Genomic DNA, 114,340 nt, shown 5'->3' on the forward strand with positions numbered 1-114,340 from the left:
TATAAAGTTCGAATTGCATTCGGTTCGATAATTAAATTAAATTCCAATTATATAGCCTATCTATATAAAAGACTATCACCTCATATGGCATATCAATCAACAGTTGTGAAATAAAATAATTTATATTATTAATGCGTATAACATTTTAAAGATTATTATAATATTAAACATACCTATAATTTAAAGTGGTATAATATAAATATATTATATTCATTTTTCAAAATTAATTTACAATAATATAAAAATTAAGATTTTCGAATAGAAAGCTATTCAAACATTTTTGGTATAGTGATATCGTATCACTCGTTAATTCATTATAACTCATGAGCAACACGCACTAAGACCCACAACATCATGGCATAGGTTAGGTTAGGCAAACTTAACTAAATTTAATGATCCATATCCAAAAATTAATTTGACCGATGCTATTAACTTATAACAAGTTAAGATGGCATACGCTTATCGCTTTTATATTCGTTATCTTTTAGACCTCGAAAAGTCAAAAATTATATGGTTTATAATTTGTATATCCAGGTTAGGTTCAGTCCTTTGAAAAAAACACCATAAATGACTTATTGGTATTTATACCCTAGTCTGGACCAGCCTTCAAAGCTTAAACGAAAAACAGTTGCAAGAAAAAGTATATGTAACACATTACACAATTGTTATGGTCGGAAACACATTTATTGCATTAAAACAATCTTAAAATATTGTACTGGGGTTTGTGTGACAGCTGTTCGCCTCTTCACATATGACCGTGATACACATATCACATTTCTGCCGAACTACGACAGCAATGGGAATTTTCCCGCACACACGACTGCGGTGGCATTAAATAACATAATAATATACTGTTACTTTAGCGCAATTCGCCTCTTTGGTTCCACCTATGTTAGTGACTTTTATAAAATTACACTAAACATATATTAAGTATATCTTTATGACTATGCTATATTTCTATATTATAATGTTAATAGTATACGACAGTGCAGTGTTGTATTAAGCGTTTAAGAAGAACATAAATTAAAATGGGTAATAATAAGAAATGCTAGCAAGGTTAAGCATATTGTAACTAGGGTAAGGTAACAATAATATTACAATTAGTATAATTTTATGCATAGTCAATAAGATAACTAGGCTAAACATAAAATCAACAACATAGTATAATTAATATACAAGGATAATGAGATGACCAAAAGGTGGTCATTGGTGGTGTTAGTGTGACTCGGTCACCACTAGGCACCGCATGTTAATAAAGTATTTTACGATATTTTTGGTTGTTCGTTTATGGTATACGTTCGAGTAATCGGCGGACACGATAGCGGTTTCACATTTCCCGACTGTACATTATATTATTCTATTCCAATTTACAACACAGTGACACCTGCAATAGTTGTATGTTTAATGATAAATCGACATGGAGTGTACAGATATTAACTTAATAATACACGTTAGAAAACCGCTGATGTAAACTGCAAAGTATATTTATAGACATTGAATTCGGATAAAATGATAAATAATCATGAACGTCTTCTAAACATCCCATAGGTATATGGAGATAACACAGAAATAAAATAAAATGATATAGGTATTCGCGACAAGGGAGAAGGAAGTCAGATATGAAGAATTCCCGTGGGAGAGGGAGAGTATAACCGCGACCAAACGGTTGATCGAGTGTCAACTTTGTACCGTCAGATCAACCCTTCAAATATATATCAAATGTGTACATTATATAATATTATACATAAGATAAAAGGGGAAACATCATCGAGGTAATATTTAAATTATAATAGACATTTTGCGTGTATCTCTCTTTTATAAAATCGTATAATATATTTGTCTATTTAAATTTTATACTATACAATTGTAGAAATATCTTCAAACATATTCACATGTAATTTCTATCAAATTATTATTTTCGTTACAATAGATTAGGTAAAACGTATAAGTCACTAAACTATGTTATACATACTCATGAAGGACGTATGTAATTTTGCATACGTGGTGTATATATTAATATATTATTTAAATAAAATGCTGCAAAATTATACTTAGTACTTCCAAAATAAAAAGGGTATATAAATTTCGTGAACCCGTGGTACATTTGCCGCCTCGTAGTCGTATTTCGTTAAAATTATTACAAAGAACCACAAAAAATGGTTTTCACCCGGAAAACAGTAAACGCGTGTCGTCATCATGTGCAACTTAAAAATGTTATCGAATCGTTTGACAGCCAAGTGGTTTTCCCGGGAAAAACATCCGACTACAGATCCGATGCAGAATTTTCGTAAAATATATCAGCCATCGCTGCAGACGAGTTACATATATATCACGGTGGAGGGAGAAAATTTAATTTTTGTTATCTATATGTATGGTCGCCGAGACGAAATATATTACAGTATGTGTGTGTGTGTGTGTGTGTGTGTATAATCACATATATCAGCTGATATTGTTAATAATAATGATGATAATAATAATAATAATAATAACAACAACGACGGGGACCAAGGACCATAGGACTACACAAGATGCAGACGGCGACAAGGAGAGGTAGACTGGTATAGACTGAATTGAGGCGGATGACGACGAGGAAAAGACGGAGAGGGTGTACAGCGAGGTCATCCGTTTGTCCGCGGCGGGTGCGTTCGGCATTATGGATGACCTCCATAAATCATATAGCATAATATAATGTATATATATATATATATACGTGCGTAAAGCGTCCGGACCAAAAGACTGAACTCTCTCACACTCGCCTTCTCTTTCTCTCTCTCTCAAGGGACTGCCGCCACATAATCTCGTTTATGAAATACACGCTATCACACACGCACACATCACATACCACATCTATTCTCGGGACCCGCGCGCGATTAAAAATTGACAAATCCTGAAGACGGCAATAACTCACCGACGGCAGTGGGCCCTATAATAACCATCGTCGTCATTAGAGAGAGAAAGATAGATAGAGAGAGAGAGAGAGAGAGAGAGAGAGAGAGAGAGAGAGAGAGAGAGAGAGACGAAAAACTGTGTGTAGAAAAACTCAAATCCTATTAACTCGATATTCGTATACCGTATACACCCTTAACACCCTTCCCACCCTTCAACCTACGCGCGCACAATAACAGAATCGAAAATTATATATAATAATAATAATTTGTTTCCGCCAAGTCACGGCGGAGATATCGTCGTCGTCGTCGTCGTCCATATAGTCCGTAGTCCTCGCGGTTTAATTTAATTACGTTAAGTGTGTACACGCTTTAATACGCACGCCCGCGCACACACCGAGCACCGCCGACACACACACGCCACAGTGAGTTTTAAACGTTTTAATATGTATAAACGACCTGACGTCATGTTGTCGTTGTCGTCATCGTCGTCGACGTCGTCGTCGTTGTTGTTGTTAGCGGAAAGGGGCGAAAGGAAAACACGAAAAATAGTGAAAATAAACTGTCAAACACACTACGTACAACTACGTTTTTTTCGTTGCTTTTTTAGGGTGCGCGCCTTGAGCGCGTTCGCACTCCATTTACTTTGTCAAAATCGCGCGCGCGTATACATAATAATTTATGCGCAAACAAAGCGACCGCGTCGTCGTCGTCGTCGGCGGCGGCGGCGGCGGCGCCGCTAGTGGTTAAACGACACACGATTAATGGAAACTTTTAGACTGTGTGAGGCAAAGAGAAAAAAATCCGGCGAAAGTTTTTTTCTCTGCAGCAAAGTCTCCCGCCACTGTGATGTTTCTGCAAAACTGAGTTATCGTTGCTTTTAAAATCTTTCATTTTAAATGAGTCAATCTGTATAATAATACCTACGCACCGCCATACCTTCATCGCCGCGTATCTAATGTTGTTTAAACCTCCCCCGGTTGGACGTTTAATCGCAAAACACTACCTATTAAACTGCCACGCGCTCACCCCTATTATATACTATATGCATAATACTTGTAAACACAATGTACATTTACCACCGCGCGCGTTCTTGTTAACTTATTAACATTCCGTATAAACTGCGGAACTGTTATAATAATTGTACGAACAATATAGATATAAATTGTTTATGTTCACCGTTCACGGTCGTACAGGAGCATGCTCGCTTTGACTTACGCGTCATTTATATTGTGAAAATAAGAGTTCGTGTTTTCAATATTTTTTTCTGTGTGGTTTTTAATTTTTATATTGGTCGAGCTGATTGATAACAATATACAAATATAATATAATAAAGTCATGAAATAAATTGACTGCTATCGTCACGAAGTGATTTATGCCAAAATGTTACTAATATAAATAATAACATACATAATAGTCAATACCTATACAAATATTCGGTATTCCCTTACACGTGATTAATAATAAATTATTATTATTATTAAATACGATGCCAGTTTTGTATAAAAAAATATATTTATTGCGGCTTATCAAATGGGAAAAACGTCCCTACGAAAACTACATTCTATATATACTTATTGTTTTCTGTACTGTCAAATTAACTTTTATGGAAACTGCATGCTAGTATATCTAACTTATCGCAATGTAAATATGTAATATTATTTGATAAGTTCATTTTTTATTTTTTTCTGTACATTATACAATGCTAATTTTTAATCTCTACTCCATAAAAAGCATAGGCTTAAAGGAATATTTTTTATCTATAATATACATATTATGTAATGAATTTATAAGAACATTTATTAATAATAAAAAAAAAAAAATAACTAAAGGTAAGTACTGGAATAAATATAGTTTTTTGTTTATCATGATCTGAAAATAGTAAAAATTGATATTCTCCTCTCATTTATATAAGCTGAGCCCGATGAATAATATGATAATCATTTTATTATTTTTATTGTATAGACATAATCATATATCAAACAGGTGGCTTTAGCTTGCGCAAATTGACCAACATCACAACTCATCACCTTACATTTTTATGACTCGTTGAGTAAAGACATAATTAAATTGTAAACAATACACATTATCATTATTAAAATTACTGTCGAAAGGTTCAGCTATTACGATCATTATTCTTGATTGTTCGTAATTAGGTTCGTAATTTTCCAGCCCACAAGTTCGAATCAGTTAAAAAATATGATACAACATAATCAGACAATATTATAATCCATCAGATGGAGGAATAACTATCAAATTTGCAAAATATGATATCTTCGTTTCTTAAAAAACAAACCAAAATAATACAAAAGCCATTTATCTACTTTGAAATTATTATTTTTATACTCCCGTAAAATAAAATTTTTTTTTATAGTTATCGACCATAGGTTATGTTAAATTAATTGTATACCATACAATTTTACATTGAAAAAACATTTTTAAAATTATAAGCCATATTTTTTAAAGTTGAATTTTTTCCATAATAAGTCGATGATTGAGAGTATGAGTACACCGATTTTGGAACAGTATTTCCCACATCGTTTGTGTACTATACATTAACGTGTATTTATCTTTTAAACATAAAATACTACTGGTACGTGAAAATAATTTTTGTAAACATAAACGGTATACAGCCGAGTAAATAATTACGGGCAATAAGAAAATATATAGTATATTATTGCGCAAAGTGGTTACTTCTACAATATTTTGCGCATCAACGAGTTCCAGATTTTTAAATAAAAAACAAAAAAGCACGCAAACTACTTGTAGCCTGTCAGACAACAAACGTCACGTTTAAGTTCGGTGGTACACTAAAATAATGTTTAATACAAAATTACAAACGTATATTGCGTGTTAAAACAAATAATAATAATAATAATTTTTTTTATTATTTGATAATTAAAAATTGCGATAAATAGATAATTTCGGATAGTTTATTAATACTAGGCGAACATACAGTTTCAATATACAATAAAATAAACATACAGATACAACCAATATATGCAAATCTATACTTTTAGACTTCATCTCCCAGATAAAGTGATTTAGATTAGGACATATATATTATTGAGGTCCTACCTGACTACCTAACTGTGTAATAAAAAAATATTGTTTATCTTGATAGTGAATACTGAATACATACAAGTCTTCATTAATAATTCTAAATATTTAAAGACAAATTCATAACTAAAAGTTTAGTTTATTGATTCCTATCAAAGGAAACGACAAAAAACTTTTTTTTTTAAATTATATATTAATTATTATAGTGTTACAAGTTATGACTTTAAAAGTTTAATATAATGTATAAATTACATAAAATTATAACACTTCATTTAAATCTATAATAGGTATATATTATATTATATACTGTACCAATAGTTATGTTGATTTATAAAAAAATCATACTACATAATTTCATCGCAGCATCACTCTGTAGCGTGCGCTGAAGTAGATATATTCGTCAAACAAAAACAATCAATTAAACAAATTATTTACCTACCGGTCATCGCAACCACAAAAAATATTATTCCAACTATGTGTATAGCATAATAGCTTTAACAAACTTGATTCGTCATCATTTATGCTAATAAATAATCAGTGCAAGCAATAAAGTTAATTGATCCTAAATCTAGCCACGATTTTTCAGGTTCAACTGCACCAGCCATGCATATAGCTTACAGCATATCTGATTACATTTTAGTAGGGATTAAAAACGCAAATATTAAGACCATATTATCTGATTAAGTACCTAGATATATAAATATTAATACCTATATATGTTTAGCTAAACATTTTGTCAAAATCAATTACGCACATCAAATCATTCGCATACTTTAGCACATATTTCTATAGCAATAGGTAATTTTAAACGACAATGTAAAATACTCAAATACGACTTCCCGAAACTTCTATGGTGGTGAAGTCGGATTTTCTGACATAATATGGTCATCATAGTGTTATAGCGTAACCAATAGTTTAAATAGTTTTGGTTGCGATTTAGCAGTTAAATATGACAGACCTCTATTTATTTTAAGAAAATATGTGTTTTCATTGCTACTCCACAATTCCTTAACACAATACACCCCTTTGGAATTTTTAACAGTCAATTCGGATGGTCGTCTCATTTTCATTTGCAATACATGTTTGGGTTTTTACTGTGCCATTATAGGACTATTATATATTCGCTATGACGTATATAAATTGAAAGAGTTAAATATTGTGTAAATAATTGTTACAAAATATTAATTTATTGCGACTAGTTTGTCAATATGTTAATCGATTGGCGAAAACAGCTGAAGTTCAAAATAAACAAACAATAGGTAAAATAGGATCCTTCGGGCTCTGGCTATGTATATTTTCGTATCACTCATTATAACTTTTGAGTAACACGCACTAAAGACAATAACATATTGCCATCGTACGTACTAATTTAATAACCCAAATTCAAAAATTAATTTAGCCATTATTAACTTATAGTAAGGTACGATGACATAGTTAATCACTTTTATGTTCGTCGCTTTTAGACCTCAACTCCTCAACTAGTTTTTATACCCTAATCTGATTTAATTCTCTCAAAAAAGACTTCATACACAATTCAAATGGTATTTATATTTTATATATTATACTCTAGCCTGAATCAATCCTCAAAGGTTGGAAGTAAAAAGGTTGCGAAGAAAAACATAACATAGCTGTTATAGTCGGAAACACATTTATTACATTAAAACAACATGAGACACTGTTCTGAGGTCCGTTGTGACCTCTGGTACACCTTTCCTCCTACGACCATCACTAGTACACTCCTGCCAAACTCTGTGACAACGGTGAGATTCCGGGCGTTAAATAATATAATACTATGTTTCCTCAGTACAATTTGCTTCTCAGCCCCTACCTTTTTAGTGATGTGCACGCTAAAACATATCATGTATTTATCTTATAATATTGTAATCTATATTACATATATGCATATTATATTATAATGTTTATAGTCGTCTGTAGTACGTATACAACAATATATTATATAATATCAATGATAATATTATCATTTATATGTATCATGTATGCATCTTATACTGAGTTGTATTTATACACGTATATAGATTACATACTCTACAGTCTACACTATACGTTATGTAACACTTTATTATGTAAATATAAAATAAAATATAATTTATAGTAAGATGAAATAGCAATAGTATTGGCTCATAATTTAAAATCGAATTTGTATCATCCCTCCTACCCAGTACCGTTGGTTAGATTAGGTATTATCAAATATGGAGTTACCTAATTTTCCATCTAAATATAAAAATAAATTATTAGTTGTAAAAAACGATTTTTATAACAAAATCAACATAAAACGTGTTAAAAAAAATGTTTAAATGTCTTTCTATAGATTCTGATCTGAAATTTTATAATAAAGATTATAAAACAATTTCGATTTTCAATACGGCTACAACGTAAATCTTTAAAATAAAAATAACATGAAAAATCATGGCAGCAACTTACAAAATATAAAAATATAATATTAGTTGCAGAAAATAAGTGAAATGATTAAAACAATGAACATCAAAATAAAAATAATAGCCCGTCAAAATAATCCATCTGAGACCACAGTCCCCTAGCTGTTGCCCCCTAAATATTGCCCCAACTCTTCCTCACACTCGCATAAAACGTGCATGTATGATATATTTGTCAAGAGTGTTATATTCAATTCTCCGACAAAAGTACGCCTATTAGGTTACCAGTTTACTACCACTATTTTTCAATAACGTTTTATCGTCATTCAGCATTCTATTACTTATAACCTATATACACGTTACAATGTGCTGGGTATATATTATTTATATAAACGTAATAATCCTTTGCCTATAATATACCTACTATATGTGCTATTACCAGTTATCTATATATTATTATAAACGTTCGGACCTTTGGAAAGTCTCTCTCTCTCTCTCGGGTGACTACATTTATGCCATATAAATATACATGAGCTTTTATACTTTTTATATCATATACCTTTATATACACAAGGCTGTAAGAGAACTTGTGTGTAGCAATTGTGTATTGTCGAACCAAAGTCATAAAAATTCGCAGTCTTATATTATTATCCAATATCCTCTGACCGCAGTAATATGCGTGTTCAATTATTGTCATGTGCGCGGCAGCAAACTTGCGAACCACGAGTTATCGGGCGGCGGTGGTTTAACCTCGACACGGGGGGGACAACCGCGATAAAAAGAAACTAGAAAGTTTATGAATTATTTCAATAAATATTAACCGTATAAACTTGAGTTATTATATATTATTATTATTATTATTATGATTCACCTTTCGGAAAGTATATCTTTCGCCTGTATGAACACTTATTTTATTAATAATATAAATATTTATTCAACTTTTTATAAGTTGGTATTTTCAGCATTGAGCGGAGTTACGATCTCACTCCGAATACAATATTTAAGACTGTGAGTGATGTTACGATCTGACTCTAAGTGTCTTTGATATCTCTAACCACTTGATGAGCTTTTGTGTCGGTCTCTCTTACTAATTTAATAGAAATTTTGATCATTTTACAGTAACATATTTTAGTATACTAATCAATCCGTATCGTTCTGGTAAACACGTGAGGTCGGCTTTTCTCTGTTAAGATGTATGGTATTCTTTTAATTGTTTTATTAAGTTCATACAAATACATAATAAACGCTACGTTATTCACATTGGCCTAATTATTTGTTTTACCATACCTTTTGTATGTAGGATTTTTTATAATTATTATTCTAGAAATTTTACTTGGTACGTAACAATATTAAGACAAAATAAGGAAAATTATAATTTGTATTACAGGCTATATATGAGCTAAAGTGCAGTGTAATATCTTCAATATACTTACGGGTTACGGTGTACGAACTATTCATTTTAATAAGTATTTTTCAGAATTTAGATATATTTGCCTAAACGAGCTGAATTTTATAATTATTTATAATACTTTTTTACGTTAAATCTACGTTTTATCTACTAAAAAACTACATCAACAATAATAAATATACTCACATAAATACTAAAATATTTATTTATAAATAACTACTATAGCCTATTTGGACATATGGTCTTCAGCTCCGAGGAAACACAAAAAAAAAAAACTAATATAAACAAAATTCAATCATTCTAAAACATAGCACTTCGCAAATTATTAAATGCTCTTTCTTTTGTTCCTAACCAAAATGCCTTCCACTTTACGAGGAAACTAAAGTATATTATAAAAGTTTCAATTGCTCACACATTATCCCATCCCAATTCTCTTGTCAGAAATCTCACTAACTCTACAATCTCCGGTACGTAATCCCTGATATGGTTAAAACAAAAATGGTGTCGTGACCTGATGACACCTAATATTAAAAATTTTAATTCAAATCAATTATTTGAAAATATATAAAAAAGAAATAGCCATGTGAAAATGATAGTAATCGGTGGCTGCTTTCTTCAAAAAAGTCACGTATTATGTATTATTATTAGGGGTAGTTATGTATTTTTAGTAATTTGTACGTAATTATACTTGTATCACATTTACTTATTATACCCAAGTGGTATAGACTGTAAAATTTCATTAAAAAAAAAAAAAATTTACGTAATTTTTCATTATTGTTTTTATTTATAGCATTTTAACTTATGATTGCACCATACAAATATTATACACGCACATATACTTACAGTCCACGGGCATATATATCGATAATTTTTATCCCTTTTTTTTACGTTTTGCGGTAGGTATGTCAGTAGGTATATTATAACTACTGTGGGCGGGTACTGTCTGTAGAGTATATGGCCGCATGTCTATAATTACGCACGCGAGTGTTGCGTGGAATGGTAATAAAATGTCAATTTTGGAGTGAGTGTGTGGTGTGTGAACCGATGATCTTTTATATTTTATTTTATTTTCATTATTATTATTATTATTATCATCATCATTATTCTTTCCAATCCATCGCATTCCACAGCAAATTACAAAATTGGCCGTCCTCCTATTTTTTATTACCCTATACCGCGCACACATTACCACCCACCTTCGCGGTTGACTCCTCGTTGTTCCAGGTCCGAGAAATATCAAATAAAACTTAACGATTGTCGTTAAAAACTCCAACAAAATAAGCGCCACGAGGTTGGAGAACTAATCGATGTAACGAACACAAAAAATAACCATTGAATATGTAGTACCAAAACTTATACCACGATATAATTAAAATGTTATTGTGAATTTTACATTCATTGATAGGTTATTTGTGGTATACGCACAAACTATTAAAATAGGATAAATACTACAAGTTAAACCAACTTGTTTTATCCCTTTATTAACAAACTTATTTCAATAACGGATCTCGCCATCTCGGTCATCTGATGACTGATTTTCCAAATTTTATAAAAACTTAAAAATATTATATATTTTTTTCAAATATTTATTTAAAAAAATACCAAGTAAAGAATTTGAAATTTAATTCCCTCTCCCAATTTGAATTTCACTATATATTAACAGTATACCTATTACCTATACTAGAAAACGTGAACAATATAATAATATTATGATATATAATATATATTGTTGAAAATAATAAATAAACATTAATTTGTTATATAATATTGTATGTCATCTTAGTAACCTTATATGTATATTGCACATTTGCACATGTCGCTGTGTTTATTTGATTCTTAAATGGTTATTATTAGTTGGATAGAATGACTCTTGTGAAAGTAAGATACTTATGTTCAGTACAAGAAGTGCTGAAGCGAAATTCAATTTTAATGATATTCATATTGTTATCTATAGTCTATAAAATATAGTGTATGACTTTTTACTTATAAGCACGTAAAATGAGTAATAATATTCTGTATTTATATAACCTTTTAAGTATGGCTAAAGACGGTTGTTATAACATATAGCATCGTCTATGATTGCCCCCTCCAAGAAAAAACAAGTACATTTATTTTATAGATGTCGTAGTTATACTTATTTATTTCAATGAAAAAGATAAATAGATAATTTATGAAAGTAAAGATAAACACATAATATAAACTTGAATAATTAATACATTATTATGATTATTATTAATTAGATTCACTCAAAAATAAAATATTTTGAAAAAATCTTGAAAATAAATCAGTGTTACATTTTTAATAAACTATATAGCTTAAAATTAATTGATACTTGGAAAGCACTTTGTCTTGATCATTGTATTGAGCGATTTAATATTATTAATAACCATAATTTATGACATGGATTGTTTGAAGGGATTTTAATATTCATACCTATCTAATATAGTATTATACTAAATGTATTTAAAAAGCTAATATACTAAGCAATAAACTAATTCTAGTATAAGGTTACTTAATTCAAACAGTAACTATTGTAACCTTGCTAAATTATTGTAATGACTTTAAAATTATATTTGCGTTGTATATTATAAATCTATTGGTAATCGAAAATTGTCTCATTAGTTATAACTTAAAAAAATTAATAAATATTGCCAATATAAGTATTATTAAATTATTGATTAAAAAAGTTAATTGAAATATTTTATAAAAAAATACATTTATTTAAATTATTTAATTTGTAGTACTATATTTTTAACAACGTTTAAACTTTAAATACTTTAGTTGTATTGTAATTAAAAATATGATAATTGTTTAAGAATAACTATACAATCACCAAAAAATTAATAAAAATATAAAATACATATTCTTAACAAAATGTGTAAGGGACTGACAGTTATCACTGATTAGCCATAGAAAAAAAGATTTGTGTAAAAGTTCAAGTTAATAGTTACACTACAAAATACTTATTGTAATAATCGAAGCAATAAAATAATAATTGCTGGTTAGTTTTCACCCTTCTTTTGAATGCACACAGTTTAAGTGGTATTTGTTTTACCCCTGCGGGCTACGACACCCACATATAATATACCGACCTGAAGGGCGAGAACATGACCAAAAAAACCAAGCCATTTATTAATATTTACATCAATCATTATGTATTATGTGGAACTCTCTCTATTACGATAGGCAAACAAAATAGATGCTAAACACAAGTTTTCATATTAAATACTGAGCAAAACGATGAGCATTAATATTAAAATTTAGTACAAAATTAATATTAATTTATATATTTACTGTTTAATAGTTATTTTAGTATAAAATATGATTTAAACAGTTATTCTTTATCATTCAACGTCAAACATAAAATGGAATAATTAATATACAATGTACAGTGTATATTATTATATTGGTTTCGATATGTTTTGAATGTTTCGAGGGAATTTACCTACATAAATTAAAAATATTTAACACCAGCAATTATTTCTTTTCTATATATACTGATAAAACATTTCAATGCATTTAAATATTATCAAGGACAGAACATATTATTTTATTACAATGTACGTATGTTGTGTTTATAATTCTATAATCACTACTCAAATGTCAAACTTTTAATTTAACTTATATGTTGTATAATATTGAGATTAATCAACTTAAATGAGATTATATACAATGAAATATACCTATATATAATACTATTATATCAGTTTAAAATAAAATTTAAAAAAATAAAATACTTTTTTAATCTGGGAATTATCTAGAGGGTATCATACTCAATTATTGTATAGTTATTATCCGTATCACCGCCGCATTCAATTTGTTATACCTACAACTGATCCTTTTAATAAAATTAAACACAATTATTTACCCGACCCACAAACACCTCCAATTTATTGTTGTCCCAAGTATTAAAAGGCATTGAGGTTATTACATGACGTTCCTGGCCCCCAAGTGATATTATTTTAAGTGTAGGGTGGTTAGTATAATATGATGCGTGTGTACAAAAACTTATTCGACGTCTGTGACGATGTTTTTTTTGTATTAATAATTTGTTGTTATTATACAAAACATTTGCTCACAAAAATAATAGTTTTTCAAGTAATAGAATTTATAATAATATATAACGTAGGCAACGAGATAAAATCGAAATGTCTAGAGCAGCTAATATATACTATGTATATTATAATGTTATTATCCTAAAATATATCATTATATCCTCGTGTTTTATATGTAATTATTACTAGCATAACTAATAACTTTATTTTATTTATGTATAGTGTATGCATTTTATATCTATTCTGATAATAATCACACCCAAAACTGAGTAAATAAAACGACTTTGACTTATATCAATTTCTAATATAATAATATGTTCGTGGATAAAAAAAATATGACCCTGTTATTATTAAATGACAACAGCCTGTAGTCTGTACAAACAATAACATAGAAAGCCATTAGCTCATAAAGTCATAACCTATACACATATAATCTATATTATTAATTTGTATATTATATTATTATTTATTAATATATATATATATATATATATAATATTTATTTATTATACATAATATACTTAAATGTATAAAAACATATAGATGAGCGGTACAACATCGACAAAATGTTAGTTCACTACTCCGTTCAACTAAACTGAAATTACTTGTGTTATGTTATAAATTACAACAACTACAACTAATAAAATTTTCTTTTCAATTTCAATACATCAATATTTTCAGATGAAAAATTATTAAAAAAAAACCTAAAAAAAAATTTAAAACTGACGATCAAAAATAGTAAAAAAAAAAATTCAAAAACATTGTTTTTTAATTTTTTATGAATTAAAATTATGTGAGAAAAATATTTTTGAAGACTTTGCCACTTTTCAAGGTAATGAGTTGACATTGAAACTATTTCAGTTTTCTGTGGTGTGCCCGATTTCGACTTTTGATATATATATATATATATATCGAGATTAATAGTATCAATAATATAATATTATTCATAAAGAAACATTGACTAATTGATGTTTATTTATATTTCTGCAAACAAGTATCTCACTAGTATTACTGTACTTGAGAAAAATATTGTACAATTTATTATTTTTATATAAGAAATATGATGTCATGACGAATTGTGATAGCCTCTGTGTAAAACTAGACGTGAATATTTTATATTTTAATGTATATCAGAATTGTCACTAACATAATATATACGCAATACGTACATCGCCTGTTTACAATTATTGTACTATTATTTTTCAATCGGACGGTATAATGCGTGTAAACATGTAAAGACGTATTATATTATATTCATTAACCAATTTTATCGCAATGCTTGAACACAGCCACACAGGTTTAGTTCTACATGCAATCGTTAACAAAGAGCCATAATCTGATGCACACGATATACTTTCATGTCTTATACCCTTTTTTACAGGTTGCAACACTAAAGGCGACTACACATGGTAACTACCAATATGACATACTTCAGTTTTTTTTTTTATAGAATTACCCTTTATTTGTGTTCGTTGTTATGGCGAACTTCTTTCAGGACTATTTTGTCCTGTTGTCTTGTCCGTGGCTATTCTGTATTAATTCTAATATTACTATTTTTTTAATAAAAATGTGATTTTCACAATAAAAACATTGTCTTTAATAAATCTACCATAAATATGTTAATCAATGAAATATTTACTTTTTCAAATATAACAATACGTTCCAATATGAAAACCCCGTGATTTATATTACATTATTATAATCATAATTAATCAGCCAAATTAATTTCTCTGCTATTCATACACTATATTATATTACATATATATATATTACCAATATATATATTAATTTTACTCTTGGAATTGCAGCAAATTATGAACAATTTTAGTCTCAATTATTGTTCAAAGTAGCATGCAGATGGTGTCAGAAAAGTACGACACAACCATCGTCCAATGTACTTTATGTGCAATCTCATAAAAATTATTGAAAAAAATGAAAAATAAATTAAATATACGAATAAAGTTCTAAGGAAATGTTAGTATTTATTTTTTTAAATTATATTTATTAATAACAATTACATTTTTAAATTATTTTATGGAAACGATTTTAATGCTGAACTAGACTACGGTATGTATATACAAAGAAATACCGAAAGTCAGAACGTTAAAATCACCGAATACCGCGAATACCGAATACTATACCTTTATGAATAATAAGTATATAATAAACTGCCCCGATGACCGTAAATATACAAGAGCAAGCACGCGCACGCACACACACAAGCCTACGATAAATCCGAGTAAATATTTAATCGCGGCGTAAAGCAGCACACCCCCGAGACGGTTTTACACGCGCACAAATACGTTTTTACTTCTGTTTTTCGGCCGCTATACGCACGGAATCTGTAACCGTTTGATCCGCTTGGCGTAGACCGCCGCGGGCCCCGTCCCGCGCGCTGATTGATGTACACGGAATACACGTATAACCCACCGCACGCATCGTCTATATATGTACATTCAATATTATATACGTAAGAATATCTGTGTGTGTAACTGGGTATGGGTCAAGTCCACGCATATGTACACTGTCTCGAATACGCTACCACCAAACTCTCCGCGCAAGCTGTACATACGCGAGTAAATAATAATAATAGCGCGCGTGTGTGTGTGTGTGTGTGTGTGTGTGTTTGAGTGTGTGAAGGGCCGCTGACCAGAAACGACTTGTACGCGCCGTGTGCACACAATATGTCAAGCAAACGGCCGATATTGATTTCCTCCCCCTCCTCCTTTTCCACCTTTTCCTCATCTTCCTTCTCTGACCCGTGTAGCACACATATGTGTTTATATATATATATATATATATAAACATACATACGCGTGGGCGGTGGTTTCTATATATAAGCTCCGGCGGCGGTGGTAATGAGCTCTCGTCTGTTGTTCGTATTTTTCGCGTCGGTTCTCCCCGCCGCGCGCCGACAACGACGTCATACTGCTGCAGCTTTGCCTCCAGTGACCGCCGACGCCGATACGATCGACGAGACAATAATAATATCATCTCTTTAGTACATCGCACGTAAGCTGCTGCTGCTGCTGCTGCTGCTGCTGCTGCTGCTGTTATACTATGTCTTACTAATGCTTAGTATATTGTCTACTGTGTGTGTGTGTGTATCTACAGAGTGATTCACCGAGCTGGCAAATCATAATTTTTTCCTCTATAATAATGGATGTAATCAAATTTTGATTTTGAAATTTTTAAAAATAATTTATTATAAATACCAAACTTTAAATGTTTAAATATTTTACACCATTTAATGAGTACTCTGTGGCCCCACAAACTTATTTTTCAAGTTAAAACTAACCATTTTACTGTAAATTATGAAGAAAACAATGTCGAAAATGTTTATGTATGTAAATCAAAATTCGAACTAACTGTTTTTGAATTAGTAAAATATATATATATACTAAGAGGATAACAGTCCTCAAAAGTATAAAGTTGTAAAAACTATTAAGTATATATAATTTTTAATCTGATGTTTATTATTCATTATTCATAAACTAATATCAACTGCTATAATTTTCAAATCACAATAATGCCAGAGTATCTTCCAAATATACAAATGGATGTTTTATCTAAGTACAGTACAAAGTTAAATAGCTCAAAAACTATTAATTCAAAAATCGATTTAAAAACATCAAGAAGGTTTTTAAATTCAACTAATTTAGAATCAATAGGAAAAAGAGTGATTTTCATTTAAAAAAAGAAATTAGTATCGTCCACAGAACAATCCTTAAATGAAAAATGGGGATAAGCATACTCAGTGAATCACTCTGTACATACGAGTAGGTACATATATAAGTATAGTATATTTTACTGTATGTACAAACGGATAATGTGCGCACTGTGCATATATATATCATAAAATATAATACCATCTGCGGAGGACAAACATTATCCGGCGCCAACGACGACGGTCTGACGTCGATGAGCGATTTATTTCATATATGACATATTATACATATACACATATTTAAATCACTGACGATATTTAATATTATTTCAATTTTATAAAATCGTACTGTATAAATTATGTTTGTGCGACCCGTCTTCATTTTGTTTTCTACGTCGAAGCTCATTTACCGAACTTTAGTATTTTGTACTATAATAACGCTTGGAAGGTAAAAAAAAAAGGAAGAATATTTTCCTCACCGTGTAGTACATAATTAGGTAAAACACGTTTGTAGACTATACTCGGTTTCCTTAAGTTTCACTCCTGGATTACGCGTCGGCTCCCTTCTTCGGATAAAACTTCTTCGACAGTTTTAAAAGTTTAAACGAACTTATATATACATAGTATATACAATATACATATAGTAGATACACTAATAAATACTTAGCTATAGGTATTCATTTTGTGTGAACAATTTCATTAGGTACAACATCTGTTCGTTAACGTCTTAAAACCACACGATCACATGAATAAAACAATAAAATCAGTTTACATAAACCTCATTAACCAACTTTAGAAAGCCGTCTAATTTAGGCAATCTGTTTTTAATGAATTTATAAAAAAAATTTACTTTAATTTTAAATATAACAGTATGTATATACTGCAGGTATTATAATTATATAATATTACAGTCTAAGTAACAGGAGAAATATAGAAGTACCATGAATAAGAATAATATATACCACGCAAAAGAGTATACATAATAATACATATATTATGTAGTATATAAGTATAGGTGTAGTTAGGGCTTGACGAGACTGGCCTAGGCCAGAGGTGCAACAAAAATAGAAGAGGAAAAGTCAAAATAAAAATAAATGCCTAATATCTCTATGTTATTACTTATTATTAATATTAATAATGTACATTTTATTTAGAATATGCACAAAATCGTTATATTATAAATTAATATAAATCATAAATACAGGGAAATTATATGATATTCAAGATAGATTATACCATTCAATAATACACAATATAAGAATATATTTAATATTAAAATATTACAAAATGCTTACGGCATACAATTTTGTATTATTGTTATTAAATATAAGATTCATGTTTAAGTTAAAAATAAGATTCATAATTCAATATGTTCAATACCCGTCAATATATTCATATTTATTGGTAGGTAGATAGTGCCCATTCATACTTCAATATATTTAATCAATTATATTTTATAAGTTTGTGAAAGGAAGTTCTAAAAAAAATCTACGGTGAAGTATTTGTTATTGTCTCTATATAAAATTAAATTAATTTACTTATATTAATATAATAAGTATTAATTTAGGTTTGTATTAATTATACATATATGAAAATGAAAATATTTTAAGGTATTTAAGAATTCGCTATTATCATTTATTGGTTTTTATTATTTATCAATCATTATTTGAATTTAAATAATGTTAAAACATCAATATGTTGACACTTTTAAAAAAAAAAAAATTTTTAAAAGGTATTTTGTATTCAAATAAACATAATATACATAAACATATTAGGTTGAAACCAAATAAAAAGTTTGTGCGTGGGAAGGGTGTTAAAAATGTAGAAAAGCTTAAATATGTTAAATTGCCAGAAGCCCTGATGGACCTCGCAACCACTCTGAGTATAATATCAATAATTATTTAAAAGTACTATTTGATAAAATAATTGGCTGTTTTTGTTTTGTCGAGACTTGAGGGGAAGGAATAATTAGTATTTTAGTTTTTTAGTTTCTGAATCTAACGTTAAATGTATTGATCTTATAACAATGTGTTTTTTCCCTGTTATTACATTTTGGAACATAACAAATGCTGCAATCTTCAACTTCGGGGGTGTTTTTTGGTAGCTAATTGAATCTAGTTGGAATTTTGGCTAGTAAAAAATAAAAAAATTTCATTAATACAACACCAATGTCCAATATTCAACAAAATTAATTTTGCTTTATTGTTGTAATTCAAAAACGAATAACTATATGGAGATATGCAATTTTCATTAAATATTTATATTATAGTTTTTAGGTATGACAAATGTCACAAATGACACGACGAATGTCATGATGACATTGTTTACAAAATACAAGTACCTATATATACTAACCATAAAGAACTATTTATTGAAATTTTTGAAAAATCTCAATATAGTAAACGAGTTTTACAGTGTTTTTTTAACAAAGTAATTAGAATAAAGAGAATTATTTTTAAACAGATTTTAAATAAGAACATAATATTATACAGGGTGATTTTATTATTAAACACTCATTATTTTGTCAAGTATTGACTTTTTTCAATTTTTTTTTCAAAGTTTTTAGTTTTATGCTTTTCTTAAACTGTATGAAATTTTTATTTTTATTTTTTTATCTAATAATGAAACCACTATCACTTTTAATTTTCAAATGGCAACCTATATTTAAAAATGTCATAAAATAGTAGGGCTATTTTTTTTATGAATTTTAACGTTAAAATTATTATTTTTCTTTTAACGATTAGTGAGTTATAGCTGCTCAAAAATGGATGGTTTGAGGCTTTTACTGTTTTTAGGTGTTCGTCCTACAAGTTATTACTGCTATGAGCGTTGGTAACTACAGGTACTAAGTTCAGCGTCGATAGTCGATATCGAGTTTATTACTTAATATGATTATATGAAACAAGAAGTATTATAAAATCCGAAAACTGCCTAACTTTTAACAGCTATATCTCGCTAAAAAATTAACGAAAAATAATAATTTGAATGTTAAAATTGTTAAAATTCGTAAAAATAAATAGCACTATTAATTTAGTACATTTTAAATAAAGGTTACAATTTGAAAATAAAAAGTTTTTAGTAGTTTTACTATTAAGTAAAAGGGTAAAACAATAACCAATTTCATACAGTGAGAAAAGCATGAAATAAAATATTTTGAAAAAAAAAATGAAAAATAGTCAATACTTGACAAAATAATGAGTATTTAATTATAAAAGAATCACTCTGTATAGACTTAAATTAGAATTACAGCTTACTACTAAACTCGATAAGACAGATTTTATTTTTGCTAATAATTTCTAAAAGAAATATTTATTTATGCGATCTACAATAAACACGAATGAATTGATCTTCTCTTAAAATAAATAAAGTAACAATCTAAAAACTGAAAATTGACAAAAATATTAAAAGACAAGATAACTTGTCAAAATAAAAATAAATCAAAAACTATGTATGTATCATGTATGTATTATAAATTAAAAGTAATTGAACATAATGATAATATAAAATAATAATAAACAAAATACATATAAGTATATGTATAACAATAAATGTATATTAGTTTTATTTAATTTTAATTTTATAATATTTATTACAAATAGGTAATATTAATTTAATCGTGTACAATAATTTAACTAGTTCTTTTACAAAAAATATAATCAATACAGTATACACGCTAAGGTATTAAATATATACAGATGATTATCATAAACACTTTTATTTCTTTGAAATCTTTATCATTCATAGAAATATACATAAAAGAAATTATTTGGGAAACTTTATGTCACGAAAAGCGTATTAAGTACGTATATAATAAACCTGTCAATTATTCGTCACTACATCTAATGCTCGAAATACTAAGATATTTGTGGTGATAAATATACTTTACTTGGAATAGGGTGTTTGATGGTGTACTAAAAGGATATTATAAAATAATAAATGGACTTGACAGTTTTATCTTGGAAGTACCTAAGTGCGTATACACCTTAGGAAATATAACATAGATTCAAATAATGATTAATTCATTCATAAGTATAATATTATAGTCTTCAATAAAATTAAAATAAAGGTTTGGATTTATTTTGATTCAAAATTTGGTTTATTTTCTACTTTATATAGTTTTTGCGAGCTATTAATTATATACATACCTAATTATAATAAATGGTATATAATTTTTTTAACAGTTCATAAAAGAAAAAATTTCAACGTTGCTTAGCTTAACAAAAATTATCGTTTTGTCTTTGTCTTAAATGCATATTGAATAGCAAATTGTATACAGCTATAATTTAATTTAAAATTATAATATCAATAAAAGCCTATGAAATTTATAATATTCTTACCTTTAAGTTTGAAAGATAATAGTTAAATTTACTTCAATATTAAAGCTAACAATATAAAATGGATTTTGTTGAACATACATTTGCTATGTTGTGTGTATATATGACGGAGACATCACATACGGGTGTGACGTCTTTTTAACAAACTATGCTCTTTCTATAACCGTAATTTAAAAACTATTTACAGTCACACTCTTCAAAACAGCTGCGGGTGTCTGTTCAAATACATTTTTTTAGTTTAACCACGCAATTTCATTAATTGGGCAATTAGGGCGGTAGGTGGTGCCCTTAAACTAAAATACCTCTGTTGAACAACCATAATTTTCGAATAAAATAGAAATAGAATAGGTATCAAATAAAAAAAAAAAACTCGTGTCCATCATATATGCACAATATTTCAAAGTAATATTATACATTTGAGCGCAGTATTTTTTGTTAGTATTAGTTACCTTTTTCTCCATTAGTGTACACTATAATGTAATCGCTCAAGTTGTGCGTGTTCTGGGTATTGTGCACTTAATTTCAAAAAAAAAAAAAATAAAATATAAAACCCGAAAGAATTTTTTTATATCATGACAGTAACTGACAGTAAACGCGTCCAATTCCATGAAATTAGTCCCGGACAAATAATTTTTAAGTGTCTTAAACCGATTGCGTAATATTATATTAGTATTTGTGTAATTGTATTCCTTTATAACATTTGTATTTGTTTTTATAGCCTACAAATTTAATACTCGTTGGACTCTAAAAGAATAACCACACTTCAAGCTTGTACTTTTAAATAAATTGAGTATGACACAATTTATATATCAGCTCCACTATATTATTTATTTTGAAAATTAATATCGAAAACTTTTGTAAATTCAAACGTCCCGTCCGCGACAAGTGTCCAAAAAGACAGCGGTGTAGTTTTTGATTAAATTTTAATGTCTCATAAAAATCACGTCACTCACTGACTAAACGACTTATAAAATATTATTTTGTCGACTTTCGAACTAATATATATTTAGTCTTCTACTCGGGACAGAGCAGTCTGACGGACCGCAGCATTATACAATATTGTATTTGTGTTTTATGTGCGCCACGCTGTAATAATAATAATAATAATTGTATCCCCATTTTACGTTCCCACAGATACGTTTGCTGTTAATCATGATTTATGAGCGTAAAAAAAACTTTTGGCCAAGCGATTTTAAGAGGGTAAAAGCTGTCCGGCCGTCGGTCTGCTGATTATTGGATGGGACATTCTTTCTCTCTATATTATCAATTCGCATTACTCCCCCCCCACCGACCACTGTACAACGTTTATTACTATATACTATTTATGTCTATAGTATACGTGTGTTTGTTTGTGTATACGTACTGCTTCCTCTTATAGTCAATCGCCCTATTCTGACGCAACTTTCCACGAAACTATAATATAATCGCATCCGAAGTTCTAATATACGAAACTTTACGATTTACTGTTAGTTCATTTCTAGCACATACACAATCTAACCTCTAAATACCTAACTAGGTCGATGAAATATTATTCACCATTGAATTTGAAGAATGTAGTTAATTCTTAAAAATGTCCACTATTAGGAAGCATTTGCTATTTAGAGATTTCGTTAAGGAAGATTTCACTGTAAGTATTCGTACATATATGAACTATTTTGGTATTTAAATTTTCTGCAATAAACATTTTAAAAGATTTGAACTTTACATTAATAAATAAAAATATTATAGAAGTAATTTAAAATTCTGAAACATGGATAACTACTAGGGTGACAATATTTTACATAGAAAAAATTAAACTTAAATATACATAAGGTATTACCTACCCTAACTTATTTTTACCTAACCTATCATACAATCGATGAACAATAGGTATGTAATAAACACATATAAGATCTAAATTTAATTTGAAAATAACTGAGATTTTAAACAATAAAGAGCGTAGATCAGGATTCGAAGCGACCTGTCGACAAAAGTTTTCTCAGTGCCTATTGGGTATCGACTATAGTTTATGGCTACTGTTTTTTTTTTTTCATAAATATTTTTCATAATAAATACGATGAGTATATATTAATCATTTGATAATAAATTTCAAAAAATTATAATTGATCGTTGAATAGAATTAAGGTAACCTATCCATATATTATTTCGAAACCACTCAACGTGAAGTGTCGTGTCCGTTAATCGAAAGCCTAAAAATTAGAAATACAAACTCAACATAAATATACGTAAAAATATAATGTAAAAACTTTTTATATATATTTTTGTACGATTTACATACATACAACTAGATAGGCCAATGGACTAATACGCGGACGTAGCTATAAAGTTCGGAGAAAATTCCAAGAAGACAAGAAGCGTTGTCTTTCCAAAGCAAGTGTACTTCAACTCGTTAGCTTAATATTGAATCGTCTATGGTTATGAAGAGTAGAGCATTTTCTTGACTCTTCGGCGTGGGGTGAGTACTGTTGTCGGTGGTTAAAAGTGGCAAAGCGGTAAAGCTTGTACTTGGTGAGCTGTAATTCATTTCTGTCCCTTGTACACGGGAAAAACTCGTATGAATTTCCCAAAGGTGCCCTAGTTACAACAGTGGTGCGTATAGGACAGAGATGGCGAAAGAAAGAATGGGCAGAAAGCGAAAAATATAAGGTATATAAGGGGAGCGGAATATATGACAATACCACATAACCTCATATATATATCAATCGTGGCCACTCGATCAACTGTTTGATTCTATTACTCCCAATACACCTCTATTTTTCACTATGTATACACACACACACACACACACACACAATTATATATATACACACACTCATAATACACCACAACAACGACCCTATTGCACGTTTTCTGCCGATCTTTATATATTGTAAATCACTAATAATAAAACGTATATATATATATATATTATACGCGCGTAATATACTTTAGCCACCACGCTACAGCATTATATTATATAGCATGTGGGCCTTTTACGGTTTCCTTTACCGCAATGGTACTTAGGGTAAAGAGTTTTATTTATTTATTTTTTTTTTTATGCGTGTATATGATATTAAAACGCATTGATGGTCAAACCGAAAGTGATGATAGACTGAATCGTAAGACCGAAAAAATATGAATATATTCTTTACCGAAAATGACAAATCTAGTATATGTTATAATTCTTAAAGATAATCGTATCGACCAATTTTTTGAGCTTACATGCATTGATTTTACATAAAAAAGAATTGTAAAAGACAATTTGATAAGTATGCTAACCTCTCTCTAGTCTTTCTTATCTTTAAGCTAATGCATTTAATAAAAGTATTGTTTTCAAATATTTTTTTTTTTTTTTTACCGTTTAAGGTATATCCTTTGTTTGCGGCGATACATACTTCTTTTTAAAATAATAACCACCCTTTTTAGTACAAATTGAAACAATTTAACAATTTTGAAATAACGCTCATGGTACCACACTCGTTTTCTAATTTAGCTTATTACAATAAATGTTATAATAGTAATTTAAGTGTTAAAGGTATTACATACATTTTAAAAATTAGAAATAAAACATTTATACATAGACACAATTATTAAATTTTTCCATTCTTTAGAGATAAATATAAAAATATTTAACGCTAGACTTAATTGATTGGATTCGGATTTTAAGATAATCTTGTATGGAATTAAACGTAAACGTTTATTTAAGAAAAGAAAAAAACTTCAATGCCCCTTTAGGGTAGGAACGGAATGGATTCAAATAATACAATACAGCTATAATTTAGGTACTTCATATTTAATATTTATCAACTGTATTAGAATCCTTAATACAAAATATAAATAAACGTTAATCAAAAAATGTATACATCTATTCAGAATCATATTCTACATCCTTGTATATATAAATATAAAAGAAGAACAGGCCTTTTTATGTTCCAATTTTATGACGACACAATTTAACTTTTTTCCAATTTTTTTTTTACAGTTCAAATTACCCCTACGAGCAAATCACTCTTATTATTTCAAATTTAATTGTATTTATCATTTCAGTTATAAGTATCATAAACTAAGTTAAATTATAAATATAATTACATATCACATGGCTAGGCTTTAAATATTTTAACTATAATAAAAAAACCCAATTTATATACGAATCGATTATTAAACACGAGCGAAGCCGGGTTATTCAGCTAGTTCAATATATAAATATATTAATATTATTTTTAACCTTTTGATGAACATTTAGTTTCTAGTCTATTTTTATATTACTAGATCCATCACAAAAGAATTTGAAGAATTTGAATATGTACACATTTTTAAATTTTAAGTTCGTAATTTAAAACTGATCAAAATATATATACAGAGTGATTCTTTTATCAAACAACACTCATTATTTTAAAAAGTATTAATGTTTTTGAAAATATTTTTTTACATAGTTTCAAATTGTTAAAAAATCATATTTTTAAATATTTTTTATCCTTATAATTTTTAAGTTTTTTACTTTTTTGAATGACAACAGATTTTTAATTTCATATTCCAAAGCAGAATAACTTTTTGAGTATTTTTATACATAAAAATCGAATTTAGGGCGAGTAGTTTATGAGTTATATGTATTTAAAGTTTAGTTGCGCGCAGTGGAGTGGTACTTTGCAAAATGTTTGTCCACTACTCCACTTATCAAAAATTTAAATAAGTATAACTCATAAACTACTCACCCTAAATTCAAATTTTATGTATCAAAATACTCAGAAAATTATTCTGCTTTGGAATATGAAATTAAAACACTATGTTGTTTTTCAAAAAATTAAAAACCTTAAAAAATTATAAGGATAAAAAATATTTAAAAATATAAATTGCATGTGAACTTAGTCTTCTCAAAAGAAAACAATTTTTAAACATAATATTTATTTGTTTATTTTGTAACCAATTAAAAGTCGAACAATTTTAAAAACAAATATAAATATTGTAAACAAAACTAATACAAATATAACCATGTACAGTTGCCAGTTCAATAAAACAGGTATGGCAGAGGCTTGGGAGCTTATTTATATTGCAGTAAAAAGCAAATACCTACTATGGTTGATAAAACAACAGAACAGTAATTATCATGAATATATTTTTTCTTTCATAGGTTTTCATGTATAATACTATAGTTACAAATTGTTTCTCAATATTCGTGATTTCGTGCATTTTTTGGACGTTGTTAAAGATGACGTGAATTGATAATGAATTTACATTTTAAAAAAAAAAAATCTTATTTCTGAGTTTTATACACCGTGTCTAAGACGGGTGCAGTCTTTCACGCTATACACACTACAGCCTATACAAATAGTTGGTATAAACTACAATATCACAGTTTTTAAATTAAACGAAAAAATTTAAATTGCCTACATATTTAAATATTTTGTATACGACTGTAATTGGTGTGAATCATACATTGGTCATCACGGTACATAGAATAGAATTGTACATATTATATACAATACATAGGCCTCACGGCGCACGATAGAAATAACGACTATGTACGTACCGCAATAATTCTATATTATAAAATATAATCTCTCACTCGATAATATATCGTTATTGTTACAATTGTGTGTTTATGTACAACGCGTATATCAATATGTTTCTCGCCAATCTACAGCAACAGTATACAGTATGATTCATCAAGCATGCTTATCATCACCCCGTTTTTCATTTAATAATTAATTAATTAAATTCTTGAGATTTTTTATACTTTTTAAGGAGTGTCCTGTAGTGATAAATCTTCTGTTTTTCAAAAGAAAACCCCTCCTTTTTTATTGTAAACTGTTTATTGTAACTAATTCAAACGTTTGAATAAACTGTTTCTTAGTTATTGAAATTTTTTTATTGAGGATAAAAGCCCTCAAAAGTGGTTTAAAAATAATAATAATAATGAATTCAATATTGGATTATAGTGTTTATTATACTTGGTTACTTAGAAACATTTTACAAATTACAAATGTTTATATATTAGTATAAATTAATACATTTTCAAGTCACCATAGCTTCCTCATAAACTTCAAATTTATTACCGTGGACCTATATTGTCCTAAATAATGTACAAAGTTAAATAACTTAAAAACTACTCATTTGAATTTTGATATTGGTACGTCAAAATGTTCAGAAAAATTATCCACTAAATAATTTACAGTAGAAAAAAAGACTTCTCATCTGTAAAACAAAAGATTATGTCTCAACGGGACACTCCTAAGATGCTATAATACAATTTCAAAAATTTTAAAATATGATATTTAATTAGGTTTATTAAAAAAATCAGATTTTGAGTAACATAAATATTGAAAAAAAGGGAATGTTTGGGGAATCATCCTGTATACTTTAATGATCCTATATAACTGAGAATATTGTAATAGCATAATACATATTAATACTCATGTAATATTCGTATGTATGCCAACGATGATGATTATGTATAGAAATGACTACGACAACGAAAACGACGATCGCGGTTGAGGTATACCTATCATATTATTATTATTATTATTATTATTATTGTACGATACAGCTCGTCAGTCGTCTGACACTCGGTGGCGGCTCGCGACCTCTTAACCCGACCGCGGGAGATGAACAACAAGTAACAATACCGATCTATAATAATATAATATATATATATATCGACTATTGAATATAACATACAATGTGTATCTCTAGAAGAACTATACATGAATCTTATATTATAAATATATATGGACTATGAAGTTTACTATGAACCGAACTTTGAAGTTAAAATAGCATTATTATCGTCCACGTTGCATAGCTATTTATCATTAATACTATCATACAAATAAGTGTCACACGGTGTGACTCACACCACTACACCAGTACACCACTGGAAAAGGTATAATATTGTATTTGCCTGGTTATTGACGAAAATATTTCTAATACTTTATCATTGGTCACGTACCCGGTATTCAGATGCAAATAATATTAAAAATATTAAAAACTCACTACACACACGCATGTTAATAATGATATCCATATGACTGATGCATCATTGGTTATTATACGACTATACGAGACTGACCAAAGTTTTAAATGACGATACAGTTATGAAGTATACAATTAGGTACCAATCTATAAAAAAAATTTAAAAATATGTATACAGCACAACATAATCTAATAACTTTTATTTATAACTATACATATTAAACTGTAATATTATGTTTGAAATTGTTTTCATTTTTTATGTAGGTATTATATATTATTATAGTTATATATATAAAAAACAAAAAACAAATATATTAATCCTCTATCGTTGTTTTCCTAACTGTTTCATCTATTATGTTCGCAATAATAATTGTTATTAATATCAACCTACTATATCTTATAAATTTATTTTTGTAGTAAAAATTTTTACACAAGAATATAAACAGAAAGGATTTAGAATATTAAAATATTTTAGTTCGTTTGACTCCACTAGTAGTCACTGAGGGATTGCTATCCTGTGTTCTTATAAGTGACTAATATATTGAATAATTAACACAGATTGATTATTCTTACCAATTTTAATATTTTTAACATAATTTATAATAATATGAACGTATTTTGCCATTTGTGGATTTTTCTTATGTAAATATAGAAATCTTAATAATCTTATGACCTATTGTGCTTATTGACAAACTAGAAGTTAGTTGTAATTAATAAGTTATCGCGCTCATGCACTCGACGACAAAAGAAGGAATTAAAAACATATAAAAATAATAATAAAAATAAAATAAATAAACAAATTGGGACAAACAGTTCCAACGTTAAATGATCATTGTGCAAAATTATAAATTATTATTACAATATAGAAATGATTTTCCATTAATCATTAAAAAACTAATTTACACCCGTAGTTATATTTATCTATTAAATTATATTTTTAATATTTCAATTGTTATAATTAAGGATATAAATTATAAATTAATCAATTTGATAATATATTTTTGTTTAACTTTTATTAAAAAAAATAATATCTGTTTATATTTTATAAAATATAGCTTATGATTAATCATCTGGATTCATCAATAAACGATGATTATTTTTAAAACGTCTTTTACGTCTTACGTCTTGATGAATATAAATAAAAACGTTCGTAAAAGTATAGAATAAATATATTTTTTTCATAACTAATGAATTATTACATTGCAGCTATTATAAATAAGCATAAATACCTAACACAGATACAACAATACTAATTACTCCGAATCATGTATTCATGAGTAGGTTCATTTATTATTCTTTACATATTGTTTGTATATATATATATAATGTACATTACGAGCATAATATAATGTTAGATTATCAATATTTCAACGATAAATTTGAATATCGAAAATCGACTTGATGAAAAGACAAGTAGGGATATTCCAATAATCAGTTTTCAAAAATCATGTTATCAATCTCAAGCCTTGCCACGTTAATAACTACGCAAAATCGATTCTGTTGAAGACGAATTTGCTACTTTGAGCGTTTAAGAGACTGAGATAACACGTCATGCTTGTGATTAATCGCCTATACTCATATAATTCTCACTTTCTCAGTTACCAATGACAGTGTTGTGTATAAAACAAAACAATAAATTCAATTTTTCCGCACAACTAAAATTTACTTAATACCTACTTAAAAATTTAATATAATTAATGAAGTGTTTGTGGTTATGTGATGGAAAACCCCTCCAATATTTTGTTTGTATAAACAAAATATCAATAATAAAAGCGCTATTATATAGACATATGGGTCTATAAAGGCGTTAATAGGAATATCTTATTCCGTAAATATATAAGTTTAATGTTATACGGGCTCTGCTGAAATACCCGTCGTTCAGTATCCACTCGGCACTTGTGATGAGCAAGAGTAAGAACTTCATATCATTTTACGTGCTTTGTCATTACACTTTCGGCATATAATTAATTATATCTTTTTATTATAGTCTGGCCATATTTTCTATTATACCTAATGTTGTGAAGACGAAACGAATTCTACACGGGTACCTACACGTATTTTACAGTTGTTCACGACCAATAATCACACACATTCTCATCTCAAAATTATATAGATATACCGCGACGTACCGTACCACCGCGCTGCCGCCACTGTAGTATTGGACACACAAATCGCACCGGTCGATCGCTCTGCATAATATTATTATTATATACACATATATAGGTAACGTATACAATACACACACACACACGCACACACACGCACACGCACACGCATTACACGCACCAGACCTATTAATAACCAATGGCGTAATTTGTTTTTTCCCTACACCATCACGTCTCCGGCACTTCACATATTTTATATTATATATATTATGTTGTAGGTACGACTATATCTCGTGTATATTCGTATTTATATACATGAATATGCACGGGACACGCGCGCGCGTGTGTGTGTGTGTGTGTGTGCAATGCATATAAGTACAAAAGTCGTCGTCATTATATTATACATACGTCGTCCCAATAGAGCGTCTCCTGCAGCGTTACCGATATATTACCGTTGCCGGTCACGATTGGCCGTGGCCATCAATCAACGGTCTGTCGGTCGTTTTATCGTGGAAAAAAAAAATCACCACACGACAAGAGGCGCACAGGACCAATGCCGCCGCCACTGCTGTGCTGTCTCCCGTAAGTACATTATAATATTATATTTCATTTTTTTTTTTTTTTTTTTACCGAACCGCCGCCACCGTCTTGACTGTATCTATATAATAGACCTACTACATTCGTTCTTATACACACCGACAGTCACCGACCGTCGTCGTCGTTCTGATGAATACCAGTTCGTTATTACCATTATGATTATTCATCGCCTCGGACACCATTTGACATTGTGTATAGGTATGCATTTATATTATTATTTTGTCCGTTATTGGCGTCTATAAGTCTGCGTATGATATTAAATTGTCGTAAGTGCATTTATACGAGGCGATTCGTCAACCGTGACAATTCACATTTCCCTTCAATAATGCAGTTATTCAAAAACTGGTTTTTGGAACTTTCGAATAAACTTGAATACTAAATTCAAGTAATTTTTTTGTAATACCCAAGGGAAGTGTTATGTAGAAATAATCTTCCGTTTTTCAAATTAATTATAGCCTTCTTTTCTACTGTAAATTATTTAATGGATCATTTTTCCGTAAATATCCGAAGCAAAATTCAAACGAGTAGTTTTTGAATTATTTAACTTTGTGCAATAAGTATATTATAGGTCCACAATAATGAGTTTGAAAGATATGAAGCGGCTATAGTGACTTGAAAATTATGTTAATCCATATTAAACTATCAGTATAAAAATGGTGCATGGAAGTATAATAAACACTAGATTCAATATTACATCTATTTTATATTTCTGTAAAACCATTTTAAGGACTTTTTATACTTAGTGTAAATATTTTAATCACTGCAAAACTATTAATTTGAATTTTAAATTAGGTAAATACAGTAAAAAAGGATTCTCGCTGGGTTTAATTTGAAAAACAAAAGTTTCCTGTTTGTCCACAAGACACTCCTTCGGTGATACAAAAAATTTCAAACATCAAAATTTGAATAAATTTATTATTTAATGGGAAATTGGAGGTCATTGCGCTTGGTAACTCATCCTATACATAGTTTACATATGTAACGAAAGGTAAGATACGTCACGGACCATCTTTCCAAAGATACCGATTGCAAGAACTATAGTAAATTGTTGTACTATGTAAATATTAAAATGCGTACCTAATATTAGATAGATTAAAGTATAATATTGACGACTGTATATACTATAATTTCATCTGGTCATCGATAAGGCAACGTAAGCAGATGAATTATAAAATGTATTCATCCAAATCCTAATGACCAACAAGAATTGGGGTGGTTTGTTATATTTTAAAACCAAACGAGTGATTAGATTTCCGTTAGTATACTAAGTAAAGATATACTGTTCTAATATTCTATATTATTTTGTCTGTATAGTATATTATTGTGTTTTATATTTTATGTGTAAAACTATTATCGCAAAGACATCATTTAATTTTTAAACAAGTTATGAATATGTAAAATATTAATTTAAAAGTTTTTGTAACTCACTTAATAATTAAAACACCGTAAAAACTAACAAGAAAATAGAATAATGTTCTTACCTGACTTACCTTTAAGTTTGATAATAGGTCAATTCACTCTATTATTAATGTTTCGTAAACAAAATTGGAACTGCAAAAGAGAAATGGGCTCGCAATGTTTTACACTTAGTTAGACAGAGAAAACACAATGTGGATGTCCTCGTAATAGATAAAGTTTAAAAACTTAAAAACGACTGGTACAGATTTAAAATGCATCACAATTTTAAATACAACCATATACCTATTCAACAGTTAATAACAAAAATGGGTATAGTTCCTACTCGAAGAAAAAAAGCGCATGTGGCCACAGAATATTATTTAAATAGTACAATAAAGTAAATTTTTTTAAAATATTTTATATTTTAAATTTTAATTTAATGATGTCAATTGTATACGAAAAACAATTCTGAGCAGAGACGATCTGTCGGTCTATTTCATTAAAAAGTATATATTTTCACGATATGTTTTTTTTTGTTTTTAAAAGCCATTAAAGTAATTTATTTTATTATTAGCAGGTAAGATGATTTAATTTTTTCCGAAAACATTTTATTTATTACATTATTACCATTTAATCAGGGCTTTAAATGGGAAAAAATCCCAAGGGGGAATAATGTCTCCATAGTTTTAAGCGTTCCATAATATATCATTGTATATATAATTTCCAATGCATATATAGTATATGTAATGTATAAACAGTAATTTTGTAGCATACTCATTACTCATCCACTTTTAACCCTGAATAATCAAAATTGTAATTTATTTCATGAAAAATTTAAATCACAAATAATACTACATTTTTAAGAATGATTAATGTTTTATACAAATTTAATATTTTGAAAGAAAATATTTTTTCTCGTGATAAAAAGTTGTAAGTAGTGTTTGTCTTTTAATAAAACTATAGAAATCACCCAGACAAAAAATATTTATATCATTAAAAACTCTTATATTCATTAAAAATAATTTTACATAATTTGACTTATCTGTTACCGGTAACTTATTTTAAACAAATTATTTAAATAACTAAAAAGTAAACATTACACAACAATTATTTTTACACATATATTAGATAGTCCATAATTTATTTATTGGATAGATTTGATAAAAATAAATATATCAAAACCAAAATTAAAAGAATTCTGAATTATATTGATAAACGTTTGATTATAATTGGAGCGTCCCGGCATACCTTACGAATAATGTGTTAAAAGAGACGATTTTTAAATACTATTAGAGGTAGGGTGCTGAGTCCCCCTGCGTTTTCCCTCTCACTTTAACCCCTGCATTTAATTATTATAATAATACATATTTATATTAAACAAAAAAAATAATACTTATTTTATTATTTTATATTTAGGTGTATTCAATTATATATGTGTACGTTATTTTTAATTTGTTTTATCAATATGTATCATACGTTCAATATTTTATACTGATATTAATAATATTATTATTTGTTTAAAGACTATTATTATTTATATCATATTATATTATTGTTGTTAACTGTTGTGTACTTGTGTTAATACCACTTCGTTGTATAAATCAGTGCGAATGGCTTCATAGTAGATGCATATTAAAGGTATATAATATCTTAAAATGAATCTAAATATTTGAAAAATATCATTACAAATTATAGCTGTATTCATAATATAAGTAGAAATTATTAGACCCAACGAATAATGTTTTTGAAACATGACAAAATAATTAAAAGGACGCTAGTTTTAAGTGTGTTATTATGAGCATTTTTAATTTACGCTATATTCTATACGCATAACTCGCTAAAAAAATTAAACAACCGTAAAAAACCAACATGTGTACAGAGATAATGTTCTTACCATCAATTTTAAAAATAGGTCGATTCATTCTAATCTTTAAACTAACGGAGCAAAACGTGATCTACTGAGCGTAAATTTGGTATGTAAGGTATATACTTGTTAGACGGAAGCAACTCATATGGGTCCTCTGTGGCTTAATATCATTATTCATCATTAAAATATGTAATTTTGTCCAAATTTGAACTTTAAATATCTATAAATAAACTTATGTAGGTTAAATATTACATAATAACAACATTTAAAATAATATGTTTAACAGTAAAATTGTGATTCCTAGTAAATCATCATAAAAAATATTACAATTAAAATAACTTGGTAACAATAGCAATTTTGAAATATTTCTCTGATGACGTAAATATACAAATCGAAATAACTACTAGTGTTGCGCTTAGTTATTTGGTTTGTATCTAGGTGTAGATAAGATGTATGAACTCAAAGTATATCTAGATAGAGATAGATAATGATAAATTAAATTATGTCTAGCTATAAATACAGATAAAATCGATTTTATTCTTAATGTGAAAGGTTGTTGGGCAGTGGAGAGTGGACCTGGTGGTTTATTCTTATTAGTTATTGGTGTTTTTAAATTATAATAATACCATTATTCCCAGTACTATCAAGTTATTCTTAGACCTCAGACTTGGATTATTTAATACATTTCATATTATTGTATAAAGCTTATCTGTTGACGAGGACCAACAATACAAATGTCAATTATTATTAATTTCTTATAAGTGGTGCACGTGGCGACAATAATAATTTTAAGTACCTAAATGCATACGCATAATTGATTTCAAAAACAATTTTAAAAAATATTATCGGAAAATATGATGTTCGTGTATTTTTCAGACTGCGTCGCGTGAACAGTCTTGATAAATTCGTTTAGTTGACGAAGTCTTCTATCTTAGATGGCAGTTAGTTACCAATCATGTAATTTATCTAGATAAGGTCAAAAATACGATTGTTTTATCTAGGTAACTGCTTACTACACAAGAGTTCATCGATTAAGCATTTAAACCCTTTATCCCCTCCCCCCTCAAATACATGCATGTACATATCTAAAGTTTATATAAGTTTGAAATGTAACGTTACCTATAATAATGATTTCTTACAACAAGCTTAATATCAACAATTTGAGCTTATTATAATATGCAGAGAACATAATATTATTGTTAATATAAAATGTAACCATACAAAAATACATTGAGTGTCGCGCTCTATTGGTGTATTAAACTTGTTTTTACGGTAGAATAGCAGATACCTACTACAATCAATGTTGTAATATTAACCTATATTAATAAAAAGCAATCTTATTGAATATATGTAATCACAATTAGTACGCCTACCACCTAGGTACTAGTTAAAGAACGGACAATTTCAAATACCCCTCACGAACAAGAAATACTGTATTTTTTTCTTATGAACGATCCGATAAACCCGTGATTTATTTTAAAATTAAATTCCTAATTAATTTGGTACAGTTATATTATACTTAATTACTTTATATACTTTTAGACACAGCAATCAATTCTCTCTCGAAGAAAGATTTCAACAAGTCCGTCATAACCATAGCAATGATTTCTAGTTTGTATTAGTTTTTCTACATTTAACAAAAATAAAACGTTCACGGGAAGTCACATTATTTCTTTATAATCGTTTGAAGTTTTATTTACTTCATTATAAACATCTTTAAAATATGTCGTTAAATTTAAGTTATCATATCCGTTTATAATATGAAATTATTCGCACTCTTTTACGGTAGTTAAGTATATTATGATGTTATAGATTAAAAACCTAATAACGGTAATATATTAATATAGTATAAAATATAAATATATATCATTATAACTAAATACTAATAATATAATGAATGTATTTATTTGGAAAAATTACATCAACTACCGCAAGGGTGTCCGCAGGTCAAATTTCAGAGGGGATAGCCAAAGCCGTGTCTGAGGCGGGATCCAAGGGGTCCACCACCCCCGACATTTTTAACAGTGGAAATATTTTAGTGGTAAATATACTTTAATGACTAAAAATTTTCACCATTTATATTTTAAAAAAATGTTGGACCCCCGAAATTGTTTTTCAGTTACGGCCTTAGGGATAGCTTTAATTGTTATTCATAATCAAACACTTCTATTAATGTATTATGTATTAGGTTTATTTATAAAAAATGTTTAAAGGTAATATAATAATTAATATTATATTTTACACTTATAGACGTATAGTAACTACATTAACTAATTTAACACAAATTATAATTTTATTTTATTTTTTCAAATTCATTAGTAACTTTTTCAGATAAATTAAGTTCTTCGATTTTTTTTCTACGTAAACTTAACATACATAATCCGGATAAACGGTTCTCACACATTGTTGAACGTAACCAGGTTTTAATACGACGTAATTTGCTGAATGTCCTTTCTATACTACAAGTTGTTGGTGGAATAGTCATATAAATAATAATAAATCTCTTCAAAGTTGGATAAAATTCACAATCTTTAAAAAAAAAAGAGAAATATTTTCCTACCGACTATATATTAACTATATCAAATATCAATACACCTTGGTACCAATAATAATTTTTGGGATTTTAGAATATTTAATTTGGATATAATTATTTTAACTAGCAGGAAAACCAGGGGGAGTTGTCCCCTACCTGCCCCCTTCCCTTGCGGCCGCCCTTGACCTACCGTAATATTTATAGTAAAGTTAATGACTTTTAAAATCTATATCAAAAAACAAATTATCATAAAATATGCCGATAGACTATATTTCTACTTAAAATCATTTATCGTATACAACTGTTATGATAAATCATTGAATTCAAATTAACACAAAAATTACAGTAAGCCATTTGACACGTAATGTACAGCAGTGTAACCCATTTGCTCAGATATTTTTATTACGTTTATTTTTCTACACCCAAAAGTGGCGTAAATAATATTTGCTATGTAGGACGGCAAAAAACCAAGGTTGGTCCTATTAGTAATCTATCCACGTTCAAATCAATCGTATTCGTGGTTCTAAATTTGGTACAAAGGTCGATAGTTAATCCTATACTCGAGGGTGTGCACCTTGAAGCAAAGTTTTTAAGTAATTTTAAATAAGAACTCATACAGGGATTTGTTAGCTCGCGAAAAACCATTCGTATAATATGTCTATGCGGCATAGACATATAAGAATAGTTTATGTAGATTATTCGGATGCCATCAGTTACAGAAAATAAAATAGTTATTACAATTAAAAAAAAAAAAAATGTTTACATGTATTTGATATTTGGTCAAAACTCAAAACCAACCAAATTACTGTGTTAAAAATATGTAGATATATAGTTTACATTTAACAGAGTTCAAGACGAGGAAATCCAAAAATCCACTTTTATTATTTAATTTGTCCACGGAATCAATTAGGTGGTAAATAAATAATATAAAACAATTACATACCTAACTGATTAGTATGAACAAACCATAATAATTAAGACGTAACATGGAAAATGAACCCACGACCGTGGTGCAGCTGAATAGCCTATCCAGTGCGCCGTTTCCTTATTATAGCATTATATTATTATTATAATATTGATTATTGATGTCATGAACTCGTGAAATATATCTAAAATCAAAAAATACCTAAATAAAATAACGAACGATTAATTTAAATTCGTCTTTTGTAATTGTTGAGCTATCATAGTTTAATACTAATAGCTATATAAAAATAAAGTTACACACTACATATCTTAGAGCTTGCGCTAACGTGCAGTTGTGCATAAAATGTGCAGTTCTTATTTTTTAAATGTTACAGTTCATAAAAAATAATTTAAATGCTTAAGTTTCATTTCACCGAATTTATTTTACGATTAACTTAAAACTTATAAGTTACAAATTACATACTAATTAATTATATTCATGACATTTATGTATTTATGTACAATTGCATAAGGCATGCGCGATTATTAGATACCCTTTATACGTTATAGTCATCATGAATAAAAAAAATCGATAATTGTGTAATAAGAAAATAATCAAAATAATCATATAAAATAATATAAATAGGTTTTTTAAACTAGTTAAAATTCGTTGTGTTTAATTAAATAGCCAGCATTGTCCAAATAGCCAATCCATTTCATCTGTGAAGGACTGCACGTCACTAATGTCACTCATCTTTCCTTAAGACAGCAGATTCTTTGTTCGAACTCAATCTATTTATTTTAAATTCTTTTAACTTATTTTCCACGTTGGAGAAGTTTCGTGTCATCCTCAATTTTCAGAATTTTAGATAATATAGTAGTAAGGTCGTTTCAGATGATAATTTCACTGTGTCCATTTATCGCTTAACAACCCAAACCGGACCAAACGTAGTATTATTTCAAAAGTAATACGATGTATCCAAACGTTGTATTCATTTTTAGTTTCCTAAATGTGTATCTAAACTTGTATTCGCAATTGTACCCCCACATCCAAGGTAAAATATCGTTATATACCCAAAAATGTTATAGCCTATTACCACGTGCGTATAATATTTATCTAGAATCTAGATCATGGATTCTCGTTGATAACATTTATGCCTATAATGACTCACACATGACTTAATAGATCACTCTTAAATCGAGTCTCCAAAGTAAAGGATCTAGTTATAATCATAGAACATAATAGAAGAGACGGTCGAACCGCTAATCTATTTGTTTTTATGTTGCCGGAGGCTCGACATTATCATAAGACATGTTTTAATACGGATTTAAAATGACGTTACCCAGTGGCGTGCTCAGGGTGTCATATCCCCCCCCCTTTGGATTTTTTGTAATGGTTCATTATATACATGAAACAAATGTAGGGTCTATGACAAGTCAAAAATGAATATCCTCCCCTTTCAAAAAAGTTGACGTGGTACGTCCACTGACGTGAACTACAGTAACAATATCATATCGAATTACGGCGAAATTTCAAGATCAACTGAAATATTTATCATTGAATAATAGGATTTTGATAACTGTCGCTTCTATTATGTTTTATGCATTTACTATGGTATAATTAAATCAATAAATTAAAATGTTTTTATATTTGGGTACCTAGTCGTAATGCATGATATGATGTTGATGATTTTTTTTTTTTTTTTGATCTTATACAGTTAAACAATACTATCATTGCTATCTTAGCTAAAAATTTGTTTCGTGTTTCCTTGATTTAGAATGTAGCCAATGTAAGTATTAATTTAATTTTGTTTTTTATCTTAATTTTTTGTAGTTTTTATATATTGTGGGAGCATTTTTCTCAAATTTTAGATTTTAAAGAAAATATGTAAATATCCAAAAAAATAATATTATTATTATTGTGAAGTTTTTGTTGTGATTGAATTTATCGCGTACTAATATCATTTACCGTAGGTATGCGTCTTGCGTGTTATACACATTCATAACATAATTTTTTTTACGCATACAACAATCATACACACTTATTGAGATTTGAGTATTATATATTTATAATTAAACATTATATAGAATAAATCCGATAAGCAAGTACTGATGACATTATCTACTTCGAGTAATGCACCCATTACGTCCGTTGATGTCAAGCGAAGTTTTTCATCATACAAACACTTATTAACTGATCGATGTTGTCGTCTTTTGTTTGAAAACATTACAAATTTTAATTATACAGTGTAACAGTGCAATATGAAAATCAATTAGAATATTTTTTAATATAATTTTTTTTATTTCTATTTTACTTTTTAATTTATTTTTACTTATAATACCTAATACTTAAAATGTATATGTGTACTGTTGTCTATTAATATTACAATTCATATTTTAAAATACTCACATCTATATCTAGTTAAAATTATTATTTTTAAATTAAACTTTTTCACTTATTTAAATAACCAAATTTTATCATTTTAGTGTTTTTAGGTCATCAACATCCTACATCTATTAATACATACCTGCTTAATTTTAAGTCCTCGTCAGATACTGTCCTGCGTGCATAAGGCTTAGGCGTTTAGTTGTCCTAATTTACGCAGGAAGTTGATATCAATTTAAATTTTATCCAAAGAATTATTGATAGTACTTAATATTATGATGCACCCCACTATTCTATCCTGTAAATCTGTATATATTTCCGAGTTAAATTCAAATTTAACACTCCCATTACATATACCTGATACACTCAAAACGTATTAGACAGCAAAATGAGTTTCCAAGTAATTTTTACTCCAATAATTAACAATAATAAACATGTTTTTTTATGAAAAATTGATGAAAAACTATTTTATAGATATATTACATATTATTTTTAGTATATACATTATTTTGAGAAAATATAGTTACAAATTTAATAAAAAATGCACAATTCCAAAAGAATTAACACAGATCAGTTGCCATTGAAGAAATAACACTATTTACAAAAGGTTCCATTTAATTTATTATTTTATTGTTATGTAACTTCAATATTACAATACTATAAAACTATAAAAAAAACTTCTTAAATTTTCATTAAATAACTTATAATTAATAAAATAATTGGAATAATATAAACAACATATAAACAAATGTATTAACAAGTCTAACTGTAGATACCTACATTGTATAGAAATATCAAACAATTTCATACAGTTTTAATGTTAGGGATAGGTATATCTTCACAGACTTCATTCATATCAGGGCTCAAAGATTTCTCTTTAAATTTTCTGTCTACCATTGATTTTTTTTTTTTTTTGGTGATAAAAGAATAGGTGTAATCCTTTTTTTACCTCCAACAATGTTGATTTTTTGTCCTTCCTTAGTTATGTCCATTACTGGTGGTTTTGTGCTCTCTTTAGTGTTGAAAAGATTTTTTGGGATAAAAACATCTTTCTTAGACTCAGTCACATTTTGATCCATTTCACCATATGGCCTAATTTATTAATAATGAAAAGTAACTTCAAATAAATACTTTGTAAAAAGAAAAAATGTTATAAAGCTAATAAAATTACTTTTCTAATAAATTGACTTTTGATTTTTGATTTTGAGGTGTCATAAAACTAGTTATTTTTTTGACGGAGGATTTCGATTTTTGAATTTCATTTTCTAAATTTGTAGGATATTCAACTCCATATTTTTCAAAGTTCTCTTTACTTACACACCTATATAAAAATAATATTACAATTTTTTTTAATAATTTAGCAATAATTATTTTACCATGGAGCAACATGCGTAGATTTCGTTGCAATAGATTTTATGGTTTTCTTAACAGTTGATAAAGAGATAGTGTTATCATCATCAGTATTACGGCCATTTTTGACAAGTTCATCAATAAAATTTTTAACAGCCAATTTCATGCCATTTGTATTACCGTGTATAAATGTAATTAAATCTGGAATAACTAAAATAAAATGCAAAAACTATTAGTAAAAGATTATAATAAATAAATAATATTAATATAATAATATACAATTATATAATTGAAGAAACATTTTTGTTTTAGGTTACTTAATTTTTTTTTTTCTAATTAATTTTTAGTAATACTATTACAGCTCAACTATTAAATATTCAAAACTTGATTTTATAATTAGTTAAATGGTATAAACAACAATAGTTTTAAAAATAACTCAAAACTAATGATAATCACAAATATTTCAAATATTATATAATTTACATATATATTAATCATTCAGTTTTATTAACACAATAGACATACTCATAAAATAAATAATTAATTGAAAATTCCAAGAAGTGAATTTTTAAAACCTCTAAAATCTAATACTGTTTACTAATATTCAATTTGAAAATGATTATTTATTTCCAAACTTAACAAAAGAAGTATTAAATAACATTATTGACAAAGAATATTTTTATAATATTAGTAATAGTACTTGAATCAGGAAGTATTTTAGTTTTTTTGGTTTCAGTAGCAGTTAGGTCTCTAGGTGAATCTACTTTGATCTCTGCTTTTGTTATGATAGGTTCTTCCTCATCCCAAACACAACGATATTTTAGTAATGTGTCAGCTATCGATTTATTCACTAAAATTGATATTCAATAAAAATAAAAATAAAATAGTATAAAATTAAGAATCAGAAAACAATAAAAAATATTTTAATATATTACCATTTTTAGAATTAGTAACATTATTTGGTATCCATATACAACCAACTAGCCTTGGCTTAATACGTTCTGTTTTTTTCTTGATTTCAGCTTCAAATTCTTCTCCTAGAAGCTTTAGTTTTTCTTGTTGTACTTCTTCAGTCTTTGAATCAATAAAAAAATAATAATATGTCAATGTTTTTATACATGAAATATAAATAAATGCATACTAACATCGCTATCATTGTCTTGCCCTTCTTCATCACTCAAATATCCATGTGGAACAAAAACATCATTATCAACTTCATATTCATCCTCAGGTTCTTCTTCATTATCTGTACCATGTATACTCTCACCAGGATCTTCTTCTTCCCACTCATCGTCAGAATCAATTTCGTAGTCAAACATTATCTAATTAAAATAAAATTTAAAAATAATAAAATGATATAATTGTAAGAAATTAATAATAACTCATACTTTATCACAAGCAAATGGTCTTTTTGGTTTTACATAAAGACTTTTTTTTCTCCATGTTCCCCAATAAGGAGGACGTTTGTTTTCATCAAACTGTAACAGTTTCCAACGAAATTTTTGAGAATTTTTTCTAAGAGTAGTACCAACTTGATTCACATCTTCATTATTTGTTGACCCAGTTTCTAAATAAATTTTGATCAGTTTTTAAATTAATCTTGATTAAATTATAGTATTTAGTATATTGTTGGTATTGATCTGTTAACACACCGTCACAGCTAACAAAAATTGTATTGCTACACTGTAATACCATTAATACCTTAATAGATATTGTTAAGAATCCCTTTCAAAAAACTTTGGAAACCACATAAATTCTGAGAAATAGAAATCCAGGATACGAGAATATTTTGTGCACTACCATAATGTCATTTGTCTCTCCATTCTAAAAAATCCCACATTCTATCAGAATATATCTAATATTGTAGATCTATTTGCGCAAATGGAGATATTGGGTAAATCCTAACGGAACACTGTTATAGGTTGAAAAACTAATAATAAAATCTTGATATTTATTCCCAATTATAAAAAAAAAGTACTGAGAAATTTCTTTCAAAAGTACAAAATAAATTCAATTTGCTACTAGAAACCATCTCAATTTTTGAAAACTAAAGTATTTTTTCGATTTTGTCATGTAGACATGCACAAAAAAAAAAACACATCATAATAAAATCAAGACATAGAATCTAAAATTAATTTGAAGTAATTAGGAACAGTTTTAATTTGAATCAATATTATTATTTTATTAGATTCAGATACCTATATGATTAAATAACTAGAATTAAATTAAAAATATGTATTACGTCTTAAATTATATAAATTAACACAAAATATATACCAATGATAATGACGTCTGTATCATCTTCAACTTGAATAGGCCAAGTTGCATCAGACTTAGAAGGCTTGTGTTTTCCAGTTTTTAACAAACTTAAATACAATAAGTCTTTATTTTGTTCGCAGTGACTAATATATTTATCCACTATTTTTAATTTATCAATATTTAGATATGCTCTACATATTGGTGCTATTTTCATGTCTTGCTTAGTCTATAAAATGTTATTATAATTGTTTTAAATATAGTATATTATATGGTACAATATATCTATAAGACTACTATAATAATATCACTATCAAATAATGCATAAGTAATAAATAAAACATTGGATATTACCTGGAAAGGCATAAAGTAAGTTTCCAATTCTTGATTACATATCTCATCATCCTTTTTAGAAATCTCTAAATTCAAAGTTTTTGGTTTAAAAAAACCAACAAAAGCAGCTTTAACCTTTTCTTTTTTTTTCTTTTCCATTTCTTCTTTTTCTTTTTGTTTTTCTTTTTCTAATTCTTTTGCTTTTCTTTCATCTTCTTTTTGCTTTCTTTCCTTTTCTTTTTCCAAATCTTTAGCCTTTTTTTCTTCTTCTTTTTGTTTTCTCTCTAGTTCTTTTTCTAATTCTTTGGCCTTTTTTTCTTCTTCTTTTTGTTTTTTTTCTAATTCGCGTAGTCGTTTAGCTCTAAAAATTATGACATATTATATTTTATAAGAACAGATATTGGTATTATTTATATATTTATTATATTATTCATACTCAATTTCAGCAATTCTTTTTTGTTCTTTTAAACGTTGCTTTTCAGCTTGTTCTTTAAGTTTTTCTTCTCGAGCTTTTAATTTTTCCTAATAAGAGTTAACATTGTTCTCAAATATTAAAAATACAATGAGATTTCTTGTCTAGGAAGTAATGCAATATAAAACTTACCTGTTTAATTCTTTCTCTTTCTTCATTTCTTTTTGCTGATTCTTGTCTTTTTAATATTTGTTGCGGAGTAAGCTTCTTTGAAGAAGGTGTAGTATTTTCTAATTTTCCAGAATCAGAAGTTGAATTTACTGATATATCATTACAAGCAATATCTGTATCTGATGATGTAGAAATAGTATCATCAACATCATTAATACTTTCATCAGTTTTTGGAACATCATTTATTTCTTCATACACTTTCTCAATTATGTTGTCTGACTTAGTTATAATTGAACTAACAGGTTCTTTAGCACCCATATCATCTTCACTTGATTCCTATTATAAAAAAAAAAAAAAAATAAGTAATCAGATATTTTAAAATTAATATTAGTAAGTAATTAAAGATATCTAAAAATGAAAAAAAAATAATTAAAAGATTTTTAATAAGTAATTGAGCTAAAATTAATATAATATAATAATATATTTTTGAATAAATCACATAAATAGGTATGCAATATTTTAGATAAAGAAATATAATAATTATATTAATCATTAATTTATAAATATGGCTAGATTATTAAAACTATTTTCAAATCATATAATACAGTGTCTTGTGAGGATTTACCCATTGCGATATTTCCTGAAATAATGGATATATTATAATTTTTTTTTTTTTTTATAAGATTCATAGGGACAAGAACTAAAAATATTTTGTTATAATTTATTTAAATGTTAAAAAACTTAAAAAATATATTATTTATATTTTTTCTTAAACTTTATCCCCAAAACATTAAAATAAATTAAATATGAAATATTTGTAGTTCTTGTCACTGTGAATCTTATTAAAAAACCAGAATTATGTTATCTCCATTATTGCAGGAGATATAGCAATGGGTAAATCTTTGCGGGACACCCGATATATATAAATAATAAATAAATTGTTAAAAACATAGTAATAATGTACTTATCTAGTTAAAAGTAAGTATATCTATATAAATAATTGTATAGGTACAGCTTAATATGTAAAAATGTTAAATAAAATAAGTAGTCTATACACTGTTATAACAAACAATGTTATAGAGTATAGTCATTACCCCAATTATTTTTTTTTCCTCATCGTCAGATTTAATAAAACACTTAGTTCCTCCATTGAGCAGTTCAACCTTAGGATTTTCAACTCGTGTTTCATCATTTTCGGTGCCACTGAGTTTCCGTTTTCGACATTTGGAATTGGGATCGTCACCAGGAGAATTTACCAACTTAAACGGTAAACATTTTTGAACCAACTTTTTGGCAGACTTTTCGACAGCTTTGCTGCTGGACATGACTATCCAGACGTACTATGAAAATTATAAATACTCAAGAATTATTTTTATCAATGATACACGCAACGTCAGTGATTTAAGAACACAATATTTAATGACAAGAAACTCACTAAGAAAAAAAACAAAATTAAATAAAATATGAAAAAGCTTGTATTTAATGCACCAGTGTTCGAAACACAGTAGTACTAAGACATAGAATATAAAATAAGTACAGATAAAATCAAGGTATATTGAGTATTTACAGCTTGAATAACTGAAGAACAACAGAACACAAAAAATATAGAATAATATTTATACAGTTGAATTGTTCAATGACTTCAATAGTTCAATCGTATTTTGTTGTCTTTTACCTTATCGGGACTCGGAAGAATTGTTTAACCTAACAATGCATTGTATTGCCGAGAAAAGGCGCGAAATTACCATCTCCTCTTGGAGGAACATATTCTTAAATTTTTTATCCATGATATTAATAAAACGCGGAATTACAACTCATACTACGCTTCCACCCCACCCGTTTATACAATGATATTTTAGTAGTTAAACTTCTAAATCAGAAAAAAATCAATTTTGTATAGCGTATACCTTCTGCAGGGAACCAAGCATTATTGCCAATTGACATCACATTAGGTACCTACAGGCTATAGCCTATAGAAGATACTAACAATTGAATTATGACCATTATGGGATCAGCTATGGTCGGGCAGTTTGGTTGTAAAATTGTATAAGTGACATTTAGATAATAGCTTTACCTAATTACCTAATTTTTAATAGGTCAATTCACACTTATATTTTTTTATTTTTTTACATTTTTTAAGTTTTCCTGACATTAATCGTTTAAACTTAAAAATAAAGAATTAACATTTTTCAACATTTGAATATCAGATAACATTGGTTATAATTTCTAAGTTTATAACCATGGATAAGATAAGCTAGGTTAATAAAATTTTGGACATTTTTTTAAGTGCGATTAACGTAAAATAATATTTAGACATCTAGTAGATAGAATATATATAATTAACGGTGAATTTAATTAATGATTGAATATCCGTGCTGCAAACGTATATTCACTGACAAGATAAACAATTATTTATCAGACTGCAAGGCATATTAAAAATTGTTACTTTATACTTATATTATAACAATATATAGTATGTTTAAATCTAAACTCGTGTTGGAAGAAACAAAAATAATTTCAAAACATCTTTAAAAAATTAATTGTTTTATTTTTAACCAATTACCAAATATTGGTAAAAAAAATTTATAATTAGTTATTCGTTTAGTGTCGGTCTTATACATATACGAAATATACATAACATTTCATAAAAATAGAACAAAATTAATTTTAATATTTAACGTATTTAAATTTAATAAATCCGGTCACGGCAAAATTTTTTTGTCTGCTTTCTCTCCCACCATGATGCACCAAATACGTTGTCACAAGATTTGCAACAATTTAGGGATAAAATATTATATATCTCAAACTGTTAGTTACCAAGTTGATTCTAATTAATTAATTATACCACTAATGATTCGGTTTGTTTATGAAACTATACAAATTAACTATACAATATTTCATTACAGCAATATAGAAGTAAAATTATGAAAATTTAAAAAAAAAAACAATTAATTCATAATGTAATATTATGATTTTTAAAATAATTTATAATTTAAAGGCAACAAAAACATCAAACAATACTTGTTTCTAAAATTAGGCAAAAAAAAAAAAAAATAAATAAATAAAATCAATAACTTATAAAGTAAATTAATTACTTACAAATGATTAGTCATCAATGTAAAATACTTTAATACAAAATTTAAAGAGTTATGATACATACAGTAATTCTAAACAACCATTTGGAGTTCTTTGGCAGTTTTGAACCCCCCTCAAAAAAAAAAAAAAAAGTGTAGTTAAAAATAAAGTTTTTAAACTGTTTTCTGTACAATAAAATTTCATGTAATTTAAGAGAAATATTCAACTACTAAAAAAAAATGTATATTAAAATTCACATAATTCAAAAATAAGTCCATAACAGGGAAATATTGGACAATATATTTTTTATCGCAAATTACATCATAATTATTGTTATTTACAATAGTATTATCATTTATTATACCGTTTCATTACAGTCATATAGACTTGTGCAAAATGCAATTTAATCATATCAAAAAAAGGTAATATAATATATTTATTTATTGAGTTCTGCTACTACTTATGTATCAGTTTTAATCAAATAAATAAAAGTTCACATTATATGTAAATATTGTAATTATAAATATATAAATATATTATAGATTAAATAAACTAAGTTATAAGTTCTTGTAATTTTTTCACAGTGGTTTCATTTAAAGCACAGAGGTCAAAATCAAACGTTTTTGTAGTTATTTCATAATGACCAGTTTCGGCGATTACAGTGACTACCCTTTGAAGATCTTCATCTTCTAACATCATTATTTTGTGTTGAAGATGTTTTAATGAGTTAATATATTCATCAGTAAATTTGTTGTTACTGTGTGACGGTGATGGCGATCTCGAAATGTCTGAACACGTTTCTTGTACATGTTCTGAAATCTCCAGTCGGCTGGTTTTTGGTTTTGTTTCTTCTGCATCACGTTCTTTCTTTTTCCGTTTTTTCTTTTTTATAAAATTATTGTCAGGAGAAAGTTTCTTTTTGGGTGGTTCTGGTTCTTTAAGTTTTGGTGGTTCTGGTGGTTGATAAGGTGGTTCACTATCCTCGGAGAGGAATTCTTCTTCAGACTCAAGTTCAGGTTCATGAACTCTTGAAGAATTAGCTTTTGGCGGCGGCAAAGACTCTACGATTTCTTCCTTAACTTTTGGGAATTCTTCTATTAAAGTAGTATTTTGAGGTATATCAAGGTGTTTGTAAGAAGGTTCTTGTTCAACAAAACTAGATTTTTCTTCTTTTTTGATTAATTTTTCTTCTTTATCTCTCTTATCTCTTTTCTTATGCTCTTTATGACTTTTATGAGGTTTAGATGACTTTTCAGATTTTTCTATTTTTTTATCAGACTTAATTTTAATTGATTCTGGCGAACTTTTATGTTTCTTTTTTTCTTGATCATTAAATTCAGTTTTTATATCTTGTTTAATAATTTTGGTTTCATGATATGACTTTTCATCTTTATGAGACTTATCTTTATTTTTCTCCTTTACTTTATCTTCTCGTTTACTTTTATCCTTAAATTCTTTCTTTTCTAATTTAGTGTCATTTGACTTTTCTTTAATTTTTTCGTGGTGAGTAGATTCTTTTTTTTCGGTTTTAGAACTACTTTGTTTGAGAGATTTTGATTTTTCAGAACTTTCTTTAGATTTTTCTTTTTTATCTTTCTCTTTTTTCACCTTATCTATTGATAATTCTTTCAACTTTTTTTTCTCTTTATCTCTTTCTTTATCTTTATCTTTTTTATCCTCCTTATGGTGTGGACTACTTTTAATTTTAACTTGTGATTTGTCTGAGGAAGTTAGTTTTTGTGATGTTGATTTTGATGTAGTCAGTGGTAACTTAGAAGGTTGTATTGGAGACCCAAAAAGTGTGGCAAATGTATTATTTAGTTTTATATCTTCTTTTTTATTTTTTTTTGGTGGAGGTGATGGCAATCTATTAGTATTTGTAATTGATTTTTGTTTTGATATGGCAGAACTTGTATTGGAGTTTTTTGCTTCAGTTCCATCATGAGATAAGACACTAGTCTAAAACATAAATACATAACATATTTATTAATTAGGTACAAAAAAGTAAAAACATTGAATCATATATGGTGTTGTTGATTGCTGTTATTTGCTATGCAAAAACTATTAAGAAAATAATTGAATAACAATTAATCAATATAAAATTACAACTTTAATAGTCAGCAAAATAGTTCAAAAACTTATTTATGTTAGTACATATAAGTAAAGGATTGATTTAAATAATTCAAATGATTACACTATATAGCTCATTATGATGAACTCAAAGGTACGATATGATTTATTCTATACTTCCCAGGTATGGTCTACAAAATTTTATATTGCTAATTTTTGTATATTTATGGTTTGTACATAGCTAATTTAAAATATTAAGTGTTAATAATAGGCACACTTTTATGTAAGGTTTGATTAGGTAAACTATAAACAAAATAACTTTAATAAAGCATGCTAATTTTCGAATAGGGAAATTCATTTGTTTCTAATAATATAGATATTTTAAAATTATGTTAGACGGTATCATACTACAATCATTATATTCATAGTATTTAAATTTCAGAGCGAGATCAAGTACCTATATTCTGTTCAAAATGAGATTTTGACCTGGCGGCAAACTTGTGCGCATGGGCGTGGCTTTATTACACAGCAGGTGTACAGATAATTAACTCGGTAGGATTGACAAACGGTTGTTGTCTGATCCCTGCTCAACAAAAATTAATTACCACCAAGTCACAAACTCATTTTAACAGAGTTTAGTTTCTAAATACCCACTGACCACCACCATATATTTTAAAAAACATAAAATTCAAAAAATTAATAAAATCAAAAAATTCTTAGAAAATTTCTTAATGAGAATTTAATTTTTTTAAATTTTTTAGTGGTATTTATAGCCCTTATATTGGTATTTTAACACTAAAAATAAACTTTAATTACAATAACTTCCGAGCCCAATTAAGAGCATATTAATATAATCACTTAATTTTACAAATTAATTATTAATTACAATTTTTAAACAAATTTTATTACAATTTAACTAAAAAAGCTATACAAAAATACTTTTGGCAAATTTACACAAATATATCATGTTAATATTAAAATGAATTAAAATAAAAAAAAAATACTATTTTTTTTTCAGGTGTAGAGCACATTGGATAAACAAATAAATATATGTATATATATATATAGTTTAGATATTCTGATAAAAATTATGAAATATTTTATGAATAATTAAATATTTATGGCAAACATACCATAGTAATTAAATAAATTAAAGGTAGGCGTAAAAAAGTTTACTTACTCCTCCGCCTCTGATAAGCTTTCGCCTGAAATCTTCTGAAGGGCTAAATACATAGGTTTCTCTAGTCACTTTAGACATAGGCGGTAATCCACGTTCTTGAAGTACCAATTCATAATTAAATCTAATTTTTCTTGGTTCATCTTTATTTTTTACATATATGTCAATAGGTAACGGAAAACCAGCATATCCTGATTCTTTCACGACATATGGTGGTTCCTTAACCACTGAAAATAAATTTTAAACAATTAAAATAAGATGAAATTAAAACTAAAAAAAATAAATAATAATAATACTGCCATATAAAAAACAATAGATACATATTAAAATTATTGATTTATACTAATAAAATAATTTGGATACTATTCAATTAGAATATCATATATATATTTTATAATATAACTAATATAATTTACAATTTCAAAAAGCGCATAAATAAATTTATTTGAAGATAAGTTAAATAATGTGATTTAAAAAACAAAAAAAAACAATTTTAAAGAAATCTTTAGAAAACTATATTTATTTTTGTAGTTTATTTGGTTATGTTCTAACGGCATTGGCAGTATTACAATTATTAAAAATAATATTTTTATTTTCTAATTGCAATGTTCTACAAACACAATTTTAACAATGTAAAGTAACAATATCATAAATTATATTTATATTTGATTATATAAAAGTATTAATTATATTATTGTTACATTAAGTTGAACTGCTGTTTATTTAAACAATAATTATGATTAATATGTTAGTATTTGTTTGATTTTATTGTTTTAATAAATTAGTATAATAATAATAACAACTATTTTGCTTTGTTTTAATAATTTTTAATGACTGAATCCCCACTCTGTTGGTACAGGATAATAATGATCATCATAAGCTATACTTTTGAGGAATTTCAAAGAACAAGATTTGAAGGTGGGATAGCAGCACTACATGATTGTGCATCAATGGCAGTCAAACAGCTAGAGGAACTTCATGACGACTCTAAGCATTAAATAAGAAGAACATATCATATCCTATAATTTTTTTAGTTTGTTTTGTTTTATTTTATCTGATATGCTATATATCTACCTATCAATATTATTAAATTTAAATATATTATTGTAATTTTCATGCTTAGTGTCTTGTGCATGAATAAATAAATCATTTTTTAATACTGTAACCTAATTTTCAATGCTTATTAGTTATTTATAGTACTGATTGAATTAGTTGTTTCTGATACAATATGTACACCATCAGATAGGCAAGGTATCGGCTTACTGAGTTATAGGATTTCTAACATTTGATTACACCTACTGTACGGTTTAATAATTCAATTCAATTTTCTACTACAGTACTCCCTCAAAAACACAAACTCGATGGGACTGCAAAATAACTAATTTGTGTTAAAAAAATGTTGAGTTAGCCGATACGCTTAACATGAATTTGTTCATTTTTTTTATAATCAATTACATTTATATACCAAATTGTATTACTTGTATAATAAAAATATATGCATAAGTTTATTTTACATTAATACTATATAAAATAATTTTTTTTTTTTTTTTTAATTGATTGCACAGATTTAAACTGACATAATGGAGTACTACTTGTACTAGTGGATGGCTTAAAAAAAATCGGTAACCTAGAAAATTATATATTTCTGTTCATGTTAATCAACAAAATGATAATATGGTTCCTAAAATTTGTTTGTTTTGTGTTAACCGAGGAAATAAAAAAAAACTTTACCTTGAAGTATTTTTTGGGACCAGAAAACCGGTTTGCGTTATCCAATAATTTGTGTTAACGAGGGAGTACTGAAGTATGTATTATCATTTTTATAAAAAAATAAAACGTATGACCTAACACTCATAACCAGCCTATATTATGAACAACCTAAATTTTTGCAATAGCTTGCCAGCCCAATCCCGGGCCTGTGTAAATATTTGAATAAAATTATTACATTAAAATATGTTACTTGGAAAAACTAGTTATTCAATTTGAACATAATTATAATTTTAAGATACATATTGTTCACATGAAAAAATGTTTAAAAACTGTTTTAACTACATATATGAGGAAAAATACTCCAATATTTAAGTTGTTCAATAACAAAATGTAATAGAAGAAATAAAATAAGAAACAATAGTCAATTTAAGACTAAGATATTAATTTAAAGAAAAAACACTTGCCTCTTTTTGGATTTGGAAATGTGTCATGTAAATGGAACACAACCTTGTCGATAAAGAAATGTATATCTGTATTGTCAGCACCACGAACAAACAATTCCCAGTCATGAGTGAACCCTTCTGGTGTTCGTTTGTTTCTAACAGACGCCTCATGACCAATTTCAAATATCACTTTAACGTACTGTAAAAAAAATAAAATTTGTATTGAACACAATGTATGAAATCCATGAGTAACACTAGCACCATTTTAATATGCAATCAGCCATTGCCTTTATTAACTACGACTGACTATTTAGTATCGAGCCATCAGTACAGTGCACACAATAATAGTGTTGACAGACGACATTTACCACTGCCAAACACAAACTATCGGCCTCAAGGGTTTGAATAAATTAACCCACTACCTGTAGGGAGTGAAAAACTCAACGAGGTGAAGATGCTGGAGAAGAATACTCACTGGAAATGCCATCATGGACTCATCATCTGGAATCATCTGGAATCATCGTAACCGTACCAGCGGGTGGTTATTTGAAAAACTCTAGTGATGGTTGGTGTTCCAAGAGATCAACGGTAATCCAGTTGGCAGCGTCAATCGTCAGTTGGTTTTCCGTAAAAACAATATAACAGGACAAGAACAATATTAATAAAATGTTTTTATTCAAGAACAGATCGAATAATCGAAAATCCAAACGACAGACGAGCGCGTATAAGATAACAGACGTCGTAATATTATATTATTATCTACTTTCCAAATAAAAACACTCTTCCTGCACGCACGCACGTAAATAAATCAAAAATGAAAACAACAAACAGCTGATCATCCAGGCGGGCCACAACTCGCACAATTACCCGGGAAATGGCCGTCACGATAATTGTAATTTATTTTATTCGTATTCAGTCTTCTAAGCTCGATTAATTTAGTTAAAATTTGTATTATAAGTCTAGTATTTACAAGTTACTGTCTACTAATACTTCTAATAATAATAATATTTATTTCAATAACTAAAATGTATACCATATAGTGAAATATTACTAGTGTTTTAGTTGAATTCCACCACACGTCATGTAGTCGTGTAACGTTAATTTTAAACTTCCTTTAAAAGTAAAGCTTTTGTAGCTTTTTTTTTTGAATTAATGGACAACTTGCTATCATTAGAACTCATTGGTGTAATGAGTGTTTCTGAGCCCTTGGCTACCCCTTGAGTGCCGAATGCGGATATTGTGAGTTCCGAACCATGGTTGAGCGGGCGGCCTTCTCAAATAGTCAAATAGTTCATAACCGTGGTAGCTGTTATAAAATACTATACCACTACAACCACGGTCTTCTTTCGTTGTAATTAGTTTTTGGTTGTAGAACTTGTAAAAGAGTACATAGTTTAGTTGTGTAATTTGTATGTATTGCGAAATGTACTAATATGCTCCAGTCAGAGTGTTCAGACAGATGATTATTGAGTGTTATATGTTGCTTCAATTAGTTCAATTGGCTATTGACAATTTTGCTCAACCGCTGAATCCTCAACGCCTATAGCCTTGTCACTTTGTCAGTTGTCGACTGTGGCTTATGGCGCAAGTGTGTTTTTAGCGTTTTTGCTTTGTTGGTTGAAGTTAACTTATTGAGTTTCTGACATTCTCCAAGACGTCGATAATTTATACCGTAATTTTTACCTGAATTTTATTATTTATACCACCGATTGCTGAACAACAATTTTTTTATTAGCTATTAACAAGACGTAGTAAACTAGTGAGTATCTACTAGTTACTCCCTGCTTACCTTTAAAACAGTTCTCTTAAATACACTGTACAGACATAAATCTTAATCGTGAACATTTTATAATAATATTAATAGTCATGATAACATTTTCACTGTAAATCACGTCAATCACGATATTGAATAACTAATAACTTATATTGAATTAAGAAGTTATTATTAATTCTATTGTACAATTTTGCTTAAAACTTCCCTAATTTTCCAACGTGATAAGTTTAATATCGTATTAATTGCTATTAACAGAAAACAGTACATATTATTACCACCGTACCACTGTTCGTAGTATAAAATCAAAATACTAACACATTTAGTATTAATTTGTTGTGTGTCTAGTCTTAAGATAGGTGTCTGTACGTCGTGCGTCAACTATCGTTTGTACTGTGCAACAATTTTTATATCGCAGCTAATCTTAGTTAACGCTGTCGTATTGACACCTTTCGTACATACGATAAGTTTGCTGACAAATTCACTATTGCCAATCTGTGAAATATTCCTGGTAACACATTATTCATCTTGCTCACTGATGATGTCTGAGACCAACAGCTCCAGTTCCAGAGAAGAAAATACAAATATCGAATCCATGTCAAATATATTTGAATGTGATGATCAGCAGCAGGTACCTGTAATACTTATCTTTATTGCTTCATTCCAATGGCTTATTTAACATTTTTTTAGGTAACACAAGATCAATATTATTTGAACAAATCAAAATATACAAATATTTTTAGTTTAATCATAATTCATATTTATAAAAAAAAAGATTAATAGTTTATCATAAAATATCTAATTATATATTTTTCCATAAATATTAGCCTTCTGTTAGTACAATGTTTTTAACTGGTATTTTTATTATCTTTCAATATCTATTTTTAATATATTAATTATTTATTTAGACTACAATTTCTACTGATAATGTAACTGTGAAACTTGAAAATGAAAATACTGAAGCAACTTCTGAGGTTGGGTCTATAACATATGGTAAATTTAAACTACCTTAAATTAACGTTTTTTTGTAACATATTTACCATTACCAATATTTATATATTTTAGAGTTAGATGAAAATGGATGTATTGATGAAGATTTACCAGAAGGATGGATAAAATGTAAGCATGACAGTGGTATGCCAGTTTATTTAAATGAAGAAATGAAAGTTTGTTCATTTTCCAAACCATATTTTCTTGGAGTTAACAGCCTCAAGGTAAGGACTAACATTTTAAAATTATTTTTTATTTTTTATTAATATATACTCAAATTTAATGCATTCTTTAATTTTTATAGAACCATAAAATTCCAGTGGCAAATATTCCTTGTTTAGATTACAAACTTAAATTAGAAAAAACGAATAAAGAAAGTAATGGAGAGTTGAACAGTAATGCTTTTATTAAATATCTATTATACTGAGTCATTTATATGTCTTAAACTGTTTTTAGAATACCCTGTAACATTAAGCCATGAACAGTATCGAGAATATTGCAGTAAAATATTTAAATTCAAAAATATTAAATTTATGAGATTTAGGTATAGAAACTATACTATTTTACTATTTTATTATTAAAAATTTAAAATGTTGGTGACAATTATTTATCTTGTTTAGTTCTTGGGATAAACGACGTGAATATATTAGAATGGTAAAAGCTGATCGAAGACGTAAAGATCTTCCAAAATTAAAAGACAAGTCTCATTTAATGTCATTTCCAGTTCAAGAACCAGATGGTAAGTAAATTAAAATAAGTATTTTTTGTATTATAAATATTATAATTAAATTTCTGAGATAACTATTAATAGTTCTTATAGAATTATTTGACTTATTAAGTATACCTGTATTCTGCATCTAATATCCAAGTTAGGTTACATCTTCTGTTAATATCCCCTATGTAATTTTTAAATTATAATTATGATATGGATTGCTAGGTTAGGTTACAATCTTTTACATTATAATTGGCCTCTTCTCATATTTTTTTAAATACATTTATTACCATATGTAATATGAACAGATAGATGGTCCTTCTCTTCTATCTTTAATGAAGTTCCTTCTCACTAAACTTGAACTTATTTTTTTTTTCGTTTATAAATACCAATTATTGAAGAAATAATCTTATTTGCCACATAGTGGAGTGTTTATGAGCCCCCCCCCAGACTATTAAACACTAGCATCTCTGTAAACTGTATTTGTAATAAAGTCATGCTCTTAGAAAATAAATTGACTAAATCCGTACACAGTTTTATTATTTGTGTTCAATTATTTTTATTTCTTATCAATTCTTTATAACTAAATTGCTTACCATAGATATTTCTTCATGTCTAAAAATTTTAGGTCGCTTGACTTAAAAATGTGTGTTCCCTAGACCAGCAAAGTTTAGAAACACCTATGGTTCACTGATGCTTATGTATAATAAGCATAATGATATTATAATATCATTATAATATTATGGATAACAAAATCATCTTAAATTGTTAATAATATTATTTTTTGTTTGTAGGGTTACAAATAGTTTATTTTTTCCTCCATATTACAAATAAATAACTACAAAATGGCTATTTCAAATTTTCAAAAAAAAAAATTTTTTTAATGGTTTTTGACTTTTTTATTTTAGATCACTGTAGGTAGGCAGGCTATTATTCATATATTACATTGAAAAAAACCTGCACTACATTACTGCAAATAATTTTTTGAATTACAGCTACTGACTTTCTAATTACTACTTATAAAAAATAATATATTATTTACTTATCTGTGAGTCTTTAAGAGAACGTTTTACCCACATGTGTTTTCTCTGTCTTACATACATACAATATGGAAAATTTTTTGTTCAGCAGAATTCATTTTGTGATGTTACCTTTAATATTATAGTACATTTACCTATTTTCAGATTTAAAGTTAAGAATATTATCTAGGAAATGTCATATTATGCTTTTATTGATATTATCATTTTAAAATTGTAATATTTTACATAGCTATAACTCAATTTAAAATGATAATTTCAATAAAAGCATACATTTCTTAGATTATATTCTTACCTTTAAAATTTGGTGATAAATAAATTTACTCTAATATTAAAACTAACATCACAAAATGTGTTCTGCTGAATGCAAATTTACTATGACATACATTAGTAAGACAGAGACAACACATGCAAGTATAACGTCCTCCTAAGCAATTATACTTGAAATAAAATAATCAATTCATTTTTATTCTAAATTGAAGTTCTACAACTACAAATAATTTTTATACTAATAATTATTAGTTACACTTAACATTGTTTTGTTTTTGGATTGATTGAATTTATATTTGATTATGTTAAAGGTGTATTGTGGTAAGATAATGACCTCGCTGCAAAACGGTTGATATTGATAATATTAATTTTATGCAGTGTTTCTGAAGGAAAAAAAATTATTAGGGTTAATTCTCCATAGGTCAGATTTTACATTGAATACTTACAGCAGAGGTGGTGAACCTACGGCATGTTGGTTAAATTTCAATGGCGTGCAAAAAAAATTTAAATTATTAAAAATTTTACTATTTATACAATTTTGGTTATCAGAAATTCAAAGAAATAAATTATATAAGTACATTTTAAAAATTATAATTACAAAAAAATGTGTACTTAATAAAATAATTTAATAATTCTATAACTTTATTTTTATCCTTAGAAAATATAATCTCCTTTAGGTATGTGAAAAAGTTTGCCACCCTTGACTTATAGTTATCAATTTTCACATAAAAGCTAATTTGTTTTTATACAAAATTACATCCCTGCTAATCTTATAATAAACCTGAAATATTTCCTTGATATTTAGAATGCTTATATAATTAATATAACGTATTATGTATAGTATACGTAATATACAGTAGAATCTTGGTAATCCGACAGATATCAGACCACACTACTGTTGGATTAACAAAAACGGCGGATTAATGAGAGTTCACATAAAAATGCATTTTTACTTATTGAAAAATTAAAAAATATATTTATTAATTATTATAAAATGAATAACTTTATTGTATTTCAACGTTAACTAAATAAAAATAAAATATCTAATAAATTTATTCAGATTTAATCTATTATTATACTTGTTTTACCTAACGTTTTATCGTTTACAATAGTAATTTTACATACAAATGTCAAATACATATTGGTATGTATGGGTTAATATAGCCTGATTACTGGACGTATCAGATTATCGAACGGCCAGATTACTGAGATTCTACTGTATGTCAAATATATTATATTGTTGTATAATAACAATTTATATAATAATGCATTTTATAGTTTAAAATAATTTATATAACTAATATATTAAATATATTTCAGTTAAAAATGATTGTAATACATCCAATCCTGATGATCAATGGACTATTAATCTAAATGGTAAAAGCTATGTTAGCATATTGCACGAATACATTCAACGTGTACTCAAGACACAGCCGTCATATGAGTTTAAAGAACTTGGTAGGTATAAAATACTAAATTATTAAATTTTATAAATGTAAATAATTAACTATATAATGTTATGTTTTAAGAGAATGCTAGGTATCCTTACTTAGCCACAGTAATCTTAGATGGCATGCAATATGGTATTGGTATTGGTTCAAGCAAAAAACAAGCTAAACTTGATGCTGCTAGAGCTACACTAGAAATATTATTACCATCTGTGAAAAACCATATCCAAATTAACCGTAGACATGCAATGAATGAACGTCAAGGTTGTAGTAATTTTGATGGAGATGTAGTAAGTATCCTTTACTTATCTACTAACTAGTATCAGTAATTTACTTATATATCAGTTAATTCTTACATCACAATATTTCAGCTTTTTGATAAACTAAACATTAAAGACTCTAGAATACCAGAATTTTGTGCTCAAGCAGCTGAATCTATGCCATATGATATGTTGCAGATTTGTGTAAAAAGGTATTTTTTTATAATTTGAATAAATAATATTTTTAATATTTATTGGACTTGAATTATAGAAATTTTGGTGAAGACGCTAATGTAAAGTGTGAAATGCAAAGTATGCAAAGTGGATCTGATTCTGAAATTTTTTATCGTTGTACCATGACTGTTAAGGAACATTCTGCCACTGTTATTTGTAAAAATAAACGTGAAGGACGTCAAAAAGGAGCTCAAGCTCTATTAAAGGTTTAAAAATACTTATAAGAATATTTAAAATGTATATTTATATTAAATTTGTTTTTTATTTATATATATATATATATATATGTAGGTGCTACACCCTCATATTAAGTACTTTGGGTCTTTATTAAGATTGTACAGCCATCAAAACGTTGGAAGTGGTTGTGAGAAAAAACTAGATGAACCTGGAAATCAAAGCCCAAAGCCTAGGAGTGGTCCAAATTATGAAATACTTAAAAAACTGAGAGCAGAAATGTCCAAACTTTAATTAAGTAATAGAAATAAAAGTTGTATAAATTGACAAACAATAGGTTAAGTTATGCCAAAAAATAATTTTAGTGTAGAATTTTATGTATTTTTAATTCGCTTATGACGCTAACAGATTTAAATCAATAAAGACTATAATACAATCATGCGTACTTAGATTTTATCCCTTAAACTAATTTCTCAGTTAATAATTCTGTTCTTTAGTTCTAGAATCTAGATCTATACTTGTGGTGTTTTAAGATGATGATAGTCAGCTAATACTCTGAGCATAATGAATACTTGATCATCTGCCACAAAGTCATTATTTTAAAACAATAAAAATTATAAATACTTATAATTTATAAATGAAGTGTATCAACTTTATTCTTATCATAAAATAATCTAGCCATAAATTTTACTTATTGTTTTGTTTTTATTTCCTCTTAGTCATTAAACTCAGTGCCATGTTATTTTTATTTATTTTGTATTATTATTATTAGGTTATTACGCCGACCTCAATTATAATTGTAAATACCTTTAGTATGAAATTAGATGAAATTAGTTTGATTACTCGACTGAAAAAAATCCCAACTACTAAAAGTATTTTAATACAAGTCTTTGATATCACTCTAGTATTTCACGCTTATATTAGAAAAATAAATCTAATAACACTAATAACTAAATGCCTATCTTGAAACCTAAATATCTGTCCTATAAGGATTAACCATTGCAAAATCTCCTGAAATAATTATGAAGATATCATAATTATGTTTTTTTTAAAAGACTGACGGGGATAAGGACTATATGTATTTCATATTTTATTTTAATTTAATGTTTTGGTAAAAAAGTTTCAAAAAATCATTGTTTATTTAATTATTGAAAAAAATCAAAGATGGCGATTTTGTTGTTTATTTTCTGAAAATTTCAACATTTTATTTTAATAAACATTGTGATTTTTAATATTTTTTTTAGTTTTGAGAATATTTTTGTATTAATCAAAAGCATGAGCCCACAGACTATATATTTGATAACACTGGCACTTATATGATATTAAATAATCAACAATTTTTAGAAAAAACAGCTTTCTTTGATTTTTTTTTTTTAAATGATTATATAAAAAATTATTTTTTAAACTTTTTTACAAATATATTAAAATAAAAATATGAAATATTTAATATCTTTGTACCTGTGAGTCTTATAAAATAAAATATAATATCTCTATTATTTCAGAAGATATTGTAATGGTTGCAATGGGTAAATCTTTACAGGACATTCTGTATTTTTGATACACTAATCAATTGAAAAGAACTGAAATTTTTAATGGATATAGGAAGTTTTTATACTTAAGCTTTTATATGAGTATGACAGGCTGAGATTTGTATGTAAATACATATTTTTACTTAAACATGATAAATTAAGTATTGCAAATAATAAATTCATTTCACATGATTTGCAATAAAATAAAACCTATTTTATTTTACATGTTTATACATATTTCATCATAAGTACATATTTTAACATCATTTGTAATATTTCTGTTTTTTTTTTTTATATATATTTCGTAAATTTTGACAATTTTAGTGGTTTAGTAGTATTTAATATTATACATTTATACTTTGATAATAGTACTTTTAAAAATTGTTAGTGTATAATGCATATGGGAAATAAGTAAATGAAAGTTTTAGTTAAATATAAATAATTTGATTATAGTATATCTTATTTGATTCTGTTTGATAACTATACATTAATGATCTTAGATTATACTTTATATTCAACAATTATTAGACAAAATATATTTAAAAATTTTCAACAGTGTCAGTACCTTTTGTTTGCGTGGTTGTGAAAATATCTATATTTTTTAGATTACATTGATTAGAAATTAAAAACAATTAATTATATATTATTCAAAAGTTATTTAGAATTATTTTTTGATTTTACATGTTAACATAATTTTAAATTTTTATTTTATACTACATATTTTGGCCATTTTAACTACATATATATGTACATATTTTTTATTTTTTATTACATATTAATCTCAGCCCTTATATTTATGACTTAATGAGTATTTTAGAAATTTAGAGTACGTAACTTTTGAGCTATTTATAACTAAAAAATGAATTTTCAACTTCTTAATGCCAAATTTTAGCATTAACCTTGAAATACAATGTAGTGTACCTATTGTAGCTAATATTTGTCTAGTATGAATGAAATTAATAAATCCTTAAGAGTATTATACAATAATGATAGTACTAATTAGGTAGCATACCTTCAATGTTATCTATTGTACTAAAATAAAAATGTACCAATTATTTATAAAGTAAAAAATAAACTTAAGGGGATTCGATACCGTGAATTTTTGTTTTTGTCTAATGCACGCGGGACAGGATTTTAAACGGATCCTTTGCTAATCATACCAATTGATCCAATGAAGCGATAAAAATTCTGAAAACAGATTTGAATTTATCATCAAATTTATTTGAAATCGACTTTCTCACAGCTTTGATATTTTCTTCCAAATTCCTAAAAAAATTATGTTAAAAAGGAGTAATTAAAAATTGCCGTATTTCAATTTTTGGAGAAGTTAAAATCAAAAAGTCAAAAATCTGGGAAAGTTCATTTCAAGTAGATTCAACGACAAATTCAAATATGTTTTTAGAATTCTTATCGCTTCATTGGATCAATTGGTATGATTGGCAAAGGATCTGTCTAAAATCCTTTGTCATCTGTGCGTTAGACAAAAACAGAAAATCACGGTATCGATTCCCCTTAAGTATAATTTATTTATTTACCTATTTGTACTTTTAAAGTCATTATATGTAGTCATGTAGACTTCTGTATATTTATATCATTTTGTTATAATTATACCTTATTAGGTTCATTCAATAAAAAACATTGAAACTCAGAATTATGACTAGTGAATGGAAGCAAAAATTCAAACATTAGATTTGTATTTAGAGCAAAACTTAATGTTTTTATCATTTTTCATTAATTATTAAGCTTTCTTCAAATTAAAAAATGACATTGTCTCATCTACTAGATAACAAACTAAGAGCATATCATCCTTGGATAAATTGGCTTACCCAAGGTATGTGATTTGTACATTTTTTGTACTTCTTGAATTCTATTTTATAATTTAATAAAAAGGTATAAGAATAGTTCTACTGTCTGTAGGAATGAAGTAATGAACAACTAGTACACTTTTTTTCAAATGGAGAATAAGTATTGAACACTGTTCAATTTTTGTATTAACATTGGACGTATTATAATACTGATTTCAATGTGGTTGGCATTAAATTATGTTTAATTATCAATATAATTTCATAATCTATAACAAATATATTATCAAAAATTAGCATACACTAAACATCATAACTTAATTTAATGCTATATTTTTAACATTTCATTTTCAGTCCATAATAAATATAAATATGTTTATTTTGTAGACTTGAAAGGATTACATTCTGTCAGAGTTTACAGTTGAATGTTGGAAATCAGAATTATTTTTTTCTGTCAATCTTAGTTAACCACACCATTTTTATAAACATAAAATATATTACACTAATAATATTTTGTTGGTAACATTGATTGGCTTAAAAATTATTATTTTATTTTACATCTTTATGAAATGTTATTATATTCAAATATTGGTTATACAATAAAATACATAAAACAAATAAAACAATTTAACTTTCATTCAAGTATTATGAAAAATATCTTGACAGTTATTAATTATTATTTAAAAATAATAAATACCTTTATTTCATGGTACTTATCTATAATTCTGGCACAGATTTCAATTCATGGCTATAATTTGATGATGATTTCATTGCTAAGGTTATACCACTTTTATAATTAGCTGGTATGACAATATGATTAGTGAATTTGACATTTTCTTTTTCTTCGCGTAAAAGATTTACCACTTGTCCTAAAACATAGTTATTGTGAGTTATTTCTGATGACTAAAACAGAAATTATTCAATTGCATATACCTAACACATTAAATCTATGCCAATGTCGGCTAGGATGTGTGGCCAAGGACATGAGATCTGTTTGAGGGGTCCACCTGGATAATATATCAGCTCTTTTAATCATCAATGAAGATGGAGAAAATAACTGAGGGATTAATGACTCCATGTATGATATGCTCAGTGGGTTTGTTAAATAAATTTGAGCAAATTCTGGACATAAAGGATTGTACGATACCCCATAAACCATTTGATGGTGCCAACTATCTGGCACAAGAGAAGGTGGTACATCTGCACGTTGAAGATTTAATGTCAATATGGGAACAGCACCTATAATAAATTATATAAAATTATAAAATTATAGTTAGTGTTTCTTAGTTACCCAGCTACCTTTTTTTATCCAAGCTGCAAGCCATGGAGCTAGAGGTAAATCCAAGTATTGATTAGTAGCAAAAAATCTAGCACTGACTTGTGAATCTGTTGCAATTTCTAAAGTTCTAACCAAATCTTGGGGCATGCAACCAGCTACAGCTCGAGATTCCAAATAGGGAACAAGTGGAGCAGTCTCATCACGTAAACGGGTACCAATAATTTGAACTATACGGTCTAAATTGAATGGTGTCCTTAGAGCCAACTAAAATATATTTATAATAAAATAATTCATACAATAGATAAAATGAGTAGAAACTTACAATTAAATTATCATGTTAAGTACATAAATATCAAAATACTTTAAGCATTGTCTAAATAATTAGATATCTAAATGTAGCTTATGATAAGAAAAGTATGAAATATAATTTTGTATTTGTAAATGTTCAATGTGTATTTAGGAACATGTCATGTTATTCAATATACATTTTATTCCAACCATAAGCTATTTAAATTACTAAACTTACCAAAGTATTTACAACTGCAGTTGCCCCACACGCTGATACACCAATTTGGTTTACTTGAAGCTGAGCTGCCTCTTTTTCTGACCATACCATTTCTTTAATCCAAGTTAAATCATCAACACGCATTCTTTTCATTTTTTGACACACCTCCTGATAAAAAATATTTAACATTAATAAAAAATAATCGCAATTTTAACTAGCCACTAAATAGTTTTATTTTACCGTTGTATCAGAATTACGTCTCATACAACCATTACGTTCTTCTTTACAGATAGGAAGATTAGTATTAAGAGTCCTAAAATGTAGAGTGGGTACATTTGAACTCGGTATTGGCAATCGAGGGAATAGGTTTGGATTAGTTGACTCATGCATTACACTATTTGTATCAGTAACATGATTTTCTTGAAGATTAGGACCTACATCGGAACAAGTAGTCAAAAGGTCTTTAATTAACTGCATTGTACCACTGTTGAACAAAAAAAAAAAAACAATTATTTTTTAATTTTTTAAATAACTCAATATAATATAAAGCCAATTAGATAAGCATATGACATGTAATAAAAAAAACTTTAAAAAAAATATATACTTTGTATCATTAGCCATTGGTTCAGTGATCTCTTCGTCTTCAGATACATTGTTAACAGTTGGTTCAGGTTCAAAGTCCATTTCTAAATAATCCATTAAAGGTGATGTACTTCTATCATCCATGGGTAAGTTTTCAACTGCCGGTTCTTGCCGATCGCCACGATAAGTATAAATACAAGAATCGTTATCCGAATCACTATCTTCTTGGTCACAACGCACTAAACTAGCAGCGATCATGTGATCATGTTGTTCAGGGGTATCACAATCAAGACAACTTTCAGTATTAGGACCATCATAGCTGTGTGCTACGTTGTTATTCAATCTAGTACAAACCAAAGGACATTTTTAAATGGTAACTAATAAATTTTAAATTTAGCATTCAATTACCTGGATGATTCTTTCTGATCAGATAGCCCTCCACGGCTTGAACCAGGTCGGCGCAGTTCGTCTTCGCCGTTGTTCATGTCTCTTATCAAGTGTATCTGCCCCTATGGCACGTCTGATTTGGCCGGAACGGCCGATAGCGAACCGGACATTGTACAATAATATTCACAAAAAATAATTGGGATAATTACAACCTACTGTTTACAGTAGTTATTAAATTACGTTTCGTCCAGGATTGTCAACCACGTACGTCTTAATACTCGTAGACCATCGACGGTACGTAAGCGGAATGCAATAATACGTAGTGCATAGAATTATTATACAAAACATTAAAACGTTGTTCTCGTGAATGAAAAATTTTTTTTTATAATAAAGTTACCTAGTACATACCTACTTTATTTATATTTATCTCATAAACATTAAACATTAAATATTATTAATAATAATAACATCTTTAGAGACTTTGATAACGACGTCTGATCAGCTTTTGATAGTTGATATCTTAAGTCGCGGCCCGGCGGCCCATAAAATATTAAATATTTATTTTGTTTGTGACTCGTTGTGTCATGGCCTTTATGTAAGAACAAAATAGGTATCAAGGCTCATTTATTTTTGTAATTTTTCACACTTTGAATGCTAAACTTAACTATAAATTGATCTATAATCGTAACACCAAATAGGTATAGACGTATAGTCGGACCGGTTTTGGTATTTTGAGGGGTAAAGTCTGTAGCTATGGCACATTCTAAATATTTTTATTTATTTTAACACTAAGTGATCAAATTATCAATTCATAGTGATCAAAATTCAAATTTAAACAAAATCGAAAACATTAAATAAATAAAATGGACGTCTCAACACAAAAATACAGAATAACTAACATTAAATTAAAGGCAGCTCGTTGTCACAGTGCCGGCAGACCCGCGCGAACGAAATTCCCCAGATCATTTCATTGTGGTTGGCAAAGTTCTGGGCCATTGCGATCTAGTAGGAGACCCGCTAAAAACGAATGAGAATTGAATTTTCCGGTTCACATCACGCGCGCGGCCCGCCAACACGTTCGAGTTCATCACCGTTCCCCGGACGACGACTCTGAAGTCTGCACTCTGCACGGTCTTGCTGGTCTCAGTCTCTCGCCGCACGCGTTTCCCAGTCGTCGTGTGTTCCTTCCTCGTATTGATTATGATATTTTTCCAGTGCACCGACAATTGGTTTGTCAGCTTCCTGTGTCTATGCGGTTGTCTGCAGTGACAATACTCGTCATTAATAACATACTTATTACGTCAATATTATTGCTATAACAACACGAACGCAGCCGGCCGTCCTGTGATATTCGCAACTAACGAATAAAGTTTATAAATTTTTCCGTGGAAGTTTTGATACTTGCTGCAGCCGACAATAAATAGTGGATTATACCTACACAGGTGAGTTTTTTTTGTATAAGCATCTACTAGATCGATATTTATGTATAGGTCTTATACTCATGTACAATAGTATATTATATTGTCATATTGATAGCTTATAGGAGTCAATGTTATGGGACATCTAAATATAGTTTTAGTTTAAAAAATGATTACATTTCATTTACTAGAAAAAAGGATTTTTTTTTTTTTTAATCATTTTATAATACAATTGTTGGTATACCTATATAAAATATAACATATTAATTATCTTTTTTAAGTTCAAAATTGAAAATTTTATGTAGCAAAACAAAAAAAATATCTTTAATTTTTAGGATTTAAATACTTACAAAATATGCCCAAATTAGTAGATATATTTTTCCAAATTCTAATTTTTACAATTAAAACTATTAATGAATTTACTTAACTTAAGACTTCAAAAAATTGTAGTTAATATAAAGTTCTTACTGATCAAAATTGATGATTTGGCAATCAAAAGTTTCAATTTCAGAATACATGAGCTACCAGAATCTATTTATATAATAGAGGTCAATTTTTATATAAAAGAAAATACGTAGATCTTGGTTTTTGCTGTTAGTAAAAATATTGAACCCACATGATTAAGAATTTTTAAATTGTACCAAATAAAACGCTTGCCAAGCCAGAGTTCGGCATGTAAATATTCTTGATTTTCAATTTTTAGAAATTTATTAATTGTATGCAATATGTATCATGTATGTATAATGTATTTCATTTTCATTTTCATTTTATGAGATAGATCTTCAAAACCAGAGAGCAAATTTTGTTGTTTGGGGTCTTATTAGATTCATATTGATTTGGAGAAGTGCAGTGAAGATTTTCAGAACTTTATCTTTTATAGTTAATTCACTACAGAGCTTCAAAATAAAATTAAAACACATTTTATTGGACTTTTTTTTATGTTTTTCAGCTTTATAGCTTTGTAATGAATTAACGATTTAAGATAAAGTTCTGAAAATCTTCACTGTACTTCTCCTAGCCAATGTGAATCTAACAAGACCTCAGATAACAAAATCCGTTCTCCGGTTTTGGTAATCTACCACGCTAAATAAAAACCTAGCAAAAAATAACTATTTTTTTTTGAAAATTTTTAATCTCACATTTTGTAACTAATTGATAATCTCTTTTTAATGAGCTTTCAACCAATTTTTTAGCTATAATAGTTTTGGAGAAAAGTTAAAAAAAAATAGAAGTTTTGAAACTGTTTACGCCGACGTTTTTGTGGATTCAAATCGTTATATCGCTTGGATGTGATATCGGATCTCTCTCATTAATATTTTATGTTAAAGCTAGCTTAATTATCCACCTACTCATTACAACCTAGTTACATTTTTATCATTTTCCTATTTAACACAAATTATTGAAGTTTAAAAAATTCAGACTTTTTTCATTTCAATTACCATACGTCCATACTTATTTGATTGAAAATCAAGAAAGTAAAAAGTATTGTAGGTATTTTTATTTTATTTTTTTTTTCATTTAATTTTAATTATCCGTAATTATTATAAACAAACTATATATTATACGACTACTTAAATACCTAAATAAGATACACCTGCATACATATTAGTATATCATATATTTTGGTTATAATTATGAATACATAATAAATAATCCACGAGTAAGATTTTTTCCAATAGGTAATCGGTTTTTTTTGTCACGATCAAATAATAATATATCTGTTCAAAAATAAAAATCATTGATGTGTGTAGTATGACTAGTATCTACCATTAGATATATAGCTAATATAGATTATAAATATAATATATTGTATTATTTAGTGTATATGTCTATTAAACATTTTAACATTTATATTTTAAACCTCACATATGTATATCTACACTGAAATCGTTATCGTCCGCATTGCGATGAATAATTACTTCACCGTGACGAGTCAAAATGATATGAATGTATCTATTATTTGTCGTTTTACTTGTGTATAATATATTTAATTCAAATATGAAGTCGTTAAAAAATTATACTCCATTATAATATGTAAAATAATAAAAATATACAATGTGTTTTGAGGGGAAAGACCGACCGACGTCATACGAAAGTATATCTAAAATTATGAAGAAATATTAAAAATACCATTTAGAAAGGGGAGGTCTAATTTTTTATTTTTTAAATTATGGGCAATTTAACTTTTTCTAAACAAAACCAAACCTACCACGCATTTTTTTTGTTTCTCCAAAACTTTTCAACATTTTAGCATAATTATTTTTATTTTAAAGCTATTTAATTATGCTATTAATCATCATACGCAATTAAACCAGAAATTATGCAAATTATTATTATTAAATTGAAAAAGTAAACATTTTTTATCGAAAGTATTTCTCCAAATAATTCAGTATTTAGTATGAGTTTTTTGTATATGTATTGTTTTACTAAACAATACCTAGAATACCTTATAAGTTTAGTTTTCATAATTTTAGGTATACTTTCGTGTTTCGTACAACGTCAGCTAGTCACTTCGGGAGTATAATTCCGGACCCTATAGTACAGTTTTGCGTGGCAGGCGGGGCTAAACCGAAATTACAAATCTTATGCCAGTTCAGCGTTTCGCGCTGAATCGTAGTACTGTTTGTAATGGATATAATTTGTAATACAATAATTTAAAGTATCCATCGAATAAATTATATGTTAATAATAACATGAATCATTTTATATAAAATATAAAATATATCAATATTATAAATTAATTGAGTATAACCTGGTATATAGGTTTTAATACTTTTGTAGACAATGTAAATTGTAACCCCGGAGACTGCAAAAGCTGGCCCAGTCCAACTTTGAAAATTTACTGGTCGATTATGCTCACTGGTTAGTGAATAATACTATGATTACGATTTATAATAAAAGATACAAAATACGATATACAATATACGTATATATATGGTTATTAATTTATTATTGTTTGTAAATGTTAAAGTTTAATTACATATAATATATATGTAATACTTGTTCCCAGGTAGAATATAGTTGTGTATAATTTAACCCATATAGAGTGTAGATACAAATTCTAGGTTTATCATATAATATGATAATATTATATTATTTCTTAGAACATATACTTGTATATGATCTAAGTATTATATTGTATTTATAATGTTTACATCTATTATTGTATCAATATTCAAAACTAACAATACAATTTTGTTTTTAGAGTAATTTAACTAATTTATTTAGTTACGGTCAATACTATAAAATGTGTATTGTATTTAAATAAACCTTGGTATTGATAATATAATTTATAACTATGGATGTATTATTTAATAATAATATAAAAATGTATATGTAATTGTTCTTTTAGTTAATCACGTATTATTTAAAGCAAAAAAAAAAATGTAAATGTTTAAACTTATTACCTACCTACCGGCTAATTATATATATATTTCTTGCAGTTATTTACTCGAGTTTTCAATCTGAACAACTAACCTTAACCTAAAAAAAAATACAAAGACGAATTCTTACAATAAAATATTTTAAAATTAAATCTTTTTTTTCCATTATTTTTAAACGTAGATATTATTATACTATCATTTTCAATTATTTAATTACTTACTAGAATATAATAAAAATATAATTGATAACCATTAAATAAGGTGACTAGTGCCAATATAATATATTATGTGATTCAGGTATACTAGCTATTTTTACAAAAAAAAAAAATGATTAATGACCTCCTTCATATACGAGTATATTCAATATAATTATTGAAAGATTTATTTTTAATTAATAAAATAAAACTATAGCTAGGATATGTTTTCAGATATATTGATTTTAAGAAAAAATTTAAAATGTATAGTACATGTGCATTTTTAGTTATTTTTTTTTTATCGTCATTCGAATATAACTAAAATTCAGAATTCTGCACAACTTTAAAATAATATCCCTATTCTCTACTTAATAAATTATAAAAGAAATATTAACTCATAATTTATTAGATCTAATGTACACAGCTTAACTAACTAATAAAATATTACCGAACCTTAATACATTTCTTTTATATATCTTTAGGCCGTAGCAATTTTGCAAAACATGCTCCTCTAACAAGAATGATATCCATATTTAATAACAACCAATAATTTCGTACTTAGATACACCCATCATATTCATTCATATTTTTAACACATAAATTCTATTATTACTATATTTAACGTATATTTATTATAACATTAATATTTTGTTTTGTAAATATTTTTATCTTAATGTTATAAAGCCTTTGGCGTTAATATATATATATATATATATATATATATATATGTTTGTTTATAATATTATGCTATATTGTTGCCTATTAAAAAAAAAGAATATATAAAATTAATTTTTACAATTAATATAGTTTACCTATTATAATTAATAATATATCAGTTATAAAAATTTAAATACTTCAAATATTTATAAAAAAAAAATTTTTCGAATACCTATATATATATATATATACATAGCATTTTAGCATTTAAATTTTAAATGTATTAAAAATAAAGTATAATGTGGGTATATAAAAAAAGGCAAGTGACTACAGCTCTCTTGTAAATTAAGTGTCGAGTGAATGTGAATCACTTTATTATAAGTGTGTTTAATTTAAATTCGATAAATGATAACATATAATATATTTTTTTTACATACATAACTGTTTTCCTACTTCCACCGTGTAGGAACTAACATATACATATCTTTTTTTTTTACTGTGTATAAGAACTTATATATCACATATGTATATTATGTAAGAATTACGTATGGAATTATTTAACTGTTACTCTCGTGTAGGAACTTACGATTCCCTAAAAAATTGTTACAATTTTTTACGATTTTAGAGATTTCATAAAAATTTAGCATCTAATGCATATAAAAAAATTATACTTGCGTATTTTAATATTTTTATACAGATATAAGAACAAATTTTGTAGGATCTTGTATTACATTTTCAAGAATTTTGAAAATAAAAAACTAAAAAAAATTAAAAAAATGTATATGAAAATAATACAAACATATTTAGTGAGAATTTCAACTATCTATTGTAAATTTTTATGAATTACAATAAAATATCGAAAATTGTTTGTGGAAAAATAACTATGTTATGGGTAAATACCGAATGTCGTAAAAATTTGAATCTAAAATGTTAAAAAAATAATATTGCTTTCGGATAGAATTTAGGTTAATAATAAAGAACCGTGTATTAAATTTTAAAACCATAGGTATAAAAACTTTTTTTAAATTTCTAACAACAAACAAACTAATCAACTATTTTTTGCAGTTCATATGACATTATGTCAAAATTTTAATTTTAAACGCTTATAAAAAAATATTATGGTTATAAACTTATAAAAAAAAGAAATTTCTCATACCTATAAAAAACTCAAAAATAGTCAGAATATTTTGAAAATCTAATCGTTAATTGAAAATTATAATATAAACATTTTGTGAAAATTTTAAATACCTACAATTAATCATTCCAAAGTTATACCTAACCTCAATTATGTCGATTTGCGTAAAAATTCTTCTTCTTCCTTAATTTTTGTTGTTTTTTCCGAGTCTAATTTTTTAATTTTTAATTTTGGTCTCTCAAAAGTACAAATTACAACCAATTTTCTATTTAAAACCACTCTAAAAGTTGAAAATAGAAGCTACTTTATCACCTACTTATCGTGTAAATATATACACACATATACAAAACATGTCAATGTAAAATCAATGCATTCATCGTTCCACTCAGAATCTAAAATGTATCTTGTGTAACAAAGTTATTATTTACCGTTTTGAAAATAAAATTGTAAATTTGACATGCCCTGTAAACTATAATATACATTATATGGCTATATACTATAACGTGTAAACTATAAGTTATGATAATAGTGTTCTAGTGTTCATATATTGAACCAGGATATATTATAAACATGAGCGGGTGTGACCTACAGACCGTGAATGGTCAACGTTTCCACTCGGTTGGGTTCATCTGCCCAATGTATGTATATAGGTTCAGAAAAACGTTAATGATTTTCCACTTAAAGCACCCACGTATACGTTTAAGAAAGAAAACTAAACCGGGTTACTGTTACGTCGGAATAACAAATGCCAATTTAGGCACACCTGCATATTTTCAATAAACTTGTATTATTTTACTTGTGCAGTTTATGCCATGGTCAGATGGTGTGTAATTAATATATTGCGGTATGTTTCCGAAACAGCTATTTCTAACGTTCAGTACCTTTATTTTTTTTCTTAATCGCTAGATGTAATTAAAAATAGATTCCGTTAGATCAATTCGTCACATCTATATAATTGGATAGGTGACATCGCATACAATATAACATATTTCAGTTTTGAAATAATGACTGGCGTATTATATAACCTTAAATATACGAAATATTTTTTTTAAATTATAAACTATGTTATTTTTAATTTATTTATTGATTTTTTTTAGCGTTTACGTTTTACAGTTATAAGTAAAATATTAAAATATATGTACTATAAAGTGTGTTTCCTTTTAAAGGTAATACAAAATATTTCAGTTCAGAAGGGGTTTTTGAAAGAAGATAAAGAATACAGAAATACTTATTTTTTGATGATTTTCAAATTTGTAATTCTTTCAGCGTGCATGTGCACAATAAAACTTGCATTTTATAAAACAGCAACATGTATTTTCAATAATTCGGATAGACCAAATTTTTAAGTCTTTAACCTCTTGACCATTTGTCAAGAGTTAATGTTTATTACTAATAAAAACAGACTGTAAATGTAATGTCTATGTTGAAATAATGAAGTCGGTTTATTGGGATGAACTATATCATTTAGAGATTCATGTATTCATAATTTAATTTCTTTATTTTTACCATAACAAAATAAATTATATTATTGCTACTTTAATTGAAGTGGAAAAAATTTGTCCAAGATTACAAAAAATGAATAAATATGCTCTGGTTATGTTTATCTCCAGCTGTTACACACGTTTTCGATAAATATTCTTAACTATTTGTAATTTGTATAAAACAATTAACATTTTCTTTCGTCAATAATGTTCTGCCTATTTCATTAAATAAGGATACTTTTTCGCTATGTGACCAAAAGTTTTGCAACATATAATTATTATATTTATTGACCATTATCATTTTTTTTCTTCAAATAGATACCTTGTAATAAATATTTATGGTTAACGTACTACAATATTTCCTTAGCGGTCAGCACAAAGAAATTTTTTTTTGTCCTATGATAATAATTATTATATATTCGTATGACTTTTATTTTCATAATAATAATTGATCATTTACACATCTTATTATTCTAATTATGTAATAAATTTGGAAGATTAACTTGTATTATTTGTTATACTTGGTATAGTTCTGAAAATTAAAAAATTAATCTTCTATTGATAAAATTATTGATGTGTGTATCGTTTATGAGCGCTCTGCTTTCCAAAAATCAACCGGCTGTAAACATTTGTAAAAGAAGTAGAAAAGAACATTATGATTATTTACTAACCGTATCCTTTTCCGGGCCCACAAGTCTACTATAGGTAGTATTTTTTTTACAAGTTCAAATTTTCTTATTGTTTATTTATATTACTCCCTTCAATATTTTTTATTATAATTTTATAAATATCGATGTTATGGGTTTGGACACAAATATAAGATAATAATTAATAATGTATAATAATATTTATATCTTTCTATATTATTTATAGATTTTTATTGGAATATAATTTGTTGTGATATTTAGATTATATAATTATATATTATATATTATGTAATATCGTATAGAAAGGTTACTATATTAATTTATTTTTATTTCACGTTTTCGACATAAATTCGTGTGTAAGAGATGTTCACGAACTTTTTTTCGTGAAAACTATTTCATGATGTTTTGTGTTTGAAGCGATGTACTTACGAAACCAAATTGCACACAGAAAGAGCAGAAATAATAATTACGTTTAATATTTTGTGCAATTTAATTAGCATCATAATTTTTATATCTTTTTTAGTTTTTAGAATATTTTTGTATTATTATATGAGCACGAGCTCTCGGGCTACATGTTTGATAACAGTGAAACTTATATGGAATTAAATAATTCACACAAATTTTCTTAAAACTAAAAAAAAAACATTAAAAATCACGAGATTAATGAAAATAAAATGTTGAAACGTCAAAATGTCCAGAAAAATTAATTCTACGAAATAGTTATCTTCAATTTTTTTTTGAAAATTATTTTTAACTTTTTCACCAAAATATAAAATAAAATTAAAATATAAATTAGCTATACAAGTACTTGTAGTCCTTGTCTCCGCAAGTCTCATAAAAAAAATTTAATATTTCCATTATTTCAGGAGATATTGCAATGGATAAATCCTTACGGGATACCATGAAATATATTTATATGTTTATGAATTTACCTAGAGCCATTTTTTCAAAAAATTAAAAAACTATGATATCCAGGAAGCCGCACAGGTTTGAACAATCTTTTTTTTAATTGTGGTATATACATTTTTACTTTATTAGTACATATATTAGAATAAAGATAGTATTATTATTTCATTGAGAAAATGGTAGGCAATAAAAACATAATAATACGTCTTAAATTTAGAAAATATAGAAAAACTTTATCACTATAATAACGCAGGTATAATATAATTTATATTTTACGGATCTCGATTGATAATTATCCAAAGAGCCGCAGGTTCCCGACCCCTGCTATAGTAAATACTTTGAAATTTATATGAATGTAATGTGAAGAATATCTATTAAAGGACGTGTTAATTGGTGTAATCGAAATGGAATATAAAATATAAATTATAAGTAGGTATACGTTCTTTTAAAACTCGTCAATCCAAGTAATCCAACTCATTAATTGCAGTCAATATAATATATTATATATGTGTATGTGTATATGTTGGCACAATATACTATGGGCATATAGGTACCGTTTAAAATGTTTAAGTTTGTGCGCTTAAAATAATGACTTGTATAATAACCAAGACAAACACGAATAGCGTGTTCCACGACAGCGTCGATTGCCCTTTATACAATAGGTAATAGTATTAACTATTAATAGTATATCTTAAATTATTTTATTATAACAGTGAATTTCATGAGATACGTCCTGTATAATAATATATATTGGACATTGAATTGAATATGTTATAATATCAAGCGAATGTACATAACTTAAATAATATTTTTTATACTGCATATACATATATAAATTATGCTGTAAAGAATAGAGAGTATGAAGACACTCGACGTTGACTGGAACACAATCGATTCGTCATCGTACTAGTTTAAATGAAAGGAGGGAGTTATGGAATGGGTCTTTCTGAGCAAAATGTACGTAGGTATATATTATATATGTCATATAAATGATATTCTATTTATTATTTTGCCGTTGTTTTTTGTGCTTTACTATAATATTATTTAGTCAGCGTCCTATTGAGTTAGGTTTCTATAGTTGGTGGCCCAAACGGAACGATAAGTGACGAGGAGATGATCTTCTCTTTTGTTACCCGCAAGGTCGTTCATGTTTCGGGGAAGAAAATAAAACATGTATTAGCCACGGAATTTTCGCGTTACGGCTTCTGTGGCTGGAACAAAAATCTCCTGACGATCGTCAGCAAACCAAGCAGGTATAGGTAGAGCTGAATGAGATAGGGAGTATGACTAGTATGAGGTATGCTAAATGTATAAGTGTAAATGCGTGTCGGGCTAAACATGACTAAAAATTATAGATAGTTCATTAATACATACGAATAGAGACGTATTTAGAAATTTGGCGCCTGTTGCTAATGTTTTTCTACCTCTCCCCTCTGTAATCCCCGGTGGAAAATTGATTATTTAATCAAAAATTTCCATTAAACAATTTTTAGTCGTTAAATAAATTTACTCTTCTATATTAGAATATATAATATAAGAGTGACTAAAGAATTAAATGTTACATGTGTTAAATGTGTATATGTCAACGAAAAAAGAAATATCCCTGATTGTTTGTCTACATTCACTGATTTTATATTTAACAAAATATGATTTCACATAAAGATGAGAATATATAGAAGTATGACTATAACAAAGACCATAGTATTTTTGTTTATGTGTTAAATAAAAGTATAGGTGTATTGCTGCAGGGTACCTATAGTGCACTAGTGCAGTGGCGCATCAAGTGGGGGTGGCACAGTGGCATATGCCCCTTTATTGTTTGTTAATAAGCTACAGAAAATATTTGAAATTATCATTATTTTATTTATATATTGATATTATTTTAAAAACTAATTAAATACCTGTATAATAGTCGGAAAGTCGGTGTTGAAAATGTATTCATATTTTATATTAATTTAGTATATAATTTATAATAAATTTACTGAAAATAAAAATAATGTGTCACTTAAAAAATTTCTGAATCCACCGCAGCAATAGCGTGTGCTTATTGACTCTTCCGCCGTATGTCAAATGCATTATATAATATTAGAACTAGCTAAATTAGGATTCGAATTTTGATTTCCCGAAAATAATGTACTAATTATGCAGTTAAGTACTTAAAAACCCAGGATAAATATGTGTTTATTATTATTTGATTCTTAGCGAAGCGATAAATTTATTGTTTTTACAATGATTTATGTGTGTTTTTTTGATTGTATAAATATGTTACGGTAACTATGTTATATCGAAATACGAGCATAATGTTTTTCGCTGGTCATTAATGTTATTTTCTTATAAAATAAATATGAGATTTCTAGTTATTTTTATGAATAACGTTAATATTCGTATGAAATGGGAAATTTTGATAATAATCAGATACGGTATATTTATGAATTATTATTATTATAATTTTAATCATCATTGAATGATTTTGCAGGTTTAAGTAAATCTACCAATTAAGATAGATTAAAATTAGACGATCAAAAAGTTGTGATAGAATTTAATTGACAGCCCATTAAATTAAAATTGGGTTTATTACTCTGGTTTATTTAACATTTCAATGTTAAAGCACTGGCTAGTTTTGTCAAACTTTTATTGGTAAAACGGTTTCTAAGTGCATATTTCAATATTTGGTATTGGTTTGTAACGATAATACCTATAATATATTCGGTTAATAACACGATTAACGTTATTATTTTCCGTTTCACGTCATTTATCATATCATTAATATTTTTTGTATTTGTTATCGCCTTTTGAAGCAGTGAAATACTTTTTTTAAACTTCGAGAGCAGTTTATGATAAAAATTAAATCTAGTTAGTATTTTAGGAAGTCAATATCAAAAATAAAACATTAATATAGAAACAATTTCAAATACCTACTTTCAAAACTTTTGGGAAAAACGGGAATTCTTATAAAAAACCAATTTTTGATGACAGTCTTCATTTTTGCTGTAATTTAATATCAAATAGTTGTAGAAACACTACTACACTAATGACTTGAATTTTCTCGAAATATTCATATTGTTATTTACTAGGCATGATATTTTTTTTAAAAAATGTTGAATCTTTTTGTATTATTCATAGACGTTTTAAATTAAATAACAACACATGGCTTGAAAATTTAAAAAGAAATTTCTTATAACTTGTTCATATGTAAAATTAAGAATCTTAAAATACATACACACAATCTTTTTTTTATATTTAAATTTTTACAAAATTGAATACTTCAATGAAATATAGCGATTTTATTTATATTTCTGTAGTTCAAAAAGCATTGTTCGTAGGTAGTCGGGACTTGAAAGTTCTTATCACTATCTATTAATCTATAAATTATTATTTACTACACTACAATTACAATTTTCAAAAGATATACGTAGTATTATGAAATATATATACTAGTTTTAAAGTTATGATAAATATTGGTGAATATCGAATATAAATTCATTGCACATACACAAGATTTAAATTTCAGATAAATATCTTTATTTTATTATTTATAATTTGTTGACCATAATAATATTGAAAATTGCAGTAAATATACGAGTATATGTATATTAATCATCTAGTCTATAAATTCTGAATTATTCTCTTAAAAGCTCCCAGTAAGTAAAAATTTCACTAAAAACATTTGATACTTCATTCAGTTCATTCATAAAATCGTGAAATCAATATATAGCTCATTTATTACAGATTTATAGTAAAGCCTAATATTTTTGTACCATACACTGCTAAAAGATATATATATATATATATATATGTATTTATTATAGATAAAGATCATTTCTGTCTATATTTTCCCGGTGCTTATATTTATGGTCTACTTATATTTCATTACATACAATATACACATGGCATAAACATTCGTAAATATTATAATATGCACTTAGACTGTCGTGAGTTTCTACAATACACTGCTGTATTATTATTATTTTTATTGTAAATAATGCGCTAAATTATAGTATTTGACGTGCTGCACTAATCGGTATTTTCACCGATTTTCTTGCCTGGATTATAACTAATAATGGGTATAATAATATAATACACCACATACCATAACCACCGTCAAAATGCAAACGTTTAAATAAGGCGTGCACGTTTCGATGGGCTTTCGCGAGATATACATGGAGAAACATTCCATTTCCATTCGTATATCTGTTGCCTTCACCATTTCCACAACGAATCGTTAATATTATTATTAAATATTATGCCGTTAAATAATATGCGTATTATATTTTTGCATGGGAATAATAGGCAATAGAAACGGTAAACCTACCACTTATCATTGATTACCAATAATTAATATACACATTATACATTTTGGCTGTATTGTCCATCTTCAAAAGACCAGTTCTGCTCGCGGTATATCTCGAATATTCATAAACCTCGCCTATAATCGCCTACACTGTATATAAATATATAACCCAATTGTCCCAATTTTGAACAAGTTTAGTATGCACATCTTCATTATAGTGGTAATAAACAATAATATGTATTATATGGTTCGTAGTGAACGGTTGTGCAACAGATTGTATATAATTATATTTATTCATTAACAGGAAGAACAATAAAAACGAAAAAATACAGTTTATAATAATGGTCATTTCCTGCACTGCTTAAAAAATTCCAAATCATGCATAACTCATAAGACCGCAACGTCGATAAGAACAACTATTAGATATAATATATTTGCGGTGTATACTGTATATTAAAGGTATCGATGAAGACAATAATATAAATCAATAAGACAATAAATATTAAATACACTATGTGTGTATATAAATGTTCATTTCTGCAATTTAATATCTCAACACGATCATTATATAATATACATTTGGTAATTTAACTTTAAATACTTTAAATTGCTTCATGGGTTACATATCTTCACAATTCTATCGCAGAGAATGAAATAAATAAAAATCGAAAATACTTCGCAGTTTGCATATTATCTTGAAAAAATAATATAGTAGATATATTATAATTATTATTGTTACGCTGCTACTGTCTAAAGTTATAATAATTACATATTAATATTTTTTTATATTATAGATTTTATACATATATTAGCTTGACTGTAGTAGATTGTTAATAGATACTGATAAATCAATACCATTTTATACCAATATATACCAATATATACCAATATATTTTATATATTAAAATCATTTCTATTAATATTTTAATGTAAATACCTAAAGTACCTAACTGAATAGATAAACTTTCGAGATAGTGTTATATTAAAAATATTGTCAAGTATTATCGAAATTTCAAAATGCTTTAAACCAAATTTGAATTTGATAGGTTGTGAAATTTATATGACAATAATCTATATTCCATGAATCTATCACTACTTCTATTCGGCTATAAAATATACATGAATACTTAAGTAATATTATATGTTCACAATCGAAAGAAAAAGTAAGTAATGAAACAACCATGACGGGATAGGATTAAGAAAATCTTTTATATTTAATATAAATAAATATATATTATGTATATAATATACAGTAATATAATATGTATATTTAATTTTAAAACATTCCAGATCTGGAATTTGAAAAATTATAAAGAAAAATAATCATCGGTCAATTTTTCGTTTGTGAGAACGCTTCAGGGTAGGTGGTCTTGCCATATGCCATAAAAGAGCAAATAAATTATTTAGTAACTTTTTGTCTTTAAATTATATAGTCTGTTGTTTATTACACATCTAATTTTTGCATGACATCATTACACCACCTTGCAGCGTTTTTTTTTATACTAATTTAGTGTAATACCTTATTTTGCAACTACAGTACACGTTTTAGGGCTCACTTATAGTATATTATTTTCAATCATTACATACTTAGAACTCGTAACTTAGGTTTTCTGAATCCGAACAACTGTAGTACAGTAACACCTCGTAGTTGCGTCGATCATAATGGAATAATATACATTTCTTATATCGCTTCTGAAAATGGAAATCTTTTTTAGAGTCGATATTTTTGAAGTACGTTGATGATAAAAAAATACATGTTTTTGAAATTTAGTTGAGTGTATTTGAAAACAAAAAATTCCGAGTTATACCTCATAAGTTATAACTATAGCAAGTACAATTAACCCCTTTTTTTAAACGTCTCAAATATATGAATGACTTGTATGAGTAACCCGTTGTAACCCAAAACCAATAATATTATATTTAAATAGCTCACAATCCTGCAGTACACATATCTACTATAAAAAACTATAGATACTATAAAAAATATACTTTCTCATGTGTACAAACATAACCACATATTATTGATAAAATACCGCAATATTATAAGTATACCATTAATCATATTATTGTATTAACTCTATTTTCACTTTTATATTGATCTTAAGTCATATAGTGTATAACCATTGCATTACATGACTCGATTTTAAAATGTAAATAAAATTAGTCCAGAAAAACGCATATATTACATAAATAGAATATAGATAATATATTTTATAGTTTCATTTAATGCAAAAACTAAATTTAAAAAAATTAAATATTTTGTTTATTATAAAAATTATAATAGGTATAGATAATTCATTTTGCATGCCGTTTCAAAATCATGCTTTTTTGGTTTCAGTTTATTATTATTATTATTATTATTATTACAATTTAAATTTGTTGTTTATAAGTTGGTATGAACGTATATTACATTAATACATTATAGATGAAATCATATAGTTTTGTCTCGTATATTTCGATGCCGTATCTAATATATTATATAATATGTATAGAGTATAGAGTACAATTCGTGGGACTAGACATATTATCCTATTATTAAGCCCCCAAAAATCGATGGAGATGACACGAACATATTATTTTATTCTTCGATTATGTCAGAAAATTTATACGAGAAATGCGGTCAACACGACAACGGCGAAAATAATTATTGCCGATCATCCCGCTACACGTTTCTTAACCGATCGCGGTTTGTTTATGATGTGCTACAATATCGTTATGATTATATTAATATTATTACTAACGATTCGTGTCGTTGTATATTATTGTTATGAGAATCGCGTGGTTGATTCAGGAGACCCGCACGATCTGATCCGTAGCATCCGCGTGATGCGATAGGTTTGCACGCGGCGTGCCGAATAGCTGCGGGCCGATGAGCCGGAGAAACCACATTATGTTGTCTATGTTATATTTTGTATGCGGTGTGTATACGGTCCGGTATCGATCAATAGATATGAATCTACTTGTGTCGTGCACATTCTACGTCTTTTATTCTTAGGATTCAGATACCTCCTGTACAATATTATACGTAAAATATCGTAAAACCTTATAGCTTTATTTGAGATAGATAACGATGATCAAAGCTTATGCAGGACCGTATTGAGGTTTGGTGGGGCCTCTGGCGAACCACTGCATTTGCGCCCCTCCCCCCAAATGAGAAATTTGCATTATTACCACACATCAATTATGCGTATAATATATAAATATTCCATAAATTGTCAATATTTCAAATTTTGTGCTCAAACATTCAACAGCCTTCACATAAATAATTTTTATATAGTAAAAAAATTGAGCGAGACTACTGTAATAAGTTGTTAAATTAAATAAACATTTTTCAAATATTACGTGAAAAAATTATTACATAATTATTAATTAGTATTGAAATTTGTACCCCTCTTAGAACTGGCAAATGCTCTCTTGTCCTGCTCTGTATACGGCTCTGAGCTTATGTTTCCAATTTTTCGGGAGAAATAAAAATTAATTTCATACATTTTTAACTTTAAATGTTTACAAAATGTAATATAGTTAATTTGTTAAAAAGCTAATACAGTAAAACAATACAAGTAAAACGAACAAGTAAAAGAAACCAATGCCGAAATCTATATTTTTAAATTCAAAATATCGGGTTATGATATAGGTTTTTTTTTATCTTTGTTGTAATTTTTACAGTACATGGATACTTAAATAAAATTATAAACTAACTATATTATTTTTGTTTATTTTTTGGGGTATTTTAAGTATAAATTATATTTTATTTATGTATACAAAATTAAATAGAATATATTAAAATATAAATTTAAAAACAAATCGTTGAACCATTTAATACTGATTTAAAACCCAAATCTTATTTCAACCCTTAATTTATTCTTTTTTTAGACCAAAATTTATAACTGAACCGGACCCGATAAAACAAAAGGTACCAGTCTCAGACTATATAAAAGTAAACTTAAATTGTATGTTTCTCTCCAGGTAATCGGAAATGGTAGATATTATAAACATTTATTGAAAACGTATACTTTATTATATATCTACGTGTTCTATATTCATTTGTGGCTTTTTCTTATTTTATTTACAAAATCTACTAGAAAATTATACCGGTGTTCGATAACCATACACATCTTTCAACTACTATAGGTATAATAATAACATAATAATGTATCTACCTAATGCACATGTCATGCCGCAATGATTAGGTTCACTGGACTTACTAAACACCATGAGCCATGGCCAGTATTTTGTAACCTCCGGAACGTCGCGACTTGCGAGTCATCGTGCAGAAATCAGTTATATTATTATTGTCATATATTTTTTTTATGTTTACATCTCTATCAAAATAAAATAACGTAAATACTACATTTTTGTGTGATAATTATGTAATGTATCTACGTACAATTTTTTAATATTATTTATTATTGACATTGACTGCAGTCTGCTGCAACGGTTCGTCCTCAGCATAAGTACCTGCAGTTGTTAAAAATGTTTGAGTTAGTTTTTGTTGTAGAACAAAATAAAAAATTCATGCCGGAAATCGGAATGGGTTGCATGAATTGTGCGTAACAGAGTAAACAAGCATGAACCTCGTGGCCTCGTATCTACATCTATAATGTGTAACAATATTTATAATTTTTTATGAATTGCAATAAATATTTGACCAAAAGTACATCTATGCGGCATCTATATCATTATAGATTACCTAGTAAACATGTTATTTTAAGCTATTTTATAAAAATATCGTTTTTCTACAATATTTTTATATGACAATATTCAATAGAATATTAGAATCTATACTTTTCAATAGTATTTTTGAATCTTGTTTTTACTATAATTGCTGCGAGTAGAAAATAATAATATAGATTATAGAAAATAATAATGTCACATTGTTGTTGGCAACGTAAAAGTAATAATTTTATTATTATAATATTGGTCATCATCTAAATAAGTAAAATCCTACTAGACAGCTTGTTATCAAATTTGTGCATGTTATGGACTTTAATATCTATTTATATTTTATAATATCCATAATAGTATATCTATCTAAAATTTTAAATATTATTTACTATTCATATTTGTACACGAGTATCGAGTCTCGAGTACATGATAGACATTCAGTGAAGAACTGAAGTCGTAGAGACTAGAGGCATAATCGTAGTGACGTGTGGTGGAATTTAAAATTAACTGTACGATTCGATAATTATTAGTTCTCAAAATGTAAAAAAGATGGTGCGTTTCACTCCAAATTTATAATCAGAATTTCATTTTTTAAAAGATATTGATGGGAAAAATATTTTGTATAATATGTAAACCGATATTTTCTATAGAACATGGCAAAACAACAGATATAAAACAACATTATATTGGCATTATCAGCTGCACCAAAATATGATTGAAAATTTTATAAATTATTATATTTAGTTGGGTAATTCAAGTTTCCTGTATTTTTGTTTTATTTTATGGTCACCCTAACTAGCCCACTTTTACCAAAAGTTAAAACTATAAATTATAATCTATTCAAGTGACAGCTGATAATGCCAATAGGGTGTTAATCTGAAGTTTGGCCTCAATATACTCATTTAATTCTATAGTTAAATAAATACATAACTAAAATTGTAATACATCAAAGTATTGTTGTTCACAATATTTTTGTTTTTATTTCATTCTATATTACAAATAGTGAATTTAGTGACTTAACCTATTTTATTAATAATTTTAGGCGTAAAAAAAACAATTAGCTACCTAATAATAATAAATAGTTAGTTCCTCTTAAATCTTTACTAGCAAATGTTAATTTGAATTTGTTAGCAAAATGTGTTCTGTAAATTTAAAAAATAAGATACAAGTTATCAATATGCCAGTGGTGTAGTGGAGGGTATACGTGGGTATACGGCATATACCCAAAATGCTAACATTTTTAAATGCGTATAGGAAAGAAAATAAAACAAATACTCGGGTATACGGTGGTAGCCTTTTGGATGATAACCATATTACCACAATTTATTAATAATATATATATAATTTGAACATTTCTGATTTTTTTTTTATTCTCATAACTCCAAGAGAATTGTTGTATCAGAATAATTAATTATGATTAAAAATAAAATTATATGAAATAGGAAAATTTAAAATTGTCCAAACGTCATAGCTTCTCAAATTACTCGTGGTTTATTTATTTATCATCAGAAGTCATTAATAAACTGTAAACACTGAATACTAGGTAAACATAATAAATTAGGTAGGTAATAGATACTAATAAGTGATAATACAATATGCTTGTCATTTATTACATTTAATTTAATAAAACAAATACTTAAAATTAAATTAATATTATGAGTTATGACGACGGCAATATGGTATATTTAAAACATGGGGAAAATGAAATACAACAATTGGGCCGTAGATTTTTATTAAATACATCTGTTCTAGTATAAGGAATGAGAAACTTTATTCATAAATTCATAACAATACAATTAATGAAGAAATACAGGAATTAAATATACTAATGTGAACGGGGATTTAATTTAATGTTTAATGAACATAATATGTTCAGATCTAAGATCTAAATTGACAATAAAAAATATAACAAATCTTATGTTTATCAATATAAATGGGCCACCTCTTAATATAGGGAACCCAACCAAATATGTTGGAAGCTGACTGTTGCAGCACAGATCGGCCGATGATAACCGTTCAAGAAAAGTGGAGCCATTAGAAAAACAAAGTGGAAAATTTTATAAATTATAAATAATAAATAAATACATTTACTATAATGGAATTATATATTAATATGTATTTAAATATAATATAAATTTAAGTTAATTAGTATACGGGAATGTGGGGGGGGGCAGAGCCTACGTATTATATATTTCTCAATTTAGGCGTATACCCAAAAAAATATTTACGACTACACTACTGCAATACGCTTATCATATAATAATACGTATTTCGTTGTTCTATGATTATATATAATACATATTATATTATAATTCTATATATAGTAAACAGGCAAAACGATTTTCCACAAGACATAAGCGATGATGCAGAGCAAGGAAAACTGTAAAGTACTAAATCACAAGGCATTATACTCTCTTACATCGTCGCGGTGCAGCAGTTGTGTCGCCAACCGGTCATCAGACTCGATGAACCAAAACTTTGTTTTTCATGCGCTGCACGGAAATTGGAAATCCCAGTGCATATTAATTATCAAGCTTGTATATTATCGAGGAAACAAAAAAATAATTTAAAAAAACTGTTTTCTTCACATCGTGTATTGCTGCGAGTATAATAAATAATATACTCGCATGTACTCTGCAGCTGTACGAATAATGAGTTTAAATACTTACGAATACTTTCGCCATACAAACTACGTGTTTCTAACTCGACACTGCGCGATGAGTATTTTCACATATTTTTTTTTTAGTTTTGCCTTCATAAGGCATCCAATGGACAGCACAATAACGTGCACCTTAAATCGGGGTTAAGTCTTGCCGCCGATTGACGGCTCCGCATAACCGCCAACAATATAATAATAATCATAATAACCTCGGCTTCGAAGCGTGTGCGAGAATCGCGTGGCGTGACTGTCCATCTAAAAATGTACATATATATATTAAACTATAATATAAAGGAACGGAAGAAAAAAATTATAATATAATAAAATTATATAAAGAGACAGCGTGTTCCGCTTTAGCGTAGGAGGAAGAGCGACGACACGGACTGCTACGGCAATAACACCGATAGCAATTGCAATGACGACAGCAACAACAGTAATTATCGTAAGCCCCGAGGCGTGCACGCACGTTATATTATGACACACTGACTGCTTCGGCGTTATACCTGTACCTACCCACCTATATGGGTAATACTTACCGATGCGGACGACGGACAAGCGTGACTTGGGACTGATGAGCGTCCCGTGTTATTTAGTATATATCGCTCTCGTAAAATATCGTAACTTTATAAACACTGAATAAATCCGATAAATAGATTAATATGCTCAAAGTTAGGTGGTTTGAAGTTTTAAGGTGTTCGTCCTAAAAGTTATTACGGCAGTGAGGCGTTAGTAACAACAGGTACAAAGTTCATCACTGCATCGATAGTCGATAACGAGCTTATTACATATGATAGATGAAACTATTGAAACTATATCTCTTATTATTATCTATTACATATGTGACTAGGTCATAACTTTTTAAGACCCCAGGGTCAAACAAGAAGTATTATAAAACCCGAAGACCGTTCAACTTTGAAAAACTATATCTCCCTGAAAAATTAACGAAAAATAATAATTTTAACATTTAGTACATTTTAAATATAGCCATAGGTTGCCATTTGAATATCAAAAGTTGAGTGTGATTTTACTATTAAATAAAAGATTAAAAAAAATAAATATTTCATAAAGTTTATGAAAAACATGAAACAAAATATTTTGAAAAAAATAGTCAATACTTAACGAAATAATAAGTGTTTAATGATAAAATAATCACCCTCAACTCTTTATATGTCTAACTCTTCGCGCCACCAAATAAAGATATTAGGATGACAGTTTCAGAATAAAAATTATCGTCTTATCGAATCTTTGTCTTAAATTAATATTAAGCTATACATAAAAATTTAATAATAATTGTCTGCCCGGCCAAGTTTACAGGATTTAGCCAGTCTGAAATCTTGTGTGCTGTATACTGCTGTGGAATGTAGAATGTGTCTGCTTTTATCCAGGCCTGGTGTTACACGCTAAAAGCTGGTTATTTTTATTTACACGTCTGATATCGATGAGCTTACGAAGTGGACTTAATTTACACGGAGAAGTAAATCCCGTGGCGATCAGGCCGATCTTTCTACTTAATTATCTTCTCGTCATAATATATAGGTACTCTTTGCCGCTCAATATTTTGCATTATATGTATGCAATATTGCACCTCTATGTTTATGCAGTCATAAATACAAGTAATACCCTAATCCAATCATAGGCATAAATATGATTAAAAATCTGAGAAGGGGTGCTATAAATATTAATAAATACCTATTAATATCATTTATTATACTTAAAAGATAACTTAGAACAACGACACTGTGTGTGGAGAACTTAATATTATAATATGATTAAGGATAGTATAGTATGATAATAATTATAATTTTATATTATCTGGTGGATGTGTGATGTTGTATCTTATGAAATTAAAGAGTCGATATCTCTGAAAAGAGAAAGAATCTAAACAGACTATATACAGAATATGAAAAAAATCAGAGATACGAATAACACTTGGCAACCCCGGCGATGGTCTATAGACTTATAGTTACTATTATCAGTATTTTTTCTGGACATTAAATCGTGCATAATGTCTAATAGTTGACATTTGTATATCATCTGCAATAGCAATGCGATGCGATGTATAATAATAAAATCGTAATATAAATTAAATGTAAGCCAATTCGTAAAAAAAACAACAAATATTTTTTATATCGGAACGATCACAATATTGTATACTTTCTCAATATCTCCCACTTACCTCCTCGCGATAGGTACTTACCTCATAAACGCGCATGCACAGATGATCAAAGTGTTATATATTATATATATGTATATATAATATTCTGTATTATATATTGCTCAAACAGATACACGGCCGCGGTGTATTGTTTGGTTAATTGGATAAGCCAATAAGTGAAAACCGATATAGTCATGAGACAATAATACTGTAAATAATAAGTAATAACAGACTCTTGACGTAGGCTATTATACAGGTGTATATACAATATATGTATAGTATATGACAATGACAAATGTGTTGCAATCTAATCATTATATTGTACCTAATAATTTGTACCTGAATGTCGTAAACGATACCTATGCAGTTGAGTTAGGTATATATATTTGCACTTGATGTCCAAGAGTTAAAAAATAAGCCGACGGGATATCCTTATAGTTTGTTGATTTATATGTTAACTTTGACCTATATGGTTGTATACATTTATAATAATTATTATATTAACGATGTTGTATCACTAAATATAATATATTATTTTACGCTAATATTGTTAGTAATGGATCTTAAACGATTTTTTTTTTCATACAAATTTATCACGATTTTTATAATCAATGATTTATGTAAAAATTACAATTGAAACAAAAGATTGTGGTTTGATTTAAAAATTGAAATCGATGAGATTCAGTTTAAAAATGAGAAAAAAATGAAAAGATAGTTTTTTAGTAGGTATATTTATAATTTTTTATTTCGTTATTATCGCTTATTATTCGACTGCAGTCTTCACTTAGATGACTGTTACAAATTACAGTTTAATATAGTACTTATATCTCCTACCATTTGGCCTTATAAGTTATAGCATAACCAATTCTTCATTATTTTTATCCACGTTGTCTGACCAATCAATGTTACTTTTCTATGGTCTAGTTGGAAATCTTGGAAATTTTATTAGTGATTAGTTTTATCACGTGCACTTTAAAAAAATTAGATCTAATCATTAATCAATAATTACAATTGCATTAAATCAAAATATGATCAAATAGTTTTCCTTAACGGATAATCTATATGAGTATTGGTAGTAACAAATAGGTATTTAAAATATAATAAACTGCAGGATGAATCGTAAATCAACAAGCAAATACTCAACCTCGTACTTATAAATAGTTTTATTTTTTATTCTATTTAAGGAGTTTCCTATGACGATATAAACTTATTTTTTTAAATAAGAAACAATTTTTTTTCTGTAAAACATGTGATTTTTTTTTAGTGGTTGATGTATCTAAATCATTATTTGAAAGAGTGTGGTTCGTAGTTATGAAAATGTATTCATTAAGGATAATAGTCTTTAATATACTAATTTCGCATACATATAAAATAGATATAATTTTTACTTTAGTACTTACGTATTATACTCGAGCAATTCTTATACATTTTTAAATTAACATAATAATATACAAAGTATTAATTAAAATACTCATTAGGTACTTGTTATAATTTTCGAACTATCGTAGTCTCATGATGGTTATCAAATCTATTATTATGAACCCATATAGAAACTATTAGAAACGGTTGATAATCATAATTTACATTTGCTCATCTAGTTATCTCTACGGTGGTTGTTAGCAATGCCAATAGTAGCTATATAATATTCAATGTAGGTACACAGATTTATAAAACAACATATGCCAATAGAGAAATGTTTACAAAACATTAATAGTGATAACAATTTTGTTAGCTGATAATAGTGTTACTAAATAACTGATTGTTAAGTTGATGTTTACAAAATTTGGGTGTTATTTTCAAAAAAGTACCAACTGAGCGATTGTAAACTTGGCCTGTGTTTTTTTAAGGTAAAAATGATTGACTTATTAAGTCGGCACGAATAAAAATAAACGTTTATTTTTCTTATAATATTTTTGAGAAACATTTAGAATTACCCAGAGGACACTACGATAAGGCGATTCTCATTATCCTCCAAAAATTATTTTCATTTTCATGTTCATATATTATTATTCATGGTTTAAAGTTCGTTATACAAATATACAATTTTGTGAAAATGTAGATACAATATTTCGATGTTGGATTTAATTTGACTATTCAGTGCAAAAAATATAAGTCAAATGTATTTATGTAAAATTGTAGTCTAATAATGTAATGTTATAATATAAATCTATTTTTTAAGTAAAAATCCACCATGTATTCGACGTATTCACTCACCAATATTTCCTTATTTTTTTTATATTTTGTAAGTGTCAAAATTATTGGGCCAAACTTACAACACACCTATTTTATTATTTAAACCTTCCTGATCGAGTTAACAACAAAAAAGATAACCACAGGCCCAGTTAACATTTGCCCTACATGAAGTTATGGGGGCTTACTGTTCAGTACATATCATTATTTCATTATATCCTATTTTTGTTTATAGATTTTATTATGAAGTGTTGTTTTGTTTTATTGTTATTAGAAAATGTCGCTAGCTTAAAACTTATATAGCACATCATCAGATTATAATCATCGATCTTACGGATTCGACATCATATAAAACATTATTGCATTTTTAGAACGTTAACATTGATCACTTTTAAGGGCGTAACTGGAAATTAATTTCAAAAATGGTTTCAAGTTAAAATATTGTGTTCTAATTGTATTATAATATTATATTAAATAGGTTATTTTAAAACCATAAAATATAATAAAAGAAAATTTTGAGTGGGGGTTGACCCCCCCCCCTTCCGCCATGGGTACGGTCTTGATCGTTTTATTATTTTTCATAATAAATTCACGAGTTAATGATATACTTAGCGGTATTATAATAAATTTAACCAATATTTTTATTTAAATCCTGCCTGGATATTGTTTATTAAGCAATGTGCCAGTTTAAATTTTAAATTATACACTTACTTGAAACATTAAATGAAAACTGTAGAATTAGTTGAATTATTAAAAATAAATTATTTTATTCGAGTGCAATGCATTTTGGTATATACAATTAAAATTATGTCCAATTAGGTATGTCTTAAAAATATAATTAACGGTAACTATATGTATATGATATATTTTTTAATATATTAAATTAAATAATATTGTTCTTATTTATTTTTATCTAACATAATTTTTTTTAGTAATAAATGTAGGTCAAAATATTTATGAAATATTTTATGTCTTAACCATTATTTTAATTGTTGCCTAAGGGGTAAAATGAATAGGTATCATCGATTTGCCACGGAAACGTGTATTATTTTCTTATTTATTAAATCTAATAAGAAGATATTGTTTTTATTATATCCTTGCGTCGTGTTCGTGATGCACGGCGCCTAGATACATCTATGGTTACATAGTTCATAGTTTGCAGATTGCCTTAGTTTTCTATAATCTTACGACACAATATGCCCCTACCCAAGTACTACAATAGCGAGAAAAAAATAATATCGGAATAAAACAAATATCGATTATATATGTTCATGTGACTTACGCAAGATTGATCAATTGAATGTTTAGGTTTATGTGAAAAATTATCAGATGAAAGTAAGTACTAACATTATATAAAAATATGACGAAGACTTATACAGAGAACATTTTATCATCCAAAATTGTATAATGATACATTATCTAGAATAATTAAAGAGTGTAAAAAATCATTTAAACAATGACCTATGTATTCAAATCACAAAATCGAATGTACCGACCTACAACCTATAAAGATTCGCATACAGATGGACAATTTTATAATTTTCTTAGTGATATTTTATGCATTCTTACATTATTTTTATTTGTGAGAATGGATTTCGAATATTTTTAAAGTATAAAATTGTATTATGTAGTAGATTTGAGCTAACCGTTCACTCTTTTACAAAAATATTTTTTTTTTTCAGAACAAGCAAATAAAAATAAATTAATGTTGTTTTTCATGTTTATTTTATTTTATTATATTGTAATCATGGTCATTTTTATACTCAATTAATAACGCAACACAACCATAAAATTCTATAAGAAAGTTATATCGATCAAAATAATTCAAACGAGTTTATGAACATATTTTTTTTATTAAGTTTGAATATTTTCAAATATTGTTTTATGTAAGAATCAATTTTGTCTATTGTATGTTAATCATACTGTTAATATATTGGCACGTTTATTATTAAAAATATTAACAGATACAATTATCTTATTTCATATAGTTTTATTTTATATTTACATTTAGTTCGTCATCATTATATTTTAATACCTTCGTAAATTCTCTCCAACCATGACAATAATTTTAAATTAATGTAATGTATATGCTACAGAAAGTAACTGGAACAAAATAAATTAATATGTCATACTTTCCATCAAATTTAGGCAATATATACAACTGGATTACTATTATATACATATATGTATATAAATATAACATATTTGTATTAAAGCTTACCTTCCAACTATAGTAAAAATAATTAGCAACTTATAAATTAGGTTCTAATCAGTAACTCATATTTAAAATAGTATCCCTGAATATTATTTTATCTACGTTAAAATATAAATACAGTAATTAAAATATAGTTAATAGTAGTTATGGTCTTAAAATCTAACCTTTTAAATAACAATTTTTATTATAATTTCAAACATATGATGGATTTCAGATACGAGTTTTAGATTTGTTTATTTGAAACTATAAAAGCATTAGTATTAATCAATCATACCAATATTGTATAATTTTCAATGAAATTTTCAAAGTCCGTGAATACTTGAGAATGTAAAATATATATATTTATACAATAATTTATAAGCCTTGCATATTATTTCTGTGTATAAATTCGAAGTGTTATAAATTTTGACATGCAGTTTAGTCAATACTTTCTCCGTACATAACGGCCATTCATTCTTTCTGATGTAAAACACATTCTTCAGAACTGTTGACTGTCAAGAACATTATTTATCATAACAATATTCTCAACAAAACCCGCGTTTTCCCACACAAAGCCATTTGTCGTCTATTTTTTGTTTGTTTTTTATAATCGTTATTTTGAGTGTGTTTTCTTTGTAATTGTAAACCTACTCTTTTAAACATTAATATATAACTCAAATACTAAATAGTTGAGTTAAGCCCTGTCAGTGACAAAGCAGAATCGTAAATCAGCTGATCAAAATAGAACGTATCAACACCTGTTTCTCTAATAATTATTGGTGGATAAATAATATTTGGATATAAAAAAAAAATTGTAGTTATTTTACCGTCTCATTAATTAGATGAAAATATGGACTTTTATCCGTGATTTTTATCCTTCTCTGATCAAAGCAACTTGAAAGCAGATGTTTCATAGAGTTATCAAATCCCGCGTACTATATAGAGATTTTGTTTATCTTTGTGGCTGCTGTATACAGCTGTATAACATTATTATATATTAATTTTTTCCACAGTCATCGTGATTTGTCAGCATTCATGTTGAGAATCATTCAACCGTTTCAGGCATCTCGTTGTTAACCTATATTTTAATACATTATCATTCATTTACACCATCTAGAGTCCATCACATTCTCGTCCATATTATTTGTTTACCGATTTACCAGGCCTTATTACTAGCGGCCCCGATTCTTTCTTCGTGTATACGTTAACTGTTTATGATAAAATAACGACTATATAATACGTGGATATTCGGTGACAATAATTCACGTGAATGCCATTTTTTTTTCAACATAATAGACAACCATACAGGTTTGAAACTAATAAAATAATGAACCGTAGAAATCAATTCTATAGAATATTCGTTTATGTCTAAACGCCATCCTCTAGAGATAGCTCCTTCGGCTTGCGGGAAGTCTTTATAACATATGAAAATAACGTTATTGTACTTTGTGTATTTCTTGTAATGTATTACGTTTAGTCAATTTTAAGATTTACGTGTTTTTCAGTTATGAAATCTGACAATGTTGAATCGTTATAATATGCCAAGTTAAAACCCGGCAAATAATGTCATCGACCGAGGACGAAATATGGTTGTTTATCAGAATGGTTGGAAAATATATTGGTTGTCAGTAGTAATATTAGTTCAATTTTCTGCAGCTAATAAGCCCCCACAATTTGTTACCGACTGGCAAACCGAAATTATTGTTCGACTGAAAGAGGGTCCCGAGACTCCTATTGGTGAGTAAATTTTACCACGAACTTATGAATAAGTAAAAAAAAATAACATATCTATAACTGTTACCTTTATTTTCAGGAAGTCTCATTTATCGGGTTCGTGGTATTGATCCCGATGCCGATAAATTAATATTTGGTGTACGAGAACCAGGTGATAAAGTTATTAGAGTTGAAAATTTTGGCAGAAGTGAAGCTAACATTTATTTGAAAATTGAATTAGATCGTGAAGTAATTTATATTTGTATATAAAAATTTAAAATATTTATTTAGTTCAATTAAATTCATATTACGAGTTTATTTTATAGACCAAAGATGAATATTCACTAGTGTTGACATTGACTGATGGTCACTTGGGAGATGGAAATTTTATTACTCAGAGTTTTTTATTAATTGTGGATGACATAAATGACAATGCGCCTATATTCAAGCCATATCAAAATACAATATTTGTACCAGAGGACAGTCCACCCACGGTGATTGCAACGGTTGAGGCCACCGATGCAGATGAAGGCCCATATGGACAGGTAACATAGCAACAAATTAGGGTTTCACGGTCTGTTGATCATCACCCTCGTTCAAGTTCGTTTACACTATATAGTGTATGTATAGTTAATATATATATTATAGTACCTATATACTATTTAAATTATATATATTGTTCATTAGACCATATTTTTACAATATGGTAAACAATGTATGACTCAATGAAATTTTCTATTTGGGGTGCCCAATTAAAATTTATAGTCCGTAATATAAACTATTCCTACGCCATATATCAATACTTAAAACTGTTTTTAAAATAGTATAATTAAATATATATTTATTACCCACGTAGGTGGTTTACCATTTACAAGACTCGGATTCAATAGAAAGTAGATTATTTTCTATATCTACAATTAATGGCCAAGGCGTAATACGCCTTGTGGGAAGTTTGGATTATGAAAAAACTTCACTGCATCAATTGAAAATATTGGCTGTTGATCGTGCAACCATTGAGAAGGTTCGTGTATTTATGACAACCAAAACTTTAATAATAAAATTTAAAACTATTAATCATTATTTTATTAATACGATTTTTTACTTAATTTAACTAATGAATCAATATTTCTAATGTAATAGAGAAAAACAGGTACAGCTGCCATATTTGTGAAAGTACAAGATGTCGAAGATCAACCTCCTGAGTTTATTGTTGTAACACCAGTGGCAAGAGTAAGCGAAGATGCACCACCAGGGACATCAATAATTCAAGGTTTTTTTTATATCATTTATATATATGTATAATATTTTAAATTATTTGGTTTATAAACAATGTTTATGTATTTATTTAAATGAATGATTTGATAATTAGTGAAAGCAATTGATGGAGATCGTGGTATAGATAACCGCATTGTATACTCAATCACACGTGGGGGCAATGGAATGTTACAAGTTGAACCAAATTCTGGTATTGTCTACACAACAAATATTTTGGATCGGGAGGATCCGCTTATTATTAAAACTGGTGCCATTATTATTGAGATTATGGTAGGTAAAATAGTGAGATAACTATGTATTTACTAGGTATTTAAATTTTATTTTATTTTCTATGATATATTTTAGGCCACTGAAGAATCGAAAAATGTGTTTCCTAATCCTTCAACAAAAACTGAAGTAACCGTAATCGTTACGGATGTAAATGATGAAACACCGACATTTCGTAGTCCTCAATACATTGCTGAAGTTAACGAAAATTCCCAACAAAATACTCCTGTGAACTTTATTGGAGACTCAATACCCCAAGTTTATGATTACGATCAAGGTAAAAATGGAACTTTTCGTTTACGAATTCAACAAGGACGAATTGGATACTTTGATATTACACCTTCCGAAGGTATAAATGAAGCATCATTTCTGATTCGTGTGAATAGGACAGCTGATTTAGACTATGAACTAGTTAAAGGTATAATGATTTGATTATAAATAAGATATAGGTTTTAAACCTTCAAATATGCCTAGATTGACCATAATATAATATACTTGAATGATAATTTTTATTGAAACTATTTTTTTTAGTTATTAACTTTACAATCGTTGCCATTGAAACAATAGCTAAAAATCCAAAATATAGTGTTGTTCCCGTTTCTGTTTACATTCGAGATGTTAACGACAACTACCCGGAGTTTTCACGTCCTACTTATGAAGTTTTTGTTTCTGAAAATTCTGTATCTGGTAAAATTATTGGGAAAGTTGAAGCCACTGATAAAGATTCTGGTGTCTTTGGAACAAACGGTATACGATATACAAGTATAAGAGGAAGTTGCGCTGATTTGTAAGTAATAATTACTAACTATGCCCTTAATTAGATTAAATAATGTAAAATAAATTTATTTATTATAGTCTTAAGTTAAATGCAGAATCTGGAGAAATTGTAATAAAATCGGACAAACCTGTATTTGATCGAGAACAAATATCCAAACATTTTTTAACAATCGAAGCACGAGATGATTTAGGTTTAGGAAATAGGAATTCTGTTCAGTTAATTATTAACGTGGAAGATGTTAATGATAACTCACCACGATTTCTTTCATCAAAGTATGAAACACGACTTAAAGAAAATCATCTGCTCTTTGAATCACCAGTCACTGTGGAAGCCAGAGATCTAGATTTAAATGGTATGTTTGTGTAATACAAATCTATAACTGTGTTATTATTATTGTTTTTAAATGTTTAGGCACAAAAAATTCAGAAATATCATATCGTATATTGCATTCCGACTATCCAGTTGAATGTTTTTCAATTGACTCCATTACGGGTGTTTTAAAACCGATAAGGCCAGTAGACTTTGAAAAGCTACAAAATCGGAAAAGTACTAACAGCATTAATGGAAATCTGAGACCAATAAATTTGGTGATCCAAGCGCAAGATCACGGGTTGCCATCACTATCCGATGAAACTCATGTAATTATATACGTAGAAGATGTTAACGACTTTGGACCAAAATTCGAAAGCAACAGTTATGAAACAACTATTTCTGAAGATTTAGTGGGTGGTAGCACTGTTTTAGAGGTAAGATAACATTAAAAAAGTATCATATTCGTTAATTATGCATATGTATTCCATTATTCTAAGATATTTTTAATTAGTGTGTTTTATTATTATTTATATTCGACATCAAATTGTATAGGTAAATGCTTGGGATGAAGATGGATCTGCTCCTAACAATATTGTAGTGTATAGACTTAGTAGTGGAGCAGAAGATAAATTTGTGATCGATGCATATTCAGGAGTGATAAAAGTCGCACATGGGGCATCTTTGGACCCAGATAAAACTCAACCAAAGACATATGCATACTACTTAGAAGTTGTGGCAATAGATGGAGGGATTGGTGATCAGCAACTCAGTTGTATTGTAAATGTGACGATTAAAATTCAAGATGTAAATAATAAACCTCCATTTTTCAAAGAAATGGAACCGATTCACGTGAATGAAAACGAATTGGTTGGTAACTGATTATATTAAACTACCATAAATTATTCTAAAATTATACTTCATTATTTTTATATTAATTAGGTTGGTAGCGTAATTACGAAAATTGAAGCAGAAGATCCGGATGCAAAACCGGTGTTGAGATATAAAATTGATGTGAACGCTTCAGAAGCTAGAAACGAAGATGGAGTGATCATTAGACCCACAGATTATGATTGGCCATCGGCATTTGCTTTAAATCCTGTAGATGGTTATCTAAGAGTAGGTAAATTACTGGACAGAGAAAAAGTTGAAACTATCCGGTTGGCACTCGTAGTCGAAGACATTGCTGCAGTTAATGGCAAACAAATAGTTCAAAGTAAGTAAAACGCAACATCTATTCGTAACTGATTTTTAATTAACTCGATTAAATATATAATTTATATTTTTAATTATAATAGCTATTTTAATTGTCCATGTCGATGACGAAAATGATAATGACCCAGTGTTCCGTCAAAAGTTCTATAAAAGAACTGTGATGGAAAACAGTCAACCTGGTGTACCTATCATTACCGTGATGGCAGATGATGCTGATAAAAACAGAACAATCCATTATTCGATAGAAGGTTTATTAAATTAATTTTTTTTTTTTAATAAAACAGTACATTTTAACACCAATTGTTGTTTTAGATTCGTCAATGGATGCTACAGATTTAATTAGATTAGATCCCGAGTCTGGGGAAATTGTCGTGGCTGGTCGTATCGACCACGAGCAAGTACATTGGATAAATGTTAGTGTCCGAGCATTAGATAGCGGAGTTCCAGCTCGGTCTTCGTTTGCAGACGTTATTTTACGCGTAATTGACGAAAACGACAATAACCCATATTTTATTGAAGATACACCCACCAACATAACAATTCCAGAAAACACACCAATCGGTATGTATGATTATTCTTTTTTTACTATAACTAAAACTTATTATGACGTTTACATTGTTATAGGGTCATCAATAGCTATAATTACAGCAATGGACGCAGATTCTGGTGACTTTGGTAAAATTACATACTTATTGGATCGTCTATCATCGCAGGTAAGTCGAAATTACTGAAATTTTTAATGATGGTTAATATTCAAACACATTAACAATAATTATTTTTAGGGGAAATTCACAATTGATACAAATAACGGAGTATTGAAAGTAGCTGATACGTTGGATAGAGAACAGACGAGTACCTATAATTTAATTGTTGAAGCATGGGATAATTATCAGTTCGGATACATTTCCGGCGAAAGTCGGAACGCCTTCAAACAAATTATGTGAGTACTAATTTTGCGTCACACTGCATATTTTATACAAACAATCGTTTAAATTACATTTATTTAAACAGGGTGATGGTATCCGATATAAACGACAACGCTCCGCTGTTTGACCATTTACCTTCCGAATGTGTCATTGTCACAGAGTTTCATACTGTTGGCGATATGATTTTATTAATAAAAGCTACAGACGCAGACGATCCAGCCACAGTTAATGGCCGAATAATGTTTTCTATCGAGGATGGGAATGAAAGAGGTCGGTATAAATTATTATTTTTAGCAAAGAGTATTACGTAATAAGTATTAATAACTAACAAACATACAATCATCATATGTTTATATTTTGAGAAATTATGAAATTTGATTAATATACTTATTTTTTTTTAGAGTTATTTGGTTTACATAACGTTGATTTTTGGTCGGGTCGTTTGTATACAACTTCGTCGTTGAAAAACCTCTACGGAAATTACAGTCTTCTCATTCGTGCACAGGATGGTGGCGAACCTCAAAAGTCAAGTTTAACTACTGTAAACATTTGTGTCACAGACGTCAATGATAATGCTCCTCGTTTCGTATCCCCTCCATACAATGTAACCGTTAGGTTGCTTCAAGTAAGAATTTAGAGTATAATCTTATTTATAAAGTAAATTAATATTTTAAAAAATACGTAATTTTAAACGTAGAATATGACAATTGGAAGCCCAGTAATTACAGTGAAAGCTATTGATGATGATGTCGGCCAAAATGCAGAAGTAAGGTATCGTTTCAAACAAGATTTAATGGGTGATTGGAAGACATTTTTGGTAGATGAGATTACTGGATTAATCACATTAAAAAAATCATTGAACAAAGAAATCCAAAAAATCTATCAGGTACTTGCCGTTTATGTCTTACCATGTTTAATACTCTGCTTCAATTATTCATTAAATATTCATAGATTCGAATAGAAGCTTATGATCTTGGTATACCAACACCTCTATCGTCTGATTTAGAACTCACAATTCATGTGCGCAGTACTAATGATTTCCAACCTAGATTTTTAATTAACGAGATCACCGTTAATTTTACTGGTAGTTTTATTTTTCATGAAAAAATTAATAATTACGTAAAAAAGAAAAAAAATCTAATGAATATATTTATTAAAATTGTAGAACACCGCGAACCAGGATCTGAATATTGGCAGCTTATTGATACAGTTGATCGAGAGGAGTTAAATGATTTAGAAAAAACACCACCTCCAGTTTGTTACTATGTAATTTCTGGAAACGATGATAACCGATTTATTGTTGAACCACTTAACCATAGAATTTCTGTAAGAAAATATATAAAAAAATATATGTGTGGAATAATTTAAATTATTTATCATAATATGATCTACAGGTTGCTTATGAACTCGATCGTGAAGTTAAAGAAACTTATGAATTGCTTGTGAAAGCCAGTGAAGATTGTTTGCATTCTCCACCGCCGAGTCACGGTATTATTCAAGATGATGATAGTTTACTTAAAGTTTTAGTTTTTGTTAATGATATAAATGACCATGCACCGGGATTTGTGAAAAGAGTATTTACTGGTGGCGTAACTACAGAAGCAAATTTTGGTGCAGAGTTTATGCAAATAAAAGTAAGAATAATAATACAATATATTTGCCTATAAAAAATAATTATGATTATTTTAACTTGATATCTTATATTTACAATATTCATTTTTAGGCAATCGATGCGGATAAAGGAAACAATGCTGAATTATCATATTACATAGTTCCCGATTCTTTGGAAGTATCACTAGCAGAAGGATTGGATAGTATACAATATCCCCCATTTTTGGTGGACATCGCTACGGGAGTGATATATTTAAATTTTGATCCTCAAAAGGGAATGAAAGGTTACTTTGATTTCCAAGTAGTTGTTAATGATACCGGTGGTTTATACGATACGGCACGAGTACTTATTTATTTATTGCGTGAAGACCAAAGAGTCAGATTTGTTGTACGACAGAATCCATCACAGCTACGGGAGAAAGTTGAAATATTTAGAGAGTAGGTTTAAAGTTTTTATTTGCTACACATTATTGAAAATAAACCAATAATTATTGTATTGTTTAATTATAGAATTTTAGGAAACGTCACTGGGGCTATAGTAAACGTTGACGAGTACAAAGTTCACGAAACCCACGACGGTAGAGTAGATAAAACAAGATCAGACATGTACCTACATTTTGTCGATCATAACGATAATTCCATCATGGAAGTTCCACATGTATTGCGGATTATAGATGAAAACATCGAACATCTAGATTCTTTATTTAAAGTAATTTATTTTTAATAAATGTATCTGATTATAAGATTATATTATTATAATATTAAATAACGTTTTGTCATTAGGAGTTCAACGTACTCGATACACAAGCAGCTGAGCCGGAACCATTGCGTCGAGCTTCAATGAAAGACGACAATGTGATTTGGATGTGGTTGGTTGGCACCACTTTTTTCTTGGGGTTACTATTAATAGTTGTTGTATCTATATGCTTGTCGCAACGTTCAAACTATCGTAGACAACTCAAAGCAGCCACTATAAATGCATTTGGTAAACTTTTAATTTTAATATAGTATTAGAAATAAAATATTAAAATCCATTATTATAACTTATCATTTTGTCTATGTTATATAGATCCTAGAACACCCGATCATATTAATTCAGCTGTAATCGGTGGACGCGTACCGAATACGAACATGCACAGTGTGGCAGGATCAAATCCTATGTGGATGCAAGCGTATGAAAACGAATGGTATAAAGACAGAGAAACTCTAAGGTAAAATGACAACTCTTCTGTTTACTATTCAAGTATATTGTGATTGACCAAACTGCTGAGTGTAATATCGTTGTATCAACTTACATGTTATACCTACAATATGTTTATATTTTAGTCCTGAAAATAATATCAAGGGTATTTGTAGATATTAATTAAACAATCGAATAGATGGTTTATGTAATTTTGTCTGGTCTTAGAGCGTGACAAAATATTTGATTAAACTGATAAATTAAGTTTTTTTTTTAATTAGCCTTTATAGTAAAAAAAAATGTGCACATATGTTTAAATCAGAAAATATTGGAAGTATTTATTTAACTTATTTTGTTTTACAGTCAAACATCGGAACGTGACTCTTTGGACGACAATACCACTACCAGTACGACGTCACCTCAGCCAATAGAGCGGTCAACAGCTACATTATTTATCAAAAGGTTGGTACAATAGACGAAAAAACACATTTTTATTATACTTAAATAGATTTTGAATTGATTTTCGGTTGCAGTAATGAGTGTAACATACACACAGATAGTACTGACGACTGCTACGAACGGACAAGAATTGTAGTGAAGAATCTTGAAACTACAGAGTTATGACATTAAAATATGATGAGGTAACTGCGGTTAGGGACCAGCCAAGTTCCCCACGCTCAATACACGGTGACTTAGCCGGAAAATATACCAACAACGATTAGCGATATTTATATTATTTTTATTTTTACATCATATACCTATAATATATAAAATATATATTTAATGTTTTAAGGCTGACTCCTTTATATTAAATTATATAGAATAGGAAAACTGAAATATTGTTGAAAGATAACACTATATTCAAGCTTAAGATAATGTAGGATCGACAAAATTGTTTATTCTCTTAAGATAACTTGTGGTTTAAATTCAATTCTATGATACTGTTTGTTAGCCATTAGATAATTTGATTCCAGACAAATCACACTATAGTACCAATTTTTTAATTACCAATTATCTTTTTTCATTGTTTTTATTATTAAGGGGATTGTAAATGATCAGTTATATGATCAGATCAAAATACACCAATTTCTCCAACTGATATGAATTGTTCATTATGGCTAATTGAGATCAATCAAGGCCACTTTATCAAACTTTGTTCCCCAACAATTTCATAAATTTTAAATGTTATTAGTTGGAAACTTAAATCAAAAATCTAAGAATGTGGCCTGATTGATTTAATGGAACTAAACTCTAAAGTAAACTTATTAAAATATTCAAATCAGTTTTCAGAAATATTATCACACCATTAGGTTCATTGGTAGGAATGGTAGGATTGACAAATAGTGCATACAGATGAGTAATATATATATTATTCATGTGCAAGATGTCGTTGTGATAATTTGTACATGTACATTCGGGAGCGCTCCACTATTTCTTTTATACTACAACAGTCACACACACTAATGATCTCTTATTACACACATATTTGCAAGACCCACTTACATGCATTTAGAAAAATTATTATATTAAACTCCTTAAAAATTGTCTGTTTGCAATCTGCAAACGGTTCATTTTTAAGGAGTTCAATATAGGCAATACAAAATGTATTTAGTTACTCTATATTGTTCTCTTTAATTTAATTTACTTCATTTTATCTTACTAGCTTGATTTAATCAATAAAACTACGACGTTTTATAATAAAATAAAACAAATTTTTTCATCAAACATTACTAATGGTGCAACAAGTAATTTTTAACTATTAAGTCGTAACTGGTTTCTATTCACTCGTACTCGTGATTTTACTATAAAAATAGTTCTTATAACTATCCTTTTTTATTTACATGCAACGCAAATGACAAGTGTCAAGTGCTAATGATAAATATTCCGCATTATATATTCATAAGTTCCACAGGTTAAGTTAGGTTAGGTTCCAATGTGTGTTTCAATCTAACTTCCATATTCATCGTCTCCCGAGAAAATGTTTTTTCACTGAATACATGAATATGAATGGTATTTATTTTCATCTAACATACAGTTGGGTTTATCGAATAAGACTTCTGAAATAACTACTATGGTATTGGAATAAAATAATGTTCATTTGCAATTCCCTTAAATTACGTTAATTGAATGCTGTAAATTAATTTTAACTTACGAATAATTTTACATCTTTATGAAACTCACTATACTGTTGATTTGGTAAACACTTAACAGTAGGTAATCCCAAATGTAATTGATATAAATTAATTGATAATATTATAGAAAATAGAAATGTCCATGTTTAAATTTAATAGTTAATAATTTTTACTGTGACAAACTATTTGAAGCCATAAGCACAATAGTATCCTAATCATTCTTAAGCACGTTTGTCATAAATCGTATACTATTACTATAGTTACTAGTATCTAGAATAATATTATATTGTATTTATTGAATATATCCATATTATTATCACTATTATATGGTTAGTACTACTAGGCCATATTCACGAGAGAAAATTGTATTAAAGTATTAGGGGAGAGAGGGAGTTAATAACAACATAAAATATATCCATACGGTTAAAAAAATTTCTCGTTTTCTCGTTTGTTCGGGTAAGCATCATTAAAATTTATCATACTAAATATAATATTAAGAATTTCTTCAGCTTTTTGGTAGATATGTAAGTATTTATTCAAAATCTCGAAAATTTGAAAATTATTTTGTACTTGAAAATAATAAAAATTTATAAAATATTCAATTAAAATTCTTAAGGAATTTATAGTTACTTACCAATGGTGACTTTATACATGTGGATAACCAACAATTTAAACATTCCGGTGAGATTTCTTACATGGTTTAATTTATGTTTGAGTGAACCATAGGTTGGATTAGGTATTGGCTATTCATAAAAACATTACATTCGCAGAAAATGAAAGAAATGGTTTTGGGTCCCCGATTTCCGTCAATAGATATGTTTCTTTATCAAAATAGTAGCAGGTGTCCCATACATTAGTGGGAATCCATCAAATCTGTCGAGTTACGTCTGGTGCCTCTAAACTGTGCATTTACAAAACACCTATCTATTTTATATATTTAATATCTATTTATTTGTTATAAACCTTAATTATTTTAATTATATGTTTTAATGACTTAGCGTTTATACTGTATGTCTGTCTAATATAGTATAAGTATACATATTTTAGTATTTACAATTTTTTTTATTTAATATTACCTATGGTTATTAAAATTATTTATTATTTTTATTTTTTACTATTGTGCCTAGTACTTATATAATAAAATCATATTAATGCGCGTTTTTATCGCATGTATGTATATATTTTATAAATCAAAATTAAAAAGCCCTACAATATTATTATATGTTATATTTCGTTTTCAACCATGACATCTGTTTTTATTTTATATGATTAAAAAAATATTATAAACCGACTGTTATGGATGATCGACTAATCGACCATGTGTGTATGGTGGACGATTTAGCTTTATTTATCGTATTAACATAATGGAGACGAAGTGGCCGAGCGGGTTACGGCGTCCGGTTCTGATGCGTACCGTCGCCGGTTTGAATCCCGGCCACGGGCGTCATCTCTCTCTAGGCAAGCAACTGTTTAGGAGGCGAGGTAACCACCCCCGAACGAGCATGACAGAAACCTACGGGCGCCTAACTAAAAATTCTGCCAAATAGACATCAGGACTAGGCTTTCGGACTTACTGCCGGACATAGCACCATACGAAAAAATAAATAAATATTAACATAATATTAAACTTATTATTAATTTGTATTGTATACAACCGAAACGCAACCATTCAAATCGTCTACCTTTACATGTATAATAGAATACTAGTCAATAGATACTGCAGTGGACCGTGATAATTATACGAGGGCATTGAGCTCTGGCATGAGGTCACATGTTTATCATGTAATTGTATCTGTGCTGTATGAGTGAGAGGTGAATTACAATTATTTCATTTGTAAAGAATATATTATTAAAATTTGTGTTTAATGCTCATTTTGGGTATCCGGTGATAATATCATTAAAACATTTACAACCTCGTATATAATAAAAAAAATTTATAACATGTCCTGACTGACTGATTTATCATCGTCTAACCGGAAAGTTTTTTTGAAACTTAGCATTTTAAACGTCTATTTTATAGTTTATCGAAACCACTTAAATGACTATTAAAAATATGTGTTGTTTTCATTTAAATGAGTGTAAGGCAAAGAGTAAATCTACTGACATTATTTAATTTTTTTCTAACATGTTTATTGACTTTTAGGTTTTGGTTCCTGTACGTCTATATCAATTTATATTTGTGTACTTTCATAGACCATAAAAATAATTTATTAATTTACTTAAAATTTCAGAGGGATGCTACATTGTTACAAATCTCCCCTGGCAACACCACTGATTTTAATATATTTGTGTATTTTGTTCATAAATGAATAATTAATAATTAGGATTTTTACTGGATCCGTTGCAATGTTGCTCTTGAGTATTGACGAACAAAATAATGTACAAATAGTAGGTATAAAATAGGTATAATTAAAAAAAAATACAAATTATAGGGTAACGAAAAATAACTAAATTAACGTTAAACGATACGATATTAATATAATAATAAATATTATTCACGTCGTAACACGATATAAAGTAACAACAACAACATTAAGAACACGTCATAGCTCATAAGCATGGTGATCTGTAAGTTCCTATAGTTTTGAGTTCCGAAGTTGTGACTTGAGTGACATATAAAACGGATGTGTAACAGACAACAGTAACAGATAGTAATAGTAACAACTAATAATAAACAATACGATTCTGAAATGAGTGAAACGCAACTAGGCGTCTACACAAGTCGCAAGTACTCAATACTGATATTAAATTGTTATTATTATTATTATTATTACTATAAAATATCTTATTAACCGAATAAGAATAACCACAAATACCGATAATGATGAATATAATAATATACATAATATGTATTAGTATTTAATTATATAATATTATAAAATTAATATATAATAATAATACTTAAAATACACTCTTTTATATTTGTATATACTATATATGACTAGTCTATATACATATAATGAATACCAAGCGCTGTCATTATATTGTACCGTGATAATATGATGTATTATGTATACGTGACTTACTGACTTCTAAAAGAAGTCGGATGATCAGTAATAATTAAAAATAGTTTTATAAATACAATTTAATACTTGTATTATTATTTATTTTAAAATACCCAAGTACAATATATAATAACATTTGTGTTAGTAACAATAACAACGGTTTCCCTACAGCGTCCAGACGCAGCGGCTAGCGTCAACTACTAGTTTGGACATAGGTAAGCGTCTAGACGCGGCGTCATCACGCCGTACTCTTTGACGCTGCAGGGAAACCGTACCTTTGAAGCTTATGATTTTGAGATATTATAATTAATTAATTAGATGTTATAAAATTAACTTCGAATGAATTGACCATCTGGAAAAATTAAATTTTAAATAAATATAATTTGTAGGTACTTCTACGCTCTTATGTGAAATCAAATTTAAGACTTCCCATAGTTAACATAATTATTATATCTCTTACACATAACGTCATAAATAATTATTTTAAACTTTATCATTAATAAACTATAAAAATTAAATTATGAGGTTACGATTAATAGTTACACTAGCAATTGACGCGGCTACGGCGGTTGTAGGCTGAACTCAAGTCCGCGGTGAGCCGTTCAGGGTATTTGGGGTGTCGATGTTATGAAATAAGCAGAACACGTGATATGGTTACGAACTTCACTAACGCAATTTATTGTCCGTAATCGGTGAAAACTATTTTGTATTGTGGAAGCGCACGTGGACGCGGCTTACAAGGTGTAAGTAAGGTATACATAAAGCAAAAAAAAAGAACACAGAGTACCGTCGTCGGTAACACGGCACCGTATCGATATCGGACGAATATTAACAAGAGTAAAAAAGAATAAGTAACGTGATTAACGTGAGTTGAGTTGAGGTATGTTTTTGGTGTACAAACGAAGAAAAGTTGGCGAGCGTTGTCCGTACGACAGTTCGTGCAAAAAAATAAAAAATAAAAAATATTAATTAGAGCAAAAGTTATTCCAAAAGTCAGTTCTATCTGTTACACCCTGTATAGTTATTTTAGATTCTAAGCAAAGCTATATGAATATATTTATAATATTATGTTAAAATTTATAAAATCATTCGGTGAGGTAGTTTTTTTTTGTTGGGAGAGTAATTACAAAGGTGCCGAAGTCCAATATTTTATCTAAAACGTTAGACAACTCTAAATAAAATGCTGACACCCACCCAGGATAAGTTAATGTAAATTTGTATACTCAATAACAAAGGTGATCTGCTACCTTTTAAATTCACCTATAACAATTTTCATAGTAAAGTATATATTATTTTGATGCCACTAGGAGATTTTGTAACACCTCTTACTTATGGCGTAGAATCCAAAAAAAAGACATCCAATTGTTTAAACAAAGAAATTTCACATAAAAAATCTTGCTTAGGTTCTACACCTAAATGGAAATGTAAAAATGGTTCGATAATGGTGTATATATATATATATATAAACGACTTTATTAATATAAATATAAATATAGCGGACTGCTCACCCTGTGAGTTGCCTTACGACACAGTTTACTGTTCAATACAATTGTGCATAGCTTATAGGGTTTAAAATGTATATGGATATAAATAAAATAAAGATAATAATTAAATTAGTAAAAGAAAAAAAAGAAAAACAAAGATTTCAATATTGATAATTGTTAGTTATGGATATAAATTATAATTTATTATATGCAGTGTCCTGCAATACGGACAGACATATTTTTTCGAGATCGCTTCGCAGCAGGCCGTAGTTCTTGAAGAAGTCCAGCAAGAGTTTCAATGCGGTTCCGCGTGCGCCGAACCAAAGCCCAAATACTTCCCACTCTCAAATATTGTTCATAAAGATAAAGTAAATGTTCAATTAATTTATACAAATAATTAAAAGTTTTAATTTTAATGTTTGTACTTAAAATTCAAGATAGCAAAATTTAATTTGGATGGAACTTCCTATGTAACTGAATAGTGGATAACCCGTCTAGTAGAGATTTTCACATGAATGAGATTGATTATTTAATCCATAACCGTGAAGTTATTTTATCAATTAACATATTGTCAAATAACAATTACAAAATAGTGATATTTAATAATCTCGGGGGTATAGCAAATGTTTCAAAGCCTAAAGTAAATTTTGATATTTTAAAAAGAAAAATTGAAAATATATAAAAGTTTTTTTTGTGGTTATGCAGCAGGCCGGTCTGCTCGTTTAACTTCTAATAGAAAACAAATTGAAAAAGACTTTTCATGTCGCGACGGCCTATTTGCCGTGAATATTGGGATCAAATTTTAGACCTCTGAAGAATACTTTTTAAAAGAACCTACTGAAAAATTGTATACATTACCAAAATTTAATCCAAAATTCCAAATAAAGTTAATGTCCTCTTGAGTCTTGACACCTAATGTACAGTATAGCAATACTCAATTACCTACCGTTTTTTTTGTTAATTCGGTAAAACTTATTTTAAATTTTCAATTGAATATTAATAATTGATTATACTTGAAATTTTTTTGTTTAAGAACAACTATTTATTACATGCAGTATAGTATGTATAATATTATTTTAAATAAATTATTAATTAATATACTTATTTTTCAGTTCAAAATTCCAAGAACCATCCAAAATTGAAGGTTTTGACAAAATAGTTAAAATAAATTTTATTCCTCATTTTAAAGATTTTGATCATGAAAAACTATATAAAATGCACTTAGTAGAAAATTATTGTATGATGTTTTGGTTTTAAACTTTTGTTTATTTTGAAAATGTATTATATTATAAAATATAATAACTCATTATGAATGTTAATATTTTGTTTTTTAAGTATAAGTTCATAAAAAAATATGAATAAATAAATAACTTTTTTTAAATTTAATCATATGAACTAAAATTATGTGTTTTATTTTAAAACAGTTTTGTTAAATTATTAAACTATTTCTCTTTTTTTGGAATAAGATGGAATTAATAAAAATGTAATTTAATAAATTAATTAATTTGAATAAGCGACAAGCGTCTTAATCTATTTTCATCTTTACAATTTGCAATCATTAACATGTTTAAGAAAATTTTCTGCTGGATTCAGGTTTCTCTTGTAACCAGTTTCAATACATTGCGCCGAAGCTATATGTTACTTTGAAATAATTGGGGCAGTGGCATTGGGATATAGGGCGCCCAATGTGACTCAATGACACAGCTTCCAAGATGAAAATTTAAAATATATATGTACTTACTTATATTATTAATATTTTAGTATTATTATTTTTTTTATTTTTAAAAAAATTTCTTAAATATATTTAATAGAATAAACAAACATGTCCTGACTTACTGATTCGTCATCATCTAGCCGAAACTACTAAAGCTATGACTTATAAGTATGAAATTTGGTCAGTAATTTCATTTTATGCTGTAGAAACCCATTTACAAAGGTCTTTTCAAAAATCTACTCCTAACGGCTTTAAAAGAAGTAAAAATAGAAAACGTTATTTCTTGGTCGAATTTTTTTTTTTAACTTGGCATGTAAGTACTTATATTTTGTAATACCTAGTCATTATAGTTGTACATTTGTATATATATAATTATTTTAGAGCCTAAATTCTAAATTTGATGAAAAAAAAACCACTCAAATGACTGTTAAAAATATGTGTAGTTTTAATTGAACTTGAGAAGTTTTATGATTGACATTTTTAAGACATTCGAAAGTTTTAAATCAGGTAATTTGTAATTATCGTATTTTCAACGCTATATCCTAATCACGCATTTATAGGTATGTTTTATCTATAAATTCCAATAATATTTTTTATAAATTCGATGTAATAATAAATACACCTTGAAGTTTTAAATTTTAATCAAAATTAATTATTATAATTATACCTTTAATTACGAATATCATAGTCCAAGGCCATAGCGTAACCTAGGAGGAGAGGACGTAGTACCCGCATGTGTTGTCTCCGTCTTACACGCGTAAAACAGCAAATTTTCGTTCACCAGTTTCAGTATTGTACTGTTAGTTTTGATATTAGAATGAATTTATCTATTATAAAATTTAAAGGTAAGATTATTATACAGGGTTCCACGTAGCTTTTTAATGATATTATTATTTTTAAGTAAGTTATGATCTTTTTGAAACTTTACATTTTAAAATGATCATAACTGTTAGATCCTTGCAGTTAACAATTGCCTGTGAAAGATCTTTTTCTGTCATGCGAAGAATGAAAAATTGGATTCTAACAAACATGCAACAATATCGTCTTAAAAATCTAGCTTCAATATGTATTGAAAGAGAAATTACCAATAACATAAATACTGAAAACATTTTAAATAAGTATGCATTAACTAATAACAGAAAAATTAATTTATTATAACAATAGATGAGTATTATGATATTATAGGCAGGGGCGTCATTTCAGTTTTTTTTTCGTGTGTGCGAGGTATCAAATAGGCCATTTTGAAATTTTACCAGGCCATATAAAAATAGATATACTACGTATATGTACATTATTCTGCTTCCAATTATTTCTATACATCATGGACCAAATCAATGCATTAACATAAATATTAAAAATCAATTTTTTGCAAACTTATCAATTACATATTCATTTTTTCACCCATTGGTTAGTTCTTCCTATGCATAAAAACGAAAGATTAGTAAATCTACTCTGCATCATACTCAGGATTTAAGGTAGTTATTTTAGATAACTATCTTAAATCGTGACTATACATGATACATGGTGCGTAACTAAATCGCATTAATCTTAATGCGGCGCATTGTCGAAAATGATCTTTCATGTGTTGCTGATGAGTTTGGTATGGTTATTGCATCTAATGCATCTCAAATTAATTTGTAAAGGCCCAGTCATATTTTTAATATCATAATCTATGCTTTTAAACTTTTATATGAAGTTTCTAAAACATTTTAAAACATCAAAATCATTACTAAAAGAGCTTTTTTGTTGACCAAATTGTGTTGTGGAATATATCTACTTAACATTTAATAAGTAAAAACCAAATTGTAAAAAAAAATTATAAATTAAATATTAACAAGTCGATAAAGGCGATAGCTTATGATGTTTAGGTACCAAATGCGTAATAATTTTATAAATAGATAACATATATATATATATGTATATTTTTTTATATTGTATATATTGTACTAATATTACAAACTCAAATATCTAATATATATATACATATATAGTATATATTTGTGCATTACCAATACAAACTTATTAAACTCGTTCTTAGAAACGCAAAATTACACTTTAAAAAATATTTTTAGTTCAAAATAAGCTGGGGGTGTTAAGTACTCAGTTCTTAGTTCTCAGTTCTGGGTCATTCCCCAATTTACGATGTGCAATACCTTCATTATTACTAATTATTCTATACTATATTTTTACTTTTTAGGCCTAGCTGGTTTTCGACTCGGGGTTTGTTTAATATCCTCTTCTAA

At 27.7% G+C, this 114,340-nt stretch overlaps 5 protein-coding genes across 12 annotated transcripts; 2 read left to right on the top strand and 3 right to left on the bottom strand.

The window, feature by feature from the left end:
* Window positions 1-41,340: 41,340 nt before the first annotated feature.
* On the bottom strand, window positions 41,341-46,746 carry LOC113549004 (chromatin assembly factor 1 subunit A-like). Its single transcript, XM_026950138.1, is given in 13 exon segments — window positions 41,341-41,441; window positions 41,444-41,628; window positions 41,708-41,857; window positions 41,913-42,096; window positions 42,587-42,736; window positions 42,822-42,960; window positions 43,032-43,208; window positions 43,275-43,453; window positions 44,164-44,371; window positions 44,497-44,836; window positions 44,912-44,997; window positions 45,080-45,394; window positions 46,153-46,746. Coding segments are annotated over 13 exon segments (2,445 nt in total). The 5' UTR covers window positions 46,384-46,746.
* A 1,278-nt stretch (window positions 46,747-48,024) lies between these two features.
* Window positions 48,025-54,383, bottom strand: LOC113549282 (protein AF-9). The gene is made up of 4 exons (XM_026950509.1): window positions 54,009-54,383; window positions 53,555-53,732; window positions 51,384-51,607; window positions 48,025-50,092 (listed from the first exon to the last, which is right to left on the bottom strand). The coding sequence occupies exons 1-4, from the start codon at window positions 54,042-54,044 to the stop codon at window positions 48,686-48,688; spliced, it is 1,845 nt and encodes a 614-aa protein (XP_026806310.1). The 5' UTR covers window positions 54,045-54,383; the 3' UTR covers window positions 48,025-48,685.
* Window positions 54,384-54,906: 523 nt separating this feature from the next.
* LOC113557995 (microprocessor complex subunit DGCR8-like) lies at window positions 54,907-60,868 on the top strand. Of its 6 annotated transcripts, none has more exons than XM_026963530.1 (12): window positions 54,908-55,292; window positions 55,653-55,935; window positions 56,213-56,297; window positions 56,370-56,518; window positions 56,599-56,689; window positions 56,751-56,838; window positions 56,915-57,033; window positions 59,634-59,771; window positions 59,843-60,051; window positions 60,133-60,233; window positions 60,293-60,461; window positions 60,547-60,723. In XM_026963530.1, the coding sequence occupies exons 2-12, from the start codon at window positions 55,843-55,845 to the stop codon at window positions 60,721-60,723; spliced, it is 1,419 nt and encodes a 472-aa protein (XP_026819331.1). In that variant the 5' UTR covers window positions 54,908-55,292; window positions 55,653-55,842. The 6 variants fall into 6 exon arrangements, with proteins under 6 accessions (XP_026819356.1, XP_026819331.1, XP_026819334.1 ...); XM_026963533.1 differs by having other exon boundaries at window positions 55,723-55,935; XM_026963538.1 differs by having other exon boundaries at window positions 54,908-55,205.
* Window positions 60,869-64,070: 3,202 nt separating this feature from the next.
* On the bottom strand, window positions 64,071-67,382 carry LOC113547823. The gene is made up of 7 exons (XM_026948342.1): window positions 66,535-67,382; window positions 66,149-66,469; window positions 65,785-66,028; window positions 65,566-65,712; window positions 65,060-65,303; window positions 64,694-64,999; window positions 64,071-64,629 (listed from the first exon to the last, which is right to left on the bottom strand). The coding sequence occupies exons 1-7, from the start codon at window positions 66,609-66,611 to the stop codon at window positions 64,478-64,480; spliced, it is 1,491 nt and encodes a 496-aa protein (XP_026804143.1). The 5' UTR covers window positions 66,612-67,382; the 3' UTR covers window positions 64,071-64,477.
* Window positions 67,383-67,669: 287 nt separating this feature from the next.
* LOC113556291 (cadherin-23-like) lies at window positions 67,670-104,554 on the top strand. 3 transcript variants are annotated; one of them, XM_026961157.1, is made up of 29 exons: window positions 67,670-67,955; window positions 95,994-96,225; window positions 96,302-96,450; window positions 96,528-96,746; window positions 97,058-97,222; window positions 97,342-97,471; window positions 97,571-97,746; window positions 97,822-98,161; window positions 98,275-98,530; window positions 98,599-98,873; window positions 98,933-99,267; window positions 99,386-99,700; window positions 99,773-100,046; window positions 100,129-100,293; window positions 100,358-100,606; window positions 100,670-100,758; window positions 100,828-100,985; window positions 101,057-101,241; window positions 101,373-101,596; window positions 101,669-101,857; window positions 101,923-102,055; window positions 102,137-102,297; window positions 102,366-102,605; window positions 102,695-103,020; window positions 103,093-103,291; window positions 103,366-103,567; window positions 103,652-103,793; window positions 104,126-104,224; window positions 104,296-104,386. In XM_026961157.1, exons 2-29 carry the CDS (start codon window positions 96,075-96,077, stop codon window positions 104,384-104,386), a joined length of 5,637 nt encoding a protein of 1,878 aa, XP_026816958.1. In that variant the 5' UTR covers window positions 67,670-67,955; window positions 95,994-96,074. The 3 variants fall into 3 exon arrangements, with proteins under 3 accessions (XP_026816958.1, XP_026816966.1, XP_026816950.1); XM_026961165.1 differs by having other exon boundaries at window positions 67,671-67,955; window positions 104,271-104,399; XM_026961149.1 differs by lacking the exon at window positions 67,670-67,955 and having other exon boundaries at window positions 96,075-96,225; window positions 104,296-104,554.
* The last annotated feature ends 9,786 nt before the right edge of the window (window positions 104,555-114,340 follow it).

This window comes from Rhopalosiphum maidis, chromosome 4 (assembly GCF_003676215.2).
Source record: "Rhopalosiphum maidis isolate BTI-1 chromosome 4, ASM367621v3, whole genome shotgun sequence".
NCBI classification, from domain to species: Eukaryota; Metazoa; Arthropoda; class Insecta; order Hemiptera; family Aphididae; genus Rhopalosiphum; species Rhopalosiphum maidis.

Coding starts and splice junctions, on each gene's coding strand:
- LOC113547823 (XM_026948342.1), bottom strand. CDS start 66,611: ATGAACAACGGCGAAGACGAACTGCGCCGACCTGGTTCAAGCCGTGGA. Junction 65,000..65,059: donor TGCAGCTTGGATAAAAAAAG/GTAGCTGGGTAA, acceptor AATTTATTATAG/GTGCTGTTCCCATATTGACA. Junction 64,630..64,693: donor GCATAGATTTAATGTGTTAG/GTATATGCAATT, acceptor ACTATGTTTTAG/GACAAGTGGTAAATCTTTTA.
- LOC113556291 (XM_026961157.1), top strand. CDS start 96,075: ATGGTTGTTTATCAGAATGGTTGGAAAATATATTGGTTGTCAGTAGTA. Junction 100,986..101,056: donor AACGCCTTCAAACAAATTAT/GTGAGTACTAAT, acceptor TTATTTAAACAG/GGTGATGGTATCCGATATAA. Junction 103,021..103,092: donor AAAGTTGAAATATTTAGAGA/GTAGGTTTAAAG, acceptor GTTTAATTATAG/AATTTTAGGAAACGTCACTG.
- LOC113549282 (XM_026950509.1), bottom strand. CDS start 54,044: ATGATTCCAGATGATGAGTCCATGATGGCATTTCCA. Junction 53,733..54,008: donor AGTCCATGATGGCATTTCCA/GTGAGTATTCTT, acceptor TTTTTTTTACAG/TACGTTAAAGTGATATTTGA. Junction 51,608..53,554: donor ATTTCCAAATCCAAAAAGAG/GCAAGTGTTTTT, acceptor ATTTATTTTCAG/TGGTTAAGGAACCACCATAT.
- LOC113557995 (XM_026963530.1), top strand. CDS start 55,843: ATGATGTCTGAGACCAACAGCTCCAGTTCCAGAGAAGAAAATACAAAT. Junction 55,936..56,212: donor AATGTGATGATCAGCAGCAG/GTACCTGTAATA, acceptor TTATTTATTTAG/ACTACAATTTCTACTGATAA. Junction 56,519..56,598: donor TTGGAGTTAACAGCCTCAAG/GTAAGGACTAAC, acceptor TAATTTTTATAG/AACCATAAAATTCCAGTGGC.